At 31.3% G+C, this 144,179-nt stretch overlaps 5 protein-coding genes and 3 long non-coding RNA genes across 11 annotated transcripts; 5 read left to right on the top strand and 3 right to left on the bottom strand.

The window, feature by feature from the left end:
* Window positions 1-13,159: 13,159 nt before the first annotated feature.
* LOC121125089 (MAP kinase-interacting serine/threonine-protein kinase 1) lies at window positions 13,160-16,070 on the bottom strand. Its single transcript, XM_040720189.2, has one exon. It carries the CDS (start codon window positions 14,658-14,660, stop codon window positions 13,488-13,490), a length of 1,173 nt encoding a protein of 390 aa, XP_040576123.1. The 5' UTR covers window positions 14,661-16,070; the 3' UTR covers window positions 13,160-13,487.
* Window positions 16,071-16,189: 119 nt separating this feature from the next.
* Window positions 16,190-17,116, top strand: LOC121125090 (uncharacterized). The gene is made up of 2 exons (XR_005866551.2): window positions 16,190-16,329; window positions 16,559-17,116. It is a non-coding gene; the product is annotated as an uncharacterized lncRNA (long non-coding RNA).
* Window positions 17,117-26,251: 9,135 nt separating this feature from the next.
* On the top strand, window positions 26,252-33,443 carry LOC121125705 (uncharacterized). The gene is made up of 6 exons (XR_005866725.2): window positions 26,252-26,370; window positions 26,428-26,690; window positions 30,475-32,217; window positions 32,346-32,527; window positions 32,586-33,138; window positions 33,201-33,443. It is a non-coding gene; the product is annotated as an uncharacterized lncRNA (long non-coding RNA).
* Window positions 33,444-35,272: 1,829 nt separating this feature from the next.
* On the top strand, window positions 35,273-39,508 carry wuho (tRNA (guanine-N(7)-)-methyltransferase non-catalytic subunit wuho). Of its 3 annotated transcripts, none has more exons than XR_011782086.1 (9): window positions 35,273-35,381; window positions 35,442-35,535; window positions 35,654-35,701; window positions 36,664-37,253; window positions 37,315-38,073; window positions 38,131-38,378; window positions 38,444-38,870; window positions 38,935-39,167; window positions 39,324-39,508. XR_011782086.1 is itself a non-coding variant. In XM_071891529.1 (6 exons), exons 2-6 carry the CDS (start codon window positions 35,459-35,461, stop codon window positions 39,455-39,457), a joined length of 1,119 nt encoding a protein of 372 aa, XP_071747630.1. In that variant the 5' UTR covers window positions 35,283-35,381; window positions 35,442-35,458; the 3' UTR covers window positions 39,458-39,508. The 3 variants fall into 3 exon arrangements, 1 of the variants encoding a protein (XP_071747630.1); XR_011782087.1 differs by having other exon boundaries at window positions 35,283-35,381; window positions 36,667-37,253; XM_071891529.1 differs by lacking the exons at window positions 35,654-35,701; window positions 36,664-37,253; window positions 37,315-38,073 and having other exon boundaries at window positions 35,283-35,381.
* On the bottom strand, window positions 39,207-44,508 carry LOC121125039 (phosphatidylinositol 4,5-bisphosphate 5-phosphatase A). Of its 2 annotated transcripts, none has more exons than XM_040720135.2 (8): window positions 44,331-44,508; window positions 42,793-43,131; window positions 42,647-42,730; window positions 42,266-42,589; window positions 41,973-42,203; window positions 41,589-41,916; window positions 41,355-41,536; window positions 39,207-39,668 (listed from the first exon to the last, which is right to left on the bottom strand). In XM_040720135.2, exons 2-8 carry the CDS (start codon window positions 42,915-42,917, stop codon window positions 39,608-39,610), a joined length of 1,335 nt encoding a protein of 444 aa, XP_040576069.1. In that variant the 5' UTR covers window positions 42,918-43,131; window positions 44,331-44,508; the 3' UTR covers window positions 39,207-39,607. The 2 variants fall into 2 exon arrangements, with proteins under 2 accessions (XP_040576069.1, XP_071747631.1); XM_071891530.1 differs by lacking the exon at window positions 44,331-44,508 and adding an exon at window positions 43,303-43,447.
* A 3,747-nt stretch (window positions 44,509-48,255) lies between these two features.
* On the top strand, window positions 48,256-52,336 carry caz (FUS RNA binding protein cabeza). Its single transcript, XM_040720915.1, has 2 exons — window positions 48,256-48,416; window positions 50,530-52,336. The coding sequence occupies exon 2, from the start codon at window positions 50,579-50,581 to the stop codon at window positions 51,917-51,919; it is 1,341 nt and encodes a 446-aa protein (XP_040576849.1). The 5' UTR covers window positions 48,256-48,416; window positions 50,530-50,578; the 3' UTR covers window positions 51,920-52,336.
* A 6,315-nt stretch (window positions 52,337-58,651) lies between these two features.
* LOC121125436 (uncharacterized) lies at window positions 58,652-60,699 on the top strand. Its single transcript, XR_011782074.1, has 2 exons — window positions 58,652-59,005; window positions 59,295-60,699. It is a non-coding gene; the product is annotated as an uncharacterized lncRNA (long non-coding RNA).
* A 166-nt stretch (window positions 60,700-60,865) lies between these two features.
* LOC121125286 (protein FRA10AC1 homolog) lies at window positions 60,866-64,333 on the bottom strand. Its single transcript, XM_040720451.2, has 2 exons — window positions 63,772-64,333; window positions 60,866-63,218 (listed from the first exon to the last, which is right to left on the bottom strand). Exons 1-2 carry the CDS (start codon window positions 64,199-64,201, stop codon window positions 62,815-62,817), a joined length of 834 nt encoding a protein of 277 aa, XP_040576385.1. The 5' UTR covers window positions 64,202-64,333; the 3' UTR covers window positions 60,866-62,814.
* Window positions 64,334-144,179: the final 79,846 nt, after the last annotated feature.

The following is a 144,179-nucleotide window of genomic DNA, read 5'->3' on the forward strand; positions in this document are numbered from 1 at the left end:
AATATGAATTTTTTTGGAAAAAATCAAAAATCCACAGCTGAATTTTTGGAAACAAAAATTCAAAAATCGATGGCTATAACCGAATATTAAAAAAAAAAGTTTTGAAGATTTAAATTTCTTGGAAATTTGGATAGGGGGTCTACAGCTCCTCCAGCCCAACCCCTGTGGACGCCTCTGTAATTAATTGTAATATATCCATTAAAGTAACAAAAAATCTGAATAGCCGATTGGTAGACAAAAGAGCCGGTTCTAAAAAAAAAAAAGAACCGGAATTCCCATAACTGCTTAACAATATATATATATTTTTTTTTTTTTTTTTTTTTTTTAAGCTGAGGCACTTAATCTTAAAGAGAGAACAATAAGGATAACGTATTCCCTAGTACCTCGAGGATGAAGAATAACTTTGGAGAAATGTTGTGGAATTAAATGAGTAAGTCCTTGTTGGACTGGATATGTCCTCCAATATGGCTGAACGGCTGGGAATGGGAGTGCAAGGGCGAAAGGGTTTGTGATATGATAAATAAGGTGTTGTACATATACTAATATATGTATATAAAAGTGTGTTGGAGTTGGCCTAGTTAAATCAAACGTATATACCATATACGTTAAATTTAAAGTTGTAAATACGGGTGCTAATAATTAAATACTGTTAAATGCCCCACCCAAAAATAGTACAGATATGTTTATTTTATTTTATTGAGCTTGTTCATAATTACCGTATATTAATTTGTATTTATTATTGTATGAGGTATAGTATTTTATGATTAAATAATTGGGGGATAAGAATATCGAGATGAGTATTCTCTGAAGTTTCAGCCCTAAAATAAAGTCTTTTTTAATTACTTCAGTTTAAACCCTTGGCATAGGACCTAACTTAGTCCCAAATGACGATGCTATGAATGCTGATCTCGGATCTTGCTCATACCCAAACAATAGAATTGAAGATTCACATTGGAGTAATTCCTGTCTATATCATTACTACATATGGAGTGGGATTTGAGTTTATTTCTCCATCTCACACCTGCTCACAGATCATTCAATGAAACGTTCTGAGAACTAAGCTGCTTTCTTCCCAAACATTCTACAAATGGTCAGGTTTATCAAGTCATTTTTTAGTATACCTTCAGGTCATATTATCTACAACACCAGTTATGAGTGTAAGTTCTCGCTTTTTGTTCTCAGGTCATATTATCTACAACACCAGTTATGAGTGTAAGTTCTCGCTGTTCTCTGAGTAGAATTTACATAGGAGTAATTCTTACTTATAGCCTTGCTAGATACTGAGTGGAATTTTTGTATATTTCCTTGATCTTATAGCTGTTAGTAGCTAATATAATAAAAGGTCATGACAGCTAAGCTGCTTTGGTCCAAAAAATTATTCAAGTTGTCAAGGTTTGCACGTCATTTTTTTTGCTTTGTTTTGTTTTAGCATACAGGCTGGTCATTAGAGAAGAGCTTAGTTTTTTTAATGTTTGAAATATGAGGTCCTTAGGGTTTCAAAATGATCCTTTTAGTCTATAGATATTATTAAATAATATAGAACCATTTTAAAAAATATTTTAAAGTAGTGGAACGGCCTGTAAGCTTAGAAATTTCACAATTATTTATTCTTTTGATAGCATCTATAAAGTGTCTTTCAGGTAAATCTTTCCCTCTTTAACTACATCCTCAACAATTAGGAGAGTAATTAAACTCAGTTATTTCATTAACGTGAGAGGTAGAGCCTTAGCTAAAAGTTAGTTGCACAACTTTTAATTCAAACCCCGTATTTATGATATAGGAGACCCGGAAGAACACCATCATAGAATTTGCTTGAGCGGAACACAGTCTAACGGATATCAAAAAGTTTCTCAATTGTCCAAACAGTGCAGTCTACGTCGTATACAACCACTAGAAGGAGGAAGGGGCATATAAGAGAAAATCCCACAAGTCCTGGAGTGATAAAAAAAAGCACTCTTATATTCCTCGTAGGCATGAAACGTTCCTTGAAGTCATGTTTTGGGACTCCAATTAACGGTCTTACCAAAAAGCACCAAATAAGCCTTGCAAGAGTCTCCAGGGCAATAAACACTGATCTGAGGATGAAGTCATACCGCTTTTACAAAAAACATATCCTTACAGACAAAATGAATTACACCTGGGATACCCACGGAAGAAAATTGATGATCTATTGAATCCCGTGGTAACCAAATCATCTTTTATTGGAATGAGAAACCATGGAATGTCGACAGATCCCACAATATCCAGAAGGACAGATGATTGGCCACAGAGAGCTATTAAACTGAGACAGGGAAAAAAACAAGTACGAATATTTTTTACTGAGATAAACAAAAAACTGCAAGCCTTGATGGGCTTCAACTTAGTGACCTTTTTATTACCTTTATTTGAGGAAAATTACCTATAAACTAAACTTTATACAATAAGTCAAAAATTTATGTAAAATAAAAATAAAATGGCATCACTAAAGAACGCTTATTTCTATATCTTAAAGGGATGAAAAAAGCTACGAAGATTTGAAAAAATGGAAGATAAAATAAAGTCCCTTTTAGAAGACAAACTCATAGGTAAACTGGGAGATGGTAATGAAAAGCGTACCAATAATAGAATTGTAAGAACCGGTAGAAGATAAGGGAAGGTTTACTTGCCTAGCTAATACATGAATTAGGAAAAATAGATTTTATAGGGGAAGTCTTTAATGACATATCAAATTTTAATGACAGTGAAAGACTCGAGAGAAAGAGAGTTTTAAAGGAGGGAAAAATTTAAAAAAAAGAGAATATGGACCTAGAAACAGTTACTTTTGTTTCATTAGAGGATTGGAAAATAGATGATCGAGGTGGGCTTTGGTGGATAATATTAGTATGTCGGTGTTTTTGGGCCATATAGATAGAAAGATTACACGAGAGGACATGAAAATAACAGCTGCACAGTTATTAAGTAGTCTGGGGAGTGATTTGATGGATGTTTCTCTATACTCTATACAAGTATAGGGTAATTACCTGCATTCTTTCTCTTGGTAGTATTTATAAGACTTATGAGGAGACAATCTGTTTTTTCCGGGGAAGGCAGCCTGAGACCAAGACTCAATTTTTAAATGAATACAGCGAGACAGGTAAAATATGGGATCATTTGATCCCAATGATATATGGAATCATAAAATATTTTTTTAGATTAATGAATTTCTGTTATATTTAAACGTGTCAGAAAAGGAATCTATTTAATTTTATTATTACCAAATTGCAGAGTATTTTATATAAATATAGATGCACCAAAAAACCCTCGTCAGATAGTTTAGTTTTAAAAATTAAGAATATGATAAATATAAATTAAGAAAAAAATATGTGAAAAAAATATAGTTAAAAAATCCTGACAATTCGGGTTCTTTGCTACTAAGAAATTAAACGATCCTTGGCATTATAATTGGTGTCGCAGTTGTAAAAATAAAAGAACCCAAAAATTAGCTTGGTAAACCTGGCAATTTGAAAATTGTTTTAAAGCAGATATAAGAGGAAGGAAATAAACACAAATCTCACCCTGTATCTAAACAAAGACAAACTCCAATATCGATCCTCAATTCCACTCCGAGTCCAACAAGGGCTATTACTTATTTCTCTCCCGAAAATCCACCGTCATTCATAAGCACACACATTTTATACTGTGTAGGTCTTTAACCTTTATTATATCATACAAACTTTCAAAAGAAAAAAAAAGTGTTCACAACTGAACAAGAAGAAATTAAAAATTCAGCCAATCCTTGTAGAGAAGACTGATGAGGGGGTGTCGAAACAGATAAGTCGACATTCGACAACAAAGTACACTGAAGATGGAACGACGTAGCTCAATGGACAACCCGCTCGGGAGAATTTATTCTCTTCTGCTCAATGTGCGTATGTTTGTGCTTTGGTCGTTCCTACAGAAGGAAATATACTTTATATACATGTAGATGTACTTCAAAGAAGATTCCTAGGTCAGATGGAGTAATTGTAAACCTATAATGTTTACTTATCCTTAATCAGGGCAACTCCATCAGACCAATTAAAGGAACATAAAAAAATGCTATATTAGTCAGATAACGCCGTGTTGGATGTTATGTCTTTAAAAATAATGATAACAACAGCTTTAGTAAATAAAGAACACTGTTCACTTTGTAACTGCAAAAAGTATGACCCTCGTCTAAAACAATATATTTATTACAACTTCATTATAATTCATCCAAATTGTGAGCCATAAACAGGAAGTCATTTGATTAATTAAAATTTAGTTAAGAATCATACGTACATTTACAATGTACGTATGTTTGAAATCTATAAGATTCAAAGATGAATTATCAAGGACAAGGTCTTAAGAGAGAGAGAGAGAAACCGAAAATCATTTTTTTTCTATATAGCAAATTGTCAAATATTTGATGAATAAAGTCTTGGATGAAAAAGATATTATAAGACAAAATTCAAAGACAGTAAAGATGTACAACTAATTAAAATGTAGAAATTTATTTAGAATAGTGTTATCCCCTACATGAGCATACAGAGGGGAAGGGCTGGAGGGGATTTTACTAGTCTGAACGTTTAATCGGAACAAAAATCTCAATTCCTCATTAAAAAAAATTTACTTTATTACTTTACTTTATACTTTATTTGGAAATAATTTTCAAACTTTGTACGTATCATGGGCGTTCATGCGTTTGGATGATATTGTGATAATTTTTCTACAAAATACTACTTTAATTGAGAATTAAACATTCAGATGGCCGTAATACTCCTGGTTTAAGGGTGGTTAAATCAGTTTTGAGAATCAACATGGACTCCCTCATAACAGCTGCGAAGGTTATTTGGACAGAATATTCCGGTAGACGGAGTGTGTTTAGTGTTGTGTCAGTCCTTATTAAGACTGAGTACTGCAATTCTGTCTAGTTTAGTCATGCATATCCGACCTTAAACTTATGAAATTCAATTCTTGATGACGTCACCCAACTTTTCAATCAGTGTAGACCTGACAGTCCGAAAGATTGACAGTCTTAATGACCGGTCTCGAGGAGTGATAGGACTGGTCCTAAGACGGGATTAGACTGCACCGAATAAATAAAGACTCACACAAAACTAGTCGTACATACAACCTGCAAGTCAAAGGCCAAGCGTCTCCACCAAGTTGCTCAGAACAAGGAAAAGCACATTGAATGGAATATTAGTCAATTGCTGCACCATGATATCCCGGAAAAAAAGATAATCATATAAATTCCAATACAAATCAATATCTGTGATTAATGTAATATTTTTTATGGGGATTGAATCCTGAAACACCCTGTAGATATAAATAGATACATATTTAAAATGTGTGTTCATTTAATCTCTTAACTGCCTAGAGTAGTAATCCTTAAGGCGAGTAACCACATCTATCGGGATAAAAGTTGCTCTAACAGAAATATCATTTATACATATATATATTTATACTTTGTGATGAAAATCCTGTGTACAATGAGTATGTTAAAAAAATGAAAATTAACATGGTAACCTTGACAATTGGAAGATTTTTTTTGTAGGAGAGAAAGAATACTGCTCACAACTTTCATTATATAAGCTACAATCAGCTGTAATAAGGGAGAAAGGAGAATAGGACATTTTCTAGAATTAATCTGATGTCGATCCCGAATTTTACTCTGGGTCAAACAAGGACTTACAGTTATAACTCAGCCACAAATCCTCAGAGTTAAAATCCGTCTTTTATGAGCACAAGCGAATGTTTAGTAAGGTTTTGAATATAATTGAATATATTTGGGATAGGATTTTAACTACTCAGGAATTAAATAATAATGGCATCTCCTAAGGAAAAGAAAATTTTTTCTTCAGATTACCTATTCCAAAAAACGGGACAGCTAAAAAAAAACAGCGGATTTACATAACTGTTTATACCTTTATCTCCACTTGGACGTGTACATGCAGGATAGATGTGGTAACCCCCCTTTAGTGGCATGTCAAACGTGTCAATTTTCAACAAGTAATAAATCATTAAACATTACCCATACTTTTGCACAGTATATTCATAATATATTATTTTTTTAAACCATTCAAACTTTTTAATTAAAAAGGATTTCCTTCTAAGATGTCTACTTTTACGTAATGGAGATTTTTTATCTATTGTAAATGATAAATACAACCCTAGGTTGAATCTTTATAGTTATCATAATTTTAAAAAAATTAAATGTCATCATTTTAGAAAAGAAAAAGATTATTCTTTCAAATTTTGGAATCTTCCCAAAATTTTAACTCTAAATTTATTCAGAAATTTGTTCTACCCACGCACACATTTTCATCTGTAGTATTTAAGTCGAATTGAATGTATTTCTAAAAACTTATTGTATTTCTTGATGATATACCACAAATTAACATATAAAAATTTGAGTAAAATAGAAAATGAACATGTTTCATTTTTTTTCGGTGAACTTATAGACCTTGTGACCTTCTGGGTAAAAACAAGGATTTTGGTGGCTTATACAACAAAAGTAAAGAACAATTATCCATCAAATTGTTTTTAAAGTAGATCAATATCTTCAAATACTTCAGGTGCCTCTAAATACGGAACAAGACGACAAAAAAGCCTGAAATTTGGTATTTTTGAGTTTTTAACTAATATTATAATATGTGCCAAATTTGAAAAAAATTTAAGATGTTGCTGTGAAAAATGTCCTTTTTTTCATTTCACTTGGAAAACTTGACCCCCCCCCCCTCCAAATGTACGGGCTCCTCTAATTCCCCCATACCCCCCGGTCTCTATAATATAACTTGCCAATGCATTCCGGCGCCAGTCACTTTATATAAAATATGTGTGTCAAATTTTATTCAAAAGACAACTATAGTGGTTTAAAACGGTACTATACTAAATTTATATTGAAACCTGTTATTACAATCGCCATTATGTCATATACAAATTGATCTGCTCATGATATTAAAGTTAATATAAATACAAGGTTAGACCATCATGTATTCGGGGCTGATATCATTTTCAATTAGATGTACCGTACTGACTGTATGCAAAGCAGACAGATTTTGACATCATAAGCCATAGAGCATAACTACAGTAAACTAACGGCATATAATGCTAGAAATTATATGATGAATAGTAATAGTATATACTCTTTTACGTCACTAATAAAAAGCGTGGTTGAAGTCAAACATCTGTCGGAAAAGCGTTATGATATAATCTTGTACTTCTATTAACTTTGTATGGCGAGACCTCCGTAAATTAATGGACTAATTTTTCTATATTACAAAGTAACAATGAAAATTGTCTTTTATAACTCCATTAAATTTCTAATCCTGCCCTAATGGCGCCGGAGCATAGGGGGCATTGCCTCACCCCTTCTAACTTTTTGTATTTACATATAAAATCGTAAACTTTTATAAAAAAAACCAACACGATGATTTCCATTATTTTATTTGCATTTTCAAAGTCCGTATTAGCAGAATAAAATCGTTAGAACCACCGCTGTGCTATTAGATTCGATATTATAGTGGGTCAATATCCAGCACTATTTTTTTTGCCTCCTGCTCCGCCTTTTCGCCTTGGTCGTAGAGATACTGAAGAATGTATCGAATTTTCTTTTATTTTCCTTCCATTTTGGAACGCTGTAACACACAACTGGCTTCACGCAACACAGCACTGTAAATGATTTATTTTTAAGTGTATGCCTAACCTTTAAGCTGAACAAAGTTGTTCCCGAACTTTTATTCTTTCCCAAAGTTCTTATTGAGAAGTTCGATGTAAGCATTTGCAATAAACCACTCTCTCCTCTCCACAAAAATGGGAGGGCGAACTCCACAACGCCCAAGACCATGGTTCCGGCTGGATTTTTTGTTCTGAAGACATGCCTCACTGAAGCTGAGACATTATATGGATGTTCGGTTGAGATGTAGCAGCTGTTCTGTTTATTCACAATGACATCAACGGTGAAAAGATTTTCATCAGAAAAAAGAGAAACTTTGCTCGAACTTTTGTGGAATTGAGAAAATTTAGAATCTTATCTGCTCTTTCCAACCGTCTCTGCTTGCTCCGTTCATAGATGTCTTGTTTTGCTACTCCATGATTTTGCACCAATGTCCTTCCGGATTGAAAGTGATAAATGTGTGCCACTAGATAAGATCAACCCGATGTATCTTATCTAAACATCAAATGCACGTAGTAATTATGTGTAAGTTGATGTGATGTAATGACCAATCAGATGCAAATTATACCTTTAATCTGATAAAATTGTAGCAGCTTATAAGGGTAAATACTATGTGTTCTCGATTGTCATGGTTCATTTGCTATTGCTTAGTAGCATATCACTGTATGTACTTTATTACTATGCGCATGCCCGTTGTAAAATAAATTATTATAGATTCAAGTCCAAAAAGAAGTATGATGTTTTCATGTTATGAAATTACATCATCTTTAGCCTCATACAGAGCGTATTCACTGACGTCATAAATTGCATCAGAATTGAAGGAGACACCATCTTGGAAATTAAAAGTTGACAGTTATACTACAAAGAATGTACAAATTTCTAATAAATATTGATATAACTCCATCAGATTTATTTAAGAATAAAAAATGACTTAACAACTGCATAATACCAATAATAAACACTGATTTTTTAACAAAAACAAGGTAGTATAATATTCCATGGAAAAGTTCATGCTGTTCACTTCTGCTATTGGGAAACAAATGATCAGGCTTCTGACGGAACGGCATTCCATAGAAAGTGCATTCAATGAACGGAACGGATTTTTTTTTTTTAACGAGGGACGCTAAAAATGAGATTTTAGCATTCCGTTCCAATAAATTACAAAAAAACAAAGAAATCAAAGGTTATCTATTTTTTTGCTTTTTGAACTATGATTTTAAGGGCTGATAAACAATGGCTAACGCTTGGGAGACCTATTTTGTGGCAATGACACAGTCGGGCTGATGTGCATCGACACCGGGATAGGGGATGGCAGAATCCCTACTTTCGACATAGTCTACTTTCGATACCATAGTCGAGATTATTCATGTCAGGCGAGGAGGGAGGCCACAAATCGTATTTCCAGAAATCGGAAAAATTCTCGTTGATGCATTGCCTCGTCGTCCTTGCCTTCTGTCACAGGGCGGAGTCCTCCTGTAACACATAGTTTCCCTCTGGCTCGTTGGATTTAATCCAGGGAAAGCCTATCTCCTTACATGCTTCCAAAGTGATTATAAATTCGAGTCCATCAAGAAGTATGATGCTTTCATTAAATATAATTGCATCATCTTTGGCCTCATATGGAGCGTTTTCACTGACGTCATGCATTACGTCGTAATTAAAGGATACGATATTTTGAACCTCAAAGTTGATAATATTACTATATAATATTAATAAATTAGTAATAAATATTGATTAAACTCCATCAAATGGCTTTATGAATAAATAAAAAAAGACTTGAAATTTGTATTGAATACTACTTATGTCTATGAAGAACAGTGATATTTGAATTAAATCAAAGTAATATGTCATGAAAACACCCATAATAAGGGTAGATTTGTAGAATAATTATTTTTTGGATCGATTAGGGACAGTAAAGTAATTAGTATTAGTTATTTTTTATCCGCAATTTGGAAATAAGATTGTATAACGATGTAATAACATATTTTTGATACTTTTTAGGGTTTGATATATAATGAAACTAGACAACCCTTCCTTTTATTTGTTTGTTCACTATTTTCCTTAATATTGATTTAAAAAAGTTTTCCTTATATAAAACTTGGTAGTTTAGACTCCCAAATTGGCCGAGATGGACAATCCCAATGTCAAATGAAAACACTCTATTGAAGAGCGAGAAACTTTATAAAGTGTCATAAAATACTTATTGATTTTCATTCATAAAAAGTCAAAAATTACATCTTTAATATCCCAACCATCTAAAAAATATTCAATCCTCACAAATAAAACTTTAAATTCAAATTACGCATCTCTTTTTTTAGTAGCATCTTCTACGATTTGCTTTAAAATTTACAACTTGTACGAATTCTCAATTTGTATGTACGCAGAGCCGATTTTATGGGAGCACCTACTTCGGACACAGTTCTTGATTAGAACCCTCCCGTGGATAGAATTGTATGTTTTATGTACAATGAGAATATTTTTATTTTCTTTAGAACACACAAAAGAAGAAAAAAAGATGTCCTTTTTCTAAATTAAAAAATATAGATGGAAATATTTTTTTTTTTTAAACGAGCACAAATGATTAAAAAACTCAAAAACAAAACCTGGACCATTCAAAAAAATAAATAGACTTTTTCATAGATGTTATCAAATAAGTGAAATCAAATTTTGAAAAAGGAAAGTAATCAAAGCACCCTTACATTTATATTTACCCGGACCACTCTCATGCTAAAACCAGACGCGTCCACAGGGTTGGGCTTGAAGAGCTGTAGTCTCCCAAATTTGTAAAAGATTTAATTCTTCAAATATTTTTCTAAAAACTTTAATTTTCTGTAAATAGCTATGGATTTTATAATTTTTTTTGGAACAAATTTATTATTTATTAAAAAATTTTTGGTTTACAGCTATGGATTGTTTAGATTTTTTGTGAATATCATTAGCGATTAATTGGGGAAAAAATTAACAAAATGTAACATTTGAAATTATTTTCGAAAAAATTTAATTTTTTGTGAATATTTTTGTGGATTTTTGAAATTTATTTCTGAAAAATTTAATATTCGATTTTTTTTTTTTTTAATTAAATTTTTTTGTAAATGTTATTTTTTTGAAATTTTTTTCAAAACAAATTTAATTTCTTAGATTTTTTGTGAATAGCAATGAATTTTTAAATTTTCTATAAAAATTTTAATTGTTAGATTTTTTTTTTTTCAAATAAAAATCCATTTCAGGAAACAATTTCAAAAAAATTACAAAAAAAAAAAAATTTCAAATTTTTTTGTGAATGTCTATAGAAAAATTAATATTTGAATTTTTTTTTCAAAATAAATTAATATTTGAATTGTTTTTTCAAAAAAAATTAATATTTGAATTGTTTTTTTTCGAAAAAAATTAATATTTGAAATTTTATTTTAAATTGTTTTCCAAAAAAACTTATTTTTACGTGGAGCATGGAAATCTTTTCAAAAAGTTTTAATTTTTTTTCAAAAAAATCCAAAATATAATCCTGATTTTAGCTACACTTGAAACGGAATTTGCAATGTCTTCAAAGGAAAGAAATCCTGGCCAACAGAAATTAACGGATAATTCCTCAAAGTGTTCATTTAAAAAAAATGTTTTTGCATATGTATTATATAGTCATAATTTCAACAGTCATAGTATATATTTATATTTTTTTGATAAGAAGAGGTAAACCCGTTATCTTATTTATCATGTTTTTCAGTAGAGTATACCAAACGACTCAATGTCATAAACTATTTTTTGTACTAGAAGGAGTAAATAGTTGATGCTATAAAGTAGTGTACTTACAACCATCATCATTTATAAATCAACCACTGCTGTGCACGGTCCTACCTGCCTGAATATGTATATACATTGTATATACTATTATGAGGCCCTCTTCATCACCCCCAAGGTATAAAAATGACGCATCACTTTCTAACAAACTAACTAATGTAAGTAGTAGAGATGACATCATTGAATATTGAGTCGAATCGAGTTCGAGTTTTTGAGCAACAGTGCAGGGGCGGCGTCCGCAAGATTATATATATACTTTTTTTTTTTTTTTTTTGGGGGGGGAGGCTTAGTTTTTGATTTTTTTTTCTTTTTAAATCAACAGATTAATTTTTTAGAAAAAAAATATTTGAAAAATTAAAATTTTTCAGAACAAAATTATTAAATAAAATTACAAATATTTCCTTCTTTTTTTTTAAACCAAAAATTCACAACTATACACAGCTGTTATCAAAAAATAAAAAAATTCTAAAAAAATTTAAAAAATAAAATTCTAATATAAAATTTTTTGAAAAGAAAATTCAAATTATTAATTTTTGTAAGAGAAATTTCAAAAATCAATAGCTATTAACAGAAGACTAAATTTTGTTTAAAAATTTGAAAAATTCAAATTTAAAAAAAAAAATTTCAAACGATAAATTTCCAATTATTAAATAAAATAAGAAATATTTACTTTAAAAAAATCAAAAATCCACAAATATACACAAAATGTCGAAAATTAACTGCTATTATACAAAAATTAAATTTTTTGGTAAACAATTTTAAAAAGTAAAATCCCTAATATAAATTTTTTTTACAACAAAATTCAAATATTTAATTTTTGTTAGAGAAATTTCAAAAATCAATAACTATTAACAAAAAATTTGATTTCGTGGAAAAAGAATTTTTTAGAAAAAAAATTCAAACGATAAATTTCAAAATTACAAAAAAAAAATAATTTTGTAGATTAAAAAATTGAAAAGTTATTTTAAATATTTTGTTATTGATTATATACAATCCAATTGTAATAATTAAGACTGGCTACTTAAATAATAATAAGGCAGTCAATTAATTATTAGTCAGGCATGATGTCATGAAATTAAAATTGAAATCAGAAAAAATATGATGATAATTTTAATTTATACATTGAATATTTTTTTATAATAAACTATGATATTTTCCATAATTTATAAGAGTACTGTTTTCATCAATTTTCAGCCTATAAATGGAAATATATAAAGTTCAGAACAAGATAGAGAATCAATAATAAACACTTTTTAATCATAAAACACACTTTTAAATAAGTTTTAATAATCTTAGTTTTAATTTGGGGATTGTTTTAAGGGTACAATATGGCTCTGAACGATAATACTCCCAAATTACAACAATCCTTGATATTTCAGTATTTAGATGCCTAAGAGAAAAACTGATATTATTTTTGGATTCTGATTATTGTCTTCAATTCATTAGTACAAAATTCTCCACCCCTTAAAGTTCCCCTGTGTTATTTATCAAATAATGTAAGTGATTTTAGAGAAAATACGTATTCGATTAATAGAAAATCACAACGACACCCACAACTAATCAAATACTTCAAGAGTTGATCGTTTGAGTGAAGTAGAGTTTTACAAATAATAGTCCTTCGGGGTTAGTTTTATTTTTTTCGAGTAGCAATAACACTTTAAAACCCAATTTCCCACAAATAAATAAACCATCACTGTACACTTAAAAAGATACTCAACTTTTGCTTTTATTACAAAAACAGAATAAACAAAAAAAATTTGCTCAATACAGAAAGAAAAATTATAATTATAGTTATTAAATAATATAACATTATATGCGCTCTTTAGGTTAGCAATAATTATTGACTTTAAATATAAAAAAATATAATAATAAAAACTCCAGGCGATTTTGGGGTTGTTTTAGAGGACATAAAAAGGCCGAAATTTAGATCAATTTTATATTTTTTTTGAGATTTTTTTATATATAGATAGATAGATAGATAATAGATATATGAATAATAATATTTTTGTTGGTTTTGGGGTTTTTTTTTGTAACATCTTCATAATTTGGATTTATGATTATCGTCTTCTGGATATAACATAGAAGAAGTTTGTGTTCTCTTCATGCCCTCAAAAAATGATTTTTTGTTGTGGACGGTAGTAGTTGTAGTTGAAATGCCAAGGACCCATGGATGAGTGGCAATCTGTTCAGTTGTAGGTCTTTTCCTAGGTTCTTTATTAAGAAGAGACATGATGAGATCTTTGGCTTCTTTTGAGATAGGTTTGTTTTCAGGGAATCGTAGATTGCCGGATTTGATGGCATGGAAGAGCGTTCTTTGGCATTCTGCACATTCGCCACCACTGTCCCAATCACACATATCATCATTGCAAGAACCACGGAATGGCATGATCCCAGTGATAAGAATGTAAGTGAGGACACCGAGTGACCAGAGATCGCAATTTTTATCATAATAGAGTTCATCGTCGTCCATATATTCTTCATAATATTCATACTCATCTAGGGAAGAGTAAATGAAGGCATTGACAACTTCGGGTGCCATGTACTCAGCACTTCCGACAGGGCTAGTTAGTCGGGGTGTAGACACGGAAGGAATGACACTTGAACAAAGGTCGAAATCGCAGAGTTTGACAGGAGTTGGGGATCCTTTATTAATACAAAGGACATTCTCGGGTTTAAGATCACGGTGAGCAATTCCATTCTTGTGCAGAAAGGACAATGCCTTGGAAAGATCCTTAATGATGGATCTTGCTTGATTCTCACTAAGTGGCTCTTTGGATTGGAGGTAACTAAAGAGTGGACCTCCTTGCGCCTTTTCAAAAATGAGATAAAAGGCATCTTCCTCTTCAAAATACTCTAAGAGTTGTACTATTTCAGGGACTCCACGGCACAAATAATAGAGCTCAACCTCACGCAGAACCTTATCACGGGAAAAGAACCAGGAATTCGTTTTGGAAATCCTTTTCACAGCCACTTCTTCTCCAGTAAAGTTGTTGATCCCCGTCATTACTTTACCAAAGGACCCTTCCCCAAGGACATCCCCTGTCAAACTATACACATCGGGAAAGGTATTTAAGCTCAAGGATGAAATCAATCGTTTTTTCTTCCTCTTACGACGTTCTTCCATCACACGACTCAAGTATGAGTCTTCGTACGACATATCCGGAGTCGTACCACAATCCGAAACGGATCCTCTTTGAATGACTTGTAACATGACTGAATGAATTATAAATATTAACAACAATTGGTGAGTCTCCCCTTTAAAGTTTATCGTTCTTCCCACAAATGCTGAAGGCGAAAACTTTCCCTAGGTACTAGCGAAAAAGTTCTCCTGCTCCCATTCACTTCCCGAAATAGACTACTTTCAAAAATCACTTCTCTCACACTTTAAATAAATAATAAGAACAATAATAAATTGCACGCCTTACATATCTCTCTCAAAAGTAACGCGCCCGCCCTCTATCTATCTCATACAAAAGAAGGCAATCATAGATGTCGCTCTCAGTACTCCTCCACGTAATTGTAGAGAACAAAGAACCGGCCGGTAATTCATCGCTCTCATCATACGATCTTGGCCTGTATTGTAGTAGTAGTAGTAGTAGTACAGTGATTATTATCATTCGAATGGCGATCTCTTTTCTTTTTTTATTTAGACATTTGGTAATAATAATGGCATAAGTCATAACTCAGCTGTGAGAAGAAATTTTTGGCTTGCTGAAGTATTTGACGTCTCTTACTCGTTTTGACGTTTATTCATCATACAAAGTTTTTGTATTAATATTGAATGTGACACTCAGTCTTGTAGTATTGCGTATCTCGTTAGTTAGGACTGCAGTCCCGTCATTTGAGTCTCGCTCCGGTTCAGTTCAGTCCTTAAACTTATAAGGTTTGGTCCTTCATGAAGTCACTCAAGCTTATTTCTTCTTTCTTTTAATCAGTTCTAGCATTACTGACAGTCCGAAGGACCGATCGTATAAAGGACCGGCCCCAAGGACTGATCCTAAGACTGGACTGGACCACAAAAATACGGACTGACACAACACTATTTTACAGCGATTTGATTTATTTTGAATTACTTCATATTATTATTAAGGAAATTCTCACTTTATTTATCCCTTTCTTTGGCTATATTTATATATTATAAAAATTTCCATTCGATCATCTTTGAACAAAGCCACAAATCTGTTACTATGGAGGCTGAGGAAAGAACTTATAAATAGGGGGGAGATTACGAATTTTCTCCCCCTTTGGAAATAACGCAATAAGCGTACGCAATGAGAGAAGCTTGAGAGAGTGTTGTAGCTAGCAAGACGTAGTCCTATTTATTATAAACACAATCCGAACAAAGAAACGACGCTAACTAAGGGAACTCACTCTGATGCTTGTTGTCTCGGATGAGTTTTTCTTTCTCTGTGTTTTTTGTTGCTGACGCTGTTTGGCAATTCTCTTCATCAAGCCCAGATCAAGGAGCTAGTCTTTGTTCACTCATCCAGCCTATTATTACAATGCAACAAACAACTCTACTTAAAAGGAGGAAATCCTTCCCTAGCTTTTGAGAGAGTTGTTTTCACCTGTCAAACTTGGAATGAAAATCCCTTGTACTAGTAACAAAGGAAATGAAATAAGTACTAGGGATAGAATAGCAGGTTACAACAACTTGAGTCCTTCCGTGCTTCCTGTCAAAGTATGATCATGTTTGTCTTACATGGTAACAAAGGATATCATAACAGTATTAATTAATTATGTATTACCAATAAACATGTATTATTTTGAACTAGGTGCGAAAATTATTCTAATCTAATCGATGGAATCAATGGATAAAACACATTCTATATTTATTTTAGGACCATATTAAATCCTGAGACACTATAAGTTATCGTGCTGTAATTAATATTATAATCCTTAGTTTAAATAAGTTATTTAGCATGACTAATTGATATTGAATGAAGGATATCAGTATCTATACCTAAGAGGCGATATCAGTATTGGGAGTATAGTAATGTTATGCGAATATATAAACCCTTATATTATATGACTCAATCAGTCATGAGAAACTAGATTTGACAAAGTGTTATTTCATAAAATAATCTTATTTTGCATTTTTAATCTTAGGAATGACCGTCTATATTGAATTAGGAATAATACCTGAGCATCGATATCGAAGGGGCAGTATCGGTATTTGGAGTGGATGAATGGCCTGCCCGAATATATATATATTCGTATAATTAACAAATTACCTTTGTAGTCATTTTTAAATACACTAGAGCAGGAAGTTCCACGAAGATTAGAGGAAACTCCAGCAAATTCAGACCTCAACAATTTAAGGTAGCACTTAAATGAACAAAGAACCATTGTCAAGCTCTGGAGTGTTTCATACAGTGAAGCCCAAAATATATGTTGAATCTAGAAAGGTTTTCACGAATTTGAAAACCAATCCATCTGAAAATTCTCTGTGTGATCCATTTTTTCTCAAGTCAATATGGCTAAACGAAAAGTAACTATTGCATAATTTATTTTGGTTAAATAAAAGTTATGTCAATTTTGTATTAATTAGATGTTTAATTTTTTTAATATAAAATAATACATAGCTGTATAATATCAAATTAGTTACTTATTTTGATAATAAAATTTTGTCCATTTTTAGTATAAATAAAGTCTCAATAGAAAGTTTATTTTAGCTTGATTACAGAAATACTGATATATTCCATACTTTTCATGTCATTCTGAAATTTCGATATTAAGAAAATAATTGGTATTAATTAAGTGAATAAAATTTTCTATATTTTACTAGTTAATATGAACCAGAAATGTGTACCCGAGACTTGATTAAGGTGATTCAAGAAGCCCTTCCGAGTCATGAAAAACAAAATAACTCCTAAATGTGATGAGAAAATGGTAGGTACTTGTTTATTTGACTTTAAAGGATTTACGACACCTTAATCAAGTCGTTGGAGTTGAGTCTATTGGTTTAAATCTGTGGCTTTATGACTACCTTGGATCTAATACTTGGATGACTGTTCAGAACTGTCGTAGTTGTTCCTCCAATAGTGCTAATAATATTCCCTTTTTTAAGTTACTTCTCAGGTGTACAATATTTTGTACATCCAATGTTTTATATCAAAATTGCTCACTGACAAGGTCAGTTTTGAAATTGAATTCCAGGCACCAGTTTGTTGGATTTTTATTTGTCCATGGAATAAAATTTTTAGACCTATGCCTATGTATACATTGGCACTTGTCAAACTATATTTTTGCTCACAATAGTCGAATAGCCTTATTTTATACCTTCCGACTCTCCTATTATTCTGATGCTATAGTCATAATCTCTTTGTGACCCTGTACTTTGTAAAAATATTCTACTCCTAATCAGGGAGCATACTACAATCAAATTTCCCACAGGGTTTTCGCCCAAGCAAAGGAGACTAAATGCGATCGAGGACGGGATTTATGTAGAGGACCCCAACAAATGTCAGTGCTTTTCCGGTTTTGCTAATAAATCAAGTTTTCAATCAGTTATTTATATCAAATACAAGTTGAATCACTCCTAATTGAGTCACTTATAGTTTATACAGGGGAATCCTAAGTCTATATATAAAGCTGTTGACTTTGTATGACGCATAGATAGGATGTACAAGGTGGACTCTGTGTCACTTAGAGCAAATTATAATGTTTGAATCGACATACAGGGGGCTCCGGATAAATTGGGAACATTTTTAAAGGCTTATAAGGAACGAACTAGATGGGGTAGAATCATTTATTTTATTTTATTTGAAAGCTACATTAAATGACATTTAATTATTTATAATGAAATCTGCCTGTCTTGATAACCTCTGTCACACAGCGCCGGGAGACCTCGTGCGGATTTAGCTTTGTGATTGTAAGGTTCTGGTTTTGTATTTTTAATTTACATTCGCTGGATAGGTAGAGTAAGCCAAGAAAGAAATTACACCTTCCAACAAGACAGCTTGCAAGGCCAAAAAGTGCAGGATGTCTAGGAAACAAAATGTCCTCGCTTTCGGATCCCGGATTTTTGGCCTGCGATTTCTATCTCTGGGGAAGTGTCGAGCATGAGGCCTGTGCCAAGTATCATTCGTATGTTGAGGCTCAGAAGAAGTCAATTACCCGTAGAATGACACAGCTGGATCTGTAGGAGTTCGCCTGGGCCTGCCAAAGCTTCCAGCACCGTAAGGCCGAGGTTATCAAAAGAGACGGATCTCATTATAAATAATTGAAGGTCATTAAATTTATCTCTCAAATAATAAAAAAATATAGTTCTATCATAACTAGTTCGTTAGTTATATGCCTTTAAAGATTTCCCCAATTTATAGACGTACTTAATTAGAAGGTACTTTTGAATTCCGTTATAACTTATATGAGTAATGAAAGGAAAGGAAAATCCAAGAAGAAACAAGAAATTTCCCGATTGTTCATGAACAGTATATACTGTATTTAATACCCAATTCGCACGCTTTCCCTTTTTATTGTCAATAGGAAGGGAAAGCGTGCGAGAGGAGATACGGTATGGGGTAGTCTTATGTTTTTACTTCATTGATGGATATATTATTGTTAATTAGAGTAGATTGCAGTTAATTTATGAATTTATTCAATATTAATAATAATATTGTACAATACAATTAGACAAGTTAAATATTTATAAAGGTTGAAGAACATTATCAATACTCCTAATTAAATAAATCATTATTTTAATTCCCACCATTCAATTTTTGAATCCTTTTTTTATTCTTTAGTTTTCATTCTAATAAAATATATTTTTATATATATTCTATTAAAATATCATCATTTACTTCAAAAACCCATGCATTTAAAAATTTGACCGAAATATAAAACGATCAAAATGATGTTCTTCATTACATTCAACGTCAAAAATTTCCAGAAAGTATACATATTCTGCTTTTACTTTTAAAATATTATAATTAGTGAAAAAGTTATTTTAGATTTTTTTTTTACGAAATAATTTTCTTAATATAAACCTGTTGTTTTTTATTCCTAAAAATATTTAATAACAAAACGTACACACTAAGGAAAGCAAGCACTTCGATGCTTTGTAACAACTACGCCAGTCCAGAATCAAAAAATTGTTCACCATATCGATGGATTTTAATACAAGACACTTACAAATAAATGTTAGACCAATCTGAGTAATCAATAAAAAACTTACCTTTTTACTACATACCTAGTCCTAGATGTTTATAAGTATATAATTATAATCAGTGTAAATTTTACTAATTTGATCAATTATCAAATATATTATAAGGCAATACAATTAAAACAAAATGAAATATAAACTTAAATCAATGGAACACATAAATAAATACATATTCATGTAGATGTCATTCACCATTACATACAAATGATAAATATGAAAATAATTTTATGTGTTTGTCTCAATTAATACGGAAACAATCCTCTCGAGAGTGATATTCAAATATGATGACGAGTGATTTAGTAAATCAGAAAATGACTTCCCACTCACTAACTTTCAAATATGTTAAACAAAATTAGTATTTTCCAATATAAGTACTAAAGTTATAATATCACTGATAATTAATTTATTAACATATATATCATGAGTTTCCATGCACTATTTATGCATATGTAATTAATAGGATAGTTGAATATGTTTTGCGGTTTTCCTGATAAAGATTTCTAGAAAAGAGGACCCTCTTAAATTCATGTTCCAGGATCGAGTAAGGCGTAATAACTTTTTCTCAAGAGATGAGATCCCTGAACATCATAGATATCCCAATGAAATAAACAGATATTAGTTCAATAGAACTATGGGCTCACTCAGAACCATATATTCGGATGTTCTCCGAAAGAGATCCATTCAAACCATCCTTTGTCTTAGAAGTCATTAATTTGATGTATATATCACTATTCTGACTATAATGTGTTACATGAACTACTTTCAGAAAAATTGTTTATTTATTCCCCCTTTACCCGATGAAGTAGTTTGTATTTATGAGGTTTCGTGACGTTTCTTATTATCTCTTGCTTAGATATTATTATTGTATGTGTCGTCACATGATGAAATTGCATTAATCTAAAGAAAAAATAAAGTTGAAAATATATCAAATTAATTTCTTGAGATAATATCGCTACAAACTGAATCTTTCTCGGTAAAAAATGATTAGAAATATACAATATTTGACTGCTATTAGTATCTAATTGGACATATATTATGTAGAATTTTGTATTCCCAAAGACGCACGTAAACATCCGCACATTCATTTTTAGAAGCCCTACTAGCATAATACTTGCAAAAGATAATAAATCACTAGAGTTCGGAAATCCACGAATCAATCGCTGTGATGAAAAAAACAACACTGCATTCTGTTAACATGCTTTGTAGGAATAAATCTTTAAAATATATAAATAACTAATTGACTCATAAACAATCCTTAAGTATGCAAAATCTATGTAGAATGAAGCGAGAGAGAACCAGTTAATGAATTGTGATAATGGCAGAGGTGGGGAAAAGGCCTTATACACTAAAACCAAGTCGAGTCGTAAGTCTTTGCTCACAAGTCCAAGTCCTTAAATATTTTCGTGGAGTCCTCGGATTTCTTTTGAGTTCATTTCAAGTTCATAATTATAATATAGGGTAGATACTGTTTTTGGAAGTTCCGTATAAATTAGATTTCGAATTGTGAGTCTTAGCTATCGAATTCAAGTCTCAACCTCTGGATAATAGTAACTCATTTTAAGAAATTGCCTCAATGACTTTTCAGCCTTTAATTATGAAAGTAAGAAAAATTATAAGTCAGTAAAGATAGGGGGTGCTGTTAGGATTTTTTAAATTGAGGGTAGAGCTGTTTTTAGAGAATATTTTGGACTCAATTCCTTCATATTCTATCTATTTCTGCGAGACCCTATATCAATCTATCCAGTGAATAGGGATTCTGCCTTTGAGGTAATAAAATAAAATGCTTTACTTGTGGAATGCTGTGAAAATTGTAATGAATTCGAGTCAAAGAGACTCGAATTCACCACCATTTGATCAACTATAGAATGATCTCAAATACTGTTAACGAGTTTTATATTTCCGAACTCAATTATTTGTGGTCAAGTTCAAGTTGAATTGCGAGTCTTTTCAGCTTCGAGTTTACCAGCAGAGGTGGGTACTTGCTCCATATTTTGAAAGGTTGCCACTCGAATGGGACTGGATTCCATTTTTGAAGACTTGCTACTCGAATTGGACTGGATTCCATTTTTGGAGACTTGCTACTCGACTTGATCTCATAACCAAATCCTCGAGATTTTGACTTGTCTCACAGTATTATAACTTTTCCTTATCTCTGATATAAAGTCGTATTTTTATAGACCTAAGTGCGAATATAGTACAAGTTTAATTCTATGAACAATATTTTACTTTCAGACTCTGAAAAGTTTCAAACTATCCTACTAATTGGAAGAAACTATACTCAATTGACGTGTACTTTCATTAGATAAAAGCAGAATCTCCTTGTTTGCTCCTAAGTCTTTGAATTATAATGTATTTAAATGGAATATAACGCTTCCTAATGTGTTAAAATGTCTGATGTCTTATCTCCATTTTATGGTATAACACCAGGATTTAGTTAATTGTGGGAATGAGTCCAATATTGATGAATGTTTCTTTCCACTCATAGTCCTAAAATTATTTATGTGTATCTCAAAAGTAAATTGCTACAGCGATACTAATAACTATTAATTATATTACTAAATATTTCTAAAAGGTTTTACATCCTACGATCAAAATCACTCTCAAGTTTCTGTCTCATCTAGCTTTATAACCCCAATGTTTCAGACAAAATGTTTGTATCTATTTACAATCAAGAGAGTAAATCTCTTCGAATTACACACCATGTCCAAAAAATTGGCTTCTCTTTGTCATAAAATCTCAAAAAAAAATATATATAAGGGGTTTAAAAAGTTTCAATGAATTGATGTTAGCGAAAATTAATTTTTACTTTGTTCATGACTAAAATAATATAATATTTAAACAGGTTGGGTATTGAGCATAAAATGAGTGCTTTTCAGGCTTCTGTTCATTTTTGAACGCCTGAGTGTCCGAACGGAAAATATTAAACAATAAATGGAAAAAACTAGTGAGGAAGGATCAATTTTTTGTCCAAAATTAATTGGGTACAAGAATACTTATTGGTGAAGTTACTCTAGACCAGGAGTTATCAATAGTTTCTGGTTGTTAGCCTAAATGAGATGAAGAGATAATCTCGTGGGCCACACTAATGAAGCATTAGCCATATTTTGCATAGGGCATGAGAGTTATTTACTTTTATTATTTTGTAATCAAGGCTTCAGAGAGTATGCTCCGAGTTACAGGGAAATAATGCAACTCCAAGAAGGATAATAGCCACTAGGGCATGAGCTTTGTTTACTTAATTGCAGCTTGACAACCACCTCTTAAACATTCATCAATCAGTTTTTTCGTACCATACAAAATTTGGAGAGAAATTGATAACGTGGGCTTCGATTTGTTTTTAAAAAAATGAGCGGCTAAACTGAAAAAAATATAAACGGGTCCAAGCTTGGTAAATACCTACACTGCTTCATGGGGCTATTTTGTTTTTGTTTGTCCTCCGCCACTGAGTAGACAAACTCGTAAAACAGGTTGTATCTATTTTGTATAATTATAAAACTCATTAATGTATTTATCAAAAGTTGAAAGTATGTCATTGTAAAAAAAAATATTTTTTTAAAGAAAAACTCTTGAAACACAGTCAATTTCTCATGAATAAGTTAAATCACATCAATTAAATGAGATTGTGCATCTGAAAAGATTTTTTATTTTACAATAGATAGTAAATTAAAGTTTGTATATATCTAGGGTTGTATTTGTAATTCTAGAGGAACTTAAATAGGTCCCATGTCTGTCATCGCTCTTTGAAACATTCACTAATATGCCATATCCCATCATATTCACTAATATTATTAGTGATGTAAATCGTATGTATTTTTTGGCTGGCCCGTTTTTTTGGAATTGGTAATAAGAAGAATAAATTTTATTTCATTAAATGTGGTCATTATTATTTAACTCCACTATAAGTATATTCAAAAACCTAATTGAACATTCAAATGTGCTCATAAAAGACGGAAAGTAGCCTTGAGGATATGTTTCGGGGTTTTAATTACTGTAAATTCCTGTCAGACTCAGAGAAAATCTGAGTAATTCTTGCAAAGGTCCTTGTTTATTTCCTTCTCCTCCCTTGTCACAGCTGATCTAATGAAACGTCATGACAGCTAAGCTGCTCTCCTCCAAAACATTCTACAAATTGCCAGGATGTCCATTTTGATTTTGATTTTTTTTAAAGTGCCTAATATACACATGGTTTTTATCACTAAATAACTAAATAATTTGGTAAAGTATTACTGCGTACCCTGAATAGCATATGAAAATTATTTAGCACTTGTTGATTAGCTGTCCATTGTTTATCCGCGTGCTGAACGTTGATTGGTTGAATTCAAACTAATTCTTGTTAAGTTCTGAACAATTCGCAAAAATTCCCTTTTTCGGAAGAATGAACCAACAGATTTTAGCCCTTTTTTGTTTCTTTTTGGAGGAAAGGCCTTTACAACAAAAAAGATCACGTAACTTCAGTTTACCAATTGAAGTTTAGTTTTAGTTAAGTAAAACTTTAATTATCTTCCATACACGAGAATAGTTTGCCTGTCGATTCGGACGCATCTTTAAGATTTAAGATGGAAAGTCCAAATTTTTGGTACGCTACATCTCTTTACAACTTCTACTCACAGGGGCGTCCGAAGGGGGTTGGATCGAGGGGCTGTAATCCCTCCCTCCCCCAAATTAAGGAATGTTTGTATTTTACTATAAAGTTTTATATTTGAATTATCAAAAATTTAATTTTTTGAGAATGGCTGTGGATTTTTGAAATTTTTATACAAAACATTTAATTTTTCTGATTTTTTATGGAAATTAAAAAAAAAAAATGCCAAAAACCAAGCACTCCCCAAAATAAAATCCTGCGGACGCCCCTGAATCCTATGGCCAGTGATGAAAATCTGGTATATTTTTTAACTCACATGTTTTTTTTGAGAATTGGTAATCTTAAGTATGAATTTTATTTCCCTCAGCTGTTATTATTAGTATTTAACTCCTGATAAGTGAACTATTTTTCCTACTTCATTCAACCATATTCTTAACCTAATTGAGCATTCGTTTGTGTTTCTAACACAAAGGATCCTTGACCTTGAGGATCTTCTGTGGAGTTAAAATTGTAAGTCCATGTCTACTCATAGTAGAATTGAGGATCGACATCGGAGTTATTCTTGTCAATGTTCTTTCGTATTTCCTTCTCCCTCATCTCTCGTCACAGCTGATTGTAGCTGATTTAATTAAACAGCATGGCAACTAAGCTGTTCTCCTCCAAAACATTCTTCAAATTGTCAGAATTACCATATATTTTTGAAATACACACGATTTCCAAAACTAACTATGACTCTTTATGTCTATTCATCAAATAGTATTCAATTAGCTTTAGTAAATAAATAGTGTTAGATCTGCCTAAAAAAACTAAAAAGGTTCTAGTCTTGTCAGCCCTAGGACGCCTCCTTATTGGTCTTTTATGGTAATTTCAACAGCTGACGTATGACGTAATGACGTATTTACTAATTATTCCTTTCAGTTGTTTAACATAACCTCTTTTAAGAGGAAAAATATTTTATGTTTAAAGTATGAGGTATGTGGCTAGAACTTGTTATTATACGTTTTAGCTATCATTTATTATTTTCTTCCTTTTAATATTATTCAATCTTAGCTATGAGTGAAGAATGACTATAAAGATAGTATGACGGAAAAAACGACGTATCGGTCCTTAGGACGGTTGAATAGTAAAACAGATCAGACCGATAGAAAAAAAAGACTGTAAGGAGGGGGGGGACTGAGAAAATCTGTTGTATTTTTTAGCTGTCCCTTTTTTGGAATTTATAATTTGAAGAATGAATTTTATTTTCCTTAGCAGTTGCCATTATTATTTAATTCCTGAGTAGGGAAAATCCTTTTGCAAATAGATTCAATTGAATTCAAAACCTGATTGAACATTAGTGTGTGCTCATAAAAGACTAAGAATAAACTAGATGGTTTGTTGTGGAGTATAAATATATGTCCTTGTTGAACTCAGAGTAGAATTGGGAATCCACATCGGAGTAATCCTAGCAAATATCCTTTTCTCCTTCCTCTCTTGTCACGGCTGATTGTAGCTGATGTGTCATGAGTATTATTATTTCTCTCCTTCAAAACATTATTCAAACTGTCAGGATTACCATGTTGATTCTCAGTTACATTTTTTTGACAAGGCCATTCTACACTGGAATTTCATTAACGGCTGATAAGGCAATCAGTACTAGGACCTACCCAACAAAGGAATATATTCTTATATCCTTTAGTATCATCAATAAGAATCAAACTTGATTATATTTACAATGTCCAGGAATGTACTTAGAAGCTAAAGAGAATATTATATTATTTTATCTACAGACTTACCCCAGGATATGAACATGATAATTCATTTCGGGATTTTGAACCTTAGTTTTAATAGTTATTCTGTCAAATCAATTTGTAATTTAAAGCCCACTTAATTAGTGATGATACAGCTCAAAGAAACAGAGTAGTAAGGATAAGTTCCATTTTATAGTAGAAGAAGTTTTTCAAAGGTACAATGAAATATTATATAATGTAAGTATGTGCTCTGCTTGGAACAAAATCGTTAATTACGCATTTCAAGGTATAACTGTGAGAACAGAAAGAATGAGGGCCCTTCGCATCTTCTTGTGTTGCTCTGTGAGTGGGACGATGTCGATATTTCAGAATTATGTTTTATCTTGTAGATCTGAATAAAGGTAATGGGATCATTTGAATAACTCGAGAGTATTCATCATGAATGGTTAGTCATTTTCTTCTTTATAAGGAAGCTTCCATTTTAATATCTCGATATTAATAGGTATATGTAATTTTCAAGGCCCTCGAAAGTAGTGTTGTGTTTGTCCTCATTTGTTCGGTACAGCCCAGTCTTAGGAGTCCTTGGGACCTATCCTTCGGACTGACAGTAATACTAGAACTGATTACAAAGAGAAGAAATAAAGTTAAGTAGCGTACTCAAGGACCGAACTTTATAAGCTTTAGGACTCAACTGGACCAGACCGAGAGTAAACTGGAAGGTTCTGCAGTCTTCAATGCCAAATAAGGACTGAGACAAAACTACTCGTAAGCATTAATTTTTTAAAACTATAAGTTGGTAACGTGTATTTATTAGCTATCTTATTAATTATTTCTCTCTTCAAACGTATTAGTGAGCAAGGAGCACTCTAGTTTATATAGTGATTTTTGTGTGGAGATATGTCTTTTATCAATGTTACCAACATACATATTTTCTTTTTACTTTACAGAAACGAGGATTTAGGCAATTTTCATATCCATAGAAGTAATCTAAGGATTGTCATTTGTCAAAAAAACTCATATCAGAGTCGGAAAGCATGAGATATAGATGAGAAAATTTGAAACAAATACTCAAAAAGTACCAAAGAAAAATGCTAAGACCGATCCTTGTAAAAAATATACACAAATACATAAAAATTAAAAATAATATACCATTTTTACAAAAACCAAAATTTAATAATTGTTCCATCAAGTGTTTCAAAATAAATAGATAGATAATATTCGGTATATCATATCCTATTTGGACTTGAAATAGAGCCTTAAATAGCTTGAACAATCACCATTTTTGTTCTCAGTCTCAAGACAAATAAACCATCTGCCGAAAAAGCTCTTTTTGATTTCGCAGATGTGGGTGGAATCGATTCCAATAGGTGTGTTAGTTTTTGATATTATAAATACGAAAAAATAATTCATTTGTAATTTGATTTCTTGCGGAAAATGTAATTTCCCGACAAACAATGGGATCCCGGGAGACAATCTCTAATACTATCCACTTATTCAGTCATGATTAATTATTGTAATTTATAAGTTTGTCAAATTCAATTTTGTAAATATTTTTTTAAAGCTTACGTAATCTATTGTATTATAAAAGGCTAAGACACAACACATTGAGTACCACATCGTTCCCTAAAAATAACTTGAGTTTTAGAATCACATAACAATTTTATCATATTTTTTTTTGTAAATTCATATAAATTTTAAATCCACAGAAAAAAAAATTTAAAAATACAAAGTTATTCACAGAAAATAAGTTTTTTTGAGAAAAAAAGTGAAAAATTAAATTAAATTATAATTATGAAATTTTTTGAAATCAAAATTCAAATATTATGTTTCCATAAAAAAGCAAAAATTCCCCTCCATCCACCTCTTGCGGACGCCCGTGGTATATTATAATCGGTGGTGTTCAATCTTAATGAACACTACGACAAAAAGATGAAAAGAACTTCTCATAATCTACAGAGTTGTTCACATTCTCATACATCCGGCCCGCCGACTGTATTTGAATTTGATTGATAAAACGTATGAATCACAAAACTTTGTGGTAAAATTTAAATTTTAATATTATGTTAAGAATACTAGAAGATCCTGATTGCTATGAGTTTTAAATTTATTATTGACGTAGTGTATTTTATGCGTATTATCTTTTAAGTAACTATAGAATACTTTTGTCCTGTTCTATGCATTTCGAGAAATATATATTCAATGTACATGTAGGACTTGCAGGAGCAAGATTTAAATCTTCCATCTTTATTTGGGTATCTCACAATTACGCATCTTTCCCGATATTTCTTTTTCGGATCCCTTTTTCTTCACCCTATATTATAGGTACTAAAAAAAGAAAAATGGACGTCGAATGTCGCGTTTTCAATGAAGAGTGGGGAGTAATGTATATCTTTGTAGAAACAAAGGACCAGAAAGGACCTTCGGCGTCACTATGAAGCAAAACATCTATCAACATGCTATCAACATGGAATGCTAAATTTAGTTATTCGTCTTTTTCCACAGAGTTTTTGTTCTAGCTTGCAAGTATTGAACAGAATAATTACTCGTTATTCCTTCAATTATCAGGGCCGCAGTAATGACCCCTGCTTTAAGGAGTGTTATTATTTTGCCGCAAGATGGGTCCACTCTCCGTCGCTTTGTTTACAAACTAATATCTCTGCTCCATTATTTTATATTTCTATTGATAGAATATTCTGATTAATCCCTTGGAGGCACAAAAAAATAACAATAGTTAAAGGACACAAAAATTTCTTGTCATAATGAAAGGAACATAGTAATAGATTCTACTTGAAAGGCCATATCGGGCTAAAAGAAGTCTCAAAAATCAAATGAATGTTTAAAAATAGTGTAAAAACTATTGGGTATTTCCAATCATCACAGAAAAATGTAAAGCCCATAATTGACCAAAATATGTTATTGAAATATTAGACTGTACCTTACATAATATTTCTCTATTCTTCTTTGAAGTAAAAAAAAATTGGGAATTTCTTTTTTTCCTGATAATATTTATTAAAGATTATTTTTGTGATGATTCATCAGTGGGCAGATATTATTATATGTTTTATTTTTTAAAAAGTACTAGTTACATGCACACTGCACAAGTGTAATCATTTTTGATGTCGGCCATTTTTGAGACCTAAACAATCAAAATAGAGAATGAAAACCATTTTTTCATTAATATAAAAGACAATAGTGAACCATTGGATGTCAAAATAGGACTAACTAATAAAATGACATAAACCTGACTCTGTGTAAAAAAAATTACCCCTCTATTACCTAGTTTTAGTATATATCTGACCCCAAATGTATTACAAATATGTTAATACAATCATTAGACAATTGTATATCCATATTATAGAAAACAATGAACCATTGCAATAGAATTTTTCTCAAACTATCCCATTTTTGTTGTTCTTAATCGATCAAAAAAATAAGTAATTGTACAAATTTAGCCATTTACAGCACATATTACTTTGATTTAATTGATATATCACTGTTTAACATGAGCTTCAAATAGTATTCAATGCATATGTCAAGTCTTTTTTATTCTTAAAGCCATTTGATGATGTTTCTTGAAGATTTATTAGAAATTTGTTCATTTTAAGTTGTAAAAATTAATGATGGGATTACTCGCCTTGGGAAAATTCGACTCAGAAAAAGCTCACCGGGTAGAAGAATCGCCTTACTTTATTTAATGTAAATAATATTTACATTAAATAAAGGAATACGATTTATTTTATCAATTGTATTTCTTAGAAATTACCACCTTTCAATGATTCGGAATCAACTGCCATCTTCCCTTCACTTCTTAATTTTTGATAGTAGAGGGTTGTACAAAAATGTTACTAAATGAAAAAAAATACACAACAGCAGGCGGAGGAGGAGGAAGATTCAAAAGTTTAATTTTGTATACATAAGATAAAAATATTATTATAATCTGGAGTTCCCCAGGAAACTTTCTGAACCAGAGAATGTTCCGTATCTAATATAGTTTGAGAAACTATGTTTAGTATAACTTCTAAAACTATAGCTGTAAAAAATATGTACAAGATAATAGCATAACAATACAAGCTTTTATTATTGTAGTTTCGTAAATAGAGATATCATTAAACATGCTTTAAAGTAAATATAGTAAGTAAAGAGTACGATGATTCATTATAATATTCAGATATATTTCATAGTTAACTATAAATTTACATATTATGTACATCGTTGTTTTTTTAGGAATATAAATTATCCACACGGTAATTGTTAGAGTTATATAAAATATGACCTAAAAAGCGCGCTATACAGAACAGGATTCTTTATTATTGAGTTAACTAGTGTATAATTGCTCATGAAAGACAAAGAATAACAATGAGGGTTCAGGGGGCGTCTGCAAGATATATGTTGTTATTTTTTTGGGGGAGGGGGGCTTGGTTTCCATAAATATTAACAGAAAATTGATTTTTTTTGGAAAAAAATTTCAAATATTAAATTACTATAAATAAATACTATAGGTGAATCATCAAATTTTCCTAACTTCTATCTCTTTTTTTTTGTTCCATAGGACAATTTCAGAAAAAAAAAAAAAAACTGTATAAACATTTTTTATTGGTTAAAAAAATGTATATAAAAATTATTCAATGCAAAATAACTAAAAATGTTCTCATAATTTCCATAAGTAAAGAGTTTTTCCTTTTTTTATAATTTGATCGAGATGTGCTACCTAAAGATGATCACATAGGACAATGCCATTTTCCATTGGTAGTTTCAATACCATATAACAACGTTCTCGAACTAATTGTCATCCAAATTTAAAAAAAGTTGAACATCAAACTGTATTAATGTGTATGTCGGTTCAAAAATTGAAAGGAAAAAAATTCAACACTCTCTCAACGAAAAATCTTAGAGCCAATAACAGTATTTGATTTTTTTTTTTTTTGCAGTTATATATAATTTGATTAAAATCAGTTTGTAACTTTTACCACAATACTGCTGAGTGTAGTGTTGTGTCAGTCCTTATTTATGATCGTGATCCAGTTCAGCCTGGTGCCATCCAGTCCATTCCAGTCCCACTTGTTAGCCCTTAAAGAAGGTAAAATCAATCCCTCATGTCGTCAATGAGTGTGTTTCCCCCTTTTTTTATTATTATTATTCCGTTATATAATAGAATATATTATATAACGAAGTCACAATATAATATGTTTGTAATATAATGAAGAATTTACTATTTTTTGCAAAATATGTGCAATAATCTTAATACATATTTTATATATCTTATTTGGCCTAATAAAGGAAGAAAATTGTAACACTGGTTGATTTTGACCACTTTGTGAGTTTTGAATTTTGATAGAATTATATCGTCTGATAGTAAAATAATCAATAACTCAAATGCTAAAAGTTAAAGGAAAAAGATTGAACAACTGACTGCATTATTACAATTATATTTTGTGATGGGAAAAAATTTATTCAAAAAATCCCCAACTGATCTAAAAAAATTTAAAAAATTAAATTTCTAATATAAATTTTTTGAAAAACAAAAATTGAAATATTAAATTTTTTGGAGAAGAATTCAAAAAATAATCTGTTATTCAAGAAAGTTAATTTTTTTCCAAAAAAATTTAATTAAATTAAAAAAAAAATATTCCTTTATTTGTATTTTTTTTTTTTTTTTTGGGGGGGGCTTTTTTTTTTGCACACTTTAGAAAAGTTATTAATAGTTGAATACTAGTAATCAAAAAGAATCGAAAATTAAACATTACTTTCCCGAAGCCGATTAAACAATCCTTCACTAATAAATTTGCTTCACCATAAATAATAATTGACCCCTCAGAATCAGTTTTTATCCAATATTTAAAGAAAAGATACAAAAGTTATTAATTTTGTGTCACTATAATCTGCATTATATTATACACTTGTAAAGTAAATTTTATGACTGTAGAATTTTTATTTTCGAGAAAGAGGAATTGTTGCAAACTTTTATCGGTTTCTTATGTACTTGACCATAATTATTTCCAGCCTTATAGCTGGAGAATCCAAAAATGCTTTCTACTTATGATTAAGGGTGTGACCGGTAATTTCATTCCCTGTAAAATCAATCTCCGGACATTTCATTCCCACTTTGAATAGGGATATTTAGTGACGTCATACGGTTTATGTTTCTAAACTAGTTAGGTATTTTTATGTAGGGCTGTAGAGGGAGGGCTGGGCAGTTGGTAGTCGGCAGTGAAGATGAGTGATGGATGCAAGACGGATATGAATGATATATGGTGTTTATGGATTAGAAATGACGTCATGATAAATCTTATTAGTGAGTAGGAATGGAATCCCGATCTTTTGATACTATTTATACCTTGGGCAATAGAAGTAAATCCCGACATTACTCTTCTCCTTCTTCTATTTCCCAAGATATAATGACATTCTATGACTCATCACTAGGGTTGTTGGAATCATTGAAAAAGAACGAATTTGATTGGTTGAAAGAGATTATATAAAAAAAAGGAAAAAAACCTTCTGAATAACTTTCCTCAGTATTGTACTAATTATCACCAAAGGAACTCCCCCTCTCATGTGCATCATCATTATGCCGAAGAAAACGTGCCTTCTGTAATGAGGCGGAGGTACTGATGTGCGGAAATATGATTTGTAAAATAAAAATATATCTTGCCATTTTTGCAGTTTCTCGTGCCCATTTCGTTCTTTATGGCAAGTAATCCGCCACTCCAAAATCTCCCATCACATCAACAACTTAAAAGTTTCAAGAAATACAAGATTCAAGTAGACGAAGGATAATTAAACGGTTAATCATTCAATTGGGACGTAGCAAAGTTATTTGTGTCGTGTAACATCCCTTTAAATATTCTGGATCATTCCAATTTCTCCAAGTTTATAGAAAAATATACTGGAAAAACTTCTCCAGGTCGATGGGTAGTTAAAAACTTGGTTGTGGAAGTATGTCAAGGAGTTTTGAATAAAATAAAAGAAGAGCTGGAAGAAAGGAATATTTTCGTTGCACTAGATGAGACAAGAGATCATCAAGGGAGGTCAATGACGGCAATTTTGTTTGGCCATTTAGACGGACATTTCTGTGGAAGACCATACCTTAGTGACTTGATTGATATTGAGATTGCTAACACAAACAATGTAAAGAACATCGTCATAAGCTCAGTTTATAAGTTATTGTTGATCACAAAATGGAATTAATGTTTTGTTGTCATTTAATTGTCAACACGTAAATATTAACAATATTTTTTAAATAATTTGTTACTTTCTTGCCTCATTTCTATTCTTTAGATTTCGTGCCAAAGTTATCTATTCATCCTTTATGGTCAGTGGTCACTAAGAAGTTATGAGTACACTTCCTGTACTGATGGGTTTGATGTTCTCTAACTAACAATATATTTTGTCTTGCATAAATTTACAGAAAATAATATACATTTATAAAGTTATTTATGTGGAAATTGTATTTATATTAATAATATACAACAATCCCTCTTCCTTCATGTGTAAATAAATAAATAATTTAAGTTAAAGATATATTCTAAAGGATACTCTTTTAATTGGGCTGGAATCGATATTTACTTTGAACTCTTGATCTAGCGACAGATACAATTGCACCCCTGTCATATGTAGCTATTATATTTTTGAAGTAATTTCCATGGACATTCAATACATCGATGGATAATTTATTCAGTTCAAATTTTTGAATAGAGTTGATGATCAAAATAGAGTTTTCTTTCAGACACCTGTATACTCTTGCAAAGTGGCCTCTCTTACCAGATCTTGTGCATTCGACGCTTTTTGCAGGAAAACTTTCCCATTCTTATGAGGGAAATGGAAACCACACTATCTACACAATCTTTCTTGGCTCTTGTTCCATGATCTCCTACAGCTTTGACTTCTTAGATATATATTGAATCCACATGACTTTGTATTTGCGATAACACCCTTTGATACTAAATCATTTAGACTATTTTGATTATTCTTTGCCGTTTCTACTATTCTCCATTAATATATACTTCACATATTTTATTTGTATCATCAAAACATCTTAATTGTGCTTCTCTATACTTACGGACTCCGGTCAATTTTTTACACGTCATCCTTGAATGTTCTTTCAAATAGAAGTTATCTTAGGTCTAACGATGATTAGATGTACTTTTTAAGCACTACCGAATGCACGATGTAATGATGGGGTTGATGTTCTCTAATTATATTTGGTCTTACGAGTAATAAGGAAATTGGGAGTGAGGCTTGAAGTATCATTGTCCATAAATGCAGTACAGCACGAATTCAAACTTATTAATGGAATTGATATTTGTGATAGTAACTATTTATAGTAGTGGTTCGTGCGTTATAAGCATTAAGGGCACTTAAGGACTCTTAACAAGGAATGGGTTTACTTAAAGTAGGAGTTGACTTTAGGAGGATTGAACACGAAGAGTTTCAATGAACGATTTTTGGGTGGATAATATATTTTTCGTACAATATATTTTGTCTTACATAATTTTACAGAATATAATATGCATTTATATAGAGTTATTTATACGGAAATTATATATTAATAATATACAAGAATATACAAGGATGATTTCTATTCTAGGGGCTCACACATTACCATTGCGTCATTACTCATTGCATAATATGATACTCAACTTCTTCCTCCCGAAGTACAAGTATTTCGACCAAATTTAAGTTTATCTAAATGGTTTTACATCCTCATGCAAAAATTATTATAGTTTGCATTTAATTTACACACATGCTATTTAGAATTTGTTATATCCACCTTGTATATTGATATTTGTAACCAAAGTTTTATAATATGACAGTTAATATTATTTATATCATACAATAAATTATAACTAACATTTAGACATTTTCAAGATAACATTATTTTGATTAAATTGTACCAATTAAAGCTATATTTTGGTGAAGGAAAGCTTCTTTATGTAGGAAATTTTCAGATGAGTTATAATGTTAAAAAAATCATAATTGAGATATCTTATAAGTATGTTCGAAATTACTCATCGGCCATCAAGTAGTTGAAGTTGTATTTGCTCCCACGATTCTCGCAACCAGTCATCACACATCTTCAGTCCCGACAGCCCAGCCCTCCCTCTACAGCCCTACGCAAAAACTTATCTTTCTGAGCTTATCATATTGATTATATTCAGTGATCTGAAGAATGAAATAAACCAAAAAACATTCAGTGGTCTATTAAAATATATTGATGCATATTTATGTATAAAACTCCCTACTCCCTTCCTCTTAGCTATAGACTTCCTTGCATTATGTCGTCTTTTCTAGGGCGACAATTTTATCCTTTCACACTGTACACATTTGGTGCCCCTGATTTTTTCTTTAACACAAGTAAATAAACAATCAACCACGTTCTAAATTGGTCAATGTTGTTTTTGATTATTATTTAATATTTTTTTTATTATTTACTTATAAATAATACATCTTAACCAATAGGCAATAACCATACTTTAATCCTTATTGAGGGTTGTGTATTCATTTTTTCTATACCAATAGCGACCGATTCCTCAAGAATGGCGACCCTAATCGCCCATAATGATTTCTTATTCGTATCCAATGGACTTAAATTCATCGTCATGGACTTCAAAAGGTTATCATTGCTTATTAGTTATTAATATTATAAATTAAATTTTAGAATTCTGTTGAAATGAATCTTGTGGCTAAAGCTTTGTTATCATTATGTATTATAATTTTTTATTCTCTTATAGAAAGACACAAAATTATCGTCGTTGTCTTTCATCCTTTCGTCCAAAATTGTAATTCTAAATTTGTGACTTAAAATTATCATTTTATTGAGCGTTTTCACTGACGTAATAAATTGCCTTATAATTGAAGGAGACGTCATTTTGGGGCCTTAAAGTTGACATTTGTACTTAATAAAATTGATTAATTTCCAATCATTCTTGATGAAACTTCATCAAATGGCTTAAAGAACATATAACCCCTTAATATCTGCACTGAATACTGCTTATGCCAATGATAAACACTGATATTTGAATATAATCAAAGGGATATGTGCTGAAAATCCCTATAAAATATCTCAATTTGTAATTAATTTTGTTTTAGATCAATTAGGGACGATAAAAGTAGGATAATTAGATATAAATATCTTATTCTTTCCATTGTAATAGTTAATTATAACATAGAAATAAGATTGTATAACGATCTATTAACATATTTTGAATACATGTTAGGGTCATTTTATAGAGTAAAGTTTATCTGTTTGTTAGGGAAGAACATATTTTTCAGTTTTTGTTTAATATCTTAAAACCTTATGATCTAAGAAATAAAAATTTAGCAATGAGCGTGTGTAGCTAAAGCTAAATATATCTAAATTATTAAAGCAAAGGGTATGGACGCCTAATAACTCTGGTATCTGGTATACCGGGTATACTGTTAGTATATAATAAAACTGAGCAACATATGTCTGATAAGATAGTAGGATCCTTTTATTTCTTGATCCCATTTTGAAGTACAATAGCTCATTATTTTCCGTAATATTAATTAAAAAGGGATTTTTATTGTTTATAAAACTTAGTTGCTTAGGCCCTCAAAATGGCCGACATCAACAATGCTGATGTCACATGAAAACGCACTATAACAATATATCATGGCGTTATTACTTATTTAATAAGAGAAATAGGCGCTCCTTTACGCCTTGAATTTGCTCAATTTTCCTTGTACAAGTTTTAAGTCACAAATTCTCCCTAATCCAAAGGAGAAGTAACAGTTCTTTAACCTCTGAGTATGAGAAATCTGCATACTCTAATTACATCAAGTCCCTAAAGAAACCATATTCTGGGCAAATAGACTCAATAAACATGCACGGAGCACTTCAAAACATTATGACCCCTTTTCACTCTATACCCTACGATGAGGAACTCGGATTTAAATTAATTAAAAATAAAGAGGCAGTAGGGAAATTACTCAGAAAGGACGACTCATTTCAATACGCTAGGAGTGTTTTATCTCCCGGACATCGTCTTAATCAATATAGAAATCAAGATGAGTTTTCTATAGGTGTTGGAGTGGATGGGAACACAAAAACAGTTGGATTTTTTGTCAAGGTCTTGGGTAAAAATAAAGTTATCTGCGTTCCTCCAACGGAAATAATGGTTATTAAGGATAAGCATAAGCAAATATGCTCATTATATGAAAACGTAATTAGACAGAGTCCTTTATCTGCGTATCATCAAGCTAGAAATCCAAATGGTTTTTGGAGTGACATTTCTGTTAGAACTAATTCGCAAGAAGAAAGTTTTGTAACGGTCAAGGTAAACGGTGAAGCGGACAAGAAATCCGTAGAAGGTAAAGCAGCTCAGTTTGTTATATGGTCAATTATTTATCTAATGTTTTTATTACTTTTTAGATCTCAAAGATTCGTTTTTAAATATTGTGAGTAGATTGAGCATGAAGCAAGTGTTTTCAAAGGATACAACAGCTACAATTATTGACAATGGAGAGGATCTACATGAAACGATAAATGGGATCAAGTTAAGAATTAGTCAAGAAACAAATTACTTTTCAAACACAGCAATGATGAAAGAATTATATAATGAAATCTTCAAAGGACTTAGATTCATATCCAAGGACTCAGTTCTTTTAGATTTAAATTGTGGGTGTGGATTTTCTAGTATCAGTGCATCCTCGCATTGTAATACAGTCATAGGTTTTGATAAGAATGTAAATGATGCTTTGTACAATGCCGAGATGAATGGCGTTCAAGATCAAACATCTTTTTTCCATGGAGACTTGAAAATCACAATCCCACGATTTTTCGAAATAGCATCTGATTCAATGATAGCGAATAAACCAGTTTATGTTTTAATTCATTCTAGAGAATCCATTGGGTATGAAGTATTTGAGTGTTTCCGTAAATGTCCACATATTGAGCGAGTAGTTTACGTGACATCCGTTCCTGAAAAACAACCTTTATTTGATTTTATCAATATGATAAAATTCAGATTTAATTCTATGATGAAGAACTCTGTGAATTATACTCCCTTTAAATTCTGTTATGCCACTCCAATTGATTTGTACCCGTCCACCAGGCATTGTGAACATATCTTTGTGTTTAGAAGATAATTAATAAATGCTATAATTATGATCATGGTTGTTCGTTTATTTAGTATACTCAAGCTATATTATATCAATATTTAAAATTTAAATAATCTATTATTAATAGGAATACACATACCGTTCATAATATAGGAGACTCCGTGACCCCTGAAGAATTAAAAATTGCAAATGAAAATCCCAAGATATTATGCAGTGAATTATCTCCTTGTGGAAAATTTATAGCTCTTGGTGATGACTTTAAAAGACTCTTGATCTGGGAAACAAATGGATGGAAATTAAAGTATCAAACTAAGGTAGAAAGAAGGATAAATAGAATTGCCTTTACTCCTGACTCTCAAAAAGTTGTCACTGCAGGTTATGCCTCAAATAAATATATACTGAACTTAAATTATTTCAAGAAAAAATTTAAACCATTATAGATAAAAGTGGGGATTCTTACTTATACGACATTTTGAATGATAAAGAAGAACTGATACTCGGGCATTTATCCATGCTGACGTGCATCGCTTTCAACGAAGACGGATCTCTCATGATAACCTCAGATAGAGATGAAAAAATACGCATTTCTCACTTCCCTAACGCCTACAACATCCAAGGATTCTGTCTCGGACATGAAGACTTTGTTACAAATTTCAAACTAATCAACAAGGATCTCTTGATATCCTCATCAGGTGATGGATCCCTACGTTTATGGAAATATTTGGAAGGTACCCAAGTTGATGTTGCCTATCCATTCCAGGATGCCCATATTGAGGTCAATGATGATGATCAAGATGCCGCTGTTATATATTTTAGCGTTCATGAAGTTACGGATTCTGATTCATACATTATTGTAGTTCTTGAAAGGTTAGTTATTTTCTTTTAAAAAGTACCTAGAAAAGTTGAAAATTTAACGCCAATGACTCAATAGGTCGCCCAGTCTTGTTTGTTATAAAGTATGTGATGGTAAACTCTGTTTCACGTCTTCTATTAAACTGCCTTCGCCGCCAATCACTGTGACTGTAAATAACTCGAGTTCTGTTTGGACACTTTGTCAAGATGGCTTACATATATTGGAATTAAACAAGGGGGCTATGAAGTTTGTTGGGGATTCAGTTTTCCAAGAGCTATTGCAAACATCAAAAGACGATCCGTTTTTCAAAGGTATAGCGTCAAATAAAAAGTTCTATATGAGATGGGTAATTGAGTGCAGTTATTTCTGTATTTCATTAAATATAACAAAATAATTTATCCATTCGTAATTAATACATATAAGATAAACTATATAAAAATATTATAATAAAATCTTATCTTATTCAGATTTGGATGGTAACGAGGGAAAAATCGAACAACTTCGCAAGCGTATAATAGATAATACAAGGGAGTATATGAAGCGTAAAGAAGAACGATTAGGAAAAGAAGTTGAACCAGTCGTTAAAAAAAACAAAATGTAATGCTTAAAATTAGAATAATAAATATACTTTTAATATTTCTACAAAAATTAATTGAAGTAGAATCAAATCAACGAAACGTAATTAAAATAATAATAACTACTATAGAAATGACAAACGATTGTTGAGCTCCTAAAATTTGATTAAAAACAGTTATAATTCGCCAATTCTCTGATTTGTAGCCTCTTCAGCTTTATCGCATACATTGTCATATCTAAAAATATAAGAAATTATATTGATAAAAGTTCATCTTTGTTCTCAGAACAACGATCGACTTTTTTCATTCGACATCAAATCTCCATAAAAAGGTAATTTTTAATCAAACCAACTTAAAAGTTTGATGAAATTTTGTATACAAGTAGATTATTACCTGCAAACTCTAAATCTAATGATGATTGGTTCCATAGATTTTGAATCCTTTAATTTTACTATTTTACCAAAAACTGCCTTACTCATGAAATTTTTGATTGTCTCATATGCAGTCCCGTGACTACAAGGAAGGGGTTTAAATTTTCCTTCTCTGAACTAAAAATGATATGCAGTTTATTATAAAAATACTTCATTATTAATCAAGAGCATATATTTCATTAGATTTTAAAAAAGATTAATTATTTCACACTTAATATTTATAAATAAAAAAAAACCAGGATATTTTTTAATTGAAATCAAAATACAGTCGAATCCAAATGAAGGAAACTGCTATTTTTCAGATGAAAAGTTTACGATATCCGGATTCTTCTTATATCCAAAGTATATAAAAAAGTACCACAAAATTTAGATACTTATGAAAATAAGTAATTCTGAAGTAAATTTCGAGGCAACCCGTGTTTGATTAGATCCTGTTTTCGACATGTCATAGAGGATGTTTAGCTTATCTTTCAGTTAAAGTATTTTAGGAAGGGGGGAGCACTCGTGATGTATATCCGTATTGATGGAAAAGCAATTTGAAATGAATTTAATAAGAAACATACAGAAAAAAATTTTTGGGGCCAGCTTACGGTTTTTACCTATAAAAAGTTAAAAATCATCATGGGAATTCTTCAATTCCTATGAAGGGAAGAAAAAGTTGACTTTATACAGATTTTTTACTTCATTGTTCTTCAATGGGAAGTATTTTATGTATTAAAAATTGGTATCTGAGAGAACGTTGATCGCATTTTTCTTATATCCAGATTTAAATGTATTTTCCAAATATTTTTTTTTATTCTCTTCTTCCGTATATTGTAAATGATATTTATAACTAAATAATAAATCCAATTTGAACTAGAATGGATACTCGTTAGAGCGTAAAGCCTTCACCTAAAATCAAATAGGTATGTACCTCAATTTGTTCCAAAGTTATGGTTGATTATGTATTTTTTACATTTTGTGTCACTTTGACCTCAAAAAATTTAATAAAGTGACCATATATAATCTTAGTACAAAGTTTGATCAAAATCGATCTGTAACTTTTCCCGTAATCCTGTTGACTAACAAAGAAACGGAGGTAAAAACCTAACCTACATTCAACTTTGTTGCGGATTTAATAAGACATAATTTGGTAAACGAAGTCAAATTTAAGATCATGGTACCAAAGCGAGCTAATATGCAAACATGTTCAGAATGAAACTTTTTTTTCATGAAAATTTATATTTTTCAGATTTTTTTTTTTTTTTTTTCGAAATTGAACGACGGATTCAGAAGATATGACTATTTGAAATTCGGGGTACACAACAACTTTTGATAAAATTGCAAAAATAAAGGGCGCCATATCTCGGGAACCAATAATTCAGCTAGAATAAAAAAGAATTGATTTGTAAAATCTGCATAATATATACTAAACATCATCAATCTCTGAGATATTGAGGCGGAAATGTTTGGGTGATTTGATATCGAATGAATCATCTAAATAACTACATACACTAAAGGGAAAGGGTCACTTATGCCTAGTATACTTTTATTGGCAGAAAAGTAAATCAGAACATAGTCACCAGGTATATTTAATGCTGAGTCCATTATGATAGCATTTTTTGTCACTCCAGTAAGTTTACAAGAGGAAGCCCATGTAAAAGTAATAAATTCTTGGAGAGACGTGAAACCAGCCTAAAATTAAAGTTTCAATAAATAATTCAATACTCAATTTAAGTAAAACTACCTTGAATAACGCTATCCAATCCCAGGAACCAAGATTGGTTGGCCCAACTCCTTTTATTACGTCGTAATAAATCATTCCATCCTTCCCAATAATCCATTTCTCTGGCTGAACAAACGTTACTATACCGTCGTACAGACTAATCTTCCGTTCAATTGCACTCTCACGATTGAATACTCCAATTTTGAAATTAGCACTTACCGGTTTATGATCACTGCATACAAACTCTGGATGTGATTCATAACTGATTTGTTTAGCATTCAATTTCACATTTTCATAGTTATGTATATTGACTCGGTGTAGTATTCTATCTGTATAAGCGGGTCTTCTCCTACAAATTTGTGAATGTATTCATACCTTATCAAATAATAGTAAACAAAAATATACTTGGGGTCATAGTCTTGGGTTCCCAATTTGAACTTGTAAGTGGGCGGGAACAAGGGATCCATCCCTTCTTTCAACTCATTAATTTTCCCAAGATGGCTCTGCGTTTCAAAAAGTTGATCATGTTTATGAAGGATTTCCAATTGATCACGCTTGATAAGCATCACAATTTCATCATGAGTAAAACTATTTTCAATGAGACGGAAATTCAAATCCCCCATCCAAAATATATAACTATCAAAAATACGCCAAAATGAATTAAAGAACATGAGAGCAAAATTTGAAGAATAACATACTCATGATATAGAATATTTGGAGTATCAGTATTTTTATATAAATGAGTCTCAACTATCGATTCATAGCCATCAATTCGTGCTTGGAGATTTTCATCATGAGCATGTAAATGACAATTTAAAAAGCAAAATGAAACACCATATAAATTAAAACGAATGCTAACAGCACCTTTGGAGCCCCAATATCCTCCAAATGCTAGTTTAGTATATTGTGTTTCAATGTTTCGAAAATGAATCAGATGCTTTTTGAGCGAGAAAATAGTTAAAACAATGCCCAGGGTACGAATCGTGTTGACTTTGACGTACCCTTTAGAGTTTAACTTTGATCTGAAACATAAAAAACGAAACATAATTGAGTTATGTGTGAACACTCGAGGCTCATACTTAAAAACTTGATTCCAACTGTCCTCTCCTGTGACCATAAAGTCCATGACATAATTTTGTGGCATTGAATTGATTTCTTGGAACCTATTTTTTATTGGTTAATTTTGAATTAGAGAACAAATGAATATCATTTAATAAATAATTACCCAAAGATGATTAAATCATGTTTTTCATTCCTTTCATTTTGTAGAAGAGAGCTAAAATCATCTTCAAGGAGAGGACTTTGCTCATTCACATTCCAAGTGACTAATCGAACGGATAGATCCTCCATAATCGATTGACAATTATCCGCCCTACGCAGCTGTTTTCACGACTCCAATAATGAATTCATCCACAAAAGCACTACAGACTATGTTCTCATCCCAATACAACATCATACAAACATTGCAATTAATTATTTCATTTATGAATTTGATAATAACTGTCGTGTATTTAAATTTCCATACAAAATTAACTTATTTGTTTCATCATGACGTCATCATTACCTTCAAATCACGAGGAAATAAAATTCTATAGTCACTCTAGCTCAGTGGTTCTCAAACTATAATCAGTCCGAACGCACTATATATGCCCAAAAATAGGATGCATATCTTATAATTAAATTAAATATTATAAAAAGAATGCATTTAATAAAAACATAATGAATATAGCCTTACGTCAATTAAGACTATCTATTACTGTGGTAATGAGGAGAGAAGAAAAGTTAATGTCGCAACAAAAGAAGCAGTGTTTAGTAAGGAAATGCTATAAATTATAGTATAGCACAGTCAAAATCAATCCAATTAATAGGGCATGAGCAAACTAAATATATATATATATATTAGCCGCAAGGTGGTATGACAGTCTGTAGCTTGTTGTTTAAAAAATGGCACATGTTCAGAAATTTTTTGACAGTCCTTCGATCTGAGAATGTACATGTTATTTTTGATTAAATAATATTATCCTTCAGAGAGTTGTATTATTTTGCCAAAACACTGTCGCTTTGTTTACAAACAAATATCAGTAAACACCGCTCATGCCCATTAATGGAATCGATCTATAATAAGACAACATTGGTTATTACTTATAAGGTCTTCCCTTCCGTTATTTAAGTGTGAGTTAGAGCCATTGGTGCTAGAACCCCACTTTTGAGGAATTCTTATACCTATTGTTTAATTTAGTATCTGACCAAAAATTTTAACTCCAAAAAATAAAAATAAAGTTTTTTGTCAAATTTGGCATTTATAAATAAATGCTGTCAAAATTGTCAACAAAGCCCTCCCCCCCTAAAAAAAATAAAAATCCCCTGATGACGTCATGGCATATTATTTAGCTCCCTCCCCACTTGCAAATAGATTGTGATACTGGTGGTCAGAGCCCGATCCACAGTTAAAGCAAAATAATAGTTAATGATAGTTTGCTTATCATATCTGGACAGGACAGAATATCTATAAACGAGTATCAGGGGCGTCCGCAGTTACTTATATTCGGTCGTAAAATATTTTCATACTGAAGATTTTTTTTTGATTAAATAGCAAAAATTCCTGGGTTTGGGAGGGCTAGAGCCCCCTGTAAACGCCACTGAGTATGATGAATGCTACCGAGTATACTGTTTGAGAACCACTGCTCTAGCTACATAAAATCTTGTGTCCTTCAATTACACTATGACGTCATTTTTATGAGCTAATTAATCATTTATACTTACTACTAATAATAAATAATAATACTAGAGTGTAGTATGTCTGCTACGGCCTCTCTTCTACCTACATTCAAAACGACGTAATTATTGTCACTAAGCAGATCAATGTAAGAAATGGCACAACACCAAAGTTACTCCCTATCTTTTTTGACTCGTACTAATTCTTAGTAGAACATTGTATAACAAAATGAAATTATTATGTCAATAGGCTAGTAACTTAACACTTATCACACGAAGTCTCTATAGCACATATATTATATTATTTGTATTTTAGTACATGACATTATGCCTATATTAGTTTTATGTATGAGATTCTGAGTCAATAATGACGGTAGAGTGTACTGCAGACGTATATTTTACGTGTATACTAAATCTAAGGGTACTACTTTTCATACCCCTCGCTTTTGATTTTGTTACATATCCTGTAAATATGAAATATTCCTCTAAAGGTGTTGTGTCTTGACGAGGTTGAGGAGACACAAACTATTTAAACCAAGGAATCCAGGATGACCGAGAGAAATGAGGAGAGGAAATACGTGGAGGAATAAAACAAAGGTTGTCTAATAGGAACAATTATATTCTTATTAATACAATAACCTACACTGATACATACATTACAAAAGGTCTTGTTAATTAATTCAATTCATTGATATCTTCAAAACATATATTAGTTCGTATGATAGATAGCCTAGAGTACTAATGTAATCAGGGGCGTACTCAGGAAGAGAGGGAAAATTTGTGTTTTTGCTAGAAATTTTGTCCTTCAGACTAAAAAAAATTTACACGAAAATAGGGATAAATTTTTTTTTAAGGATTCCTCCTCTAAAAAAAGGTCATTAGACCAAATTACGGAGCAAAGCAAAAAATTTAATTTTTGGAATTTTTTCTAAAAAATTCCAAAAACCAAGCACCAAAAAAATAAAATATATATGTGTATAATCCTGCGGACAACACCCTTGGTAATGCATGAATAGAATAATATCAGGGCTTTCGGAATAGGAGACAAAAGGTTTTTCCAATAATCACTTTTTGAAGGTTAAAACTTTTAAAAAATCTATCTTCTAATTAAGTTAGGATGACAAAATTTCTGAAATGGAAGCCGGGTACATTTTCAATGAAAAACCATTAATTACTATCATCCATGATATAAAAAACAGGGACAAGTACTTCAGTGGTCAGAAGTTTTTTTTTGACTGGGGACTGGTCACCTTATTATAAGTCCCGCTTGCAAAATGTAATTTATCCTTTGCAAAGTTTTAAACCTTCCGACTCTCCTGAATATTATGTGAATACATTTAATTTACCGAAAATGATTAAATCCATAATTATTTTGGAAAACAAAACAATTTTAGAGCGTTTTTACTGATGTTATAAATTGATCATAATTGGTGACATTTTGGTCGCTCAAAGTTGATATTTGCAATACATAGAATGAAAAAAAAAAATACCAATAAATTTTCATGAAACTTAATAAAATGGCTTTAAGAATAATAAAAGATTTCACATTTGCAATTAATACTACGTAATGCTAATGATAAATACTGATATATAATCAAAGTAATATGTACTAAAAATCTCCCAAAATGGCAAAATTTGTTTTATATTTTTTTGATCGATTATGGACAATAAAAATAGGATAATTAGACAAAAATATCTTATTCTTTCCATTGTAATGGTTTATTTTTATTTACAATATGGAAATAAGATTGTATAACGATGTAATAACATATTTTTAATAGATATTAGAGTCAGATATATAATATAACTAGGCAATAGATTGAGAAAAAAATTTATAGACAGTAAGGTTTAAGTCCTTTTATTTGTTTGTCTAATTTTGTCATAAAATAGTTAACTATTTACCTTAATATAAATTAAATAAGAGTTCTCATTGTCATAGAAATTGGTTGTTTAGGCCATCAAAATGACCTACAACAACATTGCTGATGTCATGTCAAAACGTTCTATAATTAATGCATCAATGTATTTTTTTTAAATTCACAAATTTACATGTTTTTAGTTAAATAATAGATGAAATTGATAGCCTATATCTGAATTTACCATATGTAAATCCCATTACAATTTATATCAAACAAAATTGTATAGGATATTATTTTGAAAATCTAGCAAAATCGATCGAATTTTATCTTTAATTATAATTGTTTCTGAAGTGAAATCTCATTATAAATCAAAGTCTAGATAAATTCATAATTTGTATATATCGTATCTAAAATATTGAATAACTACGTTTTATGATAATTCAATTGTATATATCATGTATTTAATGAAGAAATATGAATGTTTTAATTAAAATAAATCAATTACTTAATTAAACTGACAAGTATGTATTACTTTTGCTTTTTGATAATGTTTCGCATTTATTAAATAAGAACCTTTATTATCTAGTATGACATTGATGCGCATAGTAACTATAAATTATAATATATCTATATGTGACCCGTCAACACAAAACAAGCTAGAATATTTTTTCATATATCTAAGTATTGATTAAATTTGTATTTTTCGACAAATAATCGTCAATTTCTATCCTCAAATTATTCTCACTAACCCTTTGTCGTTGCTGCAAATTGCATTTAAAGTAATACAAATTGATTGTCAAATTAAATAAAAAAAGAAAGATATATTTTATTTGAAACGGGCTAAATGGGAACTAAATGAAGTTTGATACAATATATATGAAGGCATCAAAACTAAGTTTACATTCTTATGTATCTTAACTCATCCCAGAAATTTGAATACAACGTCTATAATTATAGAATTAATAGAATTATAACTATACAATATTGGGCGGTGTGTATATCATAATTTATTATTTAAAAAAATCAATTAGACATTATGCCCTTTTTTTAAAAATTGTTCAAAATCGTTTTTTTTTTGTTAATTCAACATATATTATTTGAAAAAAAATAAATATTTAATATGAAAGTACGTTCAATTAACTTACATTAATTAAAGTAATTTATTCATTATCTAAAAAATTATGTACTTATATATTTTAATAACTCTTCTATAGAAACGATGGAATTTTATCTAAATTTTTATTATCAAAATTGAAGAAATTATCTCAAAAATATTTAAGTACATTTCATTAATTGCATTACTTGAGGAAAAAAAAATTATCACATTTTTGAAGGAAATATGATATTGCACTCCCAAAATGGAAATAAATGCTTTTGCTCTACTAAGCTAATTGATATTAATTATCAATCAAATAATGAGCATATAATTTTCTGAAGGTGTTAAATGCTATATGTATTCGACGATATTAAATCAATATCTTCAACGTGTACGTTTTTAAATGGGTTGTGATTAAAAGGGATTAATTATGACTCCATTTAAAACACTTTGAATAAAGAAACTAAGAAACATTCATAATTAATTAATAGTCATATAGTGATGATAACTGTTTGTAATGAACGACTTAATATGCAGCAATTTGCTTTATGTTATATTGGAATCCAAATACTATCTTATTATGACTTAGTTTACACCTTAAACAAAATAACTTATGTAGACAATGCTTGAGCAATATTTAAATAAGGCTGATTATTAGGTTAATTTAGCTTGGCGCATGATATTTGAGCTTTATACTTTAAAGATTATATTTATTCATCATTTTAAAATACGTATTTCATAAGTTGACGAATTATAAGAAGCATTAGAAAGTAGATAAACCCAGGTCGATAAATATATTATTTATTAAACAGTAACACATTTCAATCTTTCCTGCCTATATAATTAAGGCTGTATGAAGCTAAGGCGGGTATCTAGCAGGCTATCAAAGTTAAGAATGCAACGGTATTGGAGTTTACCTGCTTTGAATTTGTAGCGTAGACGTAGAGTAGATGGATTCGGTTCGAACTTACAGCCGTTGTATTCATACGACGGCCATTTTAAAATCCTTTCTTTTTTATTTTAATAGTTAGTTGAATCTCCCTCTTGCCTGTTCAAGGAGTAGCATTTTGCCATTGTGAATTTGAAAGAGGAGGAGAAAGTCGGCGTCTTCTTCCTGAAATCTAGATCATTGTTACTCGATCGTTGTTTGAGGTGCGTCTTTTTTGAGGATCTGGTCCAGTAAGTATCTTTTATTTTTTTTATGTATTTATTTTTTGGGAGGCTGGAATGAACTCGCATGATTATGGAAAAGCAAAACCATAGTTTTATTAAGAATGGGAATGTTTTAATTATCGAGAGGTGCTCTTTGGGTTGTCACCTCTATTGCTATGTTTGATTGTATCCCTTTAAATCCTATGGAATCTTTGTTAATCCGCCTTTTGAATGTAATTTTTAAGATGATAATAATGAATTGACGTGAGTCATGAACTATGGGACACAAGAAGGGGTATTTTGTACCCCAGTTCGGAGTGGATAAGAGTGAGAGGTGTATTGTATATCAAAGCCTACTCAAGGCCAAGGTGGCAACCCTCGAATCTACTCTACTTTTCATACTAAGAAACTAGGTTATTAATGAGTCTTAAGATGTTGAATAGCGTGCGAGGGAAAATGACGAATCACTTCATTTTTAAAAGGTTTCATTTTCAGAAGAGTGGGAAAAATGTTTTCACTGGCGTCATAACTTGTATTATAATTAAAGAAGACGCCATTTTGGGGGGCTCAATTTACTACACATTTTGTACTGTTTCAAATGTACCAATTTCTAATAAATCTGGATTAAACTCCCATGGCTTTAAGAACATAAAACACTTGTGGCCTACATTGAATACTCCTTGATGCCAATATAATGATAGTAATATATACGTAAAATTGTACTAATTATTTGGTTTTACATCTATTAGGAAGGATTAAAATAGGATAATCAGACATAAATATTTTATTTCCTTCGTAATAGCTAATTTTTATCTACAATATATAAATAAGATTGTTGAACGATCTATGAACATTTCTGAGTTAGTGCTTGATATCTTAAAACCACTTGAATAAATAACAAAGTAGCAATGAGCGTATGTAGCTATAGCACTCATTAAATAGTAAAATACATTTATGGAAGTAATTAAATGATAAGTCATCGACGTTTAACAAGTTCGGACGATACCGGATACTCCCGCTAGTATATAATTAAACTGGGCTACAGTTGGATCATTTTTTGATAAGACAGAAGGGTCCTTTTATTTATTCATCCCATTTTGACGTACAATAGTTCACTAATTTCTTAAATATTAATAAAAAAGGGGTTAAATTGTTTATAAAACTTGGTTGTTCAGGACCCCAAAATGGCCGACATCAACAATGCTGGCGTCATGTGAAAACGCTCTATAAAATGTATTACAATGAGTTAAAAGATCCATTATGTATCATCAATTAATTAATAAATACTCTAGGTGGTCGGTTAAAAATAATTATTATCTCTAATTATGTATGATTATAATTGGGTATATCTCACGAATTAAAGAGTCAACATTGGGTAAATTAAATATTCACACTTTTTTGTAAATATAAAATATCTCACTTCTACCAGTTAGACACCATGTGTTTATAATCTACGTTCAAATAGCATTACAATGATTGATTGTTTTGAGGGACTGGGGTGATGTTGATACAAAATGTATCCATTTTATATTGTTAAAATAGCGTTCAAATGTTGTATATACATATTAGGTTATTTCGTGATACATACAGATCTTGTAACTACTTTCTATATTTTATTAAGAACATTTTGCATTTTGAACTAATGTTTGTTTTTATACTACTATTACCATAGGCAAGGGAATTAGCATTTTGGACTCTTAATGATCATTTAAATAAATAAAAAAAAGGTTACTCTATATTATGCATAGTTTATATGGGCTAAGGTTTTGCTTCTCTTGTAGAAGATTATTGGGATTGAGTTGTTTGTGTTGAATCTAGGGGATATAGATTATGGGGAGTATATCTGATTTATTGAAGAGTTCATAATGGTTGATTATTTAATCATTCGCTATTCTAATTATGGGTTAATAATACTATCGAGTAATAATGATTTATCTATTAATAATGGAATAAATACTACTTTAGGGTTCCATGGTTGTTTCTTAAAATTTATATTAAGAAAAGAAGAGTTATTATTGAACTAAATAATAATGTATATAGCAGTTACTAGATTCAACACAAATTTTTTTTACATTAGTGTACAATTATTTATAAACATGATAGTGTATAATTTTATAGTTAAAAAAACATTCATCAACAGGGCTACGAATTCATTAGTGTAAGAGGAAAGAAAAAAGAAGGTATTAAATATGGCAAATTACGGTTATGGTGGTGGCGGTGCAGCACCTGCTGCAGCCCCGCCTTCTAGTGGTGGAGCAGGAGGTTTCGGTGCTCCCAATTCTGGTTATTCTCAGGGTATGCCACCACAAGGTGGTGGAGGGGGTTTTTCTGATCGGGGAGGTTACGGGCAATCATCGGGGGGAGGATTTAACGGGCCTCCACCAGGTCAAGGTTATGGCACTGGTGGTGGTGGAGGAGGAAACTATGGAACAGGAGGCTACGGAACCAGTGATGATGGCTATGGAAATGGTAATGGAGGCGGCTATGGATCTGGTGGAGGTGGCTACGGAAGTGGTTTTGGCCGTGGTCGCGGAAGTAGAGGAGGTGGTGGCGGCGGTGGCGGCCCACCTAGAAATGGCCCTCCCATGTCAGGAGGAGGAGGAGGTAGAGGCCGAGGTGGCTTCAATGGCGGGGGCCGTTCAGGAAGCATGGAAGGTGGATATGGCGATGACAAAGTTCAATCCGAAAATCAAATCTTCATTTCCGGCCTACCAAAGGATTTAGTTGAAGACGATATTGCACAATTTTTTGGTTCAATTGGTGTGATAAAGAACGACAAACGATCTGGAAAACAAAAAATATGGATATACAAGGACCAAAACGGTGAGCAAAAAGGAGAAGCCACTGTTACGTACGATGATCCATCTGCCGCACAAAGCGCCATTAGCTGGTTTGATGGCAAAGAATTCAATAACAACCCTATTAAAGTCCAAATGGCTATGATCAAAGCACCTCCTCCTGGTGGATATGGTACCAGAGGAGGCGGCGGCGGTGGTGGTCCCCCCCGTGGTAGAGGAGGCTTCGGAAGAGGAGGTCCTCGTGGGGGCGGCGGCCGCGGCGGTGGCGGAGGATTTGGTTTTGGAGGTGGCGATCGTGGAGGTAGCCGTGGCGGTGGTGGCCAAAGTCACGGTGGCAATGGTGATCGCGGTGGTCAACAAGCTAACTTTTCAAGTCGACCTGGTGATTGGACCTGTCCTAACGCAACTTGTGGAAATACCAACTTCGCATGGAGAAATGAATGCAATAAATGTAGAAGCGCTAAACCTGAAGGAGCAGGTGGCGGTGGTGGACCTCCAGGATACGGTGGAAGAGGTGGTGGCGGCTTTGGTGGAGGCCGCGGCGGTGGTGATAGAAGAGGCGGCGGCTTTGGTGGAGGCCGTGGCGGTGGTGATAGAAGAGGTGGCGGCGGTTTTGGAGGTAGAGGTAGAGGTGGTGGAGGACCAATGAGAGGAGACAGAGGTGGAGGCCCCATGAGACGTGGAGGCAGTGATAGAAGTAGTGGTGGTGGTGGAAGACATCAACCATATTAATTACTTACTAAACCAACCAATTTATTTCCTCTGCCAAACCCCTTCCCCCTTATTCCTAAATATCCCTGATCAGTTGAGCTAACCCCCTCACAAAGAATTTAAGCATTGCTTGCTTGAATATAGAGAAACATTTTGATTTAAGTTTTTTTAAAACTTATTTAGTGTGTGGAATTCAGTGTATTATTTCAACTGTACTTGTTGTGTATACGTGTAAATATGTCTAGAATTACAGGTTATATTGATACAATATAATTAATACTATTTTTATTAGAAATATCTTATTAATATTCGAAGAAAAAAAAGATCTCAGATTGTCAAGTATGTTTTCTTATTCATATTATACTTAATTTACTTTTATGTATCCAAACATTTTCTTGTCCACCATACTTAGATAATAAAAGGTATTACTGTTTTCAATTACCCGTATATCTGTGTATTTATCATCAATTTATAAGTCTGAATTCCGGGAAATATCAAAATACTGTAATATAACTACAACTTCAGTGTTAATGTCTTCAAAGCTCGAGGTATATGGTGTGCGTTGAATTCGGTCGGCCCGATAATACTTGAGGTATGTGTCATTTATCTGAGTAATATATTTATTATACTGCATAAAACTTTTCTAAATAAGGTAATATTATAAAAGTGGTCCTAAAACATAGTGATTCTTTTGTTAGTAACAAGTATTATTTATCATTCCATGTGCTTCTGTGTCTTAAAGGAAATCCTACACGCACACAATTCACTTAATTAATTTAATATTTAAAAAAAATCAATTATACCTTTTCCTACACTTATTAACCAATAATAAAGTTTGATATTCAAAATTACTGGTTTTTCTCTTTCAATCACTTAACATACTCACTTCTAAAAAAATATATACAGCAAATGTTTTATTTTATTTTAAATTAAAAAAATAGAAGCGCTATTTTCAGTGTAAATTAAAGTCTTCTTGAAGAAATAAAGGTAATTTCACACCTAGTATCATTTTATATGCTTAATTAATTTAAATAATTAGTAGCTTACTTATTCTTTAATTTTATAGGAACTGCTCAAACATTTCTATTTACAATCTTTCGTTTGTGTTTACACAAATAAATAATTACAATAATGCAGTGGAAGGTTTTAACTATGTTTAGTTGTAAATATTCAACGATATAAGTTAATTAAAGTCGTTTCAAATTTATAGTAGAAATATGTTTTCCGTCCAACAAGTTACAAGACTTAGTATAATTTTTATAATGTTAACAAAGTCGATAAATTTAAGTGTTCTAAAATCACAGGGATTAAACAATGAAGGCGATTTTTCCCGAATTATTGAGGTCAACCAACTTTCAACTACCTACAATTCCAAATATGAAGACATCATATTAATATAAATAAGTTGGGGGAAACTTTTTTTACAGGTAAAACAGACACTAAACGTACGTAATTATGAATCTTTTAATTATTTAATAATGTGTACCGTAAACATATCGAATACTCCCTTTACTGCGATATTTTGTCATATCTATAAATGAATTACTTAAAAAGTAAAGCCAAAAGGTAATTTTTTTATTCTACTTATTTGAAATTAGTTAGGATATCTTTATACCATGAAAAAATTGTTCTTTTCAATGTCTATTTATTATGGAATACTTAAAAAGCAAGTTGGCCCTTTAACGACGTTTTTTGCATACTTTATTTGTTATCAGTTTCTAATATCTCAAAGTACTCTATATACTCAAGATAACTTATTGTCTAATTTTCAAATACTTGACTAAGTTTTCCTATGTTAAGTGTGCTTTCAATAATTGAGGGACGCTGGAACAGTTATTTTTTATTATATCATTTTAAACATACTGTAACATATTTTGAAAAATATTTTCAATTCATTTATTTTATTAAAAGGTTATTTTAAAGGTTTTATTAAAACTTAAGTATAATATATAGTCACAATGTCCTTGGCCAAATGTGATATCTAGGCCAGTACATTACAAGATCTCTGAAGGTCACGAACGTAAGACGTCTGAAAATCAATTTTATAATTGATTATTAGAATACCAAAAATAGTTTCTACCCTTTGAAGTGAAATATTCATGTTACATTTTAATGACATTTATTGCTAATATACGTATATGAAAATTTATTTTCCGCTCTATACCACTAGTGTCGGGAGGGGAATAAACTGCCACATATTGGCTCAATAAGTAGTTATTAATTAATGCAGCCAAGAATCGCCTAAATTATTTATTTGGTGTATATCAGTTTAATAGAAACTTGAGTATAACAAAATTATACGTTAATTAAACGTAAAATTAAATGTTATCCTCCAACTAAAACTTAGTACAGGGTTTGTTCTCGTATTTTGAAAATAAACATTTAAGTGTGTTTTGTTAATGGTGCTATCCATTGAGTATAGTTTAATTTGGAAAAGCTTATTCTGTTTGGTGAAGGGGGCGAATAATAATATCCCTCTCAACACTTACTGATTTTTGTTAAATTAAATATGAAATAATAAAATCAGCTTTTGTTCGAGGGATCAGATTTATGTGAAAATGCCGTATTTTAACTATTAAGATGACATGATATGATTCATAATCCATTCTTCTTGATCATCCATTATCGGTACAAATCATTTCATTATCGTCTAAGAATAATTTTTTATTGCGGCTTTTAAAAATGTATTTTATCAAAATATCATAATTTCTTATATCTATTTTTCAGCTCCTACTAGTATCCATTAACACGCTAGAAAAACAATCAAAGGCCCAACTATGGCTGCTAATCTTTACCTCAATAAATATTTATTTGGATTAATGGGTCAAAGAGCATTCAACAACCATTGCAATAATAATGCTTATGAGCCATGGAGTGATCTCAACTTAAGATGAAGAGTACAAACAACGCATAGATGAAGTCGTATGATTGATTATGTTAATGGGTTTTTGAAGTGAAGAGCGTGTCATTTGGATGAAGACGTGTCTCTTTATTAGTCTTTAAATGACTTGATAGTGGACATAAGTGGTGTTTGTGCTATTGTTCATAACTTTATTGGTTTATAACTTTAAGAAGGGTTAGAAGCTTGTTGCATAAAATATTGTTAAAATAGTTATGTTTCGATTTTTAACCAACGTTATCGCCATCTTATAAAATACAAGCTTTTAATGCGAAGTAATTTTACGTAATCTTTGATTTTAATTTTTTATCTTAATAAATGTTTGATTTGTTAAATTCCTGTTTAACTTTTTTAATTATCATATAATTGGTATCGTTGCAGATAAGTTAAATTGATTATTACCAATATTTATCCGATATTTTTATTGTTAAATATCTTTTCTCTTAAGTTTGGAAAATAATTACGAAAAGGCTTTTTTCTCATGATTTTGAAAAAAAATATTCATAATCTATCAAGAAAAAATTGTACCTTTTAGTAGAAGTTAAATATCTAGGTTATTATCAAAATATTGTTGCTCCTTTTTTGTATTGATACACATTGAAAAAAGTGATGCATCATTTCTTGCCATAATTTTTAACTTCATTTGACGAATGTTAAATTATTATTTTGGACTTATGCATATTTTTTTTTTTTTTTTAATCTTCAATGTTAATTTTTTTTTAACCACATTTTTACAGCGACGTATTTGTCCAAGTAGGTAGCTAGTCTTCATTACATATGATTATCCATATCTATTAGACTTCGAATTATAGTTCAGTCCAAAAGGGACCTCTGGATGTTAAACTTTACCTGCTTTTTATCGTATATGTAAGAAGAACCATATGCAGGTAATGTGGTTCTAGAGGCTAATTTATGAAGTTATTGTTCTGGTCTAGATCACGATCCCTTCGAAGCAAATCGAGTAAAACTTTCATTCTCCATCAATTAAAGTATGCACAATTTTATTTTCTTGGTCGTTTTTCTTCAAGTCATCATCACGACCTTTTCAGAGTAATTGGATTAAAATGTTCTTATTATAAAAAAACGCGCAAATTTGTATTTTCCCTTTCTTTGTCTCGGATCATTCAAAGCAGTCTTGGTCTTGTTTTAGTCTCTGGTAAGGTGATCTTGACACTAATATATCCATAATTTATGTCTACAAGGATATAATTCTGCTTATCAGCCAGGGGCTGAGCAACAAGATGAGTGGGTACCCCTATTTCGAGAACTTGCAATTTTAATCAAAACTGGACATGTGAATTTATTAAAAAGTCCCTTAGACACTGGATAGGATTTTTAAAGAGAAGTCCTTGTAAATGAAGTCGGTGGATCCCCAGAAAGGACTCGAAGGACCCTTAAAAAAGGAGTGCACATGTTTATTATTTTGATTCTAAATTTTGAAAAACCATAAATGGACCGAATAGATAAAAAGTCATTATAACTAATTGACACAGATTCTTCATTAAATGAAGAACAAGCCATAGACCTCTGGCATGAAATTAACTTTTCTTTTATCTTTTTAATGCTAATTTCAAATCTCAAAACCATAATATTGCTCTCTATTACCCATTAAGTTTTAAAGGTAATCTCAAAAAAATAACTTTCAAGAGGCGTGATTTATCACATTTTTACATTGGCAGAGGGGGAAAGAAGTCCTTATACTGCAACTTCAAGTCAAGCATTTTAATATTCTTTGTTTACAAGTCCAAATCCTTGAATATTTACATTGAGTTCAGTTCAATTGCTCAGAAAAGGAATAACATATTTTAAATAGTACTTTATATGCAGTGAAAAAATTAAAATGACTTCGAGGACAAGTCGAGAGTCTTATATTCCGAGTTCAGGTCAATGATCAAGTATTTTATCCTATGATCAAGTCGAGTCTTACATCTTCGAAATATGGGCTCGAAAGTCAATTTCTAGTTTAAAACAATATTCATTCTTTTATAGATGAACGAGAAATTATGGCGATTATAAATTATAATGGATCTGTGGATTTAGCTGTGATTTGCAACTTTTACTCTTTGAGAAAGAGAAGATGTTAAGTAACGAATCTATAGCTTATATATTACCTGAGGTAGACAAAAAGATTCAAATAATAACTCCTGACTAAAAAGGGGAAAAATTGAAGACTAAGAGAATCTGTTTTGTCATTTTTAAAGTGTTTTAAACGGCAAACAAGATGGGATACTTCCTTCAAATAATATGTCTCCTGACAATATTACTAATTTTACATTTTCTCCATGAACAAATAGTGGTCCTACATACTTCAGTTTGTTCAAAAATACAACTGATCGAAGGCAAAGTTTTACTGAAGAAAATCTTGCCAAAATAATGATTTCTCGTTACAATAATGCTAAAAACAATCAATAAACAAAATTAAATATTAAGTTTTGGATTCTTCTTTGCAGCATTTACAAAATTGTATAGCAACTTAAGGTCAAAGATATTGCAGCTAAATCTTAGCTCTGTAGATCTGTTCTACTTTTTTATTAATTGCTTTCGCAGAGATAAATCCCAGTTTTATATGAAAATTTATAGTTAAAGCAAATAAATTATATGATTATTTTTCGTTTGAAGTTATAGATTGCTGATAATTTTCAGAGGGATTGGTTCTTAATTTTGTGAAGTACAACACCTCTGCTTAAAAAGTCCTTTTTCGATTCAAAAATTGTGCTCCTCATTGAATTTGATGTAACCCTACTCAATACAGATATTCGTCCTTAGCTTACATCATTTAAAAAAAATCATTGAGGTGTTTCTCAAGGGCCAACAATAAATTTCTCATTTCTATCGTATGAAAAAAAAAATACAATAGGTTTTGATTAACTAATTTTTCTGTCGTATATGATTTTAATTTGTGGTCCGTCAACATAAAAAAAAAATAAAGTAAAAGAGAAAATCCCAATTTATTTTTTTACTTCAATATGAGGTGTGTTCAAAAAGCTGGCATGTGAGCGATCAGGGAAAAAATTGTGATCAGAAATTCACTACGATATAACGATCAGGGCCATTTGCGATCCGACCAATTTAAATATGCAACTTCTTTAAACCTATATATATATATATACCTTTTTAACTTAAATAAACGATTTATAAGCCTTTTTCAAATTTATCTATTTACAATATTTTATTATAATAAAAAATATAATATATCTAGAAAATAACTAAAATATAATCTGCCATCGAATAGTAAAATATCTACATAAATCATTTCTCTTCTATCTCTTTATTGAACATTATCAAGAGCTGCTTCTCAAAGCTGTCATCTATCAGCTTCTGTTTAGTCCTCCTCAGGATCTGTTAGGCGTTGTAGAACAAACGATCGCTGCTGGCACTACTGGAAATCACAACATTGTATCTTTTAAATACCTATTTGGCCCTTCAGTAGGCCAAGATCCCTTCTAAACTTTCATAGTCATCAGCCAGGTATCTTTCCCCTTCCTGCTTGGCCTTTTTAGGACTTTAGTGAAGAAATTAATCTCTTTCTGCATATCCTGAGACAGCTGACTGGATGGTTGATTTTAAAATAAGGTGGTCTACTTTTCCTTGAGTCTCCTCAGTAAGAAAGGCTAAGTTGACTTGAGGGAGATCAGCTGATATGTCATTTTGTACAAATTGATCGGATCGCATTTTTTTTTTTTTTTTTGCTATTTCGGTTGCGATTAGCGATATAATATCGCAATTGATCGCCCATCAGAAAATCGGCCAGGAGGCCTACTATAAGGTGCTTAGGAACACCATTTTGCCATAGCTGTAGACCTACTATCCGGAGGGTAACTACGTGTTGACTCAGGATGGCGCCCTTCTCCCCCAAGTGCCAAAAGTTATGCGCATATAACATGTAGTAAAATTCACTCAAACAGAAAAAGAAATAATTTATCTTAAATATGTAGTCCTTCAAGAAAGATTAAAAAACTTAATTCTAACTTATCATGTTATTATTGATATTAAATAAATTATTTTGAGAATTTATGTAAGTTGTATTGTATTTCATTAAACAAAAAGAAAGAAATAAAGGGTAAAAATGAAATAATGGTGATATTCTTCTTCTATTTCATTCCGTTTCCTTCAATTTTCTTACTTCAGTACACGCAGTACAGTATGTCAAAAAAAGGGAAGGAAAATAATTGCAGCGGATTCCACTTAATATAGCTAGTATTTCCAAGGTAACTAGAAATAGAAGGTATGCCAATAATAACATTCAACGGACCACTCAAGGTGACTAGTCCATAGTCTGCTCCTTTTCAAAATGTTGTAACGTACCGACCGCTGGTGAAGCTATATAGTAGGATTGTTTTTGTGACGTCATAGCCGATGTGAAGAATTCATAACTATACGATAAATTATAGTATAATATTGATATTTAAATATTGTTTATGAATCGTTGTAATAATAATTAGTAATTACTACTATATTAAATTAATAAATTTTCCTAGTATACCTTTATTTATATAGTGACTGGCGATGGAGTCCCGAAACAAAACTTGGGTTTGTGCAGTTGCCATTTGTGGCTCACCTAATAATGTGGTTTACCACGATTTCCCTAAGGATTGCTTAAGGAGAAAGATTTGGGAAAGAGCCTGCCATCGAAAGGGTCGCCTTGGAAAGACGCCCAGGATTTGTGAAAATCATTTTGAGGAAAACAACTATGAGAGAGATTTAAGGAATGAACTTTTGGGCTTGCCTTTAAGAAGAAAATTAAAATCGGATGCTATTCCTACCAAAAATCTTGTACCAGGAGAAAAACCTCTGCCGACCCCAAACGAAAGGGAGCAAAGGGAAGCAAAGAAGAAAAGAATGGATTTTGTCGATTCTATTTTGAAGGCATATGAAGAAAACCCTCCAATTCCCAATTATTTTGCACCGACTGTTGCTCCTGATATTGTTGAGTTTAAATTTGTGGAAGCCTCCATTCAAACGCCCTTCAAACTAGATGACACATCGTCTTGTAGGAAAGTAAAAAAATATAACTCGTCCACTCAAACTTTTACAGCGAAACCGACCGATTCATACAACCAAGTGTGCGGATCCCAGACTTTAAAACAAAATTTGAACAAAATAGGAGAATCAAAATCATCGCGTTTAAAGATTAAGATGTTTAAACATGGTTTTGAACGATCGAGAGAGTCTGAAGAAGCTAGAAATCCACACCTTGAAGAAAATATACAACTCCAGTCAGAATATAGAGATCAAGAGTCTAAAGAAACAAAAAATCAATATCTTGAAGAAGACATACTATATCTAGATTCTAGTGTTTACGATAGCGATGAAACTCAAATTTGTCAAATTTTTGTGAAAGGACATCTGTGAGATGAACATAAAATATCATTAATCGATGATTGTTTGTCCTACAAATGAGATAACTTTATATTAACATTCATTGCTTTTTTGCTCTACAACTTATATTGGATAAATATTTCAATTAAGTATTAACCCTCTGTAAAATGTTGGAATTAAAGTTAAATATTATTAAAATATCCCGCTAAATAATAATTAATATTTGATAATTGATACTGATAAATTTAATAGAATGCGAGGAATAAAGTCAAGAGTCATTTAATATCTCAGTTTAGTTATTAAATCAAACTCCAACGAAATTCAAATCTATTTTTCAATTTTGTGAACTTATGTCATTTCATTATGTGTTGAATTAATTGAATACCAGAGGTATGACAACTTGACTTTTATGTCACAATCAAGAGCCTATTGATTTATTAGTTATTCTGTTTTCGAATTTGTGATTATTTTTAAAATATCTTAGATATAACTATCATATATGAAAAATCAATTCCACCTAACAGTGCAAAAAATGATTGAATTAAGGATTTATATGAAATACAAATATAAATATTATGTTGAATCCGCTTCATACTTGTCTAAAAAATAAAATTCTTATATATGCTGCTAGTAATTAATCAATAGTCATCAAAGAGCACAAAGTTACATTTGTTAGTAAGTGATAAAATATGTACGCTAAATAGGTTAAAGGTTAATTAGGTTAATTGAATAAAATAAAAGACTGAATGTGACATAAATAAAGTAAAATATTAGGTCTTATCAGAACATGAATATTATACATAAGCTACAATTATAAAATTTAAATTTGTAAAAAATAACATGGAAAAATATTTGAGTAAATGGGGGACAATTTATAAATATCAAATTATTTTTCATTTGCTTAGATTTATTTTCATTAATTAAAGACGGAAATTTCTTTATGAATTAGGACAAAAGAAGAGACCCGAGATACTTTATCCTCAACAAGCGATGCTCAAATTCCAATATCTACGGGAGTGATAATAGGATGAAAATTTCGCCCAAGAATAAAGCAGAAAGAAAGCAATGCCTTATTTGAGTGTAGAGTCGACTCTCTCCTTTGGTTTGAATCTATCCATCCATATTTAACAATGAATATATTCAACGGATGAAAACGTAGAGAAAGGAATTATTTCTCTATAGTTGAAACTATGAAGGTACCTTTTTACATTCAGAATAAGATAAAATGCTCTAGATGTGAAATGTAATAATAATTTGCTAATTAGGTACTACAACAATGATAAGTTATAATCATAAAACGTTTATGTTCTTCAAGAATTAGGACAAAAGGAAGATACTTCTAACATGATCATTCATCTCAAGAGATGATCTTAGTCTTATTCGGAACTACGTATTCCACGAGAGACCACGGGATGAAAAATCATCCGATAATGAGTTATAATGGTCTTAAGAAGAGTTTCGTTTTTCATCATTTTTCACCCTAAAAATGGAAATATGTCGAGTTGAGAAGAGGATACAGAATAAATAAAAACAATTTTATAATCATAAAATGCCTTTTAACATCAGTTTTATTCATCGTACTTCAATTTGGTGATTGGCTTAATGATGAAAAATGTCTCTCAACGATAATACTCCCGAATGACTATAATCTCAAATATTTCTGAAACCTGACGACCCAGAAAAAAACTGAGTTTTGGATTTGAAGCTAAAAGATAAAGTATATCCTTGGTTTGATTTTATTGGTAGAAATTTGGTGTTTCCCTGTGTAATTTAAAATCTTTATTTGATTTAAGGGACTTAATTGGCCCGATATGACCTTTCAAATAAAATTTATCATTCCTATATTTTGATTACTTAAAATTGTAATTTACAGAGCCTCCAAAGAAATAATAAGAATAATTTGATAATAGAAATTGGCGATAATTCGTATTAAAATACAAATACAATTTATTTTGAGAAAAACCATTTTAGCTTTTGTGTTGACAAGCCACATATTTCAATAATCACAGTAATTTTTACCTAATTTACTTTTGTCTTTCGTATTTTATTCAAAATCAAAGGTCAAAAATATAATTCAACTTGCAAAAATGGTCTTCAATCATTCCCTTGTTATCAAAATACGGAAAATCTAATTTTTTAGAACAAATTGATATCAAAATTTGGAAAATTGAACGAGAAAGTAAAGTTGTTTTGAAGCTTAAGGACCTTCTGATAAATTTCAGGGTTAATCATACATGTCCAGGTCATCCTATAGATATGAAACTTTACTATTTAATATAAACTTAAGATGCATATTAAAAATATTGAAATTCTGAGACAAGCGGCAGATTCATAGTATAATCAACATGTGTCTTATATCCCTTTTGTGTCCTAGTTTTTTTTTTTTCAAATAACAATGGTCTAGTGAAATATAAATGTTATAAAGTGTATATAAAATAAACAGCGAGTGATAGAGATTGTCCAAAATCAGAGTGTTTCACTTATCTTAGAATTCTGTAACTTCTTGAATTGTGTCATTCATTGTAAATGATGCTTAATAATTTTTTTTCTTTTACACCGATGCACAAGAGCTTGCGAATAATGAATTAGTTTGATTAATTCTGAATGAATGTATACTTTTTTTTGTATCAGTAGCGTAATAAATTATAAACAACATATTGTCTCCTTGATTTATACAAGTAACTGATATATGGAGGAGTCACATAAACAAGTCCTCAAGATATTCAGAAAAGTTATCCTCTCTCGACTTTTCTTTCTCAATCTCAGGAGCCTCTTTCCAAACATCCCCTTTCCCTGTATCTTCTTCTTTTTTCTCGTTCCCCTTGGATTTCTTTGCTTCTGACGTTGACTCTGAGTCGGGAGACGACTCTTCTTTCCTAGACCGGCGACGGGACTTGTGAGATCTTTTGTGCTTCCTTGACTTAGTGACTTCCTTCTTTTTATGACAGTAGTTTAATTTATAGGAACAATCAGGACATAGACGCACTTTGACAAGTGCGTTCTTTGATTCTTTTTTCTCTTCGTAGGCAAAATTGACTTCCCATGAGCGAAGTCCATCTCCTTCAGTGCATTTACGTGAAGCGCAGGAGAACTGTCCCTTCCCTGGAAATATAATATATAGATTATAACATCAAAAATATATCCCTCTATTGCTTAGTTTTATTATATATCTGACTCTAAGTTGTATTAAAAATATGTCATCACATCGTTATACTATCTTATTTCCATATTGTAGATACAAATGAACTATTACAATGGAAAGAATAAGAAATTTCTATTTAATTATCCTACTCTTTTTTTTTTGTCCCTGAACGATCAAAAACGAATTTTGACCAAATCTCAACCATTTTTGGGGATTTTTAGTACATATTCTTTCGATTATATACAAATATTAGTGTTTATCATTTTACAACAAGTAGTATTCAATGCAAGTTTTAAGTGTTTATGTATTTTTGATGTTATTAAATGAAGTTACATCCAGATTTATTGGATATTTGTTCATTTTATATAGTACAAATATCAACTTTGAGCCCCCAAGTCCCTTCCAATTATAACGCAATTAATGACAGCAGTGAAAACGCTCTGAATCATGATATGACATTGTGACAGTTCTAATAATGAGTAACTAAGGGAAATAACCAGTAGGGATTCAAACCTTGGACAACTTCCTTCTGCGTTCTCCATCGCATCGCAATTTCGTTCTTCAAATATCTACTTAAATCACAAATTGCATATTCTTTAAAGAGCCTATCCCAATATTTTTTAGCGAGAGCCAACTCCCAGGGAAGACTTTCCTCCGCCTCCTCAGACTCCTTCCAAATAAAGCGATGATGACTTTGTATGACATCCATATCCGTGACTGACTTCTTAGTGAATCCATCCCAGACAGAAGAGGAAGCGTAGTGGTCCACAAGTCTCTTGTGTCGATCGTAGAGGGACTCGTACTCTCGCGTATATTCGGGTCTGCCAATGTCATTCCTCGTACTCACTTCTCTCTTGCTTGCCTTCCAAATTGGAGAAGATCTTCGTTCTCTCTTCTTGTCCACCTCGGAGTCGTAGTTGGCAGAAAGATCCAAAGTGTTCATTTTAGCCTTATGTAAAATATTAATTCCTCATTAATTCTACTAGAATCAAGATCAAATATGAAATAATATTATTTTTATTAATGTTTATTTTCTTCTGGAAAAGCGTATTTTTGTAGAGGGCAGCACCTATTATATACAGAGTCATTAGAATGACGAGGAAAATTTATTGAAGCGTTCAGCTGATGAACGATAAACAAACATAAGGATCAAATCATTCAGTTATTATGTCAACATTAGCCTTTCAGTCATCAATAATATTTCTTAAAATCTTAATAAATTCATAATTAGTGATAAAATAACCTTCTAATTTTTACAAAAGGAGTTTGGTATTAGGTAAGTTTATCGTAGTGGATATCATTAGAACTTGATACATTCTTATTTTTTTATTCATAGAGTTTAATGCCTTCTTGCATTGCATTCAATTGTACTTCAAGAACGCCGGCTTTTTTTAGATCATTAGAGCACGATCTTGCTATTAAATTGAGGAAGAAATGTGAACTTAACCACAATTATGTGAAAATAAGCTTTTTTCAATAAGTATTTTCATAACTTTATAAAACAATCATATGTTTTGGCATCCTTGTTTGTTGTTACTCAATTTAATATTCCATATATATCAAACCATCTATTTTCAGATGTCCTAAAAATCCAGTGCTTCTAAAGCCGTCGCCAAGATTGGAAACAAATCAAATCGTCAAGGATATGTTTTAAGCACTTCAAGGACTCTGACATCATTAAGCACAAAATTAACTGCTCTCTTGTTAGTTGTTGATGGATCAGTGTCCCCCATTTTCGAATTTCCAATGCACTTAAAAAAAGTGGAGCCCCTTCGACGAATCTTAAAGTGAAGAACTTATGAAGAAGACAGTACTACAAAAATGAATTCTGATGATATGATTGAAAAAAGGTCAACTATAAATATATTCATTACTCATAAATGTACCCTACTTAGTACTATGGAACCCTCGGGGGTGATGAAAAAATAGAGCACAAAGAGACATCCGGAAATCAAGTTAGCAGTTATAGTTGATAGTTGCCATATCTTATTCAGTTTAAGAATCAATAATTTGAAAAATATCAATAATAGGGTGAAAGACTTAATTTTATTATTATTTAATATTTTGTACAATAAATGATACTTTATTGATTCCATGTTTATTTGTCTTTGATATTCTATATATATTTTATATATATAGAATAAGTATTTACGAGAACAAACGAGAATATTAGGAATTTATTAGAAAAAATCAATTATGAAAATGTTCTTCATAATGTTTTTATAGGTTTCATGCGATTCAAGGCGAATTTAAACACCAATCTTGGATATTCCTTTAAGAGATCACTCCTTCCTAAGAGTGAAAATTGTGATTGATGAATTATTATAACAATGAACTATTTCGCATTTTCCAGATTTCATATTTATGTATCTATGTATTATAAGTACTGTGTTTTACGTATTATAAATAGTCTCGTATTGTTTAAATAAATTAGAGTATAGTTAGAATACACATGATCTTATAAACAGTGTTACATTATCCCTCCACGTGAATTCTTCTCCTCATGTCTCTTGGTCATCCTGGATCTCTCCACCTTATAAATAAGTTTGTGTCTCTCCCTCGTCAAGACGCAACACACAACCTAGCTATATAATTAATAACTGGATTCACAATCAATGAGTTCTACCATGGACGTCTCGAGCATGGATAGCTCTAGATGTCCATGATTCTACAAATATCTGGAGTGAACCAAGGGCTAATCACTTAGCCTCATGTAGGGAGAGGTATTTTTTATGCTTAAAAATCAAATGGTAAAACCTAATTGACTTTGTACAATATTACTCGATTTTTATTTCAACAGCAATAGAAATTCTATTTTAAGTCACGTGCTACAATTAATATATCTTCCACCAAGACAACATTTTTAAACTGAAATAAAAATGTTTTTGATTAAAAAAAAACTTGCGTAGAGTATATTTTTCAGCCTAGAATTGCTACAGACATTACTTTGAACATTTTTTTACAAGACAATTACAAAAAAAAAAAATACCAAAAGTATAGTTTAGAACGAACATTTTATCTGTTAAGTTAGGAGTCATCCTTTTGATAAGGGATGTACAATATATATAACGTAAATCTTTAATAGAGAATTATAAAAGAGAAAGAGGATCGACGGGTTTAAAGATGATTAATTAATAATATTACATTAGATAGTATTGTGTCTGTGCCATTTTCATTTCATCACTGAAACTTAATATTAATTTTGCTTTATATAATAATAGCATAATTAGTGGCGTAGTTATAAAAATACATTATATCCGTGATAAATGTGAAAGGTAACTTATAAAATTACCTCTTTACATTCACACTAAGTTGTAGCTAGTTAAATTGTTTCACCTTCGCCAATCTTGCTTTGGTTAATAGAAATTATTAACCTTGGTTCTTACATTATTATTTGGCTATTTTCTTCTAATACACTTATAATTTTTTAAGGTAATAATAATTGAAATATTTGAATCGAAAATAAAATTTTAAGAAAGAAATCCGGAAAGTATTTTTGTCTGAAAATGTCCTTCATTATTTTGTTAAGCAATAATTGAATTACTATTATTTTACATTTAAAAACAACAAATCATTTTTGAAAAATTTAATAAAATAATTTCATATATTAAATCGTAGGCAAAATGGAGTTACGCCTATAAAAGATCACAAATTAAATAATTGAAGTGTTATTATTGAGTTTTTAAATGTATTTTTGGTTTATCATATGTTAAAAAATATATACAAAATACTGTGATGTGTACATTTCATACTTGATATGATGAATATCTTAGAATCAAACCTTCAAAAACACATAGTAAATATTCTATAAGGCAAAATTAATTCATAATATTCAGTGAAAAAATGAAAATAGCACGGACACAATACTGTCTACTATAATATTAATACTATTAATCAAGTAATCATCATTCAACCCTTCGAATTTAAAATTAGTATTTATATAATTTTTAATTATTTTAATTTATTGTATTTATCCGGAATTACAAATAATACATTTCTTAGCATAATTAATGTTATAACTCCATTTTTTATTTTCTCCAATGATTAATATTATTATAATATTCATCTAGGACGAACTGTATTATTATTTTTGGAGTTTAGGTGTCCGTTGATATTAATAAATCCTCGGCATATTTAGTGATGAATTCTAATATTGTTATACTTTCATTTGACTATGGTTTAAACTTTAATCTCTGATAATTATGTAGTATTGACTTTTAAAAAAACAGAGTTGTAGTAGGAACTTCAAATAAGAAATAATTATTATTCCAACTTAGTGTTTCTTTCAGATGGGAAACCAATAAATACAAAAAACAAAAAAAAAAACAGTAGTATGTTCCCTTCACTTCATGGATAATGATTATGAACACGAAAGTTTAATTACCAATCAACCTTTAAAACTTCGATTATTGAAAAGGATGCTATTCCTTCACAGTTCCCTTTCCAAGTTATTTGTCTAAAAAAGCCATTAAATGTAGAAATACAGAAAAAATAATAGCAGCTAATAGAAGGAAGTCAGAAAATCAAAAAATTAATCATATGAACCAGGAATTGATAAATTCCGATAATGTTTATACCTTGGATGACTTAAAAAAAATAAAAAAAAAAAAGTACAATATTCCACCAAGTGTACTTCTTATTTCCAAAGATACTTCATTAACGTACTCCCTTATTGAGAAACCAAGTTGAGGTAGTTCAATTATTTTTTGATATCTAATAGAAGCATAAGTAAAAACTTTTTTTAAGAGCTCCAACTATTGTCTTTTGAAATGTATCAGGAAAAGAAACTACTACCTTTATCCGTAGTCCACCATAAAGTGCCTTTTAAAAAAATCAATACCTGTTGCGAAGTATTGAATATTCTAGCATCTCTGAAGGGTCTTGAAAAAATTCCAATTATAATCCAATTAAATACATTGAAAAAACAAGTTGAAGCTATTTTGAAGATTCTTTCAGATGTTGAGGATGATATTGCTAAGTCAATCAGTTTTCTTATTGAACAGTCTCTTTCGGTATTAAAACCTAAAAGAGGAATGTTTTCCTCTTTTCCCTTACACGTTTGACTGTTCCTTCTGTATAGGAAAATATTTCACCCGCTTTATATGAATTCATCTTTAAAGAAGGCCTTCTTATATTACTAACGCTACGTTATTTGAAGAATTTATCATCTAATTTGAATTTTAAGTCAGTGACAGAGTTATAATATCATATAAATATCTATCAGGCAGATTCAAATCAATACAAGATAAAGATAATAAAGTATCCATCCTCATTGATGAAGTGCATGTCATGCAAAAAGTTGAATATTCAAAGTGGAAAATTACAGGGCTATAAAACATGAGGTCTACAAAAACATTGTTGTGTTTTTTAATTAATAGTATTTCTGGGACATTCAAAAATACCGCTGCTATTATTCGTGTTTCAACCATAATTTCTGATTTAATACATTCGTCATTTCTTTCTGTTCTGAGAATGCGTGTGTTTCATTGGATTCAACGTCGTAGCAGTAATAACGGATGGACACTTTAGCAATAAAAGAATTCTTAAAAAAATGTTGAATAATGATGACCATTATAGTGATAATCCATACTCCCCCGGAAATGGAATTTATTTACTGTTTGATATGGTTCATATTTTAATGAATATATATAATAATCAACTCAATCGCCAAATATTTGATTTTCCACCATTTGATGGAGCTTCAATGTCAGTGAATTTCAATCATATTCGTGATTTATATGGAAACGAAAATCTCTACCCAGTGAAACATGCACACAAATTAACTGATAAAGTAATTAATCCATGAACCAGTGACGACGTTATTGTTTTCAATAAATTTTATAGTGATTATTGATTTGTTTAATTGTCTCTTGTTGGAAAAGAATGGGATGGAGATGTTCTGCCCCAGGATGTTGACTGGTGTATGACGGTACCCCAAAATCCTGAAATTATTTAGATCAAATTTTCTGGTTTTAATATACCCACTAATCCTTATTTTCAGCCATGCCGGGAAAGTGCAATATCAAGATCAATCACGGATCTTAAAACCAAAAAAAAAAAAATTTAGACAATAACAGAAAATTCAAGGATATGTTGCCTACACTTTAAAGAGGAAAAGTGCATTACTAATTCCGTTTACAAGCGACATGGCAAAGGCCGGGAGTATAGAGGGCAACCTCGTAGTCGGTAAAGCAGCTTACATTTTAGTAATTGGTTTATTATTTATTAATTTATGACTTGCAGACGCTTGAAAAATGATGCTGTCCCCTCAGTTTGGACAAAGCAAAGCAATACCATTATGAAGCCTTTCCTTCTCATTACCACCACCAAGGCCAACTTCAAAACCCAAGTGATTCTTTTCTCCAATGCCGTAGTTGAACCTTATCACCTATCATCACAGATGGTTATTTATCAGATTCCTCATTTCAATTTAATGAACATGAAACTAATTTTTTGAAATCGGTTCGAACTTGAACATCATATGTTATGACGTGTTTCCCGTCTTTAAAATGAACGCGGTATCTTCTTACTACTTATTTACTTAGATGATAGGTTGAACGGTTTTTACCATAAAGAAAAACTAGAACTAACCTTACGAAATATCCTCATAGTATGTTTTTTGAGTGACAACTGCCTATGAATGAATCAGCCTTTAGACTGTCAGCCACATTCTGGAGTGTACTTTTACAGTCAAGTCTCCACAATGTAGAGACGTCCGTGTTTTTGGAGAGGAGTAGCTCAACCATTCAACTGTCATTAAGTTTTATTAAATTAGCTGTGAGCACCCCTGAGAGGGCTGGAAAAGAAGTTAACACAAGTCATAGTCCGTAAATAGTAGACTAAAAACATTTGCTGGAATTACTTCGAAGTTGATTCGAAAGTATTCTTAGTCCAACAAAAACTGTTTATCATAACCATAATCTTAAGTTCCCATACTATGTTGTATAGCGAAGAATGGTTACAATATTAATCCTTTTTCATACTTAGTTTTTAACAAGGTTGAATGGCTTACCAAATGTTCAACTTTGAAGAAAATGATCAAGTCCGGAATCATTTGCTTCCTAAAATGACATTTCTCTCAAAAAAGGTATGGGAATAGTTAACGATATGGATCTTCGATATTACAATATTAAATCGCTATGTTCTCTAAATATTGAAATCATATTAACCTCTTAATTACAAAATTGTTATTACCAAGAATCGCATTCAATAATATGTAGGACATCAAAGAACAATTCTTTTGTCATCATCAAGACCAAAAAAAGACAACCAAACTGTTTAAAATTATGATTGTGTTAGAAATTTTGGAAGTTGGATTAAAAATTAAATAAAAGGGATGCAAAATTTAAAAATAACCTATCAAGTGAATTTGATAAGTTGTAGACTTCCTTAATTTAAGAAGTATCCTTTATGGGTGCCCACACTGTTAGATCTAGGAGGCTGAAACTTTCCATGGATGCCTCTTTTGAACCTGGTCGGGATATTTTATTCTCAACACAAAACAAAAAAAAAAAACTGCTTTTGAGCTCAAAGAGACTAGATTTATAATTTATACATCAAAAAGGTTTAAAAAAAAAAAAAAAAAAAAATTATACAAATAAGGACGTTTTCTAAATTTATTCCAAATCAAAATCAAAACACAAAAAAGAAATTAGAGAAAATTGCAGTTTTGGTTTTTCAGGTGCAAAAAAAAAAAAAAAAAAAAAAAATGGTTTTTCCAATAAATATTGGATTACTAGATAGAAAAATGTTTTTAGAAATTTGTATGGAAATTCGCTTGCATATATATGACACATAAAAATAGATGTTTAACTGAAATATCTGCTATTTTCTGATTAATTTTTCATTTTTTTTCAATTGTTTTCTCTTTTTTTCATCATACGTCAATTTTCAATTTTTAAAAAGAAATGCCTCAAAAGGATTCATTTTGTAAATAAAATTTTAGACTTTAACATTACAAAATAATATTATCAATTTCCAGAATATTTTATTACATATTTTTGCAATATTTGCAAAAAGGAATCAGTAATCGAGTGTTATTTTTTCGACAACATTATCCTTAATAACTTTTTTTTTTGAAAGTATGAAAAAAATCTTGTGTTTTTCTTTACAATCCCAATAAATGCTATGGAATACTTTTTTTGAAAAATTATTGCAAAACAGTTTATGGAATGTTCTTCGCGAATTTCAATTTCCTAAGTTTTTGACTAAATAAAAGATGGACTTCTCATCGAGACAATTTTTTATGCATATATGTTGATATGTTATTTGAAGTTTATACCACAATTTTTTTTTTAAATTCATAAGAATATATTTTGTATATTATACAGGCGCTATATTATAATGCTCTCCTGCACTGAAGGGGTCTAAACATTAAGAAAAAATAATATTAAACCATTGTCAATGTGATTTGCTACTCCATCCTTGGCTGAGCAACGCCGGGTAATCCCTTGCTTGATATATATGTATAAGCAAATGTGAAAATCCATCCAGTGGAGAATGGGCATATTAAAAAATTAAAGAAACATCGAAAATCAACATGGTAACCCCTAACAATTTGAAGGATGTTTTGGAGGAGAGAAAGAATAATGCTCATGATGTTTCATTAGATCAGCTGTGACAAGAGAGGAAGGAGAAAAGGATATAAACAATGACATTTCCTAGTATTACTCCGATGTCAATCCCCAATTCTACTCTGAGTCCAACAAGGACTTACAATTATAACTTGTCAACAAAACCTCAGGGCTACACTCCGTCATTTATGACACACACAAATGTTCAATCCGGTTTCGAATATAATTGAATCTATTTAGGGAAAGATGTCCACTAATCTAGAATAAAATAATAATAATTGCAACTGCTAAGAGAAATAGGATTCCTTCTTTAATCTACCAATTACAAATTAGAGAGCCAGCTAAAAAATAAACCGGATTTATATCATTTTATATAAAAGTTACATCATTTTACTCGCCTTTTTAAAAACAAAAAACAATTAGGAATCTCTCTACGTTAAGATATTATTTTATTTTGAGTGATGATGCTAATAATAATTGGTTAATTTATTTTGAATTCCGCAAACAACTTTGATAAATTATCTAATAAATAATATTTTGATTTGAAATATTTTTTTCAATTTTCTTGAATGTCTTTTTATTGGATAAAATATATTTTAATCTTTTAAAACTAACTAGAATGTTTTTTTTTTTGCATCTGTGATTTTTTAATATTGGATAAAAAACATAAATACAACAAATATATCATTACAATTAATCTAATCATTGGTAATATATTATTGTTACATTCCATCTTTAATTTAGTAGATTCAAACTATAGTTCTATGTATGTTGTATATGATTGACTTTTGGTTCCATGTTTAATTGATTTAGATACATAATTAGTTATAAAAAATTGGCTGTAATTTTTAGGTCATCCTTTTTTTTTAGTTGAACAATTGAAGAGTGATTTTTCCCCCCTCCTCAACTGTTTTCATTATTGTTTAATTCTCCTAAAGAGTGAACTTCCTTTTCAATTGCGTGTGTTCATAAAAGGCGAAGAATAACCCTTAGGATTTATCGTAAGTCCTTGTTTGACTTAGAGTAGAATTGAGGATCGACTTCGGAATAATTTTTGTTTATTTCCATCTTCTCACTATAGATATTTTTTACATTAAATGAAGGAAGGTGATTTATTTTATCAATTATCATTCTTAGAAATTTATAAAAAAATAATGGTATTATTTAACTATTATTTAAAATATTAAAGAATCAGCATCGGGAATTTTGACTAGAATCGCATAGAATCCGGCAGCATAATTTTTTTTTTTTAATCGTCCCATCACTAGTTTTTATTTTATTCAATCCCAGCAATGAATGATGAAAATAAAAAAGAAGGTTAGACTGTAGAAAAAAAGACTGAAATATGACTTGCTTTTTTAACCACTTTTAACCTCGACTGTTAAAAGAGAAAGGAAAAATATGTCAAATCAGTGACAAGCAATTAAGTAGAGGATTCCCGATTAAATAAGTCTTGAAATTGCAATGAGATTCAGATTTTCTAATGAGAGTACACTGAAGCTAGTATATCACTTATACATATGTTCTCTCTCACATAATCATGTAACAGTTCCCAAGAATAATAAATGAATATAATTGGAGAATAAATTAGATTTGTTGATAAAAATATCAAGAATAGAGGTTCTCATTATCTTTGAGAGTCTTGAGTCTAATCTTTTAGTATTTATAGTTTAGATACATTGTCTAAATAACAAGGCGGCAGCGTAATTATATAGGCAGATATTCAAATAGTATGACCTACCGGAAGGGCCGTCCGCAGATTATATAAATATATATCTTTGTTTTTAGAATTTTTAGGAATAAAATTTAAAAAGTAATTTTTTTTGGAAAAACATTTCACATATTATATTTAAAAAAAAATTCCAAAATCCACAGCCATTTTCAAAAAATTAAATTTTTCTAAAAAGATTGAAACTATTAAATTTTTTCTAACAAGATTTAAAATATTACATTTTTTCGAAGAACATTTCAAAAATCCATAGCTATTTTCAAATAGTTAATTTTTTGGAAAACAATTCAGAAAATTCAACACTGTTCACCAAAAATTATATTTGTTGCAAAAAAAATTCAAAAATTACTGTTCAAATATTACATTTTTTTGATTTTTTTTTTCCAAAATCTAGAGTTATCAAAAAGTTAAATTTCTTGTAAAAAAAATTCTGACATTAAATTTTTTGATCTGCTCCATAATTTGCCTGAATGCCACTCAAGAAAGTTTTTTACACCTATTTCCGCCTAAATTTTTTTCTTCTGGACCAAAAAAATTTCTAGTAAAAAGCAGAAATTCCATAATTTGTTGGAGGGGGGATAGGGGATACAGCTCCTACGGCCTATACCCTGTGGACGCCCCTGGATATGGAGTGGGAGTTGTGTTTATTTTCTTCCTCACATAGCTGCTTGTATTTCTAATTAAACTTCATGACAGCTAAGCTGCTCTCCTCCCAAAAGGGCATGCCAAAAAATTCACAGGATTGACATCACTGCATATACATAATACTAGAAACCTGTAACCAAAGGCTCCAGAATGCCCACTATAAATGGGAAGAAGAAAAAAGAAATTACAACAATGACATAACATAACTTCAAAAGGCCATTTTACGAACATCTTTCCATACGTTTATCAAAAAAAAAAAAAAAAAAATTGGATAAAAATAAATAAATATATATCTATATAAAACAATTAGGGCTGAGAATCATTAATCATAGTTTTGATTAAATTATTTAATTGCAATATCAAGCCTATCCAAGGCTTCTTTTAGGTACACATTCGATTATTTGAATTTGTGTTGTTGTTTTTTTCATAAAAATATGACATACGGTAGAATTGAGGATCTACATCGGAGTAATATTCAAGTAATTCCTTCTCATTTGTAGTGGGTGTACTTGAGACTTTGCTTGTAGTTTTCTAATATTATATGCCCTAAAAATTTGAAAAGTATTTTGGAGGAGAATAGCTTAGCTGTCATGACGTTTCATTAAATTAGCTGCAGGCTATTCCGTAGGATCAGTAGGCTCATTAATAGTGACAAGAGGCTCTCAGAAGATAGGAAGTGGAGGACACAACGAGATTGTTTCTGAAGACTTCTTGACCGGTATGCCTTTGAACTGGAAACCTTGCCAATCAGGAGGTGATGAAAAAAGCTGTAAAGTCCTGGTTGGATGCCTGAAGGGGATTACGATTGCCATCAAGAGTCATCACTTACCAATGACAACTCAAATTTGGTACAAGGAAAACCTCACCAAATTTCTCCTTTTCAAACTTATGACCGGAATACTCACCACTGGACTACAGGGTTTCCATGAAAGCCTGGGCTGATATGTCCAATTACTACGCCATCAAGGTGTGTAAGGCCTTCAGGCCCAATCTGGAGGCCATGGTAGTAGCAGAAGGTGGACATTTTGAGAAATAATTGATGATATTATAAAGTATAAATAACAAGTGTAAATTTTGTTCTAGATGCAGTTGATTTAAATTTGACGATCAAAAATCCTACGTTTTGCTTATGCACATTGTATAATGACGTTCTTTTTAGAAATAAGTAGCGTTTATTATTTGAAATTTGATACCAAATGATTTGTCGTATATACTTAGACTGTGATGTGACATACCTTGAACATGTAAATAAGAAAAATGGACCCAAAATTATATAGTAACTAGCCAATTAGGTATATCCTATTATCTCAAATAGACTATTATTTATTTATTTAGCTTAACAAAGACTATTTTTGCCGTCCATCTTTTCAGTGTGGCTATTTACGAAGGAGGTCATTTCAACTTACTTCCTTTAGGTGCTATTTCATTTGAGCGTTATTTAAATATATTTTAGTTAAAATAAATCCATTATTTCTGATATTTATTTTTGTTATTGGCCATAAAAACAGTGCTTATATGACAGACGATTTCCATTATTTTATACCCATTTTCGACAATTGGTCTTCCTGCGCTGCATCTTTTACATTATATCTTCCGGAACGGAATAGACTATTACAGTATCAGGTCCATAAACACTATTCACATTTTTGATTTTATCGAAGAAAAGCTGTAAAGTATGGCGAATTTTTTCTTTCCTTGTGTCCATCTGCTGATTTAAATAAATAATTTAATCAATAGAGCCATATGTATCACCCTCTCCTCGCACTTACTCATTCGTCCAGCATTACTTCTTACTAGAACTGCAAGTATTTTTGCACCCCACCGAAAAAAAAAATAATATAAAATATAATGTTTATTATTTTTTTTTAAAGCGAGCTTTTGTAAAGGCTTTCTTTTTGACCTCTTTGAAAGAATTTCATCTAATGACGAGTTGTAATTTTTTAAGGAAAAAAATATATATTTATATTTTAAAATAACCAGGTGATTTGTGAATGTCTCCTAGCAGGACCCTTTTATTTAAACATTTATATGAAAATGAGAAACCCTAATCTATATCAGTTGTTAGCTGATGTTTGCTTTTTGATGGTTCTAATAAAATTTCCCTCGAGAAAATTACTGTTAAGAAACGTATCATTCTGGAAAATTGCCCTGGAGAAAATTGCAAGTGAACAAAATTCCCATTGGGAAAATTTCATGTCATTTATTAACAAAGTCACAATTCCTTGGCCCAAAACTTATTTTATACAATGACATGACCACCAAGCAGGTTAAAAACCACTTCACAAAGCATTTAGGGCCCCTCCAAAAACTTCAAAATGAACTTCATGAACAAAAATGAACGCCATAGGTTGATACAAGCTAATGAAAAGACACCAAGAATCTTAAAAAACCACCTGTTTCACAGCTCCTTACAAATGCTCCAAAATAAACCCCTGGTCCATGGATTAATTAAGACTACGGCGGGGCCACCAATAAGTTAAAAACCCCTTCCAACACTTCAGAAAGCATTTAATCCCCCTCCAAATACTTCCAAATGGACCCCATGTCCATGGGTTGATTAAGGCTACAGCAAAGACACCAAGCAGTTTGAAAAATAAGGTTCCAGAGATCCGTTTGAAGTATTCGACGGGGTTTAAATTCTTTGTGAAGTGTTGTAAGTAGTGGTTTTTAATCTTCTTGGTGATTCTGCCATTACACAAAACTAGTTTTGGGGCGAAATATTGTGATTTTCTTAGTAAATGAGTAGAAATTTTCCGACTGCATATAATTTGCAATAACAATTTACTCCTTCGCAATTTTGGGTGTACGTTTTTTGATATATACTATTTTTATTTTTTTGTACCTTTAATTTTTCAGATGAAGTTGCACGGATTAAGCATAAGTAAATATTATAGTATTACATTCACTTCATCTTACCTAGGAATCTTCGTTGAAATCCATATACATAAATTATATTTTCTTCTCTAGGAACGACTAGGGAGCAAACCTAAGCACAGTGAGTTCTAGAGAATAATTTCTTTCCGATCGCATGATCTGATGAGCACCGTCCTTCCATATATTTTTATTTAATTATTTATGAATAAGACACTTTTCTAGTTGGCAGAAACCTTTCAATCAACTTTTTTTTCATTCAATTTCTTTACAATGCCTCCCTCGCTCTCTTTTTTTTTTAATTGAAAGAAGATGAAAGGAAAGTTGTTCATGAGCCAAATTATTAATTCAACAACCCTCCTCTTCACAACTGTTGTATCTATATCCAACAATTATTATTTTATTTTTTAAAACACGAAATTGTTTTTGAACAATTTTTCTGGAAATAAAGAAAGTAGTGTCACACTTAACTCACAAACCAAAGAACAGATTGTAATGAAATTTTGACAACTTTCTTTTGAAGATTGATAGACTAACTGAAAATCATTTTAAAAAAAAAAATAGTGCTATCTATTTTGTTTTGGCGCATCAGCGGTTCGAGCGATTTAGTTCTAGTTTAGTTCTTACTAAATCAATGCCTCTTCATGTGATGATGTTCGTCTCTTTTAAAAGTGAGAACTCGTAGTTCAAAACACACACAAATTAAAAGTCTTACAATTTAAAGTAAACTGTATGCCCCGTTAAGACAAAAGTATACACAAATTATTTTTCTCAAAATTGAGCTCTGTTGCAGTAAATCCAAGAATATTAACAAATTATTCTGACTAATCTGTTGAAGGTGCCGGCAAAGTAGCAGCAAAAATCCATTCCACAATAAAAGTATTTAAAATGGATTGATTTGATTTGGGATCAAATTCAATCTTATAAATCAAATGAAGGTTCCAAACTTTAGCTAACATTCTTGGGTATGTGAACTCATCCCAGAAATATGAATACACAGCCTATAATTGACCACATAATATGCAAATAAAATATTGGGCTATATTAATACGAGCTGTGTTCAAAAAGTAAGGTGACTTTTCAAATTTTGTGGCCAACGTACATCGGCTATGCTCCATTTTTTTTATATTATGTTTGTACACTCGCCAAAATCATATTTTTACTGTTTCAGCTGTATAATATGTTTAGTTTGTTTGTTAAAGGCACAACAGTTATAATTATTTCGGATTTTTGGTGATTTTTTGCTATCAAAAAGCATGGATCATTGAATTTGCATCAAATTTTCTTTAAATGTAAACTTTTACTATGTGCTCCAAACAGTTAAAATGTTGACAATGGCATAAACTGAAACTGTTGTAAGTAAATAAAAATGTTTACAATTGCTGTAAACTCTTCCATGTGGGTTGGGAAAATGCCAATGAGAAGTGAAGTTTTGATCACTGGTTTTTTTCCGACTACCGTGGTGTAGTGCGTCAGGAGTTCTTACGATATGGTTGTACCGTGAATAAAGAGTATTATCTTGAAGTCATGAGTCACTTACGAGAAGCAATACGAAGAAAACATCCGGAATTATGGAAAAACAATTCATGGGTTTTACGTCACGATGATGTCCTTGCTCACTCATATTTTCTTGTGACAGATTTTTTGGCCAAAAATAACACCACGATCATACATCAGCCACCATATTCATCGGATTTTGTACCGTGTGACTTTTTCTTGTTCACAAAACTAAAGAGATCTACGAAAGAACGGAGATTAGCAACGATTGAGGAGACTGCATCGCTGATATAGCTCAAGGTTATACCGAAAAGTGCTTATAAGAAGTACTTCAAGGATTGGAAAAAGAGTTAGCACAAGTGTATTGTATCTGAGGGGTATCATTTTCAAGGGGTCAACATAATATTGATGTATAAATGAATATTTTTTCCAAACAAAACACATGTCCCCTTACTTTTTGAACACACCTTGTATATGACGTAAAAAAATTGGACATTTCTCCTTTTCATGATTTTTGTTCAAGATTGTTTTTGTATTTTCTGACCACAATTGTAAACTATATTTTGGTCTATAAATGCCTCTATTTAAAACCATTCACAGAAAGAAAAAACCTCTTAAATGTGCCATAATAATTTACACCGTTATTACTATTTTACTCGAAAAAGAAAGCTTTCAGTAAAAACAAATGGATGTGCCTTTAAGAATGTTCATCCCATTGTTTCTCATAATTGATGAGGAAGGTTACTAATCCGGATTTCTTGTAGATAATACTTATCTTTCTTCTATTGTGGTAGGTGTGAATTGAAGACAAAAACTCTTAATGAGGCTATTTTTCTTCTATGACGGTATGTTGTTAAAAAATATAGTGTTTATTGACACCAAACATTTTCCCTCCCAGAATCTTAAGTCCTAAAATGACCAAAAGGAAGGAAATAGTAGTGTATGAGGGGTATTATTAACCCTTCGTTTGTCAGCTGGGATATTATACAGGGTTGCGCAACGAAACGTGGAGTGTTAATTAATGTTAATTTTTCATTAATATGGAAAGTTTTAGTCATTATTTTTTGACATTCTGGTTCAGCCATTTTTTGTGGATAAACAAACTTCAATAAATATTTCGTCATCATTATGATTGAGCAAAAATGCAAAAAATCTCCTAGATGCTAAAGTGTAGGTGATGAGCATTATTGACATTGTAAATTGCGCCAGGAGCCTGATTTTCAAGGTGACCTAGATGAAAAATGATAGAAAATATATCTCCAGGAAAGTTGGAAGTAGAGAGCACAATTTATAAAAGGATTCAGAGTTCTCTGAAACATTAAGTATGATTATATGGATTATTTATTTAGCTTGATAATGCCTTATTTAGAATGAATGAGTATATATATATATAGATATAGCAATTTTAATCAAGGTTTAGTGAGTTTAACTGTTTTGCTTAAAAGTAATTCCTTTATTTTTCCTTTTGATTTGTAGGATTTTTCTTTTTTTAAATGTTGGACTTAGTGATAAAAACATAGATGCTGTCAAAAACAAAAAACAAAAAAAGTTCCCCAAAACATTCGAATTGTAATAGTTAAGTATCTTAAAAACATAAAAAGTGCTACAAATATTTTTATTTTTTAAATATTTATTTCCAATTTTTAAATAAAAATATAATTTTATTTAGTCTTTCTAAATATTAATGAATCAATGTCATTATCATTAACAGATTGATAGGTCTAATTTTTTTTTATAATTTTGTGCCATAAAAAAATAATTATTAATAAAAAAAGTTATTTAAATTTCTGAAGACATTCATTACACGATCGTTTTAATTTAAATTTCATTTCCAATACTATTCTATTAATTAAAGCTTTTTTTTTGCCTGTCATTGGTCTACAAGAAGGAAAGGGGAAAAAAAGTTCATGTTTCTCTTCTCTCTGACATTATGAATACGTCATTTGTGTAGTTTTATTTTTTTCATCTTTTAAAAGATAATTAACATTAATTGTAGACAATTGTTATTCAAAAGGATATTAGATCAAATTGTTTATATGAACCTACGTACGTGTATCAAATATGTAGCATATATACAGACATAACAAATATATATTTCATTGATTCTCAAAGTGTCGGCAATTCCAACTAATGAAGCCATAGCAAATTTTTTGGGACCATGGCCGCTTCTGTAATAATGCATCTATTTTTCAAGAATGCCAATCGAAATTTGTTAAGTCATGAACTGTAGAGGAAGGGGGAAAAGTCCTTTTATTGTAGGTCCATGTAGAAACTAAAGTATTCTGATCGAGTCTCACAAGTCATTAGATACAAATCCAAGTCTTTCAATATCTTTTATTGAATCCATTCCTAGTTTAGTTTACTTCTTTAGAGCTTGTTTCAATTATTCCATGATTATTTATTTGTTACATTTGAATTTTAAATCTTTTTTTGAGTTATGAAGTGAGTGTAGAAAATTGAGAACCACTGCTTTAGGTCAATTAAGGAATATAAGCGATGTGAAAAATTTTCAACGTAGCGTATTGTTATTGAATAAATTGATTCATATTTAATATATTACGAATTGATTAATTTCACCTGTATCGCTTTAACATTGACTAATTGAAGCCTTTTTGATAGATTTATATTCAAGAATTTATATTCATGTTGTTACTTTGATTGTATCTTGCAACCTTTCCCCTGAAAAAAAAGGTAGTAGTAGTTGATCGATTCCTTTAAACCATTGATGTATTCTTGGAAATTATTCACAACTTAAAAAGGATTTATTCAAATTCAACCAATCAAAGTTCAAAAACTGAATAGGCGAAATTAAAGTTAATTTTTTGTGTTGTTGAGGTGTATGAGTCAAGGAATCATACAAATAAGTCATCTTGAAACAATTTGAATGGTTAATTTCATATTATTTGTTTTTAATGGCAGCGAAAACTCAGAAAAATTTGCTGAAGTGAATATTCAAATTATATATTTATAATGTACTGTTAAAGTTCGGTTCACTTTGGTTCCCTTCTTAAAGGAAGAAGGGATAGAAAAAACTAAAAAAAATCCAATCCCCCTTAAAAAAATAAAAAATAGATATATATAATCCTGTTGACACCCTTGGAGAGCACAACTGAATATTTGTAGTTAAATTATGCAACAAATCAAAAAAATGTATATATGAATTGTTTTGTGAATAAATTTGAATTTTAAAATAAAAAAAAAAAAAAAATAAATGTTTTGAATTTTTCCCCAAAAAATTTAATATATGAAACTTTTTGTGTATAGTTATGAATTTTTGAAATTTTTATTCGAAAATTTAATATTTGGAATTTTATTTTTGAAATTTTTTTCCAAAAAATGTAATATATGAAATTTTTTGTTAAAATTAGTTTCTTTTCAAAAAATTTAATATTTTTAATTCAATTTTGAAATTGTTTCCCCAAACTTTAATATTTTTAATTTAATTTTTGAAATATTTTCCAAAAAATTTAATTTTTTGTCAATAACTCTGGATTTTAGAAATTTTTTTCCTAACAGCTTAAGTTTTTTGAATTTTTTTTCAAAAAAATTTAATATTTTGATAATAGCTATAGATTTTGAAAACGTTATGAGCTTTATTCTTTCTCTCCTCCAAAGAACATTTTACAAAATGTCAGCGTTACCATGCGTATTTTCGGTTTCTTTTTTTTTTAGCATGCCCATTCCACATTGGATTTTCACCTATGTCTATAACGTATATTCTATATTTGAGTGCTTCATATATAGAATTAGGAGATATACAAATAACTAATAGAGGAATATAGGATTCTTTATATCAGTTTAATTTCAAAAACAGTCGAGTTAGTTTAAATATATATTTTTTTAAACAAGACCTTCACCACTTGTACCAAAATGGATAAGATCAGACATAAGAGTTTATATGAGAAAATGGAAGATGATACTTTATTAACATCTAAAAATATAGGCAGAATTACTATATTAGTCTTGGGAACTACATTCCTTACCTCACATATCACATGCCTCCAAAAACTCTTCTTTAATATCTATTCAAGCCTTTCTTTGGATGCCATGACGTATGTTGACTACGAACAATGTCTTGAAGCTTTGAACATTCCCTTCGTTTGTGAAAAATTTGGGAAGGATATTACTTTTTACAGTGTGGCAGCCTGGCATTCAATTGGAATCCTTGCGAACTTTGGATTGGTTGCTGGGTTTTATAAGGAAAAACCTGAGCTTGTATACCCATGGCTAGTTTATATGGTATTCATTTATGCTCTGAATGGAGTTTTTTTGGCGCATACTTTGTGGGAAGTGAATTTCTTGGGCATTACCTTTGGACTCCTCAATTTGATATTTATTGTTCCTTTATGGTTATTTGTAGCAAATGAGTGGAGGATTCTTCGAAAGGAAAAAGGAAAGTCAAATTTGGACTTAGACTCCCCAAATACATGAATCAAATAACATTGTCTCTACATATTTATATTGGCATAAAGTCATAAAATAAAATAAAATATATTAATCATTTAAAAAAGAAAAATAACAATTGTTATATGGTACGAAAAAAAAAAATCATTTTCTTTTTTATATTGTATAATAGTGAATATCGAAATTTAAAAAGAAATACACAATAAAGATACGATGCTGATATCAAGGGCGTCTGCGGGATTATATATATATATTTTTTGGTGGGGGCTTGGTTTTTGGAATTAAAAAAAAAAAAAAAATCAAAAAATTTGAAAAATTTAATTTTTTCTTAAAAAAAAATTGAAAAAATAAACTTTTCGGAAAAAAATTTCGAAGTCAAAAGCTATTCACAAAAAAAATTATTTTTTGGGGAAAAACCCATAGATACTCTAAAAAAATTAATTTTTTTGGGACAACATTTCTAAAATTATATTTCAAATATAAAATTTTTACTTCAAACATTAAATGTTTCGGAGAAAAATTTCCAAAAATCCATAGTTATTCATGAAAGATAAAATTAAAAAAAAAAAAAGCAAAAAATCAGAGCTGTTCACAAAAAATGAAATTTTTTCCAAAATAATTTCAAATATTAAATTTTTTCCAAAATAATTTCAAATATTAAATTTTTCGGAGAAAATTTCAAAAATCCAGAGGTATTCATAGACGATTACATTTTTTGGAAAAAAAAATTAAATATAAAATTTTCTAGTGAGAATAAAAAATTCCTTAATTTGGGTGGGTGGAGGGGGGCTACAACCCCTGGATATTGTATATTTTGCTCGATATATCAGGTTTTTGATTTCCCTCCGATATTTCACCGCTTCGTCTAATGTGGAATGGGGGAGTCAGTTTTTATTTAATTGATCGTAATGACATACAATAAGTTCCGTCGTCCATTTGTCATATTTTTATAACAAAAAGCACCCATTAATTAGATTCAAATAAAGAAAGTATTTGGGAGAAGAATTAAATAAACAGCAATAAGATGAAGACAATGAACCCAAAACCCACTTTGTATCTAGCAGGAATAACTCCGATGTCGATCCTCAATTCTACTTTGAGTTTAACAAGGACTATTTCTTGTAAGTCCCCAACAAATCTTCAGTGTTACTTAATTTCTCTCACACACTCGTTACATTTAAGTTAATTTTTCACTCTTCAAGAATATACAAATAACAACAATAGCTTTGGAAAGTTAAAACTTTTATATTTTCATAAATCTATTAATAACATTGAGATTCCTTAAATTCCTTCCTTTAAAGTTGCATATATAATATTTTATAGAATGAGTTATCAAAAACTAATGACTAACTTTTCAATTTACTTATAATCTACATACTTTTACGGCTAAAGTGTTAAAGTATTATATCGTATATTTTGATATTAAGTTAAAGTAGTATGGGTAAAACAATAATAATAATAATAAAAAACACACACACAGGTGAAAAAACAATTAACTATAACAAAAATATTAATTATAAATTTTAATTGAAGGTATGCACAGAAAATCAAAGAAACTAATGATGTCAAATGATACGATATAGAAGTTATTACTACTAAGTATTTCAAATGGATTCAAAAAATCATGAGTGACAAATCTACGTTACATACATACATGTATGTATATGCAAAATACAATGTGAAATTTTTTTACAAAATAAATATACTAATTATGATTAGTAATAAAATCGGTCTTTATCCTACCCTACTTCGAATTCCATGGAAAGTTCCTCTTTTTTATCGTCTTGTAAGTCATTTCTAAAGCTAAAGAAGAAAAGTAAATTAACTTGTTCAATATTTAAAACGACTTATTTTAAATAAATTTTATATCAACATGTTTGTTCCATGAGCAAATCCAAGTCTTTACCCGAAGATGTTATACAAACACATTGCACACCATTTAAAGGTAGGACACTGTTTCAGACCATTTAGGCAATTATTCTTGTCCGTATTACTGTAGTTTTATAACACCTTATCTCGTTGATTATAAAAAATAATCAATATGTTAATCCTAAATTTGAAAAAGTAATTGTTTGGTACCGGAGTTAAGTGAGAATGAGGTATGACTCAACACATATTTAAATAAACAATAGGACTTTTATGTTCATTTTTAAATTCAGATAAAACTTAATATAAGTTACAACTGCGAAAATCATGACCAGTGTTTTGAGGAGACGAAAATACGAAAACTCTTCTGCTATGTTCTCCAACATATAGAATTAAAGTGAAACCACACATATATGGAATCGCTTCAACATGTGCTGGGTCGATCCATTATCGATCATCTGATTGACTCACTCTGTCGGTCAAAAAAAGAACTAATAATAAAAGCATAGACACGTGACTCCGTCTTGCATCAGTCTGCGCACTGAAGCTTCTTCAAAGATGTACACCACAAAACAAAAACAAAAAAAAAAGCTTTTAAATTTATACAACCGGTATGTGGAGTCATAGGAATTTCCTATTTGGAAATAATAACGAAATGAATTATCATAATTAATACTAGCGCGGACATGCTATCGAGACTGAGAGGCTTCCTTTATCTTCTTCTTTGTTTTCGTCAGCGATTCATATACCTAGTAGAGAAGGCCTCCAGAAGCTATCGATTATGTGGATACTTTCAACAATTTAGCCAAATGACGGAATTGGATAGGTACCCGCTCCCTAATATGAGATACTTTTCCCAAGACCTGGGAGGCTCTAAGATATTCAGCAAATTGAACTTGTGCAAGGCATATCACCAAATTCCACTGGAAGGCAAGGACATACATGAAACCGGGATATTAACTCTAATAGACCTCTTCGAATGCCATTTGGCCTCAAAAATACTACCCAATCATTCCAAAGATTCATGGACTACAACTTCCAGAACTTTCACAGAGTATTCATGTATCTTGATGATATACTGGTCGCAATCACGTCTCTGGAAGAGCAGAAGAAGATGTTGCTTCAAGTTCTGTCATGACATGAAGAGGCTGGGCTCGGTCTCTCAGAAGAAAAATGCAAATGTGCCCATACTTCGTTATGCTTATTGGGACACCGTGTGTCAGTGGAAGATATATCTCCGTTGGGGAGTAAAGAATTACAATCCTTCCTGGGAATATTACTCCAGGTTTATACCGAACCTGGCTACACATACCGGTTCTCTTCAACCGTTGTTGTGTTGGGATACGAAATTTGAATGGGACTCTTCACAGCAGAGAGCATTCCATGAAATCCAATCCAATCTAGCGAGGCTCTCTTTTAGCGTTTAGAAAAGGTAGGACACCCTTGGCTCTAACAACAGATGACTTGAAACGGAATGGGCGCTTCCCTGGAGCAATAGCGTGGAAACACTTTGGTCCCGACTTCAACGATTGACATCTTATATCAACCTCTATAGAGGCCAGTCATCTTTGGACACCCTTAAATGAGCTTCACATGTGCTTGTTAAAAACAAGCCAATTTAACGAAACTTCGATCCGGTGTAGTATGGTCCTTTCAAGATTCGCTCTAAAACCGAACGTACCTTTAAAATGGATCTAGGACATATCTAAGATTTTGTTTCCGTAGATGGACTGAATAGCATACATTCTTCCGACGTTTCAGAACATGCATATAAATTAATTCCAAATACTCATGTTACTAACATTTTTATTTTGTACACTTGAATTATCTCACTAACGATTTCATTTAATGTAACCTCGAAACAGATTCTAGGGAGGGTATTGGGGGATTTGTACAACACGTTTATATTTACAGGTTTGATCTATGTAGGAACTTTATAATATATACATCAGTCTAGTCTAAATACTAAAGGTGTTTTGCCTCCTTCAGGTATGATCTTTTCTCTTACTCACAGTTTTCTTGTTTTTATTCCAAGTATAATGGTCTAGAAAATCGGGATAACATATGATGTTTCTTTAGCAATCGACAGCTAATTATGCGATCTATAACATTGTTTATCAGAACATTATAAAAAGTATTAAGGGACTCCATTTTTTAATTAATAAATTTATAACTGCAGAAGCATACAATGAGTCCATAATTGTGGAATGTGCCTTTTAGTCCTATAAAAATAGGAAATTTAAAAAAAAAAAAATATTTTAACGTGACATATTTAGATTAATTATTCATAATAATTATTATATAATAGCAATGAATATAAATGAAAAATGCTCACAAATTATAAATCAAAAAATAAGTGACATAAAAGGGACTATAAAGAACCAAACTAAAATTATTAATATATACAATATTCTATGTGGGTGGGCAAAATGTCAAAAATCAAATATTTAAGTATCTTATGTACTGTCCAAAAAGCAGTTTATATTTTTATCATAGCTCTCAGAATGGGATCTAAATAGACTTTAAAAAGGAAATTGAAGCAGAGTAATTCATAATATTATTTAGTAGTTGATAAATTAAAAAAAAAAGAAGTAGAGCATTACAGATGTATAAAACATGTCCTAGAAAACGGGAGCGAATTTTTCTACTTGATAATTTGACCGAAAACTCATTTTCCAAAGCTGTTATTATTATTATTTAATTCTTGAGGAACATTGCTGTACTGGGCCAACTGTCATTATTCACTCATCTCTATTACCCAAATTTTGAGAGGTTAAGAGTCATTTTTGCTCACAATTTTCATATAAGTATATAAGCTGTCGATTGCTAAGAAAAACACATAGTACGAGAAGAGGATTGATATAGCAGGGCTTTGTCGCACGGAATTGTCCCAATAGACAATCGTGGAGCAGACTGGTGCCTCGAGGAAGACGATTTATTATGTCTAACCTCTCAAAAATTTGCATAATAGATGTAAGTAAATAATAAGGATTTAGTTCAACACTCACATCAACTCACTCGAACGACTTTTACAACATAACAACTGTGCGTCTAAAATGCCTGAAAGTTTGTGAGTAATAGTCAACAGATGCTAAATAGTATATGGCTAGCTTTTATCTACGAGTGCTGCCATCTTCACATGTAGTTCAGAATCTTTTCATGAACCCATAATCATTTTGTCCGGTTTTCTAATGAGTTAGAATAATGTTTTCAGACAAATACTATTTGTTAATTGTTCAGCAAATACACAATACTTTTAAAACAAGCCACGTAAATGTCAGTAATACTAACAACCAGAAAGCTTAAAAAAATATGAAATTTGAAGATTGCACTAATTACGCCATGAAAATATTATGAAAATTCTCCAATGCTCTCATCATTATTCTTTTATTCTGGAAAAGAGAACAATAAGTATTAAGTAATCACTAGTGCGTGAATAACGAAGAGCAACTCTGAGAATTTGTTGGGAAATTATAAGTGTAAGTCCCTAGAAATCAGAAACAGCTTTTTCTAGTTTGTAGTCTGAACAGGATTATTTATTTTCAGAAGCGGTTGTAATTATTGAAGAGAGAACATCTAATTATAGATTAATAACATGTGAATGCGCTCCTGAATGATGGAGGGTAACGCTGACAAGTTGTTACTGTTAGTCCTTGTTGGACTCGAAGTAGAATCGAGGATGGATCTTGGAGTAATTACTTCTTATATCATTGCTAGATACGGAGTAGAGCTTATGTTCATTTCTATCATCCCATAGCTGCTTGACAGCTAATTGAATCAAATGACATGACAGCAAAGCTACTCTCCTTCATAACATTCTTCAAATTGTCAGGGTGACCAGGTTAATTTTTTTTTCTTTAACATACTGGAAGATCATATTATTTGAATCTCTTAAAATAACAATATAAAATCTCATTGGCAACACAAACCTAGCCTTGTACCGTCTTTTACTCAGTTACTTAGTAACTGAGTAAAGCTTTAAAACAAAGTGGAGAAACGCGCGTGTTAGCTTGAATAGATTGCTTCATGGTGAGAGAACTCCCCCCGTAATTCTAGAAATTGTCCTTGTTTATTTCATTCTCGTCTTCCTCTATTATCACAGCTGATTAAGGCTGATCTAATGAAACGTCATGATCATTATTTTTACTCTCCTCCAAAACATCCTTCAAATAGTCAGGCTTGTTGATTTTCGGTTTCTTTTTTTTAAACATGCACATTGTACATAGAATTTTCATAACTAAGCTGTTCACAAAAAATTATATCTTTCCATAAATATTTAAAATATTAAATTTTTGGAAAAAAAATTATGAAATTTAAGATTTACAGCTGTTAACAAAAAATTATCTTTTCCGTAAAAATATTAAATTGTTGGGGAAAAAATTCTAAAATCCATAGCTATGCTCAAAAAATTTCAAAATTCACAGCTGTTCACATAAAATGAAACATTTTTTTTGGAGAAAAGTTTCAAAAATCCATAGGTATTCACAATTTGAACCATAAAATAAAATTAAAATATTATATCTTTTGAAAGCAAAAATTCTAGTAAAAGTAAAAATTCCTTAATTGGGGGGGGCTACAGGCCCTCCAGTCACACCCTGCAGATGCATAAATTAATTCAATTTAACTTACATTTGAATAAAGTTGGATAAAGGAGCTCGTATTTAAGCTCAAATGTCATTATGCCATGTAATTTCCTAAGAAGAGGTAATATAAAAATAAGTTCGGGATAAAAACGGATAATTACACATATTTTTTATTTTTAGAAATAGTTTGTTTATTGAAATTGAAACACAGGCATATGAAATAAAACTATTCGAAATTTGTTCCGTCTCTTAATTGAAATTCAATTAATCCTTTGTAAGGGAACATATTTTTGTGACACGATTATTAAGAAAAACAAATGGACGCATTTTAAGCCAAACAATTAATAAAATTATCTAATCCTCAATATACGAATACATCATAAACAAGATAATATCAAGATAGATAAAGCAATCCATATAATCATATTTATTTTTTCAAGAGCATATTAAAAAGTATTGCCCATAAAATGCAGATTTTAAAGAAATAAGAAGCAATTGCCGAGTGTTAGACATGGTTAAAAGACTGTCCAGAGAGCTATAAAAAAGTGGAGGAAAAGAGCTTTGTGAGGTCGGAGAGGCCATTCCTGACACCAGCAATAAAAGAAACCCATCTTTTCCTTTGCAGGACTCTGATGACAATGATATTGAAGATCTTGATTATCATCATCTCCTTGTTTGTGATGATGATACAGAAAACATTTCAGAGAATGAAGAATCCTTTTTTTTTAACATTGAAGAAGATGTGATAAATGAATCGACGCCAAATCGAAATAAGCGAAAGCAGAATAATGTGTTGAAAGCCTCAGATAATAATAATAATGTACATCCACCATTTCCTCCATATCTTGTTACTCCTACTGATGAGAACCCTGACAATCTTTTGCCTATCAATTATTTCAAACGATTTTTCACAGATGAACTTCTTGACCAAATTGTTTATCAAAGTAACATACACGCTATTCAGAAAAATCCCAACAAACCCTTGAATATTTCGAGAGAAGAACTTGAGCAATGGATTGGAATCTGCAAAAGGATGCATTTGACAAAAATAAGTGAGACATGGCTGTATTGGTCATCTGATTCTCTAAGTGTAGATTTTGCAACCGTGATGAGCAGACAAAGGTGGGAAGAGATTAAAACCAATTTTTACTTGGTGGATAATTCATCTATTGATCAGAATGATAGGCATACAAAGGTTAGACTATTAGTGGATTACCTACGTGGAAAATACCAAAAACTGAACACTTATCCATTGATGAACAAATGGCACCTTTTAAAGGTACCTCATCATTGAAACAATATATCCCCAAAAAACCAATAAAGTGAGGATATAAATTATTCTTCCTTGAATAATGGTGTTTGACTTTTTTCCCATATTGTGGAAAGATTTTGCAAGTAAGCAGATATGAAGGTACTCATCTGTGACCTGGTTCCAACTCTGTTTTAGCTTTAGCATAGATTATATCAGAACATGTTAAGCACAAGTTGTACATAGACAACTGGTTCACATCGATTCCTTTGATAGAACATTTGGTGACGAGAGGAATTTGGTTTTGTGGAACAATTCAAGCCCGCAGAATCCCAGGATTGTCATTCAAAGATGACAAGAAACTGGCCCTTATGAGGATCATATGGACATAGGAGACATTAAAATATCAGTTATCGAATAGCATGATAAAGGGACGTTTTGTTTAGCTTCGAGTTTCCTTGGATCTTCACTTCTTGAACCAGTAAATATATTTTATAAGAAACTAAAATAATACGTCAATGTACCTGTTCCTCAAATTGTTCAATTATATAACAGATACATGGGAGGAGTTGATCTTCATGATCAGTTAATATTCTACTATAAAATGGTGTTTCGCTCAAAGAAATTTTATATGAGGCTTATTTTTCATATGATAAATATGGTTGTTGCAAACAGTTGGTTGTTGTATCGAAGGGCTGCAGATAAGGATAAGATACCAATGAAAAAACAGGACTCTCCTTCTCAGTCCAAAGTCACTAATATTTGCAGGTAAATCGAGTAATTCTACAAGGCCAGAACGCTCTTCTTCTGTTTCGAAAGCTCATAAAGCTAAGAAAATGAATGGCAATAGTACAAGACCACAGAGGACCTCAGGTTAGACAAAGTTGATCGTTTTCCTGACTTTGCTTTTGTAGAAAATGCAATGTCCATTTATGTTTTGAACAATCACGCAATTGCTTCCCTAAATTTCATAATGAATAAATACATGTTTTAATTTGGATATTAGTTAATATTTTTAATATGTTTATTATATATTTTGAAAGGGTAATTTATATTTTCTTCCATGACTAGAATATTTGTATTATTTTTTATGAATTTCTAGTGTTATTATTTCTGCTCATTCGCCCAAATGTACTTTCAAAGCCATGTACAATAAATATACCATGAGACCATGTGGATCACAAAGTCTTACTAATATATTTTTCTTATTAAATAATATTTTAAATGTTTTTTCATCATTATGATGCTTATAAAAGTTTATAAAAATGACAATTTTTTTATTTATTCAATAAATAAAATTCAGACGGTAATGGGTTAACAAAAATAAGGGGATACAATCCTAATTAAATGTACAACTCTAACTCTGTACATACATGAACGAAGTTAATAGGTGACTACAATGGAAAATACTTTCACATACCTTGTCCTCTTTATATTTTTCTTCATCTATGGTCCCCATCTCTGACATAAATAAATGGAAGAAAAATTTGAATCTATTATAAAATAAAAATGATAATCGCAACATCAAAACATATCATTGTAAATCTCCATGAAGAAAATAACCTTTAGTAATGAAATAACGTCATGTGACGTTATCGAAGAAAATTCAATTTACATATATCGCATGTATATTAGGGGGCAAGAATGAATAATGATATCTATTGAATGATGATTAATAAACGTGAAATGATCAAGTATCTTGAAACGTAGGATATTGGAGACAGGGCTTCATTTTTCATGTTGAATTAACTAACGATTCTATGTTTCTTTGTAGAGGTAATATTGAAAATGTGATGACAAGATTAGTTAAAGTAAAAAAAAAAAAACTAATCCTATTCTTAAAAAAAAAAGAAAGAAGAAGCTTACTAAGAACAAAGGAGAGGTTTATTTATAAAGGCGTAAGTGACTCTAAGGTGACAAAAATATTAATGGTGAAAAAAATTATCACCTTCAATTCTTAATGAATAAAATCGTCTCCTGCACTATGTTATTTCCCATTGTTTGGGATGTTTTTTTTGTATAGAAAATCTTAAGAGGGGGATATGCTGTCTGAGGCATAACTGAGTTGCTGTTTTTGGGGAAAAATATCTCACAACCCAAAAAATTAATTTTGCAGTTTCAGGAAAAACTTTGCTGACACTCGTCTGATTCCCAAAACGTCCGAATTTTTTTTATGGCAGGAGCCAAACAATTTGTAAATATCCTCAGAAACTTCTCTGATGGTGATTCGACGGTTTTCATAATGAATTTTCTTCGCTGCTTCAACGTTTTTAAATGTTGTAGACGTGATTGGACATCAGAGCATTGGCATCTTCCCGCTCATCTGGGAAGAGTTTGTACAGTTAATACAATTTTTTTCACTCAAAACAGTTTCACGGGGTACCACTATCAATATTTCATGTGTTTTGGTGCACGAAATTCAATTTTTTTGACACAAAATTTGATACAAATTCTTTGATCCATGGCTTTCAATAGCAAAATATCACCAAACAAGAAAGATAATTATAACTATTATGACTCTCCCAAACGAATTAAACATGTTATAAAGCTCATAATAATAAAAAATAAAGTTATAAAGTAGATATATGATGTTTGGGGCGAGTGTACTAATAAAAAAAATCGAGTATACCAAATGTGCCTTGCACCCAAAATTTGAAAAGTGACCTTACTTTTTGAACACACGTCGTATACATGTTGTGTACAAGTTACGATATCTGTACAAGTTCCAACTTATTTTTAGCAAATTGTACACGTTTTAATTTCTTCGAGTTAAAATGTAATATTTAATTAAAATGTTGGTTATTATGACTACAAACTTGGTTAATTGATACTATCATTTCATTTTGATCTATTAAAATTAAATAGGTATTTTATATTTATGAGTCATATAAATGTGGAATTTGAACTTTATAATCTGCCACATAATACTGATAGTTTATTAGTTTTTATTAAAATAGTCAAAAATTACCATTAATATATCAATCATTCTTTGAATATTCAATTATTGGATTGCCCTTTAGAGTTCCTACTATTTTTAAAATGAAATAGTATGAAAGTTCGCATTTAAAGGGTAAATTTAGCATACTTAAGGGTTAAAAAATATTTTTGGTTCCACTCTAAGTCTTTCCAAAACTTGCCACGGTCATTTTAAATATTTGGTCTAATTTTAGTAGGAGGTTACGAGAATAAATACTTTTTGATATCCCCCGAACAAATTTCATTCGCAGAAAAGAAATAAACCGTCATCAAAACAAATCAATATTTTACACAGTTTCAAAAATTCAATCATAAACTTTAAAAATGTCTCAAGAACGAAACAATTCGTGGTATTCATATCAAATTGAAACATGTTGATTAAGGACCAAATCCTTCAGATATCATTGGTTATTTGGTAATTTATCCGACCATTTAACAATGATTAAGTTGCCGTCTCACATCGACATAGTCAAATATTATTTTTATCTTAAACCGTTTTACTCAAATGTGAAAAATTCTAGACAGTTATCTGACAAAGAAAAGAACATGATTCCAGAAACGTTAACAAGAGATTTGATTTAAATTTGTCTCCACTCATCTTTACCTACTTTAGAACACAGATACGTCAAGGCGAATGTGAGAGATCTATTTTCAAAGCTGAAATACTAGCTTCAAAATATCTAATTCAAAAAGAAAAAGATGAAGAGTGGATTAAAACCTATTGGACAATATGTTTGATTGTTGCAATTGCCGGTGTTTTAAGGATATAGTAATGTTTAAAGACATCGGTTTTGTTAATTGTATCTGTCAAGAAGATGAAAAGATTTCAAATTCAATATCCTTACATGAATATTGTGATGTATAGTTTTATATTAATCAGAATACAACTAAGAAGGTAATATTCAGAAAAAAAAATGCAAACAAAAGAATGTTATTGCATGAGCTGAACCGTCAAAAAAAATTAAGATCTTTGCAGTCCTATGATGATACCGAATTGAATTGGTCTCAAAATTTTAAATAATGCAATTCAATTTAGTAGTATTGAAAATGAGGGAAATTAAAATGAAACGCATCAGAAACTGTGTAATAAAAGAAATAAGCATGACTTTAATGAGTCAATGGAAACAAGCTAGAGATTCGATTTGAGCTATGAAACAACAGTAGCCATGATTAACTCTACAAATAATGACTTTACTAAAATAATTGGATTTGATAGCCCCGAAAATTACCATGTTAGTATAGGAAAAGTTGATAATTCTAGAAGAAAATATGGGGAGGAATTAAATATGAACATAGAGGCTCTTTAGAAAATATTGAATTTTTTGGCTTTGAGGGAAAGAAGAGTTAGTACCAAGCTATTCATTCTGATAAAAACACTGGACAAATACACAATAGTAAGGTATACTGGAGCCACCTATGTCGACCATTTTGTGTCTACGAATGGAAATGTAAGTTCAATATGCAATATTAGCTGATGGGTGTGGAGTGAACACTGGCCTTGAGAAAAGGACCATTACATTTGTCGAATTAGAACTGCAACGAGCTCTACTTTTGCTTATTACACGAAAATGAGTTGCCCTTCAGTCACTTATTCGAAGAAATTAATGGAAAAGTTGAAGGACCAGAAAATGATACAGGATTCCTTGGTAAAAGAATTTCTTCAACAGATGGACTCAAGCTAAAACCACTTGAAGAATGCAAAATGTTAATATACGTATCTATATTAATTTCTATTGTCAAATAAGGATACACTTTCATTGTTACGCTACGTCTTTCGTTAGAAAAAGTACTAGTCATTTTTCTTTATACTTGGATGTTGTTTTCAATTATTAAATAATGACAAGAAAAATCCTTTCGGATTGACAACTAAAAAAAGTCGTTCCCGCTTTCTAGAACATATTTTATGACACAAAAACGATGTAACAAAAGTTGTGTTTTATTCAAAGATTATTTAATTATTAAAATGTTCTAACATGAAGAAAATCAATATAATTAAATAATTGGGAAAATACACATAAATTTAGCTCAGTATAAAATATAAAACAAAGGAGGGAACACGAGATTCGTGCATCAAAGTGCGTAGATAAGAAGGATACTACTAACGTTACGTTTTCCATCTTTTTCTTGATGATAAAGGATTGTAAGTCCTTTGTTTACAAATGTTGAAACATCCTTTTACCAATTGAGAAGCTATCGAATCACTCTATTTTTTAAAAATTTTATGCAGTAAATAATTCTTTGGATTATTTAATAATAATTGATTCGATTTTAATGGTGTCTTTGAACAGATATTTGATATGAAACGAGGTCCCTAACTCCGTTTTGTAGGAGTAACACTTGGAGAAATAAAGGTGTTAAAAAAACGCCACTACTAAGGAGTGACAGACCTTCTTTTTTTTTTTTAAAGTAACTTCAGCATGACGTTTTGAAACATCCTTCAAATTTAAAGTGACTTTTCTAAGAAAAGGCCTCATTTAAAAATAAATGTAACTCATACCTACCTTTAAAAAAGTTCTTCAATTCAAATTCAATATGACTTTTCCTTCTTTATCAATCTTCACTTCTAATTTAATTTTAGTTTCTCAAAAAAAATAAAAAATAGTCCTCACTTCAAATTATATATTAGTTTATATATTTAAAAGTCCTACATTCAAGTTCAAGGTTAACTTTTATACCTGTGTGATAAACTCAATAGGGACATAGTGTGAGACTTAGGAGCCCTGGAAAATGTTGGACTTTTTAAACATTTAAAGTGTGTAGGCATCCTTTTTCGAGGTAGTTGACGAACAGGGGTTAAATGTTAACTCAAATATTTGCTTTATGAGTGCTAATGAGCTAATCTTTTTTAGTAACTGTGAGATGATACAAATCACTACAAAACTTGGGTAAAGTATGTCTTGTTTGTGAACTTCCTTATCTACTACATACAATTTTATACAAAACCAGATTGAACATTTGCGTGTTCCCATAAAAGACGAGGAGTAACCATCAAAATTTGTGACAGAGTTATGATTAGTGTTGTAAATCGTGTAATTTTTAGGCTTGCCCGTTTTTTTTAGTTGACAAACTTAAGAGTAAATTGTCATCCACATGGAAAAATTATGATATCTGAGACACATAATGATAAAACCTCCGTTAGTTAACATCCTTTTTCGAAGTAGTTAATAAACTGGGGTTAAACGTAAACCCAAGGAATTGCCTCTGCACCATCCTGCATTAACGACAGCATTTCCTGTTCATCCATGATAAATTAATTGTTTTTTTTTCAGTATGTTATCACGTCTTGAACAACTTTTGCAGTACAATGAAATGGGGTCCCGTTCTGGGAAATCAGATTTGGAGCCCATGAAAGGTGTAATTAATCCAAAGCAGCATTTATCTTGAGGGGATCTAAATAGCTGTACTGATTGAGCCACGGCTCCCCAGTTTATTAGGGAGTTTCTGTGTTCGATATATGTTTCTGACCTCTCATGAAATGTTTGAGCCATCCTTGGATAATACCTATTATAGTATTCTGAGCATTAACTGCATCAAACGTGTATACAGTAGTATTTAGTGCTCCCTTATGTAAATCAAGTAAATATTTAAAAATCGTATATGGGTATTAAAAAAATACTTTCTTTAAAAACAGGGGTGGAAAAGATAGGAAATCGAAGCATGCTTTAATGATTTTAATAATTTTCTTTCTATCGATCCAGACATTATGTGTACTCGGGACATAAAATCAAAATTTTTATTTTCTTGCAATCCAAATAGTCCTCTCTCCTTCCAAAATAGTTTTATGACTTTTTTACTAAAGATAACGATGGTAAAGGTGTTCTGACACTAGTCAAGAAAAAAGTTAATAATGTTATTTTTGTGCAGTGTTACTTCGGCAAGAGTGACTGGAATAAAATATCTATGAAAATCAATGAAGGGACGTTTTCCGTAATTAATGGATATGGACCAAATGAGCTGTCTACTCCTTTTTTCCAATCTATCATCAATATTCAAAAGAAAAAAACCCTTTCCCCTTTATATTGATTGGAGTCTTGAATGTTAACCTTAACGGATTGACAAATCAATATCCAAATTCAAAAGTGTTAGGTGAGCCTTGTATGAGGTATAATTAGGTGGCCATCTTACAAAAGCACTGCCCAGAAGTCAAAGTATCCTGGCAAAGAAACAAAGAGTCTTCTAGGATCGTTGATGTCCTACAACCTAAACGAAACAGTGGACAGAGCAATAATATATTTGAGGCAGCATCCGATCATAAACTAATAGAGATTAGCTTCTATTGTTATTTGAAACGGCGTTCGTTAATTTTTATCAAGATGGATTCTTGGCAAAGAAAAATTTATAAGTTATAAGTCAAAATTCAATTCAAAGCAAGCGATTCATGTTCTATCATATGCTATTCAAACTTCCACTTCAGAATTTTTTCGGGAAAGGAAAAAGAGAAAAACGAATATATCAAAACGAGGTAGAAAAATTATTAAATTCAAGCTCTTTATTTACGGCTAATATTGTTAATTCATTTAGAATAGCAGAAATAGCCGATAATGAAATGAATGACAAAGTTATGGATGAGTGTGATTCAAACAGAAGACTTAAAAATTTGCCCAGATAAAAAAATACTCAGCTTCATGAATAAAAAAATTATTACTAATGGAAAAGGGCCCATGCCCAAAATATATTATAAAATATTTACATTGGGGTTTTGAATCAGTAGTCAAACTGAGATGATTTTTCCCCCGAAAAGGCGTGGATATGGCCTGAAAGATAACATTTATTCAACGGAAAATATTAAGAATTTCGTCATAAAAAAATTTAAAGCTAACAATGTGGCTGGCCACGATGGTGTTTCTGGAGAGCTTTGTTCCATCTGCTCGGATAAAATTACACCATTTATGTATAGAATGTGGTGTACGATTGAAAAGACGGGTAGAATGCCTGGATCATTCACAAAAAAGAAGAATAGCTTTGATCCTTAAAAAAGGAGGCGGGACGGACTTCAATCACTGAAGGTTTATTACCGTATTGAATGCCTCTTGTAGAATTTTATCGGGAGCTTTGGCAGTGCAAATGGAGCCCATATTAAATAAAAATATTGGAATGGCTCAGAATGGCTTCTTGAAGAAAAGGAAAATTTCCAATGTTTCACAAAATGGCTGAAACTTTGGACAGATGCTAAAAAGATGTGACGAGCTTTTATTTACAAGTGCTGCCATCATTTTGTGTAGGTCGGAAGCTTTTCAGACGCTTCGTAGACCTATCCCTGAAAGTACTTGTTTGAATACACAATATTTGAATTATAAGTATGGACGCCTTCATTTGATCTCTGTTTTGGTGGTTATTTTTTGGCTGTTTAATTTAAAGAGAGCTATTTTTATGGAAGACAAATTTGACAAGACTTGCTAATAAAAATATGGTTATTCTAGTCGATTATAGTCGAGTATAGGTCACTTTTTTGATGTGTTTACTCTACTGTTGAATAACAAATTGATGAGTTTATATATATGTACTTTTGTCTTCAGAAACAATTGTTATGTCATTAAATATCCTAAGTCAATATTTTCTGACAGTCTTATTCTTTTCTCAAAATTGAGTGATCTATAAATCCACCTATTGGAAATTTTCCATTCTTATTACTTCACAACAATTTGAGATGTCAATATGAGAAATAAAGATGGAAATTTCGTTTTATATGTATGTTTTCTTTTCTTTGTGATTTTGTTGCATTATGAAACTGTCTCATACAAAAGCAAATAACTTGTTTTTATTTATGCGCCCATATAATTCATTAGTAAAGTTGTATAAAATTTGTCCTAGAAGTCGGAGAAGCCCTTTTGTATTTGTCATCGCAACATTATTTTTTACTCTGTAAACCTGTTATCATTATTCAGTAATTCTTGAGAAGAGAAAATCTTATTATAAATAATGGCCAAAGCATTAATGAACGGCACTCAATTGAGCACAGCTCAAAATTCTTGAGCGGGAACACCCTCATTATTTAGAAGAGCGATATAATCGCTCTAATTTATGCTCATTTATAAAAGTTTTAATAGCTTTTTCTGTTATGCTATAACCTTGTAATTCTATTAACCTTGCTGCTAGGTAATGCTTTATATATCACTAGTTATTAATAATAACTAGTGATACATAACTTATTAGTAAGTATTTGATATCACTAGTAATAACTAGTGATATATAACTTATTAGTAAGTATTTGATTATGATTTAAACGAACAAAAACGTAAGGACAGCCCTCTATAATCAAATCTATATGTCAAATACTCTTACAATTCCTAGTCCCAAGCATCTCAGAGCTCTGTCTAGTTTGGTGACTATAGAGACTGGATTGCCTGTTTCAACTTTTAAATATCTCGGAGCAAGGATAAAAGACCTGAGTAGTAGAAAACTAAATGATACTCTCATGATTGATGAGGTGTACTCAGTACAAAGAGTTGAGTTTGTGATGGGCAAGTTCCTTGGCTGTAAGAGCAATCAAAGGACCAAAACCGTTCTCACATTCATGATCAATTCTGCTGGAGAAAAATATATGGATGTGGTTGCACTCGTCCCAGTGGCAAAAATGAATGCAGAATTTATATACAATCAATACACTACCATCATAAAAGCTCATTATCAACTCAGATTCATTGATGTTGCCGTATCTACAGACCTAAATACCTCACCCACACAACATAACTAAGAAGGCGCATCTCCCCTTCAACATAAAGTGACATATATTATTATACTTATACTATGCAGTTTCATATGATTTTTCGTTTTGAATTCTTAGTTATTGTCTAGATGAGGTAACACTAGTTTTAATAGTTCTTATGAAATACATTTGTCTTTGTTAATGAAAAAAATGTTTATTATAACTTATTTCACCGTTTAAATCAGGTAAAAGAAGAACTATCGGTAGGCCAAACTCTGAGTTGCGCGTTTTGAAGTCCACCATCCATATAGTAGATACATCCTTGATTTATCATAGACGAGTGTATATTATTTGATTCTGTTTGTTGTATGTGATTCACGTAACATCCATGTTTATCTGTAGTTCAACAAAATATTTTCTAAAACGTGTTCTTGAGCCTCTAACGATACCATCATGAACCCGAAGCACACTATCATTTCACATTACCAAGGCCCTCAAAGACCTCAATGTCTCAATCGCTCGACTACACGATCAAACGGTACAAGGAGACCGGGGTGTCGATGAAACACCCGGAAGAGTTCACCTGTGGTCCATGGGGGTACATAAGTTAATTGAGGCAATAAGGGTGAAAATCAACCCCAAAAAGAAGTTTTCCAGATGGCTCATGAGGATGGTGTGCCTTGATAAATCAGAAGTATGGTGGTTAGAGACCACCTCAGTATGAAGTCGTATTGTCTACAAAAGTGCCAATTTATCAGCGAGGTCACAATGGCCAAGAGGCTGACCCGGGTGAATGTGCTTCTGAAATTTCTCAATTCCTGTACGCACTTTTCAATCATTTGGATTGACGAGAAGATCTTCACCATGGAGCTAGCTTTAAATAGCCACAACGACCAAGTGCTAGATTGGAGCTTCAAGGACATTTCCCTGACGGAGTTCAGCGTGTTCTGTGGCCAAAAGCCGATATTTATGATGGTCTGGGTGCGAGTTACTTCCTGCTGTATGAAGACGCTCTTGATCTTAATTACCGAGGTTGTGAAGGTCAATCAAAGTGTCTATCTGTACATGTTACAGTCCCAAATGGAGCACCTTCACAAACTGGAAAGGCTCTGCAAGAGTGGTGTCCAACCACTTTTGAGCACTTTTTCAGCAAGGGCATGTCTTCTCCATAGTATTTGCACGAGACAACTTGTCGGAGGAGATCATTCTTACAGCTAATTAAACAGTTCCGAAGCGTTGGATATTTGTAATTCCTCCAAATAGTGGCCATGTGGAATAAACTAGCACTCAATTTCCCGCTGGTTACAAAAGTGTAAAGGTATGTTTAGAAAATTAAATATTTGTATACTTTCTTGGCTATTGAAATTGTCCTAAGACTTATGTGACACCTTGCATATTAAATAAAGAATATCCAAGTATAGAGTAACCACTAGGGCGTAAAAGACTAAGAGTACCACTGAGGATTTGTTGGAGAGTTATAAGAATAACTCTTTGTTGGACTCGAAGTAAAATTTAGGATTTACATTGCCTATGTCCAAGAAAGATAATTAGTTAAATTTATGTTTACTCCTGTCCTATATTAGCTGCTCTCAGGTAATCTATTGAAACATCATGACAGCCAAGTTGCTCTCCTCCAATACAATGTTCGAATTGACACAATTATCATGTTTCAATAGATCAGCTACAATCAGCTGAGACAAAGTAAAAGTCATTTTTAAACATTCTACATATATATTATACCTATAAATGTAATATATAATTAAGTAATATAACTTTTCTCACTTATTTAAAAAGTTTGAAACATTTTACTATTTAGAAACAATTTATTATTCAATTTCTGAAAAACAATAGAAGTCGTACATATTTGTTAATTTGCAAACTTTGTTAGAAATTGAAATGATGCAAATTTAATTATGAGTTGTTGTTTCATTGTTTGTTTTTTTGAAAGATGCCTCACAGTATTTATACAGTTGAACCCCGGAACTGAATGAGTAATCACTAGTGGGTGTACTCATGATAGATGGAGAGTAACACTGAGGATGTGTTTGGGAGCTTTAATTAAAATAACACTATCCACTGGTATGTTAATAAACAAAACAACAACAAAACAAAAAAAAACACGAAAATGAACGTGGTCATTCTAATTATTTGAAGAATGTTTTTGAGGAGATGAAACTTATATTCAGTTAGCAACTACAAAAACCTTGCCCGGCTTTTTGTAGTCTTCCATTTTAGTATTATTTTCATCTATGTTCTTTTTCTTCCTTGTCTTGTCTTGAATATGTTTTTTGTCTAAATCCTGTATAGGTAGGGGAGAACCGAGTGAATTGTGATTAAACTTGAATTATCCTGTTTCAACTTTTCCATAGTGCCATCAATCCTTTTGTGTTTAATTGTTTATACGTGAGATACAAAGTGATTCATAATATATAGGTCCATCCGGTATGTAGAAACAAAACTGAACGTAGTTAGCGTGACAATTTGACAAATGTTTGGGAGAATAGCTACTTAGCTGTCATGATGTTTTATTAGATTAGCTGCAAGTGGCTGTGGGAGGAAGAAAAAAACAACACAAATCTCACTCCGTATATGCGAAGGAAATACTGGCTGGATTTACTCCGATGTCGATCCTCAATTCTACTTCGAGTCCAACGCAGACTTACACTTATAACTCCCAAGCAAACCATCATTGTTACTCTTCGTCTTTCATGAGTACACGGACTAGTTTTTACTCTATACTTACATGTTTTCTCTTCACGAATTAAATAATAATGATAACATCTATGGGAAAAAAATTCATATTCTGTTCACCAACTTGTAAAAGCAGCTCCCCTTTTAAGGGCAATATATTATACAATATACACCTCTGGGGATGCATAGTGATGAAAATTGGGTGCATTTTTTAGCTGACCCATTTTTTTTGCAGTATTTTTTTTTTTTTTTCAGAGTTGTATAAATTGGAATCAGATTAATTCTCGCCAGTCTCCTTTATTTTCTTCTCCCCCTCCTCCCTTGTCACAGCTGATTGTAGCTGATATAATCAAACGTCATTAAAGCTAAACTGCTTTTCTCAAAAACATTCTTTAAATTGCTACGGTTACCATGCTGACTTTCGCTGTCTTTTTTCAACATGCCTGAAATGCTTACAATTAGCATTATTGGTGACACACCTACGATGATTTAAGAGGGATTTAGTTTTACCTTCTCCCTGTTGTAAATTTTAGTGAGTTATTTAAGGGCTTAGACGTTTGATTTTTTTTCTTTTTATGTTCCTTTAATTGGTCAGATGGAGTTGTACTGATTAAGTATTTAAGTAAACATTATAGTATTTCATTGACCTAATCTGACCTAGGAATCTTCTTTGAAGCCCATATACTGGGTGCAGAAAAAGCACTGATACCTCCGTCTAAGTAGTCATTAAAATTCTTATAATTGTTCAGGATGATGTTAATCAACAACACCTATTCAAAACTATATTTTTAGGAGGTCTCATTACATTTTTGTTACACCCGGTACGTTGATGTATATTTCCTTCTCTAGGAACGACCGGTGCGAAACATTGACATTGAGTTCAAGTGAAGTACTCCATTTTACATCCCTGGTTGTTGTTTTTTTGAGAAATAAGCTGGTACAAAATCTGGTCCACTTTGAACAATTAAGCTAATTTCCATGAAGTCCTTTTTGATCCCTTATAAACTTGTTCATTTGAGACTCATTAATGATCGAAACACATCCATTTATGGATTCAAATTTATTGTATCCTTATATTAAGAAAAGTTCCTACTACTCCTTTAAAAGTCATCGATCCACTTAACTTTGTATCATAAAATTCAAAAAGGTTCTTGAGAGGCAATTCATTGAAATGAAGATGACAAATAACCCAAGTTTAATGAAGTATTTGATTTATGTTGCGGGAGTCTAATAATACCACCTTTGGTCCTTGTATTAACTACAGTCCCATCACAACTAATTTATCTGTTTGAATCAAAAATTCCAGATTCAGCTATAAATGAAAACAATTCCTTTTCAATATGCTCTGATTTCCAGAAATATGCGATAAATAGTTTAGGTATTTAGCACCAGGTTCTACTATCACTCTTATATGCTCCTTCATAATTTCAGGCGTTCCAGATCCCGGTAGACATTTCGTATTCATTATACATAATACTTTTTTTCTTGATTTTTTTGATTGATTGATGATTTTTTATTCTATATTTTTACTAACCTTAGTAACTGCAAACAAATTTTGAGGAGTTAAAGCTTCCGATCCCTTAATAATGATGACCATATGCTGCAACCGAAGCAATTGAAAGCCCATATTTGACTAGAATTTGGCTTGATTCTTGGAGCTATGCATTATTCCTTTTTTTCCCTGATTTACTTACTTTATTACTGAAAGGACTCTCATAATCCGAATTGATTTCATACTGATTAAAAACCTCATTTTGTTGATAAAATTCTTCTTGTTTTTTTCTCCAAGGTCACCATTCTTTCTTTTGCTTGATCTACTTTTTTTTTAGTCCCTTGGTCCTTCCTTTCTTGATTTCGATCAAATTTGTCTCATTTTTCTTTATAGGATTGACATGTTTTCTTGTCAATTGAGGAAACAATCCTGAGCTTCTTTGAATATTTATGATCCTTGTAGAAAATAAATTCATCCTTTAGTATTTTTCTGAATGCCTCACAAGCTCAGTTTTTAATTTTAAAATAACTTACTTTCTAACTTTTATAGCAACACCATAAAACAATATCAACAAGTTGCTACAATTTCTCCAAAAACTTACCAACATATTTAATACTCAATCGCCTTTCCAAATTTTTCTTCTTTGCGTAGTCTTTTGCCTCTTCAAAAAATTTGTCAACTATTTCCTTCCGAAAGTATTTGATATCATAGGAAAGAATGCTCGCCATCTATCTAAATATTAATGAAATTAGAGGCAATTATTTGAATGATTTGAAGATGTTCTTTTCTTGATAAGCTTGCTCCATTCAGAAATTGATTTTTAAGGTACAAGTTGTATCTAACTAAATCAAGCTGACTTGACAAAATATTCCTTAGTATATCACACAGACTTCCAAACAAAAAGGGCTCCCGAGTAGTCCTTGATTTTGTAAAGAATCTAAAAGTTTCATCAAACAAAGAACATATTTTTAATTACGCAGCAAGTAAGTAATATTATAGTTATACGATATTATGAGTTTAGAAGCTGGTTGGGATCAGTGTATATGCAGAGATTAAAGTGGATATTTGGGTACATTATCCTAAATTGAAAATAAATTGATCATTTTTAGTTAGAAGCCACAAGTATTGAAATCCTTAAAGTTCTTATTCTCTCTAGAACATTTTACAAATAAAAAGGATTTTTTTGTTCATTCTACCTTGCAAGTTATGCTATGTATTTTGTACCAAAAAAATATAAGTGTTTCCACTCTTTTTCTTCTTATTTTTGTCAAAATAAAAATTTGCACACAAAGTACATTGTAATACTATATTTGCTTGAGTACATGGACTCCATAAATGAATGCACTAAATTAACATGTTTTCAACTACAGAATCGATTTTTTTTTCCATCCTATTTTGATAATGTTTGGAGAAGTTTTAGTATTGGCCAGAAGCTTTGACCAGATGGAGCCCTTCGAATTTTGGGTGTACAAAAAAAATATTGCATGCTATTCTTAGTAATTCCTAAATTCATGTCGTAATTAGTTCCGATTTTAATTTGGTTAAAATATGTTTTATAGCACACACTCTAATTATTAATTAACCTTATTATTACAACTGCATTATTATGACTCCTGATCAATACTTGGATGTGTTAGTGACGAAGGTACAGACTGAGAACATCAACGAGGGTATTTTAAGTTCAACACGATATGAGGATGACGAATCAGATCCGTTGACCACAAATGGTCCATCTGTTCAAACTACTTGTAACAAAAAAGACCTCTTTCGATCCATGTTCTCGATCCAAAACTTTGTTAATAATCCAAAAATGGTTCAATCCATATCTAATTATATATTTGAAGAACTGTTAGAAACCTCATCATCACTTTTCTGATCACTTCAACTTTCTAAATTATGAAATACTTGTAGAAATCACTATTTTTGACTAATTTTCACTTATATCATAATATTAAAACAAGAGATCAAATAAACTTAAAATAACTAATTTGAAATTAGCCACAAAAATCAATGGATTCCATCATAAATAATTGCATTTATACTCCTAACTTAATAAAAACAATTACAGAGTAAATAATTAATAAATAAATTGAAATTGATTTCGAATACAAAAATAGATACCATTATGAATAAATTAAATATAAACATTAAAAAAGAAACGTAAAATCGATAAGTATGAGACCTGAGTCTCTCATTCCAAAATGCTAGAAAATTTATAACAAATATTAAAATATTATATTTATTTATTTCCATTAAACAAGGGATCCTAGGGTTCTTATAAACATAGTATTTACATAGATCTCTATAAATTGTATGGAGATAAATTCTTTGCAGATGTTTTCGTTGTCTTTATTTAGGAGCAAGAAAGTAATCATTCATCAATAAAAATTATCTTGACTTTCGTAAGAAGAAATGTTGGTCACTTTCCTCAACTACGAGGGAATGAGTAATTTATGAATGGATTATATTCATATTATCATAAAAGATAATATGATCCAAAAGGATGATAGCTCTTCGTTATCTTGGTGATTCAGTCCTCAGTCGCTAAAGGAATAGTTCCCAGGATTGAAGTTGTTTAACATTAGCATATAAAAAAGGATGAGGAAAGCCAGTTCATACTCTTCTTGAAACTCTTTCCGATTTTTTTTTGGAAAACTGCGGCAAGGAGACAAATAGATGAATTCGTTTTAATTGATTTAAATATAAATCGTAATTCATGGTAATTCAACTCATCTTTGGAAGAACCGCTTTTCTTAGAAGGAATACTTTTAACTTTATAATATCTCTTTCATAACATCTCAAATAATAATGACTTAATTATGAATTTAAAGTACTTTTGTCGACAGGACACTCAATTTCGTCGTATATCATTCTATAGCTTGTATTCCTTGGGCATATAATGATAATTAGGGAGTTGTATTATTCACTGCAGCCTTGTTCACAAACTAATATAAGTAAATAACGTTCATTTCCAATTATGGAAATCTAGTTTTTTTTATTGACATCTTAAAAAAAAAAGAAACCGGAATTTAACATGGTAACCCTGACAATTTGAAAAATGTTTAGAAGAAGAGAAAGAATAATGCTCATGACGTTTCATTAGATTCGCTACAATCAGCTATTACAAAAGAGGAAGGAGAAAATGATATAAAAAAGGACAATTGCTAGAATTACTTCAATGTCGACCCCCAATTCTACTCTGAGTCCAATAAGGAATTACAAATTATAACTCCGCAACATATCCTCAGGATTATGTTCTGTCTTTACGAGCACACACAAATGTTCAATCAAGATTTGAATCTATTTGAGAAAGGATATTCACTACTCAGAAATTAAATAATAATGACAACTGCTAAGGAAAATAAAATTCCTTCTTTATATCACCAATTACAAATTAAGGGGCCGGCTCAAAAACACACCGGATTTACATCATTACTCATCCTCTATTATAAAAATGAGATATATCGAACATAGAATTGCTATTTATTTTGACTAGTTATTGGTGCCGCATCAAAATAAACAGTTTCACTACTTAATTATTCCCCAATGTTATCAAAACAATAATTCGCATAATTATGTTCTGATGTTAATAAAAGTGTGTGAATCAATCGTTTCAGCACCCATAATCAGTAAAAATGTATTCTTAATCCAGATCCTATTTTATTTAGGTCCGCCTATTCGACAAAATCCATATAAAATTTGAGATATGTACCCGACCCAGATGGGAGAAAATGTGGATCCATCCTATCTCTAGATTAAACATCTGTTTTAAATTTGTAGGGTTCGTCCGCAAGGGTGCGATGGAGGGGATGTAGCCTCCACCCAATTTGGGAATTTTTGCTTCCTATTAGAGTTTTTTTCGTCAGGTTGACATTTTTACGCGAAAATAGGTGTAAAAATGTTTTTTGAAAGATTTATTTTCTTAAAAAAATTTAATACTTAAATTTTTCGTGAAATGCCTTAGATTTTTGTGGAAAAATTAAAATTTTTCATAGTTTTTTCCAAAAAAATTTCAAATTCTTTAAATAATTATGGTTTTTTGAATATGAAAAATTTAATATTTGAAATTAAATTTTATCCGAAAAATATAATATTAGACATTTTTTTCCAAAGATTTAAATTTTTGTGTGAAAAGCTATTGTTTTTTGAAATTTTTAATGGACAACTCCCTCGAGCGAGATATGTAAAAAAATATGTAAAGCAAGAAAAAAGGACAAGTTATCATCTTACCCCACTCCTCAACTTATCCCAGTCTCTTCGATAGTAATAACTTATGACTTCGTTTATTTATCAAAAAATAATAAATTTTGAAATAGCCTTGATTAGTGTTGCATCGGTCTAAAAAATGGGAAAAGGCTGTTGATCAGTCAAAGGACCGATCCCTATCTGTCTTTCATAGTAACTATAACAGCTGAAATAACGTAGTTATATATCATTTTAGTTTGGGAAACTTAGTCACATCTTCTTTCAAAGAGACGATAGACCTGAAGGTAGGGGGTGTGTTACTAAAACTTGTATTTAATTATTACAAAAACTATACTAATACTATAAAATAGTTGGATCTTATAGCGGGAAATATGTACTATGTTTTCGATTGTTATGGTCTTTTAGTTTTTTCTCTCCTCTACTGTTGCAACGTCAAATAACTTCCCTTGCTATTGCTCAGTAAATCCGGTGTTGTTTTTTTAGCTGGCCCATTCATTTGTAATTGGTAGCATAAAGAAGGAGTTTTCTTTTCCTTAGTAGTTGTAGTTATTATTTAATTTCTGAGTATTGAACATCCTTTCCTATATAGATTCAATTATATTCAACACATGATTAAACATTCGTGAGGTTTTGTTGACAAGTTATAATTGTAAGTCCTTGTTGGATTCAGAGTAGAATTAGGGATCGACATCGGAGCAATTCTAGCAAATGTCTTCTTTTAAATCCTTTTCTCCTTCCTCTCTCTATTCACAGCTGATTGTAGTTGATCTAATGAAACATCATGAGCAAAATTCTTTCTCTCTTCCAAAAAATTCTTCAAATTGTGAGGTTTACCATGTTGAATTTCGTTTTTTTAACATTTTACAGTGGATTTTCATCATTAATCCTCATTCTATGTATTTGATCTCTATGGATTCAATACTAGCCATGATGTATTAAGTGAGATCAGGAAATCCACAGCATAGAAAAAAATAACAGGTGCATTTGTGTTAGCGAGGTTACGCCGGTCTTAATGGTTGAGATATTTAAACACCAAAGTAAGAAATGTCCAATGGATTTTTTAATAAGATTTTTATATTTTAACTTACAAAAATAATGTACATTAGGCTAAGATTAATAATACAAATAAATCAGTATAGTAGATCGATCCAAGAAACTAACTTCCTTCTATTGCAGCTGCCTACACAGCCTCCCCCAAATGTACATTAGAGATAATGTATAGATGGTCATATAGGAGTCTCCGTTGAAAGGGATCTACTTAGTACCCATGAGCTCCCTTTCTCTCTGATTCTTCTTCTATTTGGAGAAACTCATTCATCAAAACAAAATGTTATTAGGGAAAATAGATACATAATGATACCCATGACGTACCTAATGACACCTTCCCCCTTCTTACATCAAATTGATTGATATCTTATCTACGAATGATAAAATATGTAACATCTTATGAAAATAATTGAATTGATCAATTAAATTGTATGACAATGACACAAACCCACATAGCAAAAGAAGGCTTCTCATTTCTCGGGACATTGATGTAGAGCAAGATTCCGGCAAATATCGGGATGCCGTTAGTAAATAATAAATATTTTTTTTTTTTTTTTTTTTTTCAAGAAGAATTTGAAACTAGTCTGAACTCGTCTTGAGTCAGTCCTTATTTAGGACTGAAAACCGTAGATTTCTCTGATTAAAGTCGAGTCGAGTTCGAGTAAGGTGATGATACTTATATTTTACTTTGAGTTGATAAAATTGGGTTCGAGTTTTTGCACCAAGAAATTACATTAATAAAAGAAGTTTGGTTGTTTATGAATGGGATTTATATTCATACATTTCATTTAATACAATTGGTTCAATTTTAGTAGTCTCACAATAGGGAAGTTGTTTGAAAAAGTTGATGCACCAGTTCAGAGAATTATTGAATTATCTATACTATATTAAGCTACTAAGAAGACCTTCTCACTAGAAACTGAAGTTGTGGGTATTGATAAATACCTAATGGCTAGCTTGAATACGTCAGGAAATCCTTATTTTCCTTCAGTGTTCCACTACTTTAACGGGTCCTTTGATTGATCCATACTGGGCAATTCTAAATACTGATTTTTAATATAAAAATATTCTTTAAGCATTGATCTGCACAATTTTAAACTGTAAGAGTCGGGTGAGCCTTGGAACTACTTATAAATTTTGTAATGGTTATAATATGTATCCTTTGTTAGGAATAATTACATAAAAAATTTGGCGGCATCAGTATCCTATATTCATTCAAAACATTCTTCAAATTGTCAGGGTCACCATGTTCATTTTCGGTTTCTTTTTTTTATATGTCCAATAATACACACGATTTTCATAACTATCTATAGCCCTCATGAAACTCTCTTGGACCGATGCTGCCCGAATGTATTTTCTAGTAAAGGGGCCAAATTATATAATGGTGACGTAATTAGTGGCACCAACAATTTTTTTTTTTAAATTATAGAGCTAAAATTTTAACGAATAGCAAAAAAAAAAAGCAAGATAAATTATTTAATTTTCTCTAAAACTATGAAATTTAAATTAAATTAGACAGGAGGAATATTTTTTATTATGATAACTAATGTCCTTATTTATTTGGTCTAGTCTAGTCTAAGGACTGATCCTATTAGTCTTTGTCAATAATATAACTGATTAAAAATAGAAGAAATAAAGTTTTGTGACGTCATCCATGACTGAGCTTGATAAGTTTTTAGGACTGATAAGCAGGATTGAACTAGACCGGACCTTGCAAGAACTGTGCAAGACTGGCTTCTTGAGTTAAAAATAAGGATCGACACAAAACTTTTGTGTATTAAATTCCGCAAAAGTGAGGGGGAGAGGGCGATAGGCATTTGGCTCCCATGATCCCGACATCACTTCTCTCTTGCCCACTTTTAAATGTTGTTAATACATTTATAAAATAATTATAAAAATGGATCATCAATCACAACATAATACGGGGCTGTACCGTGGTTCGGTTCGGTACATTTTTATCCTCGGTGTGGTACGTATATATATAATCACATATTTTGAATATATTTAGAGAGCGAGTCTATATCTTAATCCATAAGTATTCTTTTATATAGGAAATAAATTCTTTATTTGTTAATACAAAAAAGAGATAATAACTTCCCAGTTGATGAAAACCCAGTGGTATGGTGGAGGGGTAATTTAAATAAATTTAAATATGTATCAAGCAAAATAATTTGAGTGCCAATCAATCTTTTTTATTATCGGAAAATCTAAATCAGCTTATCTTTTTTTTTTAATTCATGAATAATAATATTATATAATCCGTGTATATTTTGCATCTACCTTATTTTTTTTTGAAGAGAATTTAAGTATATTTGAGAATAATTTATTTCTACAGAATAGAAATGATTAGAGAATATAATATCAATTTGTTTTAAACTACATTAATTCTATTAAAAAACATTTTACTCTTAAGGTACCGTACCGAACTGCGTAACGTGAAGGGTGCTCCTCTGATTCTTATCGAGCCGTGAGTTCAACGCACCGTCCCAACCCTAATAAAGAGACATAGAATCCAATCAAAATAGTATTTTTTTTTTAAAAAGACTCAATTTTGAATGTTGAACAAATAATGATTCAATTATTCAAATGTAAAACCCACAACCAGAAATTGTACCTAGTAGCTAAAGAGAGTCTCAAAATTATACTACATCTTTATTTTTTGTAGTTATGAGGAGGGCTTTAACTACACATCTTTTACGAGAGCTCTACAACCTATTAGAATAAATAAAAGATCATCAACAATGGGAGAAAAACACACTCGACCTTCAAATAATACTATAAGTAAAAAATTTATAGTCAATGAAAAGGTAGAAAAGGTACGTTAACATTAAACCAATCTTGTACAAAAGTCAAGAAAAAGAGAAAATACAAAAGTATTTTTTTTATAAATGAGATGAACTGGAGGGGGTGTAATTTTTTTTGAATTTGAAAGTTTTTTGGAAAATGTTATATTTGAAATTTAATTTTTGAAATTTTTCTTCAAAAAATTCCTATTTTCTTTGAATAGCTATGGATTTTTGAAATTTTATATTAATATTTAAAATTATTTTCAAAAAAAAAAAGAAACTTATTATGAATAGCTATGGATTTTTGACCTTTTCTTTATAAAAAAATAATTCATATTCCTGCGGACGGGGCGGGGCAGGAATGCAGGAATATGAAACAATTTCATTCATACATGTGCAATTTCTATAGCTTCACTTTTTAATCAGCGAATCAGAAACATTTATAAAAGAGGAATAGTTAAATAGAACCATTCTTCACCCAAAACACGAGAACTATGGCATACCTTAACCACTGAGAACAAAAGACACTCAATCTATAACAGTTATACTCAGTTGATTGTCATAGCTATTAAGCACAACAAGAAGGATCTGGGTAGTAACCTAATTACTATTCTCAACACAATTTTTAAAACCAGCCTAGGTAATTTTCCCTTAAGCTATTTTGCATCAAGACATTTTGCCTTAAGAATATTTATCACTAATATATAAATAAATAAGGTTCATCCATCATTTTTTTTTCTCGGATAAAATTGATATTCCCTTGGATTTTTTAAATCAAAATATGTAATATTATTACTATAAAGTGGTTTTTTTCTGTCATACTCCAAAATTTCAATACATAAAACAATAAATATCTCACTATACTTATAATGAATTCGAACCAGAGACTAAATGGGTAATACTATTAGTAAAATAAGAGGAACCAAAATAATTAAATACGGTAATGATTCGAATAGAAGAATTCACTTTTCCGTTACAAATTACACTATCCAACAAAATCACACTTTTTTTAACGTACAAGAACATTATATGCTCAACTTAGTAGAGTTTAATCCCCTGATTCCAAATATGGCCTTATTTTTTCTCTCATAGCCTTCTTGGCCTTCAAAAAAAGGCCATTCATTTTTTTGTTATTTTTGGCTATTTTTAAGGTTCAAAGCTGTTTTAAGCCCTCAGTGTTGAAGATAGGGATAAATTATATTAATATATTTTAAAAACGAATGTTAAAAAATTCTAAAACCATTTTTAAAATATCTGCATCATACCAGTAACTCATGTTATTTTTGTTTAAAGTGGAAAATAGGTATTTTTTATTCAGAGGCTCATAGCTTCAAGTCGAATAGATTCATTGGATAGCTAAAAGTATGAACTTTAATTTAAAAAAAAAGAGCTGTTCCAAAAACACTCTATATCGTTGTCAATTAGAGATAAGGCCACGATCATATTTCAAGGAAAAAACTCATTTTTGAATTGATCTCATAATAAAAGTGCATAAGTATTCGTATGCCCCAACTACAAGAGATAGTCACAATGACAGAGAAGAAGAAAAGAGATGGAAGCAAAGATAGAGAAAAAGAAAAAGGAGAAAAAGAAAATATATATTATACAATTTGTTATAACATTAAGCCTCATGTCTCACACTGTATAAATAAATTATTTGGAGCTTCTTGTACACAATAATTCTCGCAATGAGTGAGGGATTCCAAAAAACGGACATTCAAGGGAGTCTTCTGAGCAAATCCTTTTTCTTTTTCTCTTCTTTTTTCTATCTCTTTTCTTCTTTTCTGTCATTGTGACTATCTCTTGAAGTTGGGGCATACGAATACTCATGTTTTTGGAGAGGCTCTTTTTTTAAATTTAAAGTTCATAGGTGCTTTTAGCTATCCAATGCAATACCGTTAAACTTTTTGAATCTATGAGGACATTCCCGGGAGACAAGGATACCCAACAACATCGCCCAAGTCAAGTACCTGTTAACAAAAAAAACCCTAAAGAAGAAGAAAACTTACCTGAAGGAACTTCTGCCCACGTAAGAAAACGGAGGAAGTTGTTATCAGAGAGAGATTTTTTTTTCTTCATTTTTGAGATCTATTACATGGGACCTCGTGGACTTGAGGAGATTATCCTGGGTTATTTTCTTTAACTCCTCTTGCCCTCTTTGACAGACACCTTGTTCCTCTCTAACGTTCTAGCCTTGTTGACAGTGTAGAAGGTGGTCCTGGAGAATCCCAATTGCTTGGAGTGCTCGAATGGGAACTCGTTGTTTTGTTTTGAGACTAATTATTTATGGTTTATTATATCGAAATATGAATTGATTTTAATCAGTCATCCTTCATTAATTATTAACTGAGTAATTGTTCAGATTTCAAAGGACCACCCGGTATATATGTTACTTTTATGTATTGTTGCTTGTACCCTCTTACGTTAACTCTTAGCTCATAACGTTGTTTGTTGATGACCACGTGGAAGTCACCCAAGGTAAGCCCTACGTCTAAAACAGTAACTTTAGGTTTTACTCACCTGTTGATCTGGCCTTGTAATGGTCCTCTACGGTAGGCCTTGCTTTGTCAATTTCAATTTGATATAATTAAAATAGTCGAATAAAATAAGGAAAAAATACAAACAAAATTAACAAGAATCAACATTTACTATATTCTAAAACTGTACTGATGTCAAAATGTTAACTCCTCGAATCTCTGAACCCTTAATAACATCATTAATAGGGTCATTTGTTTTTTGCAATTAAAATTGTATTATTAAAGAAATAGCTTGACCAAGACTTATAACACATGGACTGAAAGGTCCAGGGCTATTTATCTTTTTAAATACACCTGATTTTCAGTTAGTAACAACCTTCAGAAGACAGCTGTCAAAACTCCATAACAATCTGTTCTTTAGTTTGTGAGTAATTGTGCACAGTGGGACGCTACTTTTGTTATTTCTAAAAACAATGGATCAAAAACAATTTAATCTTTTAATTTTATATCATTTCCTGAAGAGAAAAAATACCATGCAAGTTATGCAATGGTTTGAAAAGTCTTATGGGTACTCCCCTCCATAAAAAGAATAAAAAAACAACAACACGTTTTTCTTCGTTAAGTCTGGGACTTACCAACACATGTGATAGTACTACTCAATCCTGATATGTTCTCTCCTCAAAATGAATGTATAATGATGACAGGCTCATAATTTATTTTTAATAATATGCGATGAGTACTGAGTAGTGATAAAAATCGTGCGTATTTTGGGCATGTTAAACCAAAACTTTACATGGTAACCCTGACAATTTGAATAATATTTTGGTGTAGAGAAAGAATAATGCTCATGACATTTCATTAGGTAAGCTACAATCAGCTGTAACTAGGAAGGAAGAAGAAAAACATTTAAACAAAGACATTTTCCTGGAATGACTCCGATGTCGATCCCCAATTCTAATTTGAATCCAACAAGGATTTACAATCAAATGAATCTATTTAGAAAATGAAGTTAACTACTCAGGAATTAAATAATAATGACAACAGCTCATGATAAGAAAATTCATTCTTCTGATTACCAATTCCAAAAAAATTGTGAGCTTAAAAACAATCCTGATTTTGATTGCAAGGGATGATCCTAGGAATATTTTAGTCCCTAGAGCGCTCACATGTATTGTTGGACATCGTTTAAATTCATATTTATTTATTCCAACCAGCGGCGATAAGCAAAGTCGACTTATATTTAATGCTTATAAAGTATATAAATTGTTATTCTTAATAAAAGTGAATCATTTAAAATAAAAATATCAATTTTTTGAAATAACGTGACAGTGCAAAGAAAAAAAAACAACATAATAAAGTAAGCCACAAATGTAAAGAATATATATATACGCTTGCAGTCAGCTTGACTTCCCTGGCGAAAGCAAAAGCGCATTATATTCTAAAGACTTGTCGATCAGTTATAGAAACTATGCTTAAAGATGTCAATCTTTGGTTTTGGTAGGTAGATGGTGTTTAGAGTGGAGAGTCTTGTTTTGTGGAAAAGATAGCCTTTATTTAGTATCCAGATTAAGGGAAATATGTTTGTCTTTTTGTTTAAAATACAGTGGAGTGTAATTATATCTTTAATAGCACATCTATGAGACAAAGTGATTAAGCATAATCTTTTTATTTTGCATTCATAGCTCTTGTTATTTTTGAATTATCGAATGATGAAAAAAATGACACAAACCTCTGGCTTCCACTTTTCCTAATGACTTAATCAAGTAGTTTCTTGAAGGATTCCAGATCCGTACATTCAAGTCGAAAGGACATAAAGCTTATACATTTTTACCATAAACGAAGATTCACGAGTTTTGAAGCTTTTTTTTAATAATTCCCAAGTTTCGATTGGTCTTCCTTATGATGTAGTGTATATGCCTCTTAAATTTAAGATTGCAAGAGATGTACATTCCTAAGTCTAAGTAGTCATCTACCACCTTAAGATATGAAAAATGAATCCTCCTTCAACATGCATACAAACAAACAAACAAATAGACAGACAAACTTTGCTCTAAAATATATAGAAATTATATTTATCATTATTAACATGATTTTTGACTAAGAAGATCTAGTGTAAAATTATATATATGTATAAGTTAATTCCTTCGAAGAAGGCTTAAGCATACTTAACTCTACCAAAACTCTGTTTGGCATACTTAACTCTAAATCTTATGAAGCGAAAAAGTTAACATTATTGCAGCTGCGTCAAGATATATATGGCTTTAAAATTGAAAATATCTAAGGACGCTCTATTTAGCGCCGTATATTGTAGGGAATTTTTCAGAAAGCTCTATTAGATTTTAAATGACATTATCATGATTTTCACTAAACATAAAAATAGGCAAATCCTAGATACTTAGTTTTAGATTAATGACTTAAAGGTATTTTATGGTTTGTTTTTGTCGTTGGTGTTTTTCATTAATCTTATTATTTTACCGTTTATTTATTGTTTAGATTTTCAGTGTACTTTTGTCATTGTCTTTAGGGACTAATTTTAAACTATAATGTTGATTTATATTTTACTAAATTTAATTACCCAATTTCTTATGATACATTTTTTTAATATTATAGATTGCAAAATAAAGAACTTTAAAAAAAAAATCTATGTTATTCAAGGAAAGTTCGTTGATGCTTGAAAACTCCAAACAATGCCTGCTACTCCATATATTATATGCTATTAAAAAGACAACAACACCTGAATTTAATAGCTTTTCTAGCGTCCACAAAAATGGACGATATGTATGAATGTATCTCTAGAGATGTAGAAAATATGAATTACAGCGAGTTTTTGTAATTAGCAATGTAAATAGTGTTAAACTTCCAAAGCGGATATATTATTATTATTTTCTAAGTATAATGTAATCAGGAGCTTATCACACCCAATTTTAAGCTATTTTTATTTGGTTCGGAAGATTTACTTTCCTCATCTGAATTGAAGGACGCTGACATTGGATATTTTAGAAGGAACTTATATATGAGTGAAAAAACTGAGCATGAAAATCTCCCTATTTCCGTAAGGGTGAACGCTTTGCTGGGAGGTGAAAGAGGAAAAAGAGTAGAAAGGGCTGTTGTAGAAAAGAAGACAATTTTGCACCCTTTCCTTAGCGATCATCACCTGTTGGCGAGACTAAAAATGAGAGTCCTAAAAAGTACATGGCATAGAAAGTAGCGAAATTACTTAAAAAGTTTAAGATCCCTATTAACAAATCAATGAAAACATCTTTTAACCTAAGATTTCCTCCAGCAATATGAAGACCTGCATTTCATATCAACTTTAAAGAAGTTATTATAAATTTAGGAGTTAGTTGTGTCCTTTTTTAATATTAATTGTGCCGGCTTGTAAGAGAAGAAAATGTACTAAACCTTTTTACATCTTTAAAAAGTGTTGGTGATGGAGTTTGTAGAAATGTACCAACTCATTTTAACATCAAGTCTTACTGTGCAATTATTTTACCGAATAATCGCCAGAAAGAAAAACTGGACACATAGTTACATGTTTTTACCAATTGTGTGAAAACAATAGATTTTAGGAGGTATGGGACAAAGATTTTAGGGAGTTTAAGTTTGCAGAAAAAGCAATAGAATTTTATTTTCGAACTCACAGAAGGAGTGAGAACAGTGAACCACATTCAAAAATATATTATGGTCAATAAAATAGATGGTAGAATAAAGTTCTTACATATATTGAAGAGCTTTCTTATGTTTTACTTGTTGTCAATTAACTATTTTAACGAATAATTTTGCCTTTTAATGGACACAACAATGTTACAAAACTTTTTAATACCTGTCATAATAAGCTCAAAAGAAGAAGATCAACCCAAGAAGGAAGTGAGAACGCCTCTATGAATGTTGTTACTTTACTTATTTTTGTAAAATTTTAAGGATTATGTGTGCCATAATATTGGGATGAAATATATATTAAAAAAAAGAAGGAGTAAAGAGTGACCCTTTTAACTTTTTTTTGAGTTATATGTGTAAGTCCTTGTTAGACTCGAAGGAGAATTGACAAGGATCGACATTGAGTCATCCCTGTCTATATTCTTTCTAAATACGGAGTGGAGCTTGTGGTTATTTTCTTCCTCTACTAGCTGAATGCAGCTAATTTAATAAAATGTCATGAAAGCTAAGCTACTCTTCTTCAAACTATTCTTCGAATTGTCAGTGTTTTCCAGTCAATTTTTGGTTACTTTTTTTAAAAAATATAACGGGAGATCATATTAAAAAAAAGTTATTACCAGATGTAAAACCTTATTGGACTCGAAGTAGAATTTAAATCGACTTCTGTGTATTACCTGACCTGTACTTGTTTTATACGAAGTGGGAAACTAACTTCTTTCTTCAGAATTGACTATATGGTAGGTTCATTACGTTGAGATTTGGAGAAGAACTGAGATATAGTGTCCCTTGAACACGTTATGCTTTTTCAGGGTAAAGATTTGGACGCTACGAGTAAGCACCCGGTCGTTGTGGCTGTTGAAAGCCTTCTCGTCAGTCCGAATGATTGAAACGTGTGTACAAGAATGGAAGAAATTCATAACCTCCTTAGCCTGAGTCAACCTCTTGGCCATTGTGGCTTCCCTGAGGAGCTGCCACTTTTGTAGACGATACTCCTTCATTTTCAGGTCCTCTCTGACCCCCTATGCATGTTTTCTCAATTCATAACAGCGTAATGAACCATCTTTCTCATGGAGCACTTCTTTTTGCGGTTAATCTTCGATCTTGTTTTCTTAATCAACCTGGGTGTCCTCATGGACCTCGGACGACCACTCCTGGGCCTGTCATCATACAGCTCTTCCCTTCCAAATGAAGCGAAATTATGGCGTGCTTCGGGTTCATGATTACGTTGTTAGAGGTTCAAAGAAAAAAGTTTGTTCAACAGTAAACAAAGATGAAGTTGCATTAATCACATAAAATAAACATAAAAAAAATATACACCCATCTAGGTGAAACATTAAGTTGAAGTTGTTGTCCGAAGACTTCACCTAACCAACAATTACCTTAAAAAAATAAGTCTTTCATCACAGCAAAATGCAATTGGATCATTAAAAAGATTTCTCAAAATTGATAAGTCCACATAAATCTTTCTAATAATATCTAAATGAGATTTTTAATTTAATAGATATATATTAGACTGTACCGAAATGAGAAAAATTGGAAGTTTGATATTGCAGGATATATTTTGTTTTGCATTTTGTTCCTCTAAAAAAGAAAATAAATATCAAACGTTCCGTAAAAAAGTCCAATATGACCGTGTTTCGATTTGAAAAGTAATTTAGATTTAGTTTCTATAGAATAATCGATTTAAATCAAATCTAAGAATGTTTATTCCATTAAGTATTATATATGAAACATATTTTAACAACCTTTTCTCAAACATACTTATGGGCTGAGTATTTTAGTTCCAATTATGGTGATAAATAAACATTCTATTACCGCGTATTACGCGCATTTATTTTTATATTTCTCTACATTTTTATTACTAAAATCTTATTTTTGATACAAATTGTGAAATATATTATTATTAAATATACTGTCATAGTTCATTTATGCTAAATTAGACACCCCATTATAATTTTGGACTATAAAGCCTGTCATGTGTAACTCCTAATACGACCTTGAATGATCTACATTTTATGATTCGTATAAGTTCTTCAATCAGTGTTATGATAACTTACAAACATAGATAACAGGTGAGAACAGTTAGGGGGTTTTTGTACAAATAAATTGAAAACAATAATCGAATTTATCTTTAAGCACAGAATCCAAAAATGATCTCAGTTTTTCTCTTAGTCATCTAAATTCTGGAATTATAGTACTTCAGTACATTTTTTACCCTTCAAACAGTTACCAAATTGAAAGTAGGATTAATAAACATATGTAAAAAAAATTTTATGATGAAAAATGTTTTTTATTGATTTTTTTAAATGATCTTTTAATTGGTTCGATGGAGTTGCACTGATTAGTATAAGTAAGTATTATAATATTGAAATTGCACCAATTAATCTAGGATTCTTGTGTGAAGTCCATAAACATTATGTATTTTGTTTCTGTAGGAATAACCTGGGCGAGAACCTACGTACTTTGAGTTCAAGAGAATAATTTCTCCGGAGCTAATTGTCCATCAGCTACTGGGATTCCATATTCTTTAGCTTGTTTTGAGCTCAATATATTTACACTTTTAGGCTGAAAAATGTTAAAAAAAGACACTCTTCTTTAGATCCTTATAACTTATTCATAATACATAGTTATGAGGAATATCATAGCTTATATTAAAGAAAAGTATTCCATCTTTTATTACAAAAGTATATGCATCTTCAAGGATTTTTGTTCTTTTTTTGTAGTGCCCCCATTTTCTATAGGGGTGTAATTATAAAAAGTCAACATTATCATCATATTTTTTCCGATTTCAATGCCAATTTTATGATGTCATGATTTGTAAAAGGAAGATTGAGGGAATCGCAGAAAGATACTACTAACTTGATCATTCATCTCGAGAGATGTTCGAATTCGGGTTCCAAATTCCAAGAGGGACGACGAAATGAAAACTACAAGACCTCATAAGGGATTTGACTGGACTCTTTCCTTAGGATAGAGATACCAGGATAGAAGCAAAATAGTGCCCCATTCACGATGAGTAAATGAATTTAATATTTCAAAATGAGATCACTTAAAAATACAAAATGGAACAAAAATTCTTGGGAGACATATTTTTTTAAATTATACTTAGAAATTTTTTGTATAATATAAGCTATGATATTCCTCATCACTATGTAATAAATAAGTTATAACGGTTTAAAGACAAATATCCTTTTTCATCATATTTCAGCCTAAAAGTGGAAATACATCCAGTTCAGAACAAAAAAATACAGAATCAATCAAAACACTTTTTACTAACAAAAAAACTCTTTTGCATAAGTTTTGTTAATCCTATTTTTAATTTGGAGATTTTCTTAGGGTTAAAAAAAGAAAGAAGACTTTTTACTTTTTTAGTCCCAAATTACTACAATCCCCGATATTTCAGAATTCAAATGACTGAGAGAAAAACTAAGATCAGTTTTGGATTCCAAATATTTTTTTTTGGCCTGAATTCATTGTTACAAAATGAGTGTTCCCCTGTATAATAATTAGATATGGCACTTTCGAACGATCTGCCTCTGCCATTGCTATAAATGTTTTAATTGATTACAAAGTAATTAAACTAATATTAGTAAAAAGTTAAATTGGTAAATAAATTTCAAAATATATACTTTGATTGTTTATATATGTCAAAAATACTATTTATAATTTTGCATACTAATAGGATTTAAATGGATATTTCTAAAGAAAAAACAATCAAATTACAGTTTTTCGAAATTTTAAAGATTTCAAATCCAAAGGCGTCCGTCATAGACCTTTTTTGAACGTTTGATAGTTATTTTCTTGTTTAGAGGAATAAAATGCAAAATAAAATATAGCCTGCAATACCAATTTCCTTTCTTTTTTCATTACGGTACAGTCTAATATATATAAGTATACGGAGGCAATAATAACTAATTCTAATAATATTATTGAAAAAAAAAAAGGCTCTCTTTATGACAATTTAAAATGGTCTTATCATTTCAAGCCATTTAACTTTAAGTTATTGCTTTTTTTATATTATTATTGTCATCATTATTTAATTTAATTTTTTTGTTTCAAAGTACTCAAAAGTATTGAGTCAGGATTTTTTTGATTCAGGTTCTCTTTTTGATAGTTATTTATAGTTAAAGATGATATTTAATGGCAAAGTCAACAGAGTAGGTACTTAGGAATTAAAACGATAAAAGTTGATGAAAATGTTTTTTTTTTAAAAAGCTTTTTATGTTAAATCTAGTGACGTCAATTTAGTGTAAAAAAACTATTCTTTTTCTATATTTGTCCCTTTTAGATAAATCTACACAGATATACGAGTAATTGCTACCTGAAGAGAGTTTTTTTTTTTTAAATGTCAAATTATATTTTTAGCTTATCATCTACGAGGGTGGTCTGAAAAGTTGCCGACCTCAACGTAAAGATGACAGCATTTGTAAATAGTCACATCTATTTAATATCTCTTGACAGTTACTCACAAAAGTTTTAGCCTTTTTGGACGCACAGTTGTTATGTAAAAGTCGTTTGAGTGAGTTGATGTGAGCGTTTTTGTGAAATGGACAAAATCGAGTATCCAGCTGTCTGGAAATAGATTTACATCATAGCAGAAAAATAAAGGTTTAGAAGCGTCTAAGTCAATCCAACTAGGAATAAGTGTGTCGAAAAACAAAAAGTTTCTCGTGAATAGTTATTTTGCCGAAAAAAACACTGAATACTATTTGTATATTTCGGGTTACACAGATGGGAGCTTTGTTCAAATAAGTTTGTCGAGTTTACAAGGAGACCATGTTGAAAAAATTAAAAATCAGAAAAATGTAATGAAATTTTAATTGAACAAGTAGCCGTTGAATCGTTCAATATGATGGCCCTCAGTATTGATAACCGATTGTAAATGAACCATAAAAGTTGAGGAGGCCTTTATTACATTTTTCTTGTTGAAACAGAACATGTTCCTCTTTACAGAGAGCTTCAGGGATCTCTATGAGCTATGGGGATGTTCGCTTACTTTCCTTCTCTGCTCTGACTACAACTATAAATCACAAAGGTTAAGGTCAGGGCTGTTAGAAGGCCACTCATCAGCTTTGATAATGACGTGGATCTGGCTGTCACGGTAATGCATGACAGTTTTGGCAACATGATAAGACACGGAGTCTTGAACCCACATTAATATTGTATCTTGAGAGTACGTGGCTTCCAGCCATGGCATCACAACATTCTTAATATGGTCCAAGTACATTGAGGAGGTGAACTTGAGACTGGTGTCAAAAATGGGAGCAGCCATGATATTTGTGTCATTGGTGATAAAGACAAACACCATTATCTTGGACGGGAACTCCGTTTTCCTCAAATGAATAACATTACATCTGTCCGCTGCCACCCAGGAATAATTCTTTACGTTATAGGTAGCGTCCAAGCTGAAGTTTGACTAATAAATGAATAGCTTTATACTTCCGGGATTATTTTACAAATTTGGCGGAGTTTCTTTGCGACCTGATGTCCTTCATCTAGGTGGTAAGAAGGTAATCCCTTCCCTGATGTAAGAATTCAAGCCAAGGTCGTCCTTGATGGCCTTGTCGCCCATCATCCTACGAATATACCTCTTCCGAGCATGATCAGCTATTGAGGTGTCAGGATTTGCTTTGATGGACTTCTTGAGCCCAGCTAGGTAGAATCCAGTCCACTTTTTGGCTTTGTGTGAACCAAACGAGGAATGCGAAAGCTCCTTACCCGCCTTCAATCGCTTGCGGACGTCATATACGGTGCTCCTGGCATATTTTGTTACTTTGATGATTGCATTAGCATTGTTGCCGACTTCAAACAATTATACAATTACCTTAAGTTTTTCCTCTTGCTGCTTCACGGTGACATTGAACAGATTAAGTATAAAAGGAAAAGTTGTTGTCTATGGCTTGTGAAGTTAGAGCATAGTTAGAAAAACGCACTAGATTAAAAAAAAGAAATAATAAATATGTCCGGATACTTCTGGCTACACTTGTATTGTTATAATAATATTAGAGACGATGTTATCATTATTGTATATCGCAACCCCGTCTCCAAAAAGAAACAGAAAAATAGCCCAACTCAGTTTGTGTTAGCCAATTGTTCCCAACGATGGAACTATTATTCAATAATTGTTCACAGATAAATAAGAACTAGTTCGTATCTAAGCAACCAATGTTAAAAACACTGATTACATGAATGAAGAAGAAACATCGACATCTGACGATCAATTACTGTCCAAATTTTAGTTTTAGTGGTGTATCGCCGTGTAGAATAACCATGCAATCCAATTGTTATTGCAGATGTGTCTCTAAACACTAATCAAGATAAATAGAGATGCTACATTCTATAAATATTTTATGTTTTTTATAACTAGAATGAACTATCCCCTAGGCTTTGCAAGATCCAGAAAATACCTTGGATCTTTTGTATGACCCTAAAAGTTCGAGTACCCAAAGCTGGATCTGGAATCTTTTCAGATGATACAAAATTACTTAAACTGTACCCATGTACTTCGGAACGGCCTTCAAGAACCGTCTTATCTCTACGTGTACTATGAAATACATATGTTATATGAAGTGTCAGTTTTGTTGTAAGGGGATTGGGGACTTACAATAAGACCAATAAATAGTAAAACACCTCCAAATAAAAAATAGTGATGGGAGGATTACTAAAAAATGATATCAAATTTATGTATCTGGACTTTATGACTCAAATATTTTATAACAAAATAAATTTGTCTCTCACGAGTCTGCTTTTTCCATCAACTGAAACATTAACAAACAAGGTCTAAAACAAAACAAGATGAATCATTGAAAAATGTTTGTTGCCTATTAAATTCTTTAAAATAATTATTCCTTTAAAACATGAAAAGTTAAATACATAGAAACAAAAACAAAAAAAAAACCGGTTTTTTTACCAGTATCTAGAACTTAGGTATTTAAATACCCAAGTTCTGTTTATTCAGTTTTTGGAAAATTGGGGGACTTAACCTATCTGAAATGATTTTTAAAACGATGTAAAACATAACATTGTTATAATTAATTTTTTTTTTTAATTTTCTGATTTATAAAACTTGTTTTTTTTCATCATGACGAAAAAACATTCTAGTAAAAAGCAAAAAAAAAAAACTTTGATGGGGGGGGTGATACAGCTCTCCCCCTCTGCGGACGTCCCTGCATCCCTTTCCGTCAAACAGGCCTGAAAACAAGCTGCAAGTGCTACTTAATGTATAATCTGAAGTAAATGAATATTTTTATTTACAAGTTCGGTTGAGACGTTATTACACTAATAACGTTATGTAATAATATTAAAATAATATAATGCCAAACTGATTTCAAAACTTGAGAGCCTTGAATCTGCGTGTACAGCCTACAAACTGTATGTACAAAACCCCAATATTTGGTTTAATTTTTCTAGGCAATATTCGAGGTAGGAAACGGCTCTTAGTCGAATTGATCTCTTTAGTTAATTTTTTTCAAGAATGTGAATTATACGCTGTGTAGAAATATTGTATTTTGTGTGCTTGACTTTTCTCTTTGAACGAATTATGCTCGTAACTCAAGGTACATTACTACATATTTTTTGTTAATAATAACAATAATCCATAGATTTGACTTCTTTTTTAGCAAAAAGTACTATGTCATATGGGTAATAATTAATATTACTTTTCTCATAAGATAACGAACTTTTTCTTGAAATATTGTGATGTCCTTAACTCATATTGTTGCTGTTTTTGAAAATATAATTTACTTAAAACTAAAGTACAGAATTTCAGCAATCGACTGAAATATTTCTTCATTGTTTTAATATATTCTTCATGGAACTCAGATTTTCTAAAGAAAAAGCACTCATTTACAAATTTTAACAAAGATAAATCGTGTTTTAAAAATGATAAAAACATGTTAAAAAAAAGGTTTAGAAATCTTTCAACATATGGCTTTGAAATGTATTCATATAAATTATCCCTATCTTCGACACTTTATGTTTGTAAAAAGTTTTGAATCTTTAAAACATCGAAAAATACCAAAAAATTATGACCTTTGTATTAAGAGTCTGAGACTAATAAATATAACTTAAGGCCATATTAGGAATCTAAGAAAGTGGGTCTTTGAAAAAAGGTTCCTTGGATAATTTTATCGTGGGATTACTCACCCTGGGACAATTGGTCTTAGAAAAAGCTCACCGAGCAGAGGAATCTCCTTAGTTTATTTAATGTAGATATTATTTCCCATTAATAAAGTCATTGAAAAATCAAAATTAAGAAATAGATATCACTTCGAGTTGATTTCAAAGTAGTATTTTTTTGGTCTGAGACCCCGTACGCACGGTAACGTTTTCAAAAAGATGCTGTATTTGTTTTCTTCAGATTCAAAATTTTGCATCCAGATGAGAAAAAAATCTGCTCTACCCGAGCCGGTTAAGAACGTAGATGTATATAATGGGAGTTTTAATAGAAATGAAGGAAATGAGCTCATTCCACCAGTAAAAATTAGCCACTTAATTTCTATAATTTGTTTCAACAATTATTTAATATGTAAAACATGTTGTCAGATTCTTCAACCCTAGAAGCAGTTTTCACAAAATATCGTTAGAGCTTTTAGATTAGTAAAATTATTTGTTTTTTGCTTGAATTATTTTGTGTTTCAGTAACGTTCGTGAATGTTTTTTTTTGGAAGAAATCTTGGAGAAACTGTTCCGGGGCATCACTTAAGAGATCGCTTCTAGTCTTGATCTTTTTCCTTTAAAAAAAAGCAAAAAAAAACAACACATTGCGTTTCGTTCCTTACGAGAGCTTTGTTGTTATTTTAACCCTTTAATTTATTCCGAATGATAAGTCATAATTATGAAGGAATCTTTAGGTTGGTCTTATCCTATGTCAAATGATCTTAATACACTTAAGAAAGATCTTGCTTCAAAAGCCATGAAGAGTAAAATTATTATAGATCTAAAGCTGATTGAGGGAGATCATTCTCCCAAAAGACCCACTTATATAGAAGTAGGAGATATGATCTTTGGAACAATGAAACTGAAAAATTCAGTTCTTCTGAGTATTCATGTTTGTTTTCCAGGCTCTTGAAATATTTTATTAGATGCAATTGAAAATTTAAAAGCGACTAAGAAGAAGAAACCCCTTATTAATGTAAAAAACACTATGAGCTCACGTACAAGGCCAGTATCAGTTACAAAAATATATGCTCCAGATACTAGTCCCACAGAACAGGGAAAATCCCAGGAAAGTACAGAAGAATTAATGTTTGCTAGTTTTTAATTGTTATTATACATCTATCATAACTTCCTTCATCTGCCGGTATTACACTGTCAGAAAAAAGATCGCAAATGCATATGACTGAATTTTTTCCTGAAGTGATATAAAATCAAATCAGTGTATTAATAAGATTTTATCACTTATTACTAGAGGAGGAAAGGGTAAAAAATGCCGACATTTTTTGATGAGTCATATACTATCTTTTAGTCCCGACCAAATTTGTCTTCAAGACATTGGGATTGAGGCGTCTTCTTCTTGTCATGTTAACGGACCAGTCTGCCTGACAAAAAGAATTCACTATATTTCAAAGAGAGGAATCTAAACTTTTGTTACGAGTAAATTAAATGATATATCTTGCCTGAACTAATATTCTCAAAAAAGTGCCTGGGATAAAATAGGCATAATGGCGAATGGGGTTAAATTTTCAATTATAAATTCAAACTTTTTTTAACATGCCCAAAATGTTAATAACTTTCTGGAATTCCTGTCCAGCTTGCAGAAGAAGATCAAGTAGTACCCCTTTCCGTGGCTACTAGGACCATTATGAGTGTTGTAAAGGGCGAATTGGGATTGTCTTCATACTCAAGGACACCATACCACCTTCTTACGGAGGTCATGAAGGCCAGGAGTCTCGAAAGTCCTTGTGTTTCTAGTCAACCATGTATAAATATATCCGACAAACAAATCAAATCTGGTTAAATAATGAATGACGGATGAGAATTAATTACAGAAATCTATGAGGAGGCAAATATTTATTTATTATTCTTGAAATTAAAGAAAAATGACTTAAATATGTTGAAAGGATTCAAAAGTATGGCATTATACTTGCACAAAAATGGTTTGTATGAATATTCAAAGCATAAAAAAATCTTCTTTGGTTTCTTGGGTATATACAATATAGTATGTACATTAGGGCATTGATACTTAACATTTAGATAAACTAATCACTTTTAAAATCTCACAACTTCTATGTTGTAACTATTACTGTTTTGATTTAATAATTTTTTTTTTTATAGCTCTTATTTTTTAGTTGAAACATGAATTACTTAATATAAAGTAATTGATACAGGCTTGGGCAACAAAATGTGGACTTGAGAAGGATTTCCCCACAAAACTTGTTAACAAGACCTTTGCAAACTTGGTCACTCAATATGGCGAACCTCAGCATGAATCACAACGTCACTGGAAGGCCTTGTAGGAGTTATGACAAACTATTCAGATAGGTAGTGCCATGAAGCAACTATAGCGGCCTTCAGCTAGTCCCATTTGGGCGTGGACTTTTTTAGTTTCCCTCCCCATAGTGTCCCACACAGCCAAGTCCAGCAGGTTCAAATCAGGAGAGGACGGGGCCAAATCTAATTTCCATTTTACCTCTCGAGCCTCCTGACATTCATGAACTCTGTGGGAAGATGGTGTTCCAAGTCGTCCTTCACATCCCTCCTGATGGCCCTAGCAGCCACGGAAAAGTCTTTGGCGAGGTGATTCATCTATTTATTCGTCCTTGATCTGCTTCTCCAAGCTGGATATGAACACCGTATCCTTCTTCAAATTGTGCCATCCAATTCCTGCTTTCCAAGAGATGTCTTTTCCTTCATACTTCACTTTGGCTACCATGAAAACCAGACTCTTGGAGTACTTCAGAATGCCCATAATCCTCACCACCTTAACTTCAGCATCAAAGAGATCTGAGATGCACTACCTTTTGGCTTCTTGCTCACTCATGATGACGAAATGTTTATTAAAGTTTGTTTATGCACAAAGGAGGGCTGAACCAGAATGTCTAAAAATAATCACTAAACCATCCTATATTAATGAGAAAATTAAAACTAATTAACACTTCATTTTTTGCTACCCAACCCTGTAGATAAAAAAGGTTCATGAAGTAACTTCTCCAATACAAGCGATGTATATGAAGGAACTGAAAATATAAAAACTAAATTATGGATAATCCCTCAAAAAATATCTTCCTTCGATGAGATTTAATAAGAGGTCCATACTCACTGGAACATGAGATATGGGATTAGAAGTTAGATCTCAAATGAATAGAAGGAAATTATTTATACAAAAATTAGCTTTTTCTATGAACAAATTGAATCATACTTGTTAATTGCCTTTGGAGCATTCCTTCAAGTTTCACTCCAAAAAAATGAAATTTTCAGACAAAATCTTATGATGAATTACAAAAATCACAAATGAGGTTTTCCGTGGACGGTGAGATAAGTCCCTGTCTGCGTGTTCAGTATTCATTAAATTTTTATTAAAAATTAATTTTTCTCTTTTACAATTGTTATTTCTTTGAATAATTATTTTTTATTTATTTGCAAAGCTCTTTTAACGGGATTGCATGCTTAGAGTCTATCCAAATATTAAGCAGTCTAAGATAATGGCGATTTTTACTTCTTTAAATGATTATTTCTTTATGAACCACGGATATTTGGTAGACATTTAAATATATATTCTAAAAATAATAGTGGTTTTCCAATAACTAGTCGTAGAAACTCTTAAACATCGATTTTAAATGGGTGTCTACTGATGGTAGACGTTGTGTAATTACTTCATAATATAATTGTTTCCAAAATATTAACAAATAACTATTTACTTTAAAAAAATAAAGTTACTTTGAAGTTTGGAAAGTGTTAAATTACAATATACTGAGAGAAAAATTTCCTTTAGAAAAGCTTCAAATGTGTCAAACTTAACAAATCAAATGATTACTGAGAATGTCAATGATCTGAATTAAAGACGATAATATTAAAAGATCATATATATGGCTAATATCATTTGGCATCTCGAAAATGCGTAGAGTGTATATATATTTGAAGACACCCTTTTAAGTTAAATCCGTGAAGTTTCAGTGTTGAGAGCTCTTTTTAAAAAAGTGATTTTGAAATATTTAGATATGGGAAGTTACTCTTATAATTCTGAAATTAACACAACATGCGGGCTTAGGATCAATTTTCAAAAATGAGTGTGCTCAATATGAACCCTAAGCTCTTTTTGGACTGCACTGCTTTGTTCAGATAAAACACATGAAGTGACAGTTTTTGACAATTCACTTTTTTATGTTTATGAGACTCCTCCATATTCAAAATGTCTTGCATAAATTTTCAGCAAAATCATCTAATTAGAAGATTGTGTTTTTTTTAGGTAGACGGAAAACATTAACTTTGAGACACGCCGGACATCAAATAGCTCGGGGTAAATCGCTTCACCATCTATGGAGTTTGAAAGCGTCTGAAAAATTGGTTCAGCCTTAAGGATCGTTCTCAAATCTGTAGGATAGTCAAGCTAATCACCGAAGCTGCCAAAAACGTCTTTGGAACTGAAATAACCTGGTGGTGATTATGAATCAATGTGCTGATCACATGAAGAGGTCATCCTGCATGATTTCACTTGGTTTATTATTGCCCATGTGGCCTTGGATTGAGGAATTTGCAGCTGGGGAGCCATTTGTCCATCAACAAAACTCTGCTCTGCGTGTCAATTTTTTTACTTTGTTGTACCCAGTGTTTGGCCTCCTAGGTCACCGAACACGGCCCCATGGACTTCTTTGTGTAGGATGCAGTTGAGCAACAGATCTTACTACAACACAAAATCTGAGATGATATCCAAGATCCTGGATTCATTCTTGAATCTGTCAAAAGAGACTGTCCTCAAGACCTGCTTCCGTTTTCGAGGTCGAGTCGAGGCCATTATTAATCTCAAAAGACGATTATATTGATAATTAATATTTTTTTAAATTCAGCTTTCGTTTGGTATTGGGTTTTATTAAAGTCGAATGATCAGTTAAGGAGAAAATCAATTTACAAAAAAATGTTAAATAAATGTCGCACCTGTAGTTATTCGTTTTGGGCTTGGATTCACAAGAGAACAGCGTTCCAGTTTATATAAAAAAGATATATAAATTTTTTTTTATAAAGTTGAAGAATACGATCTGCTTGTACAAGAAAATGGTAGAAATTAAAAAGAATATTAATTTTTACACGTGTCATGCGCTCATTTTCTCTTCAGTAATAATAAGATTTCCATTAGACACATCAATAATCTTAACCAGATAAGCAGATATCCTTCTCTTGTGGACTCAAAACATTTTTTTTATCCAAATAAAAGAAATAGAACATCGTTATAAAAACGTTTGTATGTGGAGAGGGCCTGAATAACCCTTTACAGGAAACTATTTCGTGATCTATATTTACACATCAGAACCTTAACGTTCCTGGTCAATAAAACTTGTAACCCGAATATATTATCATCAAGAAAAAAATCCTAGATAGTAAGTGTACAAATGAATCTCATTTTAATGAAAAGTAGTTCATTTTTACACAAAATATGTATGTATCCGTATTTTATGTGCTTAAAGAAAAAAAAGAAAAAAAAAGGGAAATATCTTTTGAAAATATCAAAAAAAAGAATTTTTTCCCCTTAAATAAATATATTTTATTTTAAATAATATTTTTTACTTATTATTTCTCAAATGTATGTATTGTGAGAGTACACAGAGTATTTGATGTACTCATTTATGCCTATTTATTAAAGCCTTCTACATCTAAATCTGCAACACCCCCATTCATCCAATAACATAAATTTTTCAATGCCATGTACAGAGTGAGGACCCAAACTTGCTGCAGTAGTTAATTATGCACAATCATATCTCAGTTATTTGTAATAACGAGGTTTCACTACGCTACTGAACGATAGCAGAAACGTAAATATACAAGCTTTTATTTTATTCTACGTCTGTAAGTGTTAAAATGCACCGTTGGCATCTCCATTCGGACTGTCAAGAACATAAAGAAGTCCATTAAGAATGAGAATAGTACAGCCATACAGCCAAAAAGAACTTAAACTTCTTAGTGTAACAATATGGCTGACATCTGGCCTGCTTCCATCTAGCTTTCCCACGTCCTGACCCCAACTTTGGCTGTATGGCTGTACTATTCTCATTCTTAATGGACTTCTTTATGTTTCAAAAGTATTCGACACAGTCTAAAAATACACATAATAGTTTTGAATCAACTACCATCCTCTTCACAACTGCTGTATCCCTATCCAAGAGGGTCAGTCTAAGATAATTATAGTTGTAAACAATCCCATACTTGTGCTTCGGTTGATTTATGAATGACTTGTTAAAAATATTTAAAAAGCTTGGCTTGATTTTAATTTTTTTTTTTTTTCATAATACTGGTCAACAATTTTTTTTCTTGCATGAACTTTGACCATGGATTCTTATAGAATTGGGGCTGCTGATTCCGAATATATGCTTAGATTTGCCACATCCCATCAAGTTTTTGTGATATCTGATATTTAATATTTGTGGATGTTTACATAAAAAAGCCTATAATGATACCACTTGTTCCTGTTATGTATGTATCTTTCTCTCTCTCTTTGATTCGAGTACTTAACGTGTTTTAATATATATCTTGATGTGTGCCAGCTCTTCCTTTAGCAATCAATATATCCTTTATTTAATCCAATCTATACCAGTAAAACTCTCATTGGATATTATTTCTTGTGTTGCTCTCATTTGGATTTAGTAAACGTTGGAGATTATATATTAAATATTTTTTAAATCACCATCATAGCTGTTATTAGTTATGTGACCAGACGTCCCCGTTTCGGAGATATTTCCCAGTTGGACGTGACCCCGAATCTATCTTGGTTCTGATGTGACCAAAGTAAGGAAATAGTAGTATCCAAGGCTATTTAAATTTTGATGAAGATCCTCATCTCCTTAAGTTAACATTTTTGGAAATTTGGTCATTTAAAGAAATCATCAATGATACTTTCAGACTCTATGCGTAGGACGAAAGTTATATCTATTTTTCGGATTTTTTCATGAAATTATAAGTCGAGAACAACGATCAAGTCTCGTCCAATATAGTACAATGTTGGATCTATTTTATTTTCAGCCAAATGAAAATATACAGGGTAAGGAAGGAAATTTTTCAGGTTAACATAAACAAAACTCTTTTGGTTCAAAAACTCAAAGTTTTATTAACTGATTTGAAGAAAAAAATTGTTATCAAATCACAGAGGCTGCACCTTATTTAGTATGGTCTCTATGAGAAGCAATGACAGCCTCATTACGATGTCTAAAGATGCTACAGGCTTTGGCGATTTTGTCCTCAGGGTAGTTGGACCAGACCTTTGAGATGGACAAATTCAGATCATAAATATATCTGTAAGAGTTGGAATCTGTGATGACGTCGTGAGTGCCCCACAAAAAGAAATCAAGGGGGTTGAAGTCGGTTGAGGAAGAAGGCCATATGCCCTTGGGCCAGAAATCAAACAAGTTTTGCTGGAGTTTTGGACTCTGGAAATTGTGAATAGCTCTCACATTGACCCTGACCATAGCAGCAACTTATTTTTGGCTATATGTGCGTCTAGCAAGTCGGATACACGACGCCTTCTTCCCTCCTGCCCACTCATTTGGTGGCTGATTCAAAACAAAAACTGAATAAAAAAAGCTAATATATTACACAATTACTTGATATATTAAATACAACATCAGACTAAAAAAAAAGTAAAAATGTAATTAGATCGACCAATTTTTTTGTTCCTATACCCTGTACAATTAGCCCATGTTTTAGTATCTTTTCCTTTGGGAATAAGATGGACAATATAAGAGCCTATTTGTGCCATTTTGAGATATCCTTATTTTTCCTTAAAATAATATATTTGGCATTATTATCAAACAAAATGTTGTTTGTTATGTCCAGTCGGCCATCAAAAAGAGACGCTCAATTCACAAATTTGAATTCATCATTAACTCTTGATTTTTTTAATATATATATTTCAAATTTTATCTATAGTATACTTTTTTTTTGTCTGGTTCTAATTGCATTAATTTCAATTAAAAGGCTTGAAGCTATGGCAGTGGCAGCTTAGAGGTAATGGTTTAGTTAGTAAGAATCATACCTTCAGTTATAGTGTATTTTTTGTACATTTATTCTATTGTACTAATGCACGGGTATGTCCAAAGAAACATTATTTAAATTTTTACTATACATGGTTGACCTTATAAAGTGGTACACATTTTATTTTGTATAATTTTCAAAAGAAGTTTTGTGAGAACGTTTAATTTACAAAATCATCTGAAAATAGTGCTTGGTAGAACTTTAAATAGATATTTGAGCTCTCAACTATAATAATAGCCTCAATACGAGGCTTAAATCCCTTGCAGACCTTGACTACATATGTAGTTAGACTCAAGCTTGGTCCACTTGTTCTTGGTGGAAACCTATAGAACTGGACACTTTCTATGCTCAAGACGCGTCTAGGTATAGTGGTACAAGGTGTTCGCGTCTAGAGAGAAAGGTCAGCCACATGTTGAAGTCCCAAAAGTCTTGAAAGTTGCCTCTCAGGAAGGCCTGGGTCTTGGCAATGCAATGATATGGAGTTCTGTTTTGAGTGAAAACAAGGTTGTCCCTAGGAAACACTTTCTTATCTAGCATCTGCATTCAGCCGCTTCTTCCACACCGAAAAAATGGAAAGGTAGACTCCACAAAGCCCATGAATATGGTTCTGGCTTTTATTTTTGTTCTAAAGACACGTATCACTGAAGTTGAGAGATTGTCTGGATGTTCGGTTGTGATGTAGCGGGAGTTGTGCTTATTCACAATGGCTTATTGGCCTTTAGAAAATTTACAATTTTCTTTGCTCTTTCCAATAATTTCAGCTGGCTCTTTTCAGAAATGAGATGTCTAGTTGTCCTCCTCCGTGATTTTGCACCAATGTCATTCCAGAATGGAAATAATAAAGTGTGTACCACTAGATAAGATCAACCCTGTAGGTTAAATCATTTTTGTCTCCCATTCATCACTTGTGATCTCCATTGCCGAGTCCCCAGCTCTCCTTGTACAGAATTGCACAAACACTAAGTAACCAACAATAAAATTTTATTATTGTTGGTTACTACTTTGACTGCTTGTAATGCCCATCAGAATTAACTGAAAAAGTTTTAGAAAGAATGAAATGGCAGGAACCAGTTTTAGGTAATAGCATATTTGCATATATATCGGATACGTCAGCTAAAAGATAGATAAGTTATTGGGTGAAGTTTTAAATAAAAATAATGAGTTTACAGCAAAAGAAAACAAAAGAAAGAAACAATTTTAAAGAAAATTGTTTTTGAGGGAAAATAAATTAACCCTTGTGGTAGTTTTTTCATTGTATAAAAAGGATAAGAAACTTTAGGTTGAGAATGCTCTTCGTGGGTAAATCAAAATGAAATCAGTTTTTAAATGAGATAAAGAATGAGGCTGTTGTTAATATCAGCTTCAAATTTATATTACTGCAGGGAAAATATTATAGTTATAGTTATTTTATTAAGCATGTTTATAACAATTTACACCAACATGGTGTTTCAAAATAAGAGTTAGATAAAAAAAAAATAATGAAACAACAACTCATATATTTTTGAAGCATGAATGTCCATAGGTATCCAAAAATGCAAATTTAAAAATAAGGGATCTATATCTACGGAGATATGGGCTTGGCTTTTTAGGGCAGCATTAGTGTAATTAAAAAACTAAAATAGCTTTGAAAAATTAACTTTTCAAGAACATTTTGCTTTATATTTGGGTAAATAAACCATTTCTACAAAAAAGTAGAGATTTTATTGAAGCAATTTGATTAAGATTTGACGAAGCTATGACCAATTCAAAAAAGTTGAATTATTTCATCAAATAATGTCAGCAAAAGGACACGCAGATCCTTGATGGATTAACCAGTATAACCTAGGATTATTTATAGCCAATCAGAATCATTCTTGAATTATTGTGTACATGTTTTGAAATATAGATAAAAATGTTGATTGCTCCCTCTATCACAATCTTAATTCGGACAAAGCAACAAGGTGGTCTATTCTTACAATTATATTTCGAATAAAAATAGGGTAAGTTTGGAAATACTTTTTAAAGTTAATGATTATTAATTTAGAGAATTTATTTATCCTTTTAAAAGTAATGCCTTACTTCAAGAAGAGTCATGAGGAGAACAGGGGAAAACTTACCTTCCTTGCCTTAAAAAGGGTCTCATTCACCCGGATACCTTATGATTTGAAGAATATAGTAGCAGAAAAAGTACACCAGGACGTTTAATGACGATGAAGGATTCTTACCATGCACTTTGTGTAACAATTGTTACACAGTCTTGAGATCTCAAAACTATGATAAGCCAAGAAAGCTTCCAGGTATTATAGTTGTTTCTTGGGTAGCTCTTGAATTTTAATTTAAGTTGACTTGTATTCAGAATCTTTTCCAAGGTTCAAAGAGTTGACTGATTCCTTGAGATTAATTCCACCACCCACAAGAACCAAACAGGACCGACCATGCAAATGTGAAATTTGCAGAATTGCAATAGCCACAGGTAAGTTACTCTAACCCTCTCTTTTCGTATACAAGCCTAAGAACAAAAGAGGCCCATGAAAAAATCACCCTCTCCGCCATACTACAATGCCTGTGGGACATGCGATCGCGAGAAAAGACGAGGAATCAGGCATTAATGTTCCTTCCCGAAAAAAAAAAGGCAAAATGCTGCTGACAAGATATCTCAAAGCTATAATATAATGGCTATGGCCGTTATGATGTCTGACTATTAGAAGAAATTTGAACCGTGTGAGAATGGTTTCATCTTTCTTCAGACAATCCAATGTGTCAAAATGAATGTCAAAATTGGAAAGACAAAGAATACTACCAACCAATGGCTTAACTTAAATGTATTTATCAATATGACCACTGAACTTAATCTCAGTGTCAGAAAGACCATTAAGTCAGGGTCCTTGCTTCGAAGTGCCTCCAATACCAAAAGTGTTATAGGATCTGTTGCATCTAATTGAAAAAAAAAGTTGTTATAAAAAAGGCCATGAGCTTGATTCTTTCTTTGAGGCTAAAATTTTAATATTTGATGCCAAGGACGATGAAGAAGATGACTCTGGCTCTGTCTTTAGCTCGAAGAAGAATGCCTCTAATTACAGAAAAATAGGAAAATGGTGTGTCTTCTGCAATGATCTACCAAATTTTATTAAATACATCATTGAGAAGAGAAAATGCAAGAAACCCATGCTGAAATTTGTGCATGGAGGGTGGCCAGGGTTTTTTCTAAGCATGCTTAAGTATTCAAGAGCAAGATCCAGCTTGCACCAGCCCCTCCACCTCAAAAGGCCAAAACACTCTGGAGTAAAGAAAATATTTATGCTTCCTATTGTGGAGGACTATCCTGAAAATTTCTTTAATACCAGAACCATCCTGGATTAGTTGAACATATGTGCCACCCATGTTTTGGCCTGTGAGTTCAAATTGTTAATATCCTACTTGGATTGCAGAACCATGCTGCAGCTACCTACCCTTGCTGCTTGTGTGAGGCCGCCAAAAAATCTTTAACAGATGAGAAAGCCCCCTTGAGATCTCTTGGGAACATCAAAGCAAACTATAATGATTTTGAGTATGTTGGCAAAGAAGACTTAAAGGTTGCCAGGGACTTCAAAAACTTTATACATGAACCCCCAATTGGGCAAACCAATCATGTAGTCATTTTGGGTTTAGCTCCCCCACCAGAAGTACATCTATTTTTGGGTAATGTCAATAGGATTTTTGATAGCATCAAAGATACGCTTACTAGCAACAAGGTATTTAAATGGGCCTTCGAAAATGGAATAGTTCGGGAAGGCTATCATGGAGGACAACTTAACGGCCCCAATTTTATACTTTTGCTCTTCAAGCTGGAAACTCTTGAGCAAATTGTACCCAAAGATTTATTTGATCATATTGATGCCCTTCGCTTGTTCAAAAAATTAAGGCAGGGGTGTTTTGGTGAGACTCATGATTCAATTTGTATGCCGAACTGATTGAAAACTACAAGAGAGCTTATTACAAACTTGCAATTACAATTAACCCCAAGGTACACTGTACTATTGTGCACGTCAATCAATTTATTGACCGATATCAAGAGCCACTAGGATTTTACAGTGAGCGAGCTGTTGAGTATCTCCATAGTGATTTCAAGGATAGCTGGATGGGATACACACGGAAGAGTAACCACCGTGACTATGCCGACCAGTTGGGGAAAACAGTAGTTCATTATAATTCCTATCACATTCGAAAATAAAATCCAGTAAAAGTCCAGTTGTTTTGTGTTTGTTCTATAATTATTTTGGAAAAGCTTTGAAAATGATCCAGTGTTATTGTTGAGCTTTTTTATATGAAAAAATTATACAAAAGTATTATAAATAAATATAGTATTGTGAAAAATTAGTGCTACATATTTCCTGAATCTTAACGCTTGTTATAATTCAATTTGTTGAACTTTTTTAAATTGGTCAAAACTTTGTCCAATTGGGCACTTTATATGTCTAAAGGTGTAAAAAAAACCTCTAACTATTTAGTTAAAATGGCTTTACGGTCCAAATATAAAGCAACATTTTCTTGGAAAGTTCGTTTTTTAAAGCTATCTTAGTCTTTTAATTACACAAACGCTACCCAAAAAAGCAGAGCCCATATCTTGGGTGGATATAGATCCCTGATTTTTAAATTTGCATTTTTGGATACCTATGCGCATGGAGACTTCAAAAATGTATATGAGATGTTGCTTCAGTTTTTTTTAGACCTAACCCTTATTTTGATACACCGTGACCAAAGATAGGAAAGAATTAGTTTAGTGTTAATCCTTATTTATTCAGTCTAGATTAGTCTTAGGATCGGTCGTATGAGTCCATGGGTACGGTCCTTTGGATTGTCCGTACTAGAACTGATAAAAAAAAGAGGAATAAAGCTGAGTCACATAGTCCAGGACCGAACTGTATAAGTTTTAGGACTGTTAAGCGGGACTGAATTAGACGGGACTTTATTTTTTAGTCTAAATAAGGACTGACACACCCCTAGCGAGAATCCTTACTTCAGAGGAAAAAGTAACACCACGACAACTTCTATTAAATAATGAACCAAAAAAAAAAGAAGAAAGCAGACGTAACAACCGCGTTTCCTTCTTCAATTTTTAAACTTTCTTATTTCATTACAAAAAATAACATATAAAAACAAAGTAATACAAATAAAATGTTTCTATTTCAGTATAATCCTTAGATTTTAATAAAGTAAAAATAACAATGATCACATTAAAAAGGATCAATATTTGGATTATAAAGGATTTATTCAAAGATTTAATCAACTCAAAAAAAAAAAAAAAAATGTCGATATTTATGTATGGATATATTTATATTGACCTGGCAGGTCAATATAAAAGAGAAAGTTGAAAAAAAAAGGAGTTATTTTAATCTTCCTTTATGGCAAACCGATATCAATGGTAAATAGATTAGTGAAAAAAATTAATTTGATATTAATTGTATATTATTTATGACATCATTGTTATTAAAAGAAAAAAAGAGGCAAAGAACAAAATTAGCAAAGTATTTTTCTTGGCCCTCTATTGTGAATCCTCCTCATCAAAGTATATTCCGTTCCATAAAAAGTTGGTATAAAGTTTCGTATAAAGGGGCCTTAGCTATAAATGTATTAGTGTAGGGAGCCTTGTAAAGTCTGGGAAATCCTGGCTTAAAGAATATTATAGGTATCATATTATGAGACGCCGATAAGCTTTGTAGAGGACCTGGATCTATAATCTACCAGACCCTTTTCCTTTTTATTTACACCGTCTTGTGTCTAAAACCACTTTTCCAAATCCATAAGAAGCCTTTAACTATTTGGAACTCAGATACAACTGAATAACACCCTGACAACGTAAAATATCATTGGAAAACGCTGTAATTGTGCAAAAAACACCCTCATAAAATTGACTTATTGATTAAAGCTATATTGTATTTTCTTTATATATTCTATATATGAACAAAGTTTTAAAAAAGAAAAACATCTTAAAAGTCAAAATTTATTACTTCTTGGTGATATATTTTTTTTCCTTCATCTTCGACAAGCGGTTCACTTCCATAAGCCGTGGACCAGGTATATTATAGTATATTAGAAGGGGTCCTTGACACTCAAGACAGCAGTGGGGATAGGTTTTGATCCTATGATATACGTGGATATGAGATATATGAGGATATGGAGTTTATGTATATACTTTATTCTACACGCGGAGAATCCAGAATGACTCTCATATTAATATATTATTATACACAAAACACATACGGAACATTTATACATAGGTCACCAAACCTATAGCTATGCATATATATAACAGATCCCCCTTAGGAACCAGCTGTCTACTTACACAGCCTGTTAGCCGATGTATTTTTTGCAAAATAAAATAGGGTCTCTCGTGACAAATTTCTTATCATATAATAGTTTGATTATCTGAATACAATATAAATTTCAATGAAAATACAGACGATTATACACATATCATAATCAAATCCTTAATTATCAAATTGATTATAATGAATTGCTTAACAATCAAATTACACACAATAGCAGTTGGTATGGGTGACTTATTTGCCTAATTAGCAGTGAAGGGCTAATGATTTCGGTCCCTCTTTCTGTTTATTTTTTTGGGAGGAAAGGTTGCGTAATACAATAAAGGTAACGATGTTTTTCCTTTATATAAAATTATGTATATGGAATATTAAAAGGCTATGAATATACCAAAAAATACAACAAACGAATATAAGCACAAGAACCGAGACCGCTACACCGATAAGGGCTATATTAAACGGCATAGAATATATGCAACGTTAAAGGTTACACAATCTCCCTAAACATATAAATAGTTTTTAAATTCTAAGAATGATTCAAGTCATTCTGATATCCACACACCTAAATCAATAAAAATATATACACAATATATCATATAACTTAATAAATATCAATGAATACATTAAATAGAAACCTGTAGCTCCCTCCTTCAAATTAAGGAATTATTTGCTTTTTTACAAGAAAACTTTATATTTAAAATTTTTTTTCATAAAATTTTATTTTTTTTTAGATTTTTTTACTAAATTATAAAAATCAAGCCCCCCTTCCCCCTGCCAACGTCTCTCGAAACCCATAAAAAGATACAAATAGTACAGCAATGCACTTAGTTTTTTTTCTGAATTTCAGAATTTTTTTGGTTTGTCTTCCTTTTTTCGAATGAAACTGACCACAAATTTTGGAAAATGATTGCAACAATTTAGAAGCAACAAAATTCAAATAAGTTAAAAATTCATAGCATTTGAAACACTTGCTTAAGACAATCCATGTCACATGGTCTTGGCACATCAACATTTCTTTTTGAAAAGAAATAAATACATATAATCCTTATATAAGAAAAACACCAACATTTTTTTATAATATCACAATCAAAACTTCTAGAGCCCCCTATAAGTTCCAAAAGACCCCCCCATTTTTATTTTAGCACCACACGGGTTACTGCTCCAAGTAGAAGATAGAAAAGAAAAAGAAAGAAGGTGGAGGAAAGAAGTAGATGTTGAAGGAGATGAGAGACAGACAGAGAGAGAGAGAGAGGGATGAAACTGGATTTTCTGAGAATTCACTCACTTTTTCGGAAACGCTTATTCAGCATGATTGGACAGTCTACCGGACCCCTTTATTGTAACATATTAGAAGACACTATTATTAAAAAAACTATTGGGAAAATAATTGGTTGGCGGAAGCACCATTCAAAAATATGGCTTTCGTTTTTACTTCCAAGATGATGATCTAGGTAGTATTGACGATAGTTTCGAATAGTCTAATAAAACTTTCCCCTTCATTATGTTCCATTCATCATAACTTCTCCATCTTTTTCTTTCTTATTGTTTGGAAGCATAAAAAAATAGAATATTTAGCTATGATACTTACAACTGACGGCTAATTGAGGGAGTGTGCTGGAAGAAACTCCCGCAAGATGGTATGCAGATTTCCCTTACAAATCTCTGTCGTATATAACTGGAAAACAGGCATTAAAATCCACTCTCCTCAAGTCCATGAGGGCCCATTCAAGATATCTTGGGATTTCACAACCAGACTGTTCAGAGAGTCAAAAAAAGTTAGTGGAATGTGCCTTGTGATGGGGGAAAGGTCACTTTTGATACCATTAGTGAAATAAATCAATTTCCTTCTTTGCAAAAATATTTTGAATTAGTTTTATGACACTTTTGACCATACCCTACAGCAGTGTGCATCAAATTCCTCATCATTTTTAAGATGTTTTTATTTTGTTATGATAGTATAACAAAGTATATGAAAAAATATTTTTGTAAAATTGTCATCAATTTTGGTGGACATTTATCGGGTCCACATCAATGGTAAAAAATGGGAATATTACAAGATTTATGTCCATAAACTAAATAACGAACACAATAGTTGTTTAAATCATAAGAAATATATTACATTATGTAATATGGTTTAATGAAAAAATACTATAATTTTGTTTTTTATGGCCAAAGTTCGAAATAAACAAATCAAAGGTAAATACATAATTGACAAACTGATAATTTTCATAGCTACTTCAGTTTACTGACTATCACATTTGCTTTCTTTTGGGTAGTTTTGGTCTCTTCTTCCTATCTGATTCTACTACTTGTAAAACATTCTGAAAATGTTCCTCTAATTTAGCAACACCAATAAAGTCCGAGCTTAGTTTTAGGCCTCTTTCTGCAAAGTCATTAATGACATTTATATTTTATTGATAGGCATTTATGACGACAAATTTATCCACTCTATGATTTTTTTTGTTAGGAAATCAGTCTTTAAGCCCAGTAGTCTAAAGATGATTCAGAAGTCCCATGAAACTAAATCTACAAGTGTTATAGACTGTGTTATGTCAATTATAAAACGTGATTTGGCCAGACCTGTACAAAAGCGATATGTAGGTTTGCCCTTTCTGTCACCGTGTTCATATTTAATTGCTATGAGCCTCTTAGCAAAGTTTGAAGCTCACTTGATGGAGTTAAATCACTGAAGAGCACAAGAGGTACAATTTTTTTGCGATTAAATACCACAGATGACGAGATAGTGCAGATATGGAACTCTTAGGCACGGTTAGTTTCATTACCTTATATTGCAGGGATTTCTTGTACAGACTCAAATCATTTCAAGGAGTATCTACGGCTGTGGAGGTTTCTTCTGCAATGATCCAGCTGTTACCCAATCTTCTTCCCTCATATTATCTTCATTATGACTGGATTCACTGCTAATCTTCTGAAAAAATTTAATATTTTTTTTCTTTCTTTTTCAGTCTTCCCTTAGGATTTTTAATATTTTAGCATCATAATTCTTTGCAATGGATCTGGAATGCAAGGGCCCAATCAAAAACCCATATGATGAAATTAAATTATTTT

This window comes from Lepeophtheirus salmonis, chromosome 10 (assembly GCF_016086655.4).
Source record: "Lepeophtheirus salmonis chromosome 10, UVic_Lsal_1.4, whole genome shotgun sequence".
NCBI lineage: Eukaryota > Metazoa > Arthropoda > Copepoda > Siphonostomatoida > Caligidae > Lepeophtheirus > Lepeophtheirus salmonis.

Coding starts and splice junctions, on each gene's coding strand:
- LOC121125286 (XM_040720451.2), bottom strand. CDS start 64,201: ATGAACACTTTGGATCTTTCTGCCAACTACGACTCCGAGGTGGACAAG. Junction 63,219..63,771: donor GCAGAAGGAAGTTGTCCAAG/GTTTGAATCCCT, acceptor TTATATTTCCAG/GGAAGGGACAGTTCTCCTGC.
- LOC121125039 (XM_040720135.2), bottom strand. CDS start 42,917: ATGGAGGATCTATCCGTTCGATTAGTCACTTGGAATGTGAATGAGCAA. Junction 42,590..42,646: donor AGTTGGAATCAAGTTTTTAA/GTATGAGCCTCG, acceptor TTTATGTTTCAG/ATCAAAGTTAAACTCTAAAG. Junction 41,917..41,972: donor ACCCAAGACTATGACCCCAA/GTATATTTTTGT, acceptor ACAAATTTGTAG/GAGAAGACCCGCTTATACAG.
- wuho (XM_071891529.1), top strand. CDS start 35,459: ATGGCGACCCTAATCGCCCATAATGATTTCTTATTCGTATCCAATGGA. Junction 35,536..38,130: donor ATCGTCATGGACTTCAAAAG/GTTATCATTGCT, acceptor TATTATTAATAG/GAATACACATACCGTTCATA. Junction 38,871..38,934: donor ATTATTGTAGTTCTTGAAAG/GTTAGTTATTTT, acceptor ATGACTCAATAG/GTCGCCCAGTCTTGTTTGTT.
- LOC121125089 (XM_040720189.2), bottom strand. CDS start 14,660: ATGTTACAAGTCATTCAAAGAGGATCCGTTTCGGATTGTGGTACGACT.
- caz (XM_040720915.1), top strand. CDS start 50,579: ATGGCAAATTACGGTTATGGTGGTGGCGGTGCAGCACCTGCTGCAGCC.